At 32.2% G+C, this 110,674-nt stretch overlaps 12 protein-coding genes, 1 non-coding gene and 1 pseudogene across 18 annotated transcripts; 5 read left to right on the forward strand and 9 right to left on the reverse strand.

Moving 5' to 3' along the window:
- Positions 1 to 8,458: 8,458 nt before the first annotated feature.
- LOC25501933 (ethylene-responsive transcription factor ERF060) lies at positions 8,459 to 9,954 on the reverse strand. Its single transcript, XM_013591378.3, has one exon. It carries the CDS (start codon positions 9,619 to 9,621, stop codon positions 8,761 to 8,763), a length of 861 nt encoding a protein of 286 aa, XP_013446832.1. The 5' UTR covers positions 9,622 to 9,954; the 3' UTR covers positions 8,459 to 8,760.
- Positions 9,955 to 23,263: 13,309 nt separating this feature from the next.
- LOC25501935 (uncharacterized) lies at positions 23,264 to 25,934 on the reverse strand. 4 transcript variants are annotated; one of them, XM_039829321.1, is made up of 5 exons: positions 25,199 to 25,934; positions 25,032 to 25,085; positions 24,517 to 24,707; positions 24,029 to 24,140; positions 23,264 to 23,453 (listed from the first exon to the last, which is right to left on the reverse strand). In XM_039829321.1, exons 1-4 carry the CDS (start codon positions 25,692 to 25,694, stop codon positions 24,051 to 24,053), a joined length of 831 nt encoding a protein of 276 aa, XP_039685255.1. In that variant the 5' UTR covers positions 25,695 to 25,934; the 3' UTR covers positions 23,264 to 23,453; positions 24,029 to 24,050. The 4 variants fall into 4 exon arrangements, with proteins under 4 accessions (XP_039685255.1, XP_039685254.1, XP_013446834.1 ...); XM_039829320.1 differs by having other exon boundaries at positions 23,264 to 23,457; XM_013591380.3 differs by lacking the exon at positions 23,264 to 23,453 and adding an exon at positions 23,567 to 23,931.
- A 5,052-nt stretch (positions 25,935 to 30,986) lies between these two features.
- LOC25501936 (acyl-coenzyme A oxidase 2, peroxisomal) lies at positions 30,987 to 35,857 on the forward strand. Its single transcript, XM_013591381.3, has 7 exons — positions 30,987 to 31,639; positions 31,728 to 31,843; positions 32,809 to 33,689; positions 34,214 to 34,393; positions 34,486 to 34,652; positions 34,737 to 34,860; positions 35,438 to 35,857. The coding sequence occupies exons 1-7, from the start codon at positions 31,197 to 31,199 to the stop codon at positions 35,594 to 35,596; spliced, it is 2,070 nt and encodes a 689-aa protein (XP_013446835.1). The 5' UTR covers positions 30,987 to 31,196; the 3' UTR covers positions 35,597 to 35,857.
- A 336-nt stretch (positions 35,858 to 36,193) lies between these two features.
- On the reverse strand, positions 36,194 to 40,480 carry LOC11428903 (protein ALTERED PHOSPHATE STARVATION RESPONSE 1). The gene is made up of 5 exons (XM_003630002.4): positions 39,230 to 40,480; positions 39,019 to 39,096; positions 37,747 to 37,952; positions 37,231 to 37,454; positions 36,194 to 37,095 (listed from the first exon to the last, which is right to left on the reverse strand). The coding sequence occupies exons 1-5, from the start codon at positions 40,152 to 40,154 to the stop codon at positions 36,429 to 36,431; spliced, it is 2,100 nt and encodes a 699-aa protein (XP_003630050.1). The 5' UTR covers positions 40,155 to 40,480; the 3' UTR covers positions 36,194 to 36,428.
- A 7,026-nt stretch (positions 40,481 to 47,506) lies between these two features.
- LOC11426056 (putative ETHYLENE INSENSITIVE 3-like 4 protein) lies at positions 47,507 to 49,348 on the forward strand. The gene has a single exon (XM_003630017.4). It carries the CDS (start codon positions 47,583 to 47,585, stop codon positions 48,918 to 48,920), a length of 1,338 nt encoding a protein of 445 aa, XP_003630065.2. The 5' UTR covers positions 47,507 to 47,582; the 3' UTR covers positions 48,921 to 49,348.
- A 54-nt stretch (positions 49,349 to 49,402) lies between these two features.
- Positions 49,403 to 51,816, reverse strand: LOC11438383 (type I inositol polyphosphate 5-phosphatase 5). Of its 2 annotated transcripts, none has more exons than XM_024772381.2 (7): positions 51,634 to 51,816; positions 51,435 to 51,528; positions 50,737 to 51,283; positions 50,397 to 50,590; positions 50,163 to 50,271; positions 49,921 to 50,069; positions 49,403 to 49,782 (listed from the first exon to the last, which is right to left on the reverse strand). In XM_024772381.2, the coding sequence occupies exons 1-7, from the start codon at positions 51,650 to 51,652 to the stop codon at positions 49,563 to 49,565; spliced, it is 1,332 nt and encodes a 443-aa protein (XP_024628149.1). In that variant the 5' UTR covers positions 51,653 to 51,816; the 3' UTR covers positions 49,403 to 49,562. The 2 variants fall into 2 exon arrangements, with proteins under 2 accessions (XP_024628149.1, XP_024628148.1); XM_024772380.2 differs by having other exon boundaries at positions 51,435 to 51,539; positions 51,634 to 51,814.
- Positions 51,817 to 54,706: 2,890 nt separating this feature from the next.
- Positions 54,707 to 61,182, reverse strand: LOC25501938 (protein NRT1/ PTR FAMILY 2.6-like; annotated as a pseudogene).
- Positions 61,183 to 61,286: 104 nt separating this feature from the next.
- LOC11442350 (2,3-bisphosphoglycerate-dependent phosphoglycerate mutase 1) lies at positions 61,287 to 65,379 on the reverse strand. Of its 2 annotated transcripts, XM_003630012.4 has the most exons (9): positions 64,679 to 65,377; positions 64,378 to 64,577; positions 64,078 to 64,301; positions 63,724 to 63,842; positions 63,480 to 63,636; positions 63,261 to 63,362; positions 63,037 to 63,156; positions 61,630 to 61,710; positions 61,287 to 61,504 (listed from the first exon to the last, which is right to left on the reverse strand). In XM_003630012.4, the coding sequence occupies exons 2-8, from the start codon at positions 64,571 to 64,573 to the stop codon at positions 61,666 to 61,668; spliced, it is 963 nt and encodes a 320-aa protein (XP_003630060.2). In that variant the 5' UTR covers positions 64,574 to 64,577; positions 64,679 to 65,377; the 3' UTR covers positions 61,287 to 61,504; positions 61,630 to 61,665. The 2 variants fall into 2 exon arrangements, with proteins under 2 accessions (XP_003630060.2, XP_039685294.1); XM_039829360.1 differs by lacking the exons at positions 61,287 to 61,504; positions 61,630 to 61,710 and adding an exon at positions 61,758 to 62,802 and having other exon boundaries at positions 64,679 to 65,379.
- Positions 65,380 to 73,148: 7,769 nt separating this feature from the next.
- On the forward strand, positions 73,149 to 76,993 carry LOC11411180 (inositol-3-phosphate synthase). Its single transcript, XM_003630010.4, has 10 exons — positions 73,149 to 73,436; positions 73,542 to 73,610; positions 74,160 to 74,295; positions 74,956 to 75,203; positions 75,299 to 75,525; positions 75,668 to 75,783; positions 75,919 to 76,095; positions 76,180 to 76,368; positions 76,458 to 76,520; positions 76,603 to 76,993. Exons 1-10 carry the CDS (start codon positions 73,249 to 73,251, stop codon positions 76,720 to 76,722), a joined length of 1,533 nt encoding a protein of 510 aa, XP_003630058.1. The 5' UTR covers positions 73,149 to 73,248; the 3' UTR covers positions 76,723 to 76,993.
- A 4,687-nt stretch (positions 76,994 to 81,680) lies between these two features.
- TRNAA-AGC (transfer RNA alanine (anticodon AGC)) lies at positions 81,681 to 81,753 on the forward strand. The gene has a single exon. It is a non-coding gene; the product is annotated as a tRNA-Ala (tRNA).
- A 748-nt stretch (positions 81,754 to 82,501) lies between these two features.
- Positions 82,502 to 86,072, reverse strand: LOC11442348 (probable glucan 1,3-beta-glucosidase A). The gene is made up of 8 exons (XM_003630009.4): positions 85,736 to 86,072; positions 85,482 to 85,601; positions 85,171 to 85,368; positions 84,904 to 85,071; positions 84,179 to 84,348; positions 83,916 to 84,065; positions 83,152 to 83,495; positions 82,502 to 82,872 (listed from the first exon to the last, which is right to left on the reverse strand). Exons 1-8 carry the CDS (start codon positions 85,922 to 85,924, stop codon positions 82,691 to 82,693), a joined length of 1,521 nt encoding a protein of 506 aa, XP_003630057.2. The 5' UTR covers positions 85,925 to 86,072; the 3' UTR covers positions 82,502 to 82,690.
- A 4,593-nt stretch (positions 86,073 to 90,665) lies between these two features.
- On the forward strand, positions 90,666 to 92,844 carry LOC11442347 (protein UPSTREAM OF FLC). Its single transcript, XM_003630008.4, has 5 exons — positions 90,666 to 91,286; positions 91,393 to 91,462; positions 91,550 to 91,665; positions 91,755 to 92,481; positions 92,551 to 92,844. Exons 1-5 carry the CDS (start codon positions 91,097 to 91,099, stop codon positions 92,675 to 92,677), a joined length of 1,230 nt encoding a protein of 409 aa, XP_003630056.1. The 5' UTR covers positions 90,666 to 91,096; the 3' UTR covers positions 92,678 to 92,844.
- A 2,698-nt stretch (positions 92,845 to 95,542) lies between these two features.
- On the reverse strand, positions 95,543 to 97,641 carry LOC11428905 (protein NEN4). The gene is made up of 5 exons (XM_003630007.4): positions 96,824 to 97,641; positions 96,689 to 96,735; positions 96,265 to 96,328; positions 95,972 to 96,154; positions 95,543 to 95,892 (listed from the first exon to the last, which is right to left on the reverse strand). Exons 1-5 carry the CDS (start codon positions 97,280 to 97,282, stop codon positions 95,800 to 95,802), a joined length of 846 nt encoding a protein of 281 aa, XP_003630055.1. The 5' UTR covers positions 97,283 to 97,641; the 3' UTR covers positions 95,543 to 95,799.
- A 799-nt stretch (positions 97,642 to 98,440) lies between these two features.
- LOC11440930 (bifunctional aspartate aminotransferase and glutamate/aspartate-prephenate aminotransferase) lies at positions 98,441 to 102,550 on the reverse strand. The gene is made up of 9 exons (XM_003630006.4): positions 102,021 to 102,550; positions 101,856 to 101,949; positions 101,658 to 101,761; positions 99,852 to 100,100; positions 99,643 to 99,756; positions 99,366 to 99,449; positions 99,062 to 99,232; positions 98,840 to 98,953; positions 98,441 to 98,752 (listed from the first exon to the last, which is right to left on the reverse strand). The coding sequence occupies exons 1-9, from the start codon at positions 102,375 to 102,377 to the stop codon at positions 98,612 to 98,614; spliced, it is 1,428 nt and encodes a 475-aa protein (XP_003630054.2). The 5' UTR covers positions 102,378 to 102,550; the 3' UTR covers positions 98,441 to 98,611.
- Positions 102,551 to 110,674: the final 8,124 nt, after the last annotated feature.

Genomic DNA, 110,674 nt, shown 5'->3' on the forward strand with positions numbered 1-110,674 from the left:
GAGTTGATACCTCTTAAACAAAAATAAAATAGTAATAAAAATTTAAATAATGTTAAAAAATTGAAATATAAAACGTTTCAAATTAAAAGAAAATTCATTTTTAATTCTAGTAGCTTTTTTAAAATATTTCTTTTTTCTAAAAACAAGAACTTAAGTGCATGAGCTTCAATTTTCTTTTAAAAAACTATACTTTAATGATAGTAAATAAACGAAAATTAGCTTCACTTTTTTTAAAAACAAAATCATTTTCACTTAATCAAAACAAACGGGCTTGATCCACATTCTATTGGTTTTGGACATTGAAGAAATACACATAGTTGAATGGGAGTTTCATTTTACACCCTCTGCTTACTCACCGTCTCGTCCACTTTGATTAAAATACCTCCGCCATTTGAATTATATAGTAAAAAAAATACAGTTTAGATTATATAATCGGAAATATGTCTATATATATGCAATAATTAGAACATTCTTCCATTTCAGAAGTTGTGAATTTTACTTTAAAAAAAACAAATGAGAATGAAAGAAAAACCTATAAAATAAAATCAAAAAGTATAAAAATATCACAAAAAATTATAAAAATCAAATAAAGTTAATGCAAATTTTTTCACATTTTTATCAGAATATGAAAAACTAACAAAAATTAAAAATTGGCCTAAATTATGAAAATTTGAATTTGGAGGGGCGGATCATGTTCCATGATTTTTTTTTCCTAATCTTCTTTTCAAATTTAATAATTATCTGACCAAGTGGCCTAAAAATTGGATTTTCAACTGGAAACAAGTAAAACACAAGGAAACACTTAAGAAGTGTGTTATAATTGTTAACATGGTTCTTAAATTGGTTATCCATGACACAAACAAGTTTAATTTTGTGCTGATATATTCAGATTACATAATCCAAACATGTTTTCCCAATGATTTTTTGACAAAAGAGGGTGTATAGAGTGTTCAGATTTTATAATCTGAACGCCACTTATACATGGTTCAAAGTAGAGTGTATTGACGGGTGTTCGAATTTTATAATCCAAATTGGTGGAAAACCATTTTCACAAACAAAAAAAATAGAGAGAACCTCATGTTAGATTATATAATCTAAAAACTCATTTGAATTTGTCTAGTGGTGCTGACTAGAGACCTTAGAGTAGGTCTCTTTCAAGGTCTCATGTTAAAAAACTCAAAGACATTTTTTGAATTTTGGATGACGCACGAGAAGAGGGGAGGGTGGGAAAGAAGCTCCCAAATTGAAAACATCTAAGCTCGACATCAATTATATTGGAAGGGAGGCCCATCAACCAAATACTTTCCCTTCCCGTATTTTCTCAAGGGGAAATGTTATAAACTATATCACATACAACATACAGTTGCTATTCATACCATTCACAAATAATCTGGAATGACTAAAATACAGCTTATGTTAGAGTTTAACATACTCAAATATTCAAAACATATTTCCCAATCCACCTCCCCATAGTGTAAAATAAGAGAAAAATACCTCCATATAATTGACATTGCTTTGCGCTAAAATTTATCAAAAAACTTGCTTTTGAGATGGAAGTTACCAAGCATAATTCACTTTTCTAGAATTTCATTTAACCGTAACTTGTCCAAACATTCACTAAACAGGGTAAAAGAATTTATCTAAAGATTTTATTAATATCTTAACCGTAACTTGCTTTGTATCAATATTTTCACTTAGTTGGCAGGCATCAAGTTAATTTAAGGATAGCATAGCAGTAGTATAGACTTATAGTCAAGCTTTCATTAACATCGCCAATGAGGTTAATGCGTACAAACTATGTTTATGCATTGCACAATTTGTTCACTTTAAAATCTGTTTTATATGTTATTCTTTTCTTTAATTTCAAAGGGAACCATAGTGTTGCTTCCTAGCTCTGCACCCAATCCTGCTAAATCTAAAACGATTACTCAAGCCCTTAATATGTGTTATGTTAGGAGTGACAATTGCATCCACTTATAAATACTTAAGCGTATTATTGATAGAACAATAATCAATATTGCATTGTATTTTAAAAATGATAATCATTTTTGGGTGAGTTTTAAGAAGCTAGAATTCCTTCTGTTTGGTGGATGTGCGTTTAGAGATGTGTCTGCCATGGAAACAAACATATCTTTTTTAGCATCATACTAGCAACAAGAATAAAAACTGATAACATATGACTAGGTGACCTATATATATTCAAGTCCAACAAAAACTGATGAGGCCTAGGCCCAAATGAGAATGTCTGATCTTTCCTGAAAAATTAGAGAGTTGTTCTTCTTCCATCTCTTTTTTGCTCATTCCCACTGAGAAATACATCTGCGTGAGTTAACTCACCCTGAAAATACACATACGTGAGTTAGCATTAACTCACGCTCGACTATTTTAACGGGAATGAGCAAAAACAGATGGGAGAAGAGCGGTACTCAAAAAATAAAAACAATGAAGATAAAATTCTCATAAAGAAGCAAAGCACAATTTCGAACATGACAAAAATCACGTCCGAACCAAAACAACTTTTCCAAAAGACATTTTTAGGATCAAATGATAACAATGTGTCAAATAAACATTGACGTCAAATCGTGTCCTTAAATTTTGCTTTGATCCAAAGGTTAACACTTATTTCAAATCATGTCACGGTGAGTATATTGTACACTATTTATTGACTCACGGTTAATATGTAGATTCAATGGTAGAATTATTCCCTTAAGTGCTCACATGATTATTTTTTGGTAAAAATTTTCTTCCTTAATTGTAATTACGTTTTTATTTTTGCACTTCATTTCTCCTTTATAGCGGAAGAGTGAATAATCGGGAACCTCGTCCTTCATAGTGCTTACTCTCCATGTTATATATCTTCACCATAGCTGGATAAGTTCTCAAAAACCCCTTCAAATGTTGTCCTTCATAAAAATTGAAATTCGATCTCAAGGAACAAAAAAGCACTTTGATCCATTAGTCGCCTGGATCACCAAACTCATTATCCAGTCTTTTGTAATTTATTCTAACAATATTATATTTTCAGTAAAAGAGAAAAAGAAGAAGAAAAAAAACTCAAACATATATGTCTATGTATATGCAGTATTTTTAGGCTTTACTTAAATCGATATAGGCCAATCTCGTTAAACATCCATTACAATTATCACCAGATTTTTCAGCATTATCAATAACAGAGAGAGCAAAATTCATTACATGCATTCTTGGTGTCAAATAAAGTTTGACACCTTAGTGTCATTTGGTCATATGACTAGAAATTCACCTTATAGTAAGTGAGGGTGTCCATAGTTCGAATTTATTCCCTGTAAATATTATATAATGTTCCTATCAAATGAGCTAAGGTCACAGGAACACGTCATATTTTTATATTAACTTATCTTTAGCAAAACAAATAATTGTTGGCCCAACTTAGAAGCTTGAATCTCAAGCAATGGTTCTTTAGGGTTTTTGTGATTTTGTTGATTTAGAGAGAATTAGAAGAAATAATAGATGATGAGAATGAAATAATGAATTTTTATTATTGAGATATGAACAAATGTACAAAGAGGTAGTTTATATACTAGAACAAGTTAGGTTGCTTGAAGCATAAGCTATGTAACAAACACTAACCATATAAATTAGTTTCTGACAAACTTGTAACTAATTCATAACAAACAAAAAACTAAAACAATAACCTCTGTTATTGATATTCAACATGAGATGATTATATGTTGCTTGTAAAAATAAATATTAATAATATATATATATATATATATATATATATATATATTTATATATCGATTACTCTCACCATTAAAATTTATTGATTTATTATTTAACTCAGAAAAGATACAGATGAAATGGTTCTTTAGGGTTTTTTGTGATTTTGTTGATTTAGAGAGAATTAGAAGAAATAATAGATGATGAGAATGAAATAATGAATTTTTATTATTGAGATATGAACAAATGTACAAAGAGGTAGTTTATATACTAGAACAAGTTAGGTTGCTTGAAGCACAAGCTATGTAACAAACACTAACCATATAAATTAGTTTCTGACAAACTTGTAACTAATTCATAACAAACAAAAAACTAAAACAATAACCTCTGTTATTGATATTCAACATGAGATGATTATATGTTGCTTGTAAAAATAAATATTAATAATATATATATATATATATATATATATATATATATATATATATATATATATATATCGATTACTCTCACCATTAAAATTTATTGATTTATTATTTAACTCAGAAAAGATACAAATGAAATTTTTGGTGAGATAACTAATTAAAATAATCCTTCAATCAAATGATTAAAACTCAAGTTGTTAATGAATTTCAGTTAACGACAAATCATTCTTGGCAATCTTTATAATTTTCTCATGTTCTGAATCTGAATTATAGGAATCACAAAAAAAATTAATATATATTTTTAATCCAATGTAGAACGAAATTTTATAATTTTTTCACGTTGGAAGTCTGAATTATATGAACCCCAAAAAATAAAGATATATTATAAATCCAATTTAGAATGAAATCAAATTGAACTACTTAAGATCTGTGTACTTTGTGAACATTTTCTATTTTAATTTTTAAAATATGTGTTTATTTTATTCGTTAATTAACAACGTGATAAGAGAGTCTTGAAGTGAAGAATTGTCTTATTTCTTTGAAAACAATGAAAATGCCATAGAACTGTTTTTATTATTTCTATAAATGCATCATACATAATGATTAACACATTTTATCTTCTCTATCACAATGTTTTCAAATTCTTTCATCAAATTAAAATGAACACATATTTTAGAAAATAAAAATAGAAAATATTTATGTGCCCTTGATTATATTTTGAATAAATTTCAAAGCAAATTTAGTTACGAGAGGATATAAACAGGGCCGTTCCTATGAATCCGGAGGCTCGGTTCTGTAACTGAAAAGAAGTCCGTAATAAAATAAAAACTTTTTTTTTTTTAAAAGAACAATGTTCTATTTAAAATTTTTAAAAGATAAATATAACGTGTCGTACCCAAAGGTGAAAATTACTACCATATACATGAGAAACTCAAACCACCCTAAAAAAAACATCTGCCTAACACCAAAAGCAAAAGAACTCAGTTCTAATAGGCCTAAAACAAGACAACAGAAGAGGAAAAGGAAATTAAATCGGACAAGAAGAAAAGGAAAGTATGATGGAGTGATGGTGATGAAGGTGATGGAACGCATGGTATCAAGAGAGAAAGAGAATAAGGAATTTTTTTTTTTTTTAGTGGGGTAAGTACTACCAGATTATAATTTTTTTTTTTTTAGGTTCATACCTTGGGGAGGCTCAGCTCCATTGAGCTCTTTACACACCCCAAGGTCCGGCCCTTGAAATAAATAACCATATATCATTGTCCAACCCACGATATTTGTTGAATATGTGATTCTCCTGAAATCGTTCTTTTGCTAAATTGGCAGCATCAGATCAGATTTAAGAAAAAGAAGATTCGAAACTTGAGTAGTCATGCCGCCAGAATTGGAAGGACGCATGCAAATCCACGTCGTTAAAGAGTAAACAAAGCAGCTGCAAGGACTATACATAATATAAGCTTTATTCCTCTCTTTACGGAATTCTTTTTTTACCAACTTGAACAAAGAATATGCAAATTGCCAACTTATGCATATCTCATTCACATTCCTTTTGGACGATATTCAAAAAGACGGAATTTGAGGAAAAGTTAGAAATTTAAAAAGCCATATATAATTTTTGAGGACAGGGGTGAGAGAAAGAGAGAGGTTAGGTTAACCCTCAATTTGGCTTTGGAAAGGATTCATGATGCATGATGCTGATGGTATAGTCATGCATGGCCCCAACCTCGATGATCAAAGGATATTTTTATTTTATTTTGTGGGCCTTTATTTTCAGCCTAGAATAATAACATCCTTTTAATTTGGAAGCGTTAATTTGTCTTCGTGTGTTGAATGAGAATGAAGAATAAGAATATGGTTTTGGTTTTTGATTTTTGATTTTATCTCTTTTTATTCTTGTTGCCGTTATTATTTTATTTATTATTGTTTGCAGCTTTTGTGGATGGAGAAGGGACGGACTTCCATATTCCTTATCTCAACCCCACGCGATATGATTGATAGAGCTGCTTATTGCATTTTGGTTTGGGTACGTAACGGTAACATATGTCATAAAAGTATTTTTTTTTTTTAAGAAGATAAAATAGAATTTATATTCCACCAAAAAAAATAGAATATATAAACCGAACTTCCTCGTCATTCTCGCACAAGGAGTGTCAAGGAATACTAAGAGAAATTAGAAGAAACAATTGCACCCGATGTTCAATAATTGCATAATTGAAATAAGAGTCAAAGTACAAGCTCTCTAAAAGAACACAAAACAAGGCTAAATAATAGTATATTCCGTCAAGCACAAAGAGACGGTTAAGCAACCATATATGATAATTAAAAGCAAATTTTAGATGATGTGTCTTCACTCACCATAAATATTGTAGTTTAATTTTCTCAAGAAGATGGAGCCTAAAATTTTCATATTGAAAATGAATAAATAAATGAATATTAGCAACTTAGAATGACCAAAGGATCATCTCATACTTATAGTTGTCTTTTGGGTTTTTTTTTTTTTTTTTGTCAAGTAGCTTAGGGTTGATGCTCACACATTTTAAATGTGGAGAAATGAGGGAGTCTAGAGTTTTAGGTTTATTTTTACACTTATGAAGATAATTGCTAAATTTTGTTGTTACTTTTAATAACTTTAATAATTTATTATTTTATTTCATCTATTTATGTCATTGTAATAAATAACTAAGAATAATATTGACAAAATCATATTAATATTACATTGAAATTTAAAAATTACAAGTAAATACAACAAAATTATGAAAATAGAACAATTAAAAGGAACAAAGAAGTATCATGTTCGAAGTTTTTAAAAAAAAAAAAAGAATTCTTAGTTCATAGTCGAAGGGTCATTCAAAGTTGCTGCTCCTTTCGTTTCAATTATAGTTTCAATTTAGAACATTTATTTGTCTCTAAATATAAGATTTTTAAAAAAAATTTAAATACATTTATTATTCCTTTTTTTCAAATGATGCTCTTATAAATAGTAATAAGTTCTCTTTACGTATGACAAATTAACATTGAAGCATCTATATATAAAAGTAATATATACACAAATTATACATATTGGTTATCAATTTTTCTTAAGCTACATAAAAAATCTATCAATTTGTCTTATAAATAATGACGAAGAAAAGTGTTTCATCAATTTTTCTATTTTTTTTAAACACAATTCCTTTTTTTTACCTCTCTAACTAGTGACCTTTACGGAACATGATATTGTGACCCTTCAAATTATGATAATGATGACAACTTAAGAATGCCTTTTGTCTTCAAAATAACCATTAACAGTCTTATTTTAGTGTTAAAGTACGCCTTCAAGTGTATTTGTGATCTTGTGGTAAACATTTTGTAACCTTTTTAACTTTTTTTTTTTAATTTTGTTAGTGAACTTCTGCTATGCATTTGGTGCTCGTATCATATTTTGATTTGTACTCATCCAATCAATTTGATTCTTGCACCTTTAAAGTCTAATTAAATTACCTAAACTCTTATGTTCAGGTCAAAGTCTAATTTATTCACATTCCATGTCTAAATTGAGTGAAACCAAAGCTTTTGAATTCTTAAAATCTATACCTACATTTCTTATGAAGATGCTTAAACCAAATTTTGTAATTTAAACCGTGATTTTGGGCAAATTTTGTTGCACAACGCAATCAACTCGTTTGTGTGAACTATTGCACAATGAAAACACGTCAAGTATGATCAATTTTGTCCATCTAAGGCTTTTGCTCGTCTTGCGAGCCAACATAAAACCTTGCTCACATGTGCGGCAGGACTGCTCTCATGTGCAACGATGTGCAAAACTAGACAACATTTAAGGGTTTTACATGAGATATTACCTTTTTCATTCAAATTATTGCATGAAAGTTATAGGCAAACCTGGCCTCACATAACCATTCTCTATAACCTTCAAGAACCTTCGTTCCTTCATTGATTCTGGATTAATCTTATCATTCTCATGCATTAGAAAGCCAAATCTCACCATAGAAATTCCTGATATTGTGAATTTTATTTTCATATGCAAATGTTAATCGTAAGTACACTGTCAGAGGGGAGGGGAAATGTTGGCAGCAAAGATCGAACCCTGAACCTCCATCTTAAACTCTTTAAATGGGTAAGTTTCATTCATCCCCAAATTCATGATTGTGTCCTTTGAGTATAGTTTCTTTTTAGTTCTTGATTTTATCCATTGAAAAGAGGGAAATTAATGATTTTATCAATCGTTAAATGTTAACCATTATAGGTTAGAAATGACTAAAGTTAAACAATGCTTGTAATCTAATAGTTATAATTGATTTATATGATTTTTTTTTTTTTGTTACATGATTTGAGTATATATATTAAATCCATCATGAAAAGACATTAAAGTTAAGTTGAGCAAGAAGGAACCAAGACACAAATAGAAACTCCCATGGTCATGCAAGGATAAAAAAAAAAAAACACCAGCAGACCAAGAAGGTCATCATTAGACCATAATAATAACCACTAATTAACACGACTCTCTAATTTAGTACCCTAAAATTTTCAAGCTCCCTCAGCAAATGTGAAAAACTTCATTGCAGATGATGCTGCCGAAGACACAATAACATATACCCTGAAATTACAAAATACATAAACATATACTAAACCCAAAAAGAAAGACTCATAAGGCTTCCCAATCAATTTCAACAGAAGGGAACTTCTTCAACCCAAAATTCTCGACTTCATCCCACTGGCTAGAATCTGAGAAATCCAAGAAAGTAAGACCTGATTCTGGTGAAGACAATCCAAGCGAACATTCATCAGACATAGACGAAAACGCCTTAAAATCCTCAAACACGAATTCACCCATTGATTGTGCAGGAACATGTACCAGAGGCTTTACATCTTCAACAGAGGAACATGGCTTTTCTGTGTTCCCCTGTTTTTGAGAAATAGCTAAAGTTTCGCAAATAGCTTGAAGTTTTGAATCAACCGAGGAAGGAAGCGGATTGTAGCTTCCATGGAAGCGCATGTGAGGAAAATTGAGACGTGAAAATTCACCTCTAAGCTTATAAGCTGCGTTATCATAAGCAAAAGCTGCTTCCTCTGCTGTATCAAATGTACCTAACCATAGACGCGTGCGGTTTTTTGGAAGTCGTATTTCAGCAACCCATTTTCCCCAATGACGTTGTCTAACTCCACGGTAGAGTTTCGTTGGTTTTGAGGGAATTCCAAAGTATTTCATGGGAACTGGCTTTTGGGTAAGGGGTTTATTTTGTTGTTGTTGTTGGCGGGTTTGGAATTGGGTTTGAATTTGAAGGATTTGTGATGGAGTGAGTTGGTTGAGACCAATGGAACTTGCTTGGATTCCGTAATTGGGATTCAAATTTGGTGTAAGTGGAGATTGTTCAGAGATTGATGAAGAAGAACTAGTTTTCATAAAAGGCTCGAGTGCTTTCATTAGTTCTTCTTCATTATATGGATCTAAGAAACCATGTGTCATGTTTTTGTTGCTATTGTACATATTTATGGTTGTTGCCATGTTTTATTATGCAAGAAGAGAAGGTATATAAAATAAAAAATAAAAACCTGTTTCAATTCCAAAACTATAAAACAGGAAGAAGAAATAACTAATGAAATGCTTTTGGTTTTTCTTTTTGTGTGTGTAAAATTTAAAGTTGCTAAAAAAAAAAACTTAAAAACCTTGATATCTTGGTGATTTTAGTGACATCACTACCAACTTTGGTAATATAAGAAGGAGAGAAGAAAATGAAGGGGGTGTTAAAAGGAGGAAGATTGGGAAAGAAGGAAAGAACTTGGAGAGAAATGGTTGCTTGGCACCTCTCTCTCTCTCTCTCACTCTTGTATTCCAATGGTGAGCTTTTCTTGGTTTATATACTCTCGCTTCGCATTTGGACTTAGAATTTTCTTTCAAGCCTCGTCAACTTTAATAACACCTTTATTCGATGGTGGTTAACCTATTAAAGTATGCCACGCATGCAACACCTCATCATTTTGGCCCATGTCCCTCTCCAAAGAGCTACCTTTCATTGGCCAATATTTAATCAAACGTATTTTTCATATTTAATATTATGGAAAATATTAACAAAAGTTTTATGACACTTTATCCAATCCCATATTATATCTATTTTAGCACAATATGTTTGTCCTAAATTATATGTGATTTTATAATATCAATTAAAATTAATACTCTATTATTTTCTTTTTCTTTTTTATTTTTTTCATACCATTAAATGAAAATATTTTTGTAAAGTGATTCGTTGTATCTCTTTTTCTTACAACATTAAATATATTTTTAAATTTTTGTGAAATTGAAAGTATTGTTTAAAAAATTATGAAAAAGGGTGTATTTAAAAAAACAAAAAAGATAACTTTTAAATAAAAAATAATACTTATTATTTTGATTAATTAATTTGACTTGTATTTTCAACCTAAAATTTCATTTTATTCATTCCTTTTTTTTCTAGACATACCGTGTTTGATAAAATTTTATTATTCATCTCTGTCTCTAATTATAAAACTCTTTTAAATTTCTTCCGTCCTTTTTTATAAAACATCTTTCAAATTTTAAAGTATATAAATTTTTTCTTTATCAATATACTATTTTGAAGATGACTAAACTACTTGCGAGAGTGATGTTTGAACTTTGATGCGTCCATTACGGCCTTTCGTAAGCTCAAATGGATGAATTAGGTATCCAAAAGTTCCTTGTCATCAACGGGTATCCTAACGTAATTGATGACCCCTCTCTAGTCTCTCTACCATCCAGCCAAATGTGTCATGCAGGAGTAGATTAATTTTTTCAAACAAATTAATTGTCATTCGTGATCCCCATCCTCTAAAGAAATATCAATTTTAAAGACTAAAACAAATATTATTAAAATACATTGGAAGTATCCCTCAAAAAAAAATTACATTGGAAGTAATTTTATTTTGACAGTATCTATCAATAATAGTATATTGATAAAGGAAACAATGTGAAACAATTCTAATATCTCATAATATATCTCATAACGAAACTGAAACAAATTTTCTTAGAGCTTTCTCAATGAAGAGCAACGTAGGTATAAATCAAAAAGGAAATGAAATATTTCAGCTGTTAGCAGGTTATATAAAAAAATACATGAAAACGAAGTTTGTAAATACGAAAAGCAAACAAAGTTTCTAGTGTTGAACCGCCACTGATGTAAACAGCAAAAAGCAAAAAGAATACCATCAACACAAATTTGAGTATAAAAGTATTAAGATTTTTTTTTAACAAAATAAAAGTATCAGAATTAGTAACATCTTACATGTTGTTTCAATTTTCAACCATCAGGTATAAAAAGTAGATAATAAAAGATGTCATAACTACATCCATCAAATTTGTGCTACCAACACTGCTTTCTCGGTTCTAGGTTACTCTCAGCAATTGTAGAAGTAAACTCAGCAAGAGAGAAATGGAAACAGTTTAGGAACTTCAAACAATTTTGAGCAAAGAAACATAATGAATCCTAGTAGTATAAGAGACAATGAGCATAGCTATGAAACGATAAATGCTACTATGAAAACAATTGAGAAACGAAAGTTAATATCATGGTAAAGTTAAGACAATAATGAACCAACCTTTTAAGCTAAACGAAGCAGGTGCAGCCATTCGATTGTAGCTGCTTTCCATGATAAAATTTTGCAAGTGCTACAGGCTCCAAGTGAGTAAAAGTTTTCACATACTTCCATAGTGCCATTTGTAAAGTTGCATTTAGTAGGATGTTTTAAGACATATTTTGGATCACAATTAGTAGCATTTCATGAATCAGAAATTGCTTGAAAATATTCATAATCAAAGGATGTTTTAAACAAAATGAAACAGATGTGCAAATTCCATCTAATTACTTAAAAATTCCAATGGAATATTGTCCTCATTGTCATATTCAGAAATTGGAGAAGAAACAACACAAAGTTAATTTTAAATTCCAATCATAATGAGAGTTATTACCTTTTCCATGCATTGATTTAAGAAATGCACGTGAAAGAAAATAAGAATGAAATTTGCCTCAAGTAAGTTCTTGTGATCTTTTTATTGAACAATTTCTTTTGATTAAACAAAACCCTCCATCCATTCTTTTTACCACTTTTTATTCTCAAAATCACCATTGTTTGCCCAATACAAACCACAAAATACAAAATTAATGTAATTTAACGTTAATCTAAAAACAAACCCACATATTTAATTTTAAAACTAACAAATTAGCATAAAACATATTGAGATAGATTGAATACCTGGAGAAATGGAATTAGGTGAGCAAAATCAATGTATTTTAATGGGTTGAAACCAACAGATCAAGATGCAGATGATTTTAAGATCTGAATTTGATGTGAGATTCTTTGTTCGACATGTTCACTCTCTACTCACGGTCTCATTGATGATTTTGTAGCCTTGTAGGCTTTGAGCCGTGTCAACATGATAATGGGAACTGCATATCAATGTCAATATGTCATAATTCAGCTGGATCCCGTAAGACTGAAAAACCCACAAGTAGCTTTATTTCTTGAACCATAATGTTTTCCGTTTGAGGAAATGGAAACTTCCAATTGGATGGTTCATCTTGTTGGTCATATACAATCGTCATTTATTTCAGAATTTCTCCACTCCTCTTTTTTTTTTGGTAGATAGATAAAATGGCAAAACCATTATAAACTCACGAGCAATCTATATATCAAGAAAGATTTTATCAAGAAAATTTCAAGAATGACATGGCAGAATAATCACCCTTGGATTAAAATCTCAGCCTGGCCGGAAATCATGGGGTGGTGGGTGTTATGTATTTTTTTTTTGAAAGATTAATAAATGAGACTGAAATCTAAAGGTAAATTATTGTGTCATGTCATTCTTGAATCTTTCTTATAAAATCATTCTTGATATCTAGCATTTTTCTAAACTCACACACAAGTGGAGGTACCGGGGTTCGAACCCCCGTCATGACATCCGGCTTAATAATTTCGGCATTTTTCCAGTTGAGCTATGACTTTTGGATTCTCCACTCCTCTTTTACAAATTACACAACCAGTACTACGGGTAAAAAGAAATGAAATAATAGTTGAAAGAAAAAAACAACAAGTTTAATTTAACCAGCACGAACTAACGGTTTTAAAAAAACTACACCGTTATCTTATAACATTTCAGAACGAGGTCAATTATTTTATTATGCCCCTTTCTTAAATATTTACGTAAGTATAAAAGTCACCACACACAAAAAATTAAAAAAATTTGTTATATTCAAAGTTCAAACAAACGAGGAAGTATTCTACCATGGCGAATCGATTACACATAAAAAAGAAAACTCAGATTATCAACTTAAACTATAACAATTAACAAATGCAGATGACACAACTTTCAGTATTATGAGATTCAGTCTCATACTCTCATTCATGTAAACAATTTTTTTGAAAAGCTTTATAAAACACATCATGAGTTTTACAAAATTGAGAAAAAAAACAACATAAACATCAAATTGATCAACGGTAAAAATAGACCTTTACAATAGTGAGATTAGATGTTTAAAAGATTGATCAGGCAAAAACATAAACATGGGAACTAAATAAAGTTATCATGTGATTAACATTGGGCTCAATTATAACTCATGTGAAAGAATAAACATATTTCACCCCATTATTGAAACCGTCGATAAAAGCAGTGGCCAATATAAATAAAATCAACCATAAACACACAAAGTAAGAGACAAATCAAAAATAAAAAGGGAGAATATAGGAAAACATGATTTCTGCCGTATACATAACAAAAGAATCAAATTGAATTATCAACAATTACAAGGACGAGGAAACAGATGCATGAGATTTAAATTTGGAACAACAATATAGTTTGCTAGTACAATTTATTTATTTTCAGATCCAACAAATTTCTTTAATCTAAGAAAAACACAATGGAGAAAGATTAAGGGAGTGAGAGGAAACACAAACTCTCTTGACTGTGATTTCCTTGATTAAAAGAATTCAATGGATCAAATTCACTTCTATTTTGGGCTAATCAGTTCACTTTGGATCGGCCCAAACCTGCCTATAAAAAAAACCCAAACTTGAATAAAAGTCTTTAATTATTTCTTTGAATAAAAAAAACTGATTAAATTACTTTATATTCTCTAAATGGTATTTATTGTTTCGGATAGTGGTGACTAGTGAGTACAATATTGGCTCTCTGTTTGAATTTTGATGTGATGTGATTGTTTGATGGCTTTAGTTATTTTCATGTGGTCGTATTTATTATGAGCTGATGGAAGTGTTCTTTTGGGAAGTGGTGAAGTTTTGTTTAGAGTTAGTCATAAGAAAAAGGATTGGTGTACATTAGATTGGATGAATACATTTTGAGAGAGAAAGAGATAAGAAAGGGTAATTTGGCAACCATCATCGCCAACATCCTTCTCGGTCTCTCTCTCACTTAACTTCTAACTGATGTGACCAACATCTGAAACCGACGTCGTCATTATCGATGGCATGACACGATAAGAAAGAAGCCTTCGCTCTTGAATTCTCACTAGTGACAATCATAAGAAACTTGCGTCGTTATTAAGGTCAAATTTCCTACATGCTCTTTCAGACGCACACAATATAATAAGATGATGTCAAGAAAAGCCCAAAGTCAATCCGAACGACGTCACATGTATGTAGAAAAGTTTAGACCCATGGCAGCCGATCAGTGGTTTGATTGATCAAGCGGACGAAAATGACCAATGAGGGAGAATTCCAGAGATCGCCATATTCTTTTGATGAGAGAAGTCGGGTGACTAGTGCAGAAAAAAGAGTGAAGATTTTGGAGAAAGAAAGGGGGTCGCACGTGTTACATTTGTGTATGGAATCAAAGAAATTTATGTCGTCTAAAGATGTTCCTATAATTTGGTTCCCTTATTTTTTTTATCATTAGTATGCGGAATTGCTGATGTCTATTTGATTAACAAAAGTGACCGATAGTTTTTCTGTCAACTATACTTTTGGTTCGCATTCGTCTATTAGATATTTGACAAGATATTAATACTATAGGACTATAATACAAAATAGTTCCTTAACTTACATATAACAACTCTGTCATTTATTTTTTTTGGAAATGTTAACTAGTGCCTCCGAGGCAGGCATTGGCTAAGGACATTAAATGGTAACATTTTATGAAAGTATGTGTAATCGTGCATTAGAGATTGAAAACTTTAAAAATTTTAAAGAATAATTTCTTAATTTAGCATGCTTAAAGAGTCCCTGGCACTCGTTAACAAGACCCTTATTTTATTTTTTGTTAATTTTTGTTTTTTTGATTAATTTGCATATGAATTTTTAAAATGTAAATTTATAATTTTATTTTATTTTCATTATTGGTTGGAAGAAATTTTAGCTATTTAATTAAGGTCAAATTTCTTACATGCTCTTTCAGACACACACAATATAATAAGATAATGTCAAGAAAAGCCCAAAGTCAATCCGAACGACGTCACATGTATGTAGAAAAGTTTAGACCCATGGCAGCCGATCAGTGGTTTGATTGATCAAACGGTCGAAAATGGCCAATGAGGGAGAATGCCAGAGATTGCCATCTTCTTTTGATGAGAGAAGTCGGCTGACTAGTGCAGGAAAAAGAGTGAAGATTTTGGAGAAAGAAAAGGGGTTGCACGTAGGGATAGCAATGGGTATCCAATGGGCAGGGTACTATAGTACCCATCCCCATACCCGCGTTTGTAAAAAATACTCGTACTCAGGCCCGTACCCTCGTGGACAACTACTTTAGTGCCCTTCCCCATACCCTATGGGCACCTAAGTGTCCATACCCGCACCCATTACCCGCAGTTTAACTCTGAAAAGACAATAAAAAAGCACCACAACTGAAATACAACTATTATCCAGAAAATTTCAAATCAACTCATAAAATAGTATGAATGGTAGTATTTGACCAAATAAGAAAAGTATGAATCGTAGTATTTTGCGGGTACCCATCAGGCCTGTGTCCAATTGACATCCCTTTAAAATATGATATTCAAGAAATAGTTATCTGGAAGCATAAGAGATGGATAACAAAAAGCAACGAAAGGCAGGCAGGCGGCAGAGATTCAACGCAACAAGAGGCTAGGTTTAGGTTACTGTAATAAGCAATTTTTAGGTTTAGATTTAAGCTTAAATAGTTAGGTAAATTAATTAATTAATTAATATATAAATTATTTATTATATTATATAAAAATTTAGGTAAATTAATTAATTCATATATAAATTATTTATTATATTATATAAAAACATATATGCGGATTGCGGGGCTGGGTAGTATAGTGCCCATACCCGTGCCCGTACCCTTTTAAGTTTGCGGGTAATTACCCGGACCCATGCCCATGAAAGCGGAGTTTTACCCTATCCGAATATTTTTTTGTGTGTGCCCATCGAGCGCATTTTAGATTTGTGTATGGAATCAAAGAAATTTATGTCATCTAAAGATGTTCCTATGATTCCCTTATTTTTTTTATCATTAGTATCCTGAATTGCTGATGTCTATTTGATTAACAAAAGTGGCCGATAGTTTTTCTGTCACCTATACTTTACAATAGGATATAGTTCCTTAACTTACTCGGACATTAAATGGTAATATTTTATGAAAGTTTTAAAGAATTATTTATTAATTTATCATGCTTAAAAGTACCCTGAGGCACTTGTTAACAAGACCCTTATTTTATTTTATTTTTAATTTTTGTTCTTTTCATTAATTTGCATATGAATTTTTAAAATATAAATGTATAATTTTTATTTTGGTATGGGTTCTTAGTGTTAAAATTTATGATCCTTCCCCTAAAATAATATTGGTCCTTCATTCATATATCATGTTTTATATATGATGCTTAAATGTCCATATGGAAACATACTAAGACAAAAATATCATAAAAAAAGTTCAAAGAATTACATAAATTTCTAAAGTACAAAGCAATTTCAATTTTAATTTACATACTACTAATGATGAAAAAATGGGATGGGGGATACTTGAATAAAAGAGGGGGCAGAAGTTATTGGTTTGCAACGATGGAAGCGGATAAAAGAAAAATTTAAGGTGTATTTAGACAAAGGGTTTAGGAAGAAAAAGAGTTTATTTTTTTTTTAAATTACACATTATAAAATAATTTTTTAAAAATTGAATTAAATAAATGATCATATAATACTTCAAAATAAACTTAATTTATTTTAAAATATATATTTTACATTATTCCTAATTTAAAAAATAAAAATGAATTCTCTCCTTCTCTCTTAAACTTTCAATCCAAAGAAACCCTAAGAATGAAATATTTTATTGTTACCGTAGAGGTATTATTAGACAATGACCGATTACACATAAGAAAACTCAGAAAATCAACTTAAAATATAATAAAATATTCTGACGCAACTTAAAACTATTAACAATTGACAAATGCACATATGACATAACTTTCACTATTAGGAGAGCTCTAACAAACCCATTATGAGTTTAAAAAAAGTTGGGAAAAAACACAAACATAAACATCAGATTCAAAATTAGAGCTTTACAAGATTGATGAATAGCTTTACAAAATTGATGAATCAAAAACATCAGAACTATTTGCAAATAGAAAGGTCCAAAATATAATCCAACAAAACAAGAAAGTGTGTCTTAAGTGCAATTTCAAGAGCAAATTTTGATCCTTAGAGAAATAGAGGCTCAAATCACATGATTGCATGCATTGTATAATTTACAGCCTCGTGAGTAGAAGTGAAATTTAGATCAAATATAGCGGTCAAAATAGATTACATCACAGGAAGTAGTTTGTTAAAAAAGAAAAAAAAAATGTTAAAAAAAGAACAGTTGATGAAAAAGGAAACAAACAAGCTAAATATAGAAAAACAGGTTCTGGCAATTCTTTCAAGAAAAGCAACAAACAAAGAAAATTATCAATAAAGGAAAACAGATTCCCATCGTATACATAATAAAAGAATCAAATCTAATCATAAACAATTACAAAACAAGGAATCAGACACCAACATGATTGAATTCAGAACAACAAATAGATCGTTAGTGCAATATTTTTTGTGATGATCCAACAAATTTCTTTAATCAAGGAAAACACAGTGGAGAAAGATGAAGGAAGTGAGAGTAATCTCAAACTCTCTTAACTGTGATTTCCCTGATTAAAAAAATTCAATAGATCAATTAGCCTCCACCTTTGATTCTCTAGATCATGGATGCAATAGCATGTAGAGTTGTATTTATAGGATAAAATTTAGGGTTTTGATGAGATCACAAAATGGGCTAATCAATTTACTTTTTGTCGGCCCAAACCTGGCAATAAAAGCCCAAACTTGAATAAAAATCTTAGAAGAAAAAAAATTAATCATTTAAATTCTCTAAATGGTATCTGTCGTTTGGACAATCAAATATCAATGAAGAAATTTCAAACTGGCACGCATTTCAAAGCAGCTGAAATGATTAAAAAATTTGAATTATACTCTTGGTTGTATTAAAATATGGTGGACGATAGCTTTTAGTTGTCAATCTATCATCCCTCAATCTCTATTAGCTGGAGGATGTATACATTTTGTGAGAGAGAGAAATTAAAAAGAGGAGTAATTTGATAATTGTGAGCTTGGTTGAGCTTTCTCAACATTAAAAGCATATTTGTAAATTTCAAAAGTGAAAACCAACTATTTCAACATGTTTGGTTTAATTTTTCAAAATCAATTCTCTTCTCCAACTACAATTCTTACCTTTTAAGTTAACTAGAATCAATTCTCCATTAAATCTTATATTTTGATCATCATAACCAATTTTTTTTTTTTTATTATCCTTTATCAATTCTCATTCTTTTTAATTTAATAAAAATAAATTAACAAATCAAATTATTCTCAAAAAAATATTTATTGTCATGAGTTACCAAGTTTTCGATTTTCTTTTACGATGTTTCCTTTTAGATTTACAGTATTTTTATTTTACCTTTTGTTTATGCTATATTTTATCAAAAAATATATAATATATAAACAAATATACTGTCAACAAAAATTTGGTTTATTGAACATATTTATTATTTTTTTAAATAATACATAGAAATACGTTCATTAAACCATTTTTTTTTTCTATGTGGACATGACATTTATGTTGGGTCACGTGTTTCTTTATGGTACATGGCTGATTTTCTTATGACTCTAGCAAGCATGGAGTGTGTAGACTGTATAGTGCATGTGCTTTGCCTGCCGCTTGGTAACTGTTTGCATTTTTCTTCATCTCACTGGTGCTCCTTCTGGTGATTTTGGTTTTCGAATGTGGTCCCGTCGTTCTTAGTCATTAACTTTAGCTCTACTTTGTTCACATGTTTAGGGTGTCATTTAATTTGGGAAAGGAGAATTCTTTTCCATCATGGAAAAGTTGATCATGTTCATTAGATTAAATGAGGAACATATTTCTATCATACTCTCTCAACCACTAGATTATTTTTTTATACTATCTTTCACACTCTCTCTTTCATGTCCCCACACACCCATACCACCACCACTAAATCACAAATTCAACAACCACTTTGACCACCACTGCACCACAACACACCACCACCAGAAAGAACTCTCCTTTCCCAAATTAAATAGCACCATCATTTTAATCAAAACTCAAGAGTATCTGCAAATTTTCCTATAAAGAATCTAAATTAACCTAACGATGCAATATTATATTTTTTAGAGGGATGCAATATTATTTTGTTCATAGTTTATTTTAGAGGGATGCATAATTATCTTGTTGTTCGAATTCCAACCACCATCGCATAAACTATACCTGTTTGTGATCGTGTTTTTTTTTTATCCAATTAATCTGTTTCTCTCCAGGTAAAATGATTGTATTATATAATTTTGAATTATATTATTTTTCTTCTATTTTTATTTTTTTTATAAAAAAACAAATGGGTTCCTGGAAGCATAAAAAAGAAAAGAAAAGAAAAAATGTTAAAAAAGTAAGGTTTAAATACATTTTTGGTCTTTCTATTTAAAAAGAAAATGATGTTTTGGTCTTCCTATTTTAAAAATCGTACGCTAACAAGTTTTCCGGCAGCAACCATGGTGGTGTGTGGTGGTGCAGTGGTGGTCAAAGTGGTTGTTGAATTTGTGATTTAATGGTGGTGGTATGGGTGTGTGGGGACATGAAAGAGAGAGTGTGAAAGATAGTATAAAAAATAATCTAGTGGTTGAGAGAGTATGATAGAAATATGTTTATATATATTATTTCAACAATAGTTTTTTATACAAGAGACAATAAAGGATATAAAAAAAAAAATGTATCTATGGACACCAAAACCAATCAATAGAAAGAGAATGGGATTACAATATGAGTACGAGAGAGGTCCCAAAATTTGTCATAAAATACTTGTGAAAATATGGTATTAAACACTAAACTTAGACTCCGAAAAACATTTGCTTATAAACTTAACAACATCAATCCACGTCAAAACATCACACATTCACAATAGATAAAATAAAAGTCTGCATATGCGAATGAATTGAATCTCAAAACAACTGGACCAATGTGCAAAGTAGTCTCAATCACAAAAATCTAAATACTACTGATTGCCAGAATTGCTGTTGTTATTCAACTCAAGATCATTCTTGCAGTTCTCTCTCAAATCTTTCAGTTTTTAAGAGCTTGATTTCTAAAAACAACAAACCAGGGTGCAGATCAGTGAAGACAAAATTGACAACATGACATGAGCCAAAAACACTAGATCTTGCTTTCTTGTAGGTTGGATCCATAACATACCAATAACAACATAACATGAGCACAAACAAAAACTAGATCTTTCAACAAATTCATTTATCAAGTCATGTCCTTTGATGTAATATAGATTTATATGTTCACAATATGGCTGTGAACATCCAAATAAATACATAGAGTATATGTTTATTACAAATAATAAGAATGTTTCAAATTAACTCTATGATCTACTATGTTTGATGATCCAACAAATTTGTTTAATCATGGAAACCCAGTGGAGAAAGATGGAGGAAGTGAGAGGAATCACCATCTCATACTCTCTTAACCATGATTTCCATGATTAAGAAAATTCAATGGATCAAATTAACCACCACCATCTTTGATTCTCTAGATCTAGAATACAAAAACAAACAAAATGAAACGTGTTGAATAGCAGGTAGAGATGTATTTATAGGATGAAATTTAGGGTTTGGCCTTTGATGATAACCACAAATGGGCTTATAAGTACACTTTGGTCGACCCAAACCTGAGTATAAAGAGCCCAAACCAGTCCAAAAATATTCTTATATTATTTCTTGGTGGTTGCTTAATAGACCCCTCAATCCGCTTTTGATTGAGTCGTAACGTTCAATCAGCTTTTTTGTGTGTAAATTCTGATCGGATCGTAACACCTTAAATTATTTTATTTATTTTACCTTAAAATAATTTATCTCTCAATAAACAAATAACTTTCTTATATTCTTGACCCACTTAAAGCTGACGGTAGGTTTAGGGATGGTAAAATTTTAAGAGGGTTTCAATGCTGCCTCGTTAGGAAAACGAGTGTAGATGTTTTTTTTTTTTAAGGAAAAAAAATGAGTGTAATTTTAAGAAACGAAAAAAAGTAATTTTGTTGTTTAAATTGCTTGTATTTAAATACGAAGAAAGTCATGGACATTGGAGATATTAGTGGAGCAGGCAGGTTTGCTTTTGACTTAGTAATATTTGGTGCTCAAAGGTGATCATCAAATTAGTGAGACGGGGAGGATACTAGATTTTGGTGTGAACCTTGGATATGTAGAGTAGAGTTAGCATAAAAAATTGATGAGATGCTATCAAAAAAAAATAATGATAGAGATTGATCTCCTTATCATTACGGGAAACTGATGTTTTGGGATGCTTAGTTCCTCTCCTCTTATCAGATGAGTTGATATCCAACTTTTATCATCATAAATAACTCTTAAAACATTCTTTCAAAAGAAGAAAGAAAAAAAAAACTCAAACTTAAGGAACTAGAGGGTCGTGATCCTTCTAGCCATATGTAACTGATGTGTAGGTCTTGCCTGGCCACACCTTGATTTCTCCCATATGGCTGGTTTCACAACCCAACTTATAAGAATGGATAAAAACATATGGCATGCTCGAAAATCGAAATGTTGTGATTTTTCAAAACTCTAGATGGGTTAATAACTCATCTTGAATTTAGCTAGGTCCATCTGTGATGAAATTGACAAATAATTAAGGGGATGAAGTAAAAACTAAACTGTCATATATTTTGGTCCCAACCTAGTCAAGTTCAATGTGGATGGTAGCTCCCGAAGCAATTCGTTAGGAGCATGAATGGGAGTGAATTTTTAGCTTTTTTGACCATCATGGGTACACATCCAACACTATTGTCGAATTAACTGCAATTGTTCATGGCCTGCATATTGTTCGGGAAGTTGGTTTTAGAGTGGTTATTTGTGAATCTGACTCAAACTGTCTTGCAACTCCTTTGGTGAAACATATCAAGAAGTTCATCTCTATGGGAGAAAAATAGTTGTGATGACTAGCTTACCAAGTAGGGTGCTGTTGTGGATAGTGACATCTGAGTTAGCTACATGTCCCCCTCAAATCACTAATTACCTCCTAGCTAATGCCATGGAAGTCAATACCATTATGCCCCAGTTCTATTCTCTTGTTCCCTGTTTTCCTTTCATCTTTAACAAAACAAAAAATAATCAACTCGATGCTGACAAATAAATCAATTCAGTAAAAAGATGGGAAGAAGGTGCCAAGTTAAGCTGGTTTAAAAGTGCAAGAACTCGAGAGCAACTAGTGGCCCTTTCTTATCATGTTGAAAGAGGCATACAATTTCTTTTATAACTTATCGTAGCTAAGGCCTTTGACTGCTCAGTGGGAGTCGAAAAATATATTCGCAAGCTTCAACATTTTGGACTAGTTATGAAATTAATCCACAGTCCAGGACTTAATCACACTTAAAGCGCTTAACCCCTCCCCAAAGATGTTTTGTGTAAAAATCAAACCATAGTCCTTCTACTAAGCTCAAGATGTGGTGTCAGCTGAACTACACCTATCAGGTATCAAATATACATATAGATTGAGTGAAAATTGTTTATCTATTTAACCTTAATTATATTATACAACATAATATAAAAGAGTCATTGGTAAAAAAGTACACATTGCAACCGCATGACAGAAAAAAGACAGCGATATATTGATGGGTATGATCAGGTGCATAATGCATAACCCACAGAAAAAGACTGTCCCTGCCTAAAATAAAACATGCCAAGACAAATGGTATTTGCCTCATGAAATGGGAAATCACAACCACAAGACCAATAAGGTGCATAATGCATGACCCACATAGAGAAAGACTGTCCCTGCCTAAAATAAAACATCCCATGTCAAATGGTGTTTGCCTCTCGTGAAATGGGAAATTGCAACAACAAGGCTGATCATCGTCAACATAAGAGTAATCAAATCTCCAATGACGGCTACCAAACAAAATATTCTGATAAAATCTGTTTAACAACCAATGGACTGCATGCATTCTGCAGCATAAAAGGATGATTTTGCAGAAAAAAATTGACATACCCAACACACCTCATGTTCAAGCTAACAAACCATACATCATTTAAGACAGTCCAAAAATCTTTGTTGCTAAAAAGTCATTGAAACCAATCCATGGAGCAAATAATTTGAAAACAAAGCAGCATTGTCATCCTTTATTGTTTAGTCCCTCTAGGAACACGCAACAAAGCCCATAAACATTATCCTCCAAAGAAGGTTGATTTTGTTCATATTAGAACCAATGGAAACGGCCAATGTAACAAATCTACACAGATACTTCTAGGTATTCTACAAACACCGAATTCACAACAGATACAGTAAAAATCTACATGTGAATACGAATTGAAACGCAAAACTAATGGACTGATGTGTGAAGTAATCTTACAATCATAATAGGCACTCATACACTAATGATTGCTAGAGCTGCTGTTGTTGGTCAACTCAAGATCATTCTTGCAGTTCTCTCTCACATCTTTCAGTGTTTCAAAGCTTGATTCCTAAAAGCGGCAGAAGGAAAACACTCGAAGTATTAGGAAACAAAATAAAAACAACAAACCAGGGTACATATCAGTGAGGACAAAATTCACAACATAGCATAACAAATTAACAACAATAACATAATATGATCCATATGCCAAAAAAAGGTTCCATTGATAAGCAAAAGTATCAGGGTCAAAATATATTATGGTTTTTTTTATATGTATCTGACTACTGCAATTGAGGTTGCATCAACCGTAATTGACGCCAATTTTTAGCAATATCAAGTATAGAAACCCTTGAAAAGTTATATAAAATGGGAATGGATATCAAAGTTGAGGTAAATGTTGAAATTTGAAATATTAGGCACAAGTGATAGATAGCACAGAAACTCACAAGTTGTCTACTTTCATGACCCAATATGTTTTGCATATGAACAAACAGAGATTTCCACTGATGCATAAGGCTCGATTCTAAATCGGATGGATCAATGCCGCCTTGTTGTTCATGTATGATATTATGAGTATCATTTATTCCAGAAAATTTCTGGACCACCAATCTTGCTTCCTTCTGACTCTTCCTTAGAGCTAGCAAAATGTTTTAAGATAAAATCGTTAAAAAAATCAAATTGATAGTAGTAAAATACTCCAGTATGATAATTGAATATACAGTGAAGACCCAATTTGGTCTCACAATTTTTTCTCAAGCCAATTAATTAGTCACCCGATTCATTACGATAGAGACTAATTTGTCCCCAATATAAAAATGTCAAAGACTAGTTCAGGTTTATTTTATGTTGTGCACTAAATTGGCCCCAGAGAAAATTGCGCGTTTCCAAATTGGGTCTACACTCTTGAATATAATTGTGCAACCTACAAAAGTGCTTAAAAAATTCAATCACGACAACTTACCAGTTAGTCTACCCTTGACATCCTGGTAATGGAGATCCGACCAGATATAACCAGCTAGTAATCAACATAAATTAACAAACATTTAATAATAACACTATAAAACAGAAAAACATCATAAGAATACAAAAACATGCAATGAAGTTAAAATTGTTTGCTAAAAAATATACCTTTGGTGCAAAAGGAACAAGTACAGTTTTTCAGAAATTCCACACCAACATGTGCATCCAAATTCTCAACATCTTGGTTTTTAAGAGCAGAACACCGTTCCAACCCTGGAAACATAGAACCAGACACAATTGGTGGTTCCACCGACCCACCAGCACATTGGGAAGATCCCAAATTGTCATCATGTTCGATACCACGGTCGATAAACCCTTCATTCTGAGATCTTCCAACAAAACTATCATTCGAATCATCGGTTCCGGTACCGGTTCCGCCACTGGGTAAACTGGGTTCTTGTGAAGAATTATTGCCTGAAAAGGGTAACTCGGAACAAGGGTTTTTGCCCTTATCGTTGTGACAAATCTTTTTGAGTAAATTCTCTGCTCCGTCTTCGTCACCGGAGATTGAAGATAAGGGTCTCTTCGATGGGTGGTTAGTCATGTCTGTGAGAGCGCGGCGGGTTTTGAAAGCACCGTCGCTGAAATTGTCTTGGCTTTCCATAAAATTGGATCTAAAGATAGTTGAAATTTGAAACCCTAACACTGAGAATCGCGTGAAAGGGTTTCAAAAGTGTAGTTATTATTATGTGAATAGAAAAGTAAATGAGAATTGAAAAAAGATTAGTGAGAGTGTGTCACGGAGATGCGGCCATGGCAATGAGGGAAATTGAAAAAAAGAGATTGGTTCGCGGGAGGGTTAAAGGGTGGCCCGCCTCACCGTGTGTTTTTTTCGATTTCAACTTTGAATTACAGTTTTGAAATATGCGGCGCGGAATTCTGGATCTCGAGTTCAATTTGGAGCCCAATCGATCTATCCCGGTATAGTGAAGCCCAATGTGAAATTAGGTCCGCATGATTTCGTGTCCTACCGCGCATTTCTCCAAACACGACAAAATAGTATGTTAATTGTTATGTTAGTTTTTTTCCCTTCTCCTTGCTAGAACTTGAACTTTAAGCCTCGAACTCCTTAACTTTTCAAGTATATGGGTTGGGTGGTGGGTCCAATGATGATAATGTTTATTCTTGTGGTGTTGCATGAAGGGCATAAGGGGACAAATATGTCGTTCTAGAATGGATGTGTTGTCGCATCACTCCTCAAAAATGAGAAAATGAGTTTGCAGTTTTACTTCGATGGAATGTGGTGATTCAGAAGATTTGCTTGAGAGTGGGAGGAGGAGACAAGTTTCCAATGAGGTGTTTACCATTTATCAGTCTCGTGGTCAAATCTCCTTTGGACGATCCCCAAAATTCGATCCTTTTTCAACCCCTTAAGAGTGTTGAGGAGCTTCAATCGAAAACTAAATAATAAGATTGCTTGGGTTCGTCGGTGGAGACTTTGTAGGCCTGAAAAGGATAGTGGTCTAGTGACAAAATATATTGGTTTGTTGAATTTTGATCTCATTGGTAAGAGGAGGTGGAGATGCTTTCTATCAATTTTAGTTTGCATAGTGACATTCTCAAACTAAAATATGGTTCCTTATCCCCCCATCCCCTTGCCTCAAGGGTCACCCACTGGGGGCTTCGTTTAATCTCTCCTTGGTGGAAACTCGCAAGACGTGTCCTTCACATGCAACACCTAGGAGTCCACTTTAAAATGGTTCTCGAAAGGGACGGTAAAGAAGGTTGGTAATGGCTGATCAATCTCCTTTTTCCATGACCCTTAGGTTGGTGATGCTTTATTAAGGGTCCGACATTAGACGTTGTTTTAAGTTTCATAGCAACAAAATGGGTTGATGGCGGACATGGAGATTTGGGAAAATAGAGAAAAGAGAGGGAGAGAGGGAGGGAGAGAGAGAGAGAGAGAGAGAGAGAGAGAGAGAGAGTGGATTGGGACCTCAGGAGAAAGAGACAATCGTTTGTTTGGGAAATGAAGGTTTATGAGGGGCCTTATCTCTATTTTACCTTGGTTGGTTATTCCTGATAGAGAGGATGACTTGTGTTAAATTCATGATCCTTTTTGGGGTCTTCTCTGTGTTGTCGGCTTATTCCATTCTTGCTACGAGACGAGGTTTGGTGTAGGCATGACGAGTGAAGTCGTTGATTTTCTAGCTAGGTTTTTGGAGGTAATGGGCTCCTTCTAAAGTGGTTTTTTTTTCTCTCTTGGCAGCTTCTTCAAGATACGATGTCGACTCGAGATAACTTCCTTGGATGTAGGTGTTGGGGCCTGAGGCATTGGTTGTGTGTTATGTGGTAATCCGTTGTAGTAAACGGATCACCATTTTATTTCTTACGAATATTATTCTTGTGTGGTACCGATAATGGGATGATTGGGTTGGCAATTTGTGTCTCGTTGTGTCTTTTTTCGCTTTTCTTTAGTCATTTGGGAGTTGGGTCCTAGGTGTTAGCTACTTAAAACTCTCATAATGATCTAATCTTCGTTAGGGGTTTTACTTCTGTCGAATTCTTGATGGTATGATGATGTTCTCCTCATTGAAATGGTTCTTTTGGAAAACCTTGTTAACTCATACTCCTTTGAGTGGGAGGTCGATCTCTCATGTGCCAGTTCCAAGAGGGCGCCAATGTTAAGCCTCATTGCATTTAACCCTTTTGTCTTTCGTTCCTCGATCACCTTTACTTATTGTTTTCTCCATGTTCATTGAGGAATTCATAGCTATCTATTTAGACTCTAGTTGTGGAGGTAGGGATGCTTTTGGTGTTTTTTTATTTGTTCGTTGCACTCCTGTCATTTTATATATACATATTTTACTTTTGATTCTCAGAAATTGGATTGGATCAAAAAAAAATTGAGTGAACAAATTGAGTAGAAAATTGCCTTTTTGACATAGAATATTTCCTATTGACACAAGTAATTTACCAAAAAGCCCCCAGCGGCAGTTAACAACCGTTAGGCTATGCGCCGACAGTTAACTGCCGCTGACTTCCAGCGGTTGTTAACTGTCGTTGCTTTCTGTTATATGAACATAACAGCATAGGAGTTTCCAAAACTCAATTGTTATGTTTTTGGATTTCTCATGTGCGTTTTTCAGCAAACATCAGCCATTCCAAGCCAATTTCAAGCACAAAATCAAGTAAGTTTTTTGAATCCTATTGCATTGCTATTTTGTGATTTATTTGTTAGTTTTTTTGGTTAAATTGCGATTATATAGGTTTATTGATTTTATGATGTTATGATAGTTTAGGTTGTTTGAATTGTTAGGTTTAGGTTAGAATTGTTATGAAATTATGGTAGAATGTTTAGGATTAGATGAATTGTTGTATAATCGCTGCGATTAGTTTATGTTTGTTATGAAATTTTGTTGTTGAATTTGTGATAGAATTGTTACGATTAGTTACGGTATAATTTTTAGGATTATTTTAGGTTATGATGAATTGTTGTAGAATTGTTACGACATGATGTAGGTTTTGATCGTCGAGTTGTTTATGTAGATATGTCTCAAAATCAGGGAAACGACAAGAAGAAATAAAAATCATCGATGACATGGCACATAATCACATGTGATGGATCCATCAAAAAGAATGATTCGAAGGTGCTGGTGTATAATCATTCGAGGTTAAGGAGGAGCGGGAGGACATGCTATTTTGGTCCTCAGCCAAAAGCAGGTGGCCCGGGGACTGTCGAGGACAACCCAATTGACTTGTGTGATGAGGAAGATGATTAAATGTAATGGGTTGTAATATCTAATTGATTTGGATTATTTTTTTTATGGTACATTTTGCTTGACATATTGGTACTTTGAATAAATTCGCTTTTTGAATAATTTCAATTAAAATCGCATTTGGAATAATTTTGATTAAAGTTGCGTTTCGAATAATTGCGTATTCGAATAAAAACTAATTAAATCTAACGTGAATTCAACTAATTAAAATTGAGTAATGAATAAATAAATTTGAAAAGTGAATAAATAAGATAATTATTGTTCCATTCAAAACAAAATATATTATGCATATTCAACCATATATGTTGTCACATTACATTGTATTACATTACATTCGAGAATGTACCTTCCAACTGCAACAATTATCTTACCCTTGAAGGAGGCAAATTCAAACTTGCTAAACAACAAGACTCCAACATCCGATCATCATCTTGAATGATGGTATTCAAGTGTCAAAAGAATGAGGTGCATTCCTTGACACTTCAATACCAGTATTCAAGAGGCTTATCGAATGTTGGAGTCCTGCCGATTAACAAGTTTGAATTGCCCCATCCAGAGTAAGACAATTGTTGTAGTTGGAATGTGCATTCCAACTACAACAATTGTCTTACCTTTGAATGTAGTAAATTCAAACTTACCAAACAACAGGACTCAAACATTTCGTCTCGCATTCATGTTTTTCCTTTGAAAAGAATAAATTTTGTTAGGCTTACTTTAAATGATGATATTCAAGTGCCAACGAAATGAGGTTCATTCCTTGACACTTAATACCTTCATCTAAACCAGCATAATAAGAATTTAATCTTTTCAAAGGAAAAACATGAACGCTGGGCGAAATGCTTGAGTCATGGCCGTTTATCAAGTTTGAATTACCCAATTTCAGAGGTAAGACAATTGTTGTAGTTGGAATGCACCTTACCCTAACTAATGACGATCTTCCGGCGGAATCAAGCTATTGATGATATCTTCAGTTGATCTCAGCAACGTTACCCGCATATCGATCCACTAGAACATGTTGTGCTCCCAAAACATGCTCGTCACGTTTTCGTCGTTCGTTAATTCCACCCAGGTGAATGATACTCTCCCCTCGTAGAGCGTTGAACGTTTATACCGAACGTGTTCCACCCTCCTTGTGTCTTTGGGGTTGACTCCTTGGTTGATTTCAGTCAGTTCATCCTTGAGACCTCTTAACGTTACACCAAGGCATCGAACTTTCAACCTCCGAGGTTCTCCGCCGTTGAATTGTGCATGAACGTCGATCCACCCGGCCATTGTTTCAAATCTACACAATTAGAAATTAAAAATAATCAATGAAAAACTCATTCAAACACTTGTAGTGAAAATTTGACATAAACCCTAAAAATTCTAAACAAACCCTAAAATTTTTATAAAATTCGAAAAAAAAATATAACTTTAAGCAATATAACTTCATTATAACATGCATTCATAATATATGTTAATAGCATTTCAGATCAATAACATAACTATATTATAAACAAATATTCAAACCCTAAAAAATTTATAAAATTCGAAAAAAATATAAATTCAAGCAATATAACTTCATTATAACATGTATTCATAATATATGTTAATAGCATTACAGATCTACAATATAACTATATTAAAAACAAAAATTCAAAATTTAATAATTAAACAACAACTAAAATTATAAACATATAAACACATATACTAACTAAAATGTATGACAATAACATAAGTGATAACTTGCTTGTGATTTAGTTGAAGAAATTTTGGATGATTTGATAGAGTCTTTTTTAGAGAGTGACTGAAAATTTGAGAGAAAGACGGTGAAGGTGATGATAGAGTGAGTGAGTGTCTGGATTATGGTTACTGAGTTAATATATCACAAATACAACGACAATTAACTGCCGCTGACTTTCAGCGGTTATTAACTGCCGACGCATTGCCTAACGACAGTTAACTGCCGCTGGAATAAAAATGTCATTTATTTGTGTCAATAGGAAATATTTCTACATGAGAGAAGCAATTTTCAATTGAGTATTCCCCTTAGAGAAAAGTTAAGTTTGGGTGGGGTGAAGAGGTAGTTGTAATAAAAAAGGGAAAGAAACACATTGAAAGGCGCGCCCGTAATCCTTCTATTCGTTACCATCATATTAAATAATGATTTTTTCTCCTTATATTCCTTCAAAGCCACGCCATCACCACATCATCGATGGGGATATACATTCAAATATTCAATGCCGTATCATCACAACCAAAACTTAATCCATAATTCCAAATAACTGCCATTACCTATTTTCCAATTACATCAATATACTATATGATTCAACATTGAACGCTTCCTTCCTCCATTCCATTCTCCTCTAATCTCACTTCAAATCCAATCAACCCCAAACTCGCACAAAATGCAAACCCTAAATTCAAAATCCAAATCCAACAACAACGAATCAAATTCCGATGCAGAAAGAAGAATCGAAAGACTCTCCCTACACCTAAACCCAATTCCTCATCTCTCATGGAATAACATAGAGATGGAAAATTGCAGTCGTGGGAAGAAATTAATCGTGGACACAAATTCCCTCTCAGGTTACATGAGAGGAAAACACAGAGAGATTCAAGAGAAAATTTTCGATTACTTCAACGCTAATCCACATCTTCAAACCCCTATTGAAATTTCCAAAGATAATCACCGAGAATTGTGTATGAATCAGCTTTTGGGTCTTGTTAGAGAAGCTGGAGTTAAACCTCTTCATTATGTTGTTAATGATCCTGCTAAGTATTTTGCTATTTTGGAAGCTGTTGGTAGTGTTGACATGTCGCTTGGAATCAAAATGGGTGTTCAATATAGGTACTTTCATGCGGGTCATGTCAAAATTGTTTCTTTGTTTTTTTTTTTTTTTTTTTTTTTTTTTTGATGAATGGTTTATTTTATGCAGTCTCTGGGGTGGTTCTGTTATTAATTTGGGAACACAGAAACACAAGGATAAGTACTATGATGGTATTGACAATTTGGACTACCCGGGTTGTTTTGCTATGACTGAGCTTCACCATGGTAATTTTCCTTGCCTATCAGCCTCATTGAATTGGTTTATTTGAGACTATCTACTAGCACGTAAATACTCGTGAAACTATCTGGTAGAACTTATATGTTTTCAGCTTATTTCAATAAGCTCTCCAAGATAGCTAATCAAAACAGTTTATAGCTTACACAAAAACAATTTGAATTTATTTTATTTTTTGTTAAATAAATAGTTTATACATAAGCACTTATAGAATAAGCGCTTATGCTATAGGCGCTTAATAAATTGTTTATCTAAATAGAGTCTAAGCTATTAACTGATGGGTGCTTTGTCTTATTATGTTGGTTGAGCAACTCCTATAGGGTTGCGTTCTTACTTCTTATATTAGGTTCATTGTTTGAGTGTTCCACCTGATGTTAGAGTTTAGAATGAGTTCTGATAGGAGCAATACGTTCTCGGCAATTCTTAGGATTGAAAAACAATTTTGTAAAGTGAAAAGTGGGTAATTGCAACATCATTGTGAAATTTGGTAGATTTCTTTAAAGTGACGCGGCATAGCATGGTCCATCTGATTGTTAGATAAAATTCATACCGGGTTCTGAGGTGCTCCTAGTGTTGCTGTTGAAAATTTTTGAGCTCTGGGATTGAGGAATTTTTTACTCCCTCCGTCCCTTAATACTTGACACAGTTGACCTTATTACGCATGTCAATGCATAACTTTGAGCTTAAATATCTTGAATAATATATTAGGAAAAATTATGAAAATTTGATATTTTGAAAATACTCATCGAGACGAATCTAACAACATCTTATATGATGTTATTTATCTTTGTATATTAGTTGAAAAATACGGTCAAAATTAAAAAAATTCCAAATGGGTCAAGTATTAAGGGACGGAGGGAGTATTTGTTTTTATCTCAATTGGGTTACTTACCCCCTTATACATTTCTAAACTGCTGCTTACTCTTTTTTTTTTTTTTTTTTTGTGCATATAAAGGTTCAAATGTGCAGGGCCTTCAAACTCTTGCCACCTTTGATCCGATCACCGATGAATTTATTATCGATACTCCAAATGATGGTGCTATCAAATGGTGGATTGGCAATGCCGCCGTGCATGGCAAGTTTGCCACAGTTTTTGCTAGGTTGAAGTTACCTAATTATGATGCAAAAGGAGTTTCTGATATGGGTGTTCATGCTTTCATTGTTCCAATAAGGGATATGAAGACTCATCAAACACTTCCTGGAATTGAGATACATGATTGTGGCCATAAAGTTGGCCTCAATGGTGTTGATAATGGAGCTCTGAGATTCCGCTCGGTGAGAATTCCTCGAGACAACCTTCTAAACCGTTTTGGAGATGTTTCCCGTGATGGGAAGTACACAAGTACGCTTCCTTCGGTTAATAAGCGGTTCGGTGCAACTCTCGGGGAACTTGTTGGTGGTAGGGTAGGCCTTGCATATTCTTCTGTAAGCGTCCTCAAGGTGTCGGCCACTATTGCCATCAGATATTCTCTACTTCGTCAGCAATTTGGACCTCGAGACCAACCCGAAGTAACGATTCTTGACTACCAGTCTCATCAACATAAGCTTATGCCAATGCTGGCTTCAACTTATGCATTTCATTTTGCCACTACAAACTTAGTGGAGAAATACGCTCAAATGAAGAAGTCTCATGATGAAGAATTAGTTGCAGATGTCCATGCTCTCTCGGCAGGTCTGAAGGCTTATGTAACATCATATACCGCAAAGTCACTCAGCATCTGTAGGGAAGCCTGTGGAGGCCATGGTTATGCTGCTGTAAATCGGTTTGGTTCCTTGAGGAATGATCATGACATTTTCCAGACATTTGAAGGAGACAACACGGTTCTTCTTCAACAGGTTATCAGCGCTAATTCTAAATTATATCAATTCTCAAAGAGACTTTAATAACCAGACTGTAGTTATCCATGATATGATGGTGATTATATAATCAACTATTAATTTATGACTGTGGTCGCTGCTGCCGCTTTACTTGCTAAACAAAAAAATCATATATTTGCCTTGTTCTATAATCTACACCTTAGTGTAGACTGTGGAGAATAATGAACAAATCATCAGGGAAACTTGAGTAAATAATAGATAAATAAAGGATAGCTGCAATTGTTTGCCCCTTTGTATCTTGCCTTTGTTACTCTCCAGATGAATCCAAAATTTTCAAAAGATTTCATGAAATGATTTAATTACTGATGCACAGACTCATTTGCATTTAACCATGTAGGATCATAGGAAAGTGTACCTTTCCTTTGTTTATGGCAGCTGTAATTTTACAACTTTTGGGTGTGCAGTGTGTGTGTTTGGTTCTTGTATTCTTGTTATTTCGAGCAGGTAAGTAATAGGTTTGAATTTTTCCTTTACAAATGAAGGTTGCAGCCGATCTTTTGAAACAATACCAGAGAAAGTTCCAAGGAGGGACTTTAGCAGTGACATGGAACTACTTGAGAGATTCCATGAATACTTATCTGTCACAGCCAAATCCAGTTACTGCTAGGTGGGAAGGCGAAGACCATCTAAGGGATCCTAAATTTCAATTGGATGCTTTCAGAGTGAGTTTTATCTTGATTCTTTGTCTTAAGATTGATATAATATGTGCTGAAACAAATAAAGCAACAACTTATTTTGATTTTAAATTTTGCAGTACCGAACGTCTAGGTTACTTCATAGTGTTGCTGTACGACTTCGAAAGCACTCGAAACCTCTTGGGGACTTTGGTGCATGGAATAGATGCTTAAATCATCTATTGACACTTGCAGAATCACATATCGAGTCAGTCATTCTTGCTAAATTCATTGAAGCTGTGCAGAGGTGCTTCCTAGTTCCTTTCTCTAACATATAATTGATTTTTATATGCACAATTTTCCCAATTTTAACACCATATTTCTGCACCAGCTGTCCTGATGCAAGTGCTCAAGCTGCTCTGAAGCTTGTCTGCGATCTTTATGCTCTTGATCGAATATGGAATGACATTGGAACCTACCGCAATGTTGATTATGTGGCTCCCAACAAAGCCAAGGTACATAAAAAATTTCTTTGAAATTAAATTATTATAATCTTTTCGGAAAAGAAAATCAATGAATACATAAATCAATTAACAGTTTCTTAGTTTTCCTGATGGCTCATAAAAACCTTTAAGTGTAAAAGAGCTAATAACTTCTATGAGGGACCACTCTAAAAAGCAGGGATAACTAGTAAAAACCAGGGTAGGTAGTGGGTATGTGAGGAACAACTATAATGGTTTTCATAAAGAGATAGATACTAATGTATGAACGACACTTTTATAAAAGCAAAAACATGAAGAAAAAAAAATAAAGAATACACTTTTTTCAACTTGCTTTCTTACCCAAAAAGAAGGAAAACATGGGTTAAGATTTATAAAAATTCCACATTCATAAGCTGTTTTTTTTTTCTCTGAACTAAACGTTTATTGATTATGAGCATCATTTGGCTAGTGAAAAACTTTGTTTTGGAAATCACTTTTTAACCTTTTGAAAACAACACCAGTTGAATCTGAGATTTAGGATGTAGACCTTGCTCTTTTTAACATTATAATCTAATTTACTGTTGAATAATGATGTTTTTCCATTTCACAGGCAATCCACAAACTGTCAGAATATCTAAGTTTCCAAGTGAGGAATATTGCAAAGGAGCTTGTTGATGCATTTGATCTTCCGGATCATGTAACAAGGGCACCTATTGCCAAGCAATCAGGAGCTTACTCTCAGTACACACAATTTGTGGGATTCCAATAAAATAAGGGACCCAAAGAAGATGAATAAGTATTTGCAGGAATTAATATGAAAATTCATTTTAGCTCATTGTTGAAATTGTAGTATAATAGTGGTTGCATCTGACCAAAGAAACCCCACACACAAAGCTCATAATCTGCGTCTATTACTATGGATTGAAATATGATGTGTTTCAGTCAGATATTTGGTGGAATATGTAAAACACTAATAGTTTCAAGATATACACCAAGTCTTTTTTTTAGGAATATATTTTCATTTTTTTAATACTCGTCCCTTTTTGAAAATGGAAGTGCTATCAGTGCTGGATTATTGGAGTGCTACTCAATCATATACTACGCCTTTGTTAAAGTTGTGAATGAGTAAAGACCCTTATATTTCCTGAACTTCTAAAATACCTATAAATTCTTGCTGCCATAATCTAATGAAGATATTCATAGTTTTCATCTGCAATAACTCATCCAATTATGAAAACTACAGTCAAAGTTTATTCATTTCTTCTATTATGATTCTTGCCTTGATGCATAAAGTAATTAAGATTTAATCAATTAATCTTCGCTATGTCAAAGCAAGTGTTTCACTGTCCCCCAGAACAAACATCAATGAAGTAACTATAGTTCTACCACAAAGTATGAAAAAAAATCTTTCCAAGTCTTTTTAACATGAACTGACCATCATTTACAGATACTCCATACCGATCTCCATCTTACAAATTTCTTTTTTCAAACAAGTACAAGTAGTCAAGTACCATATATGTTCATAGTTTTTTTTTAGGGTGTTTTTCATATACGTTTAAAATCTCCAAAACATACAGCAGCACAAAGCCTGTAGTTGAGAATTAACATTTTTCAGCTCTGATAGTTCTGCAATTGTAATATGCAGTTCGAGCCACTTCACTTTTTTGCCTGATATCTTCATACATCTTCAACGATGCTTCGGATAATTTGGTCAGTCGATCAAGAACCTTGGTTAAACTTGCATGTACACAACACAGATTCGCAGACTCGCCTCCGCTGTCTTCATTAGTTTTGATCTCGCTTTCTGGTGGTGTGCTTGCATTAGCTGAATTCTGTTTCTTAAGAAGTTCATCATTTTGCTGCTCCATCAGATTGTGAAGATCTGACAAAAAGTTTCTGATTGCATTACTAAGTTCTTCAGAGGGTAAGGCCTGGATCCCAGCACACCAATCACGGCATAGAACAAAAATAGGTGGAGCCAGAGCTCGACGAGGGGAGAACGGTCTTCTGCTCCTGGTACGTTCCCTTGGTAAAAGTATACAGTGTTGCAGCCAACCATTGAGAGCTTCCACATATGAGGTGTGGCTGTTAATCCAGTTTGCAAAACTCAGACCAAATAACTCGATTTCTTCTAGCAGCCGAGTCATTATTTCTCTGCGTGCATCTCCTGGCAAGGTTCCTGTTGTGTTTCTAGAATGATATGCCAAGGAAATGGTGATGTATTGCGCATGATGACACTCAAGCATAGCCTTCCACATCCTGACCAATCTGCACCAGCCATAAATCAAATAGTAGTTATAGATTTAACACTCGATGGACAAGGAATATAGTTGTTTAAAGATAGCATATAGATAGTAAAGCTTCGAGGTGATATAAATATAATATCAAGAACTCTTTGCATACCCCTCTGTTAATTCCAGAAGTTGCGGATACAACTCTTCGTCCCTCATTTTTTCAATTCTTTTAGATATTGAATCAACAGAATAAATAGCCACTCTTATTCGCGAGTGCAGATCCTTCACAACTGCCCTGGTCTTGTCGATCACTTGAGTGCCTTGGTCTTTTGCAAATTGATGTCTAAGCTGGTGACATTTTCGATCATAGACCTTCCTGATGGATTCACTAGCCTGCATATATAGCCCAATAGGTGTCACAGAATGACTGACTATTGAAAACATGAAAATTGGAAATGCAATACATTTACAAGCAAATATACACACTGATAATCAGATAATTATCCTGTGTCCTTGAAAGGAATAAAAACATTCAGAGGGAAGGGGATAATGCATATTATAAGTTATAACTACATATTCATGTAAATTGGATTATTCAGATTCAGATTCAGATATCATACAATGTCAGCTTTATCCGGTTAGAAATGCTTTCAACTGAACCCCTTTTTTATGATATTTGTAATACCTTTACTTCATCATAGAGTTTTCGCTCCCATGCATACAATCTGTCAAGGGTGGACGAATGGCTTCCAGCAATCATGCAGAACTCTTCAACAAAGTTACTTCCACTATCATCAATATCTTCCCTTGATTTCGAAGCCAAAGGGATCCTGGACGAGGATGATCGAAAAGATGCCGTCCTTTTCCAACTAATAATTTTTTGTACAGGTTCTATACATAAAAGGGTGTCAAAATTAGTCGTATTAATATTTCAAGTCAAAGCTATAGCAGACATAATAGAGTAAGTGTAGCTAATAGATTAGCTGGCCAAACAAGGCTCTAGACTGGAACTAATTGCAACCAATTGTGCTGAGTCAGCACAGTTCTGGTTCAGCTCAGATTGGGTAAGAATGCCCATCTGTTCTCAGCTTGCAACTAACTAGTTCATTCTAACAAACTCAATCAGAATATTCAACATGAATTTTCTCTCATTCTCTCAGTTTCTTTCTCAATTTTCTTTCCATTTCTAGTTTCTATCAAGATAAATGAAATAGTTAAAAGCTTAGAATAAAAACTTAGCAAAATATAATTTGAGAAGAACATATTGTAATGTAAACCTCTGTGTTTCAAAACTTGTTGCAAGGTAAAACCTCATGTCAACATACTTAACTTTACTCTATAGCTAACCATTTTTTCTGTATTAGCCCTGTGGCCTGTGCCTGTTCTATTGCTAGGCATTGACTGGGCTAAAAGCTGCTATATATGTTTGATAAGCATTTGCCGCTATATGTTTGATGTGTGCTATGTTTAGATCTGTGTTTGCCTTTGATTTATCGTGTCCCAATGTCTTTTTGTCGTGCTTTTACCGAAGCTACAAATTGTAGCGTTAAACTGAACGTACGTTCAACACTGCCTCACCGCACATATGTACATTTGCCAATTTTGTACAAAAATGGAGCCTTTTTCTTCTGAATCCAACTCAAATCCCAAAAACTAATAGACATCCAAATAACTTCATGTTGTTGCATACACTAATTACTATCCAAATGGAAAATATTCATGTTTTTTTGACCAAACTAAACGTTCAGCTAAGTGGGAAAGAATTTGACATTTGTTATATATATCAGCAGCAACAGCTTCAATTTTGTTCTTGTGTCTTTTTAATGAGGTTTGTCTTATTTTTCCAGAAATGGCAAACCCAAAAAATCATATATGTAATGTTTAAGGCTAAACCCATCATTCAGCTGCTAAAGATTTAACTATCAGTGTCTGTATACAGAGATAGGTTAAAACTTACCCTGAAAAACGGGTGAAGTCTTTCTGCGGCAACAAACGGGCTGGATGGCCGTGATCAAAGCCAATTTAGACGACTTCCCTATCAGAAGTCTGAAGAAGATTAGTAATTAGATTTAGCAGAAAACAATAAGAGACTAATTGATTAACCAATTGCATTTTATACACAAAATTCATCTGAAATTCAGTATCTAAATTTCATAACAAGCAATTACCTTTAGCATCAGAAAATCCAACCTTGATTTTGTTTGCCTCTAACAGCCTTGAAACATCTCTACCAGATTCCGAAGCTCGAATGAACCGATGCTCTATATCCTTTATGCTCGAAAGAAAATCTTTAGCTCTGTGAGTGATGAACTCTGAAGGATCCTCTCTTTCTGTACACACATTTTTCTCAACCATGTTCTTCTCCTCCTTCTTTGAACTTGATTTTCCAACATCACCCTTTTCAACCACATCAAGATTTATGTCACCGCCAACAGTACCACCTGGTGCCTCCAACTGTCTCACTTTTCCATCATCCAATTGTTTGCAACCTTCAACTCCACTTGAAACAACTGAAGGATCATCTGAACCAGTTTGTAACCATTGATCCCTGCAATCTTTGAACTCACTACCATGCACTACAAACCTAAAACTCTCACTATCCTCTCCAGGGTCAAAGAAATCCCAAGATGCACCTAAATCAGGTGGAGGTGGAGGTGGAGGTGGAGGAGAAAACAAATTGGATTCATCATCAACATGCTTGTTACCAAAAGCATCAAGTGTAACAGTAACACAACCATTACCACTTGATCTCATGTAACTAACAGTAGAAACAGGTGTTGAAAAAGGACTTTCATTATGCAAAGGTGAATCTGAAACCTCATTCTCAGCAACATTATTTAAAGGTGATGAAGGAGAAGGGTAACTAGTTTGAGATGGGGTTTTATCAGAAATAGACAAAGAAGATTCTACAAGTACTTCAGCTTCAGCATATCTTCTTAAACCTATACCAACATTTCTAAGAGATTGAATATAAGAAACATGTGAAGCAGCTAAATCATATCTAGAATCAATAGCCACCTCAATGAAACTCTTTCTTTCCTTACATAAACACAATGCTTCATTCTTATCAGCTTTTGAACTTGAAGCACCCATTTTCAAACTACACTCATTCACCAGACAGAGAAAAAGAAAAGAAAAAAGAGTAACCAAGGTGCATGTTTGAAAGTGAAAGCGGTTAGTGAGAAAAAGGTTGAGATGAAAGAGACAGGACCCTAGGAAAGTACAAAGGAAGAAAATGGTAGGTAAGAGTAATCAAATCTAAGGTGTTAAGAGGAACCTGAAACTGTATCAGTGTGGTTATTGTTTTTGGGCATAGACATAGACTTGTTGGGTTTGCAGTTGCAGAGAGGGTATGAGTGTTTTTAGCAGAGAAAAAGTAGAGAAAGAAACAAAAAAAAACGTGAACGGCTAAAGAGTAATAAAACATAAACAATTGTAACAGTTATTGCTTACTTGAACCTCGTTTTATGTGTCTGACTTCTTGGTTTTTTACATTTTTCATTCCCCTCACTATTGAATAAATACTTTTTTTTTTTTTTTTTTTTTTTTATAATGAATAAATACATTTTGTTATTGATATTACTCAAATTGTTTAATACTCCCTCCGTCCTAAATTGTATGTCGTTTTGGAAAAAAAATTTGTCCTAAATTATATGTCGCTTTACAATACCAATGAAATATTAATGTTATTTTTCCTATTATATCCTTAACTATTAATTACTCTATTTTCTTTCAATTATTTCATTTATCTTTCCCATATCATTTATTAAGGATAATTTTGTAAAACAACTCATAATTTCTCTTCCCCACACAATATTAATTACATTTCTTAATACATGTGAAATGACCAAAACGTCATACAATTTGGGACGGAGGGAGTATTAATTTTTTACCATTAATAGAATAAAATTAATATTTAACACAGTCCTCTAAAGGTACAAGTTAACATGACCCTTTTAATTTTATTAAAAAAAGAATGAGTGAGTAGTAAATCAATTGATTATTTAAAAATACAAAAAGTTAAATTAAATGAAAAGTATGTTTTGTGATAATAGTCTTAATTAAGGCATGATCTTACCTTGGTGGGATCAAATTCACTTAAATTTTCTTTTATATAAGATTATTAAATAGAAAATAAATAATTGTAGAAAGAGAAACGCTAACTTGTACATTTGACACACAAGTTCATAAACTAACATATAATTAAGTAAAAAAATCATGAAAAAGATAAAATATAATCAAATTTGCATGAGGTAAGCTATAAGTTATTTTATAAAATTATTTTTCATTGATAGTATGAAAGAGATAAAATAAATGAATTAGGAGAAGATAAAATAAAAATAATTATGAGTATGGTTGAAAGAGAAACATTAGTATTTGGTTAATATTGTAATACAAATTATAATTTGAGACAATTTTTCATTACAAAGCAACTTGGTATAATTTAAAATCGAGTGTATAATATTTACTTATATTTCATCTGAAGAAGGTACTTATCTTAACCGTTTAATCTTTAACTTAACTATTTTTTCATAAAAAAAAAAGCACATCATCTCATTTCACCTTAAAAATCAACTATAAAAGTAAATTCTTATATAATTTTTTTTGACAAGCAAAAATAAATTATTCAATGCCTAAACACGACAAAGGGCTCGTCTACCACAAATGATCACCAAATACAAAGGTGGCTTCTTTAGCCTTAAGCCACCACAATGAAAAATATTTAACTTTGTCTAGCAACTGAAAGATATTGCCCTCTTTGTTATTGAATAACATGTTATTACGTTCATTCCATAAAATCCAAACCGCAAAAAGTCAAATAAGGTGGAGGAAGGACTGTCGCGATTTGAGACCACCTATTGAAAAAATAAACTGAATAAAGTGATTTGAAATATTTTGATGGTCAGCCTCATCGAAACCAATCCACAACCGCAATAAAGGCCAAAAAGATGCAGTGAAGGAGCGAGATAAAAACAAATGTCGAGCGTCCTCCACCTGGCCACAACCAAACACACACTGCCGCGCCTCAAGGAGTAAAGTACCTCGATTCACCAAATTTGATTTTGTAGGAAGACGGTCGCGAAGCAGACGCCAATCAAAAACATAGACCTTTAACGGTACCTATTTATGCCATATCAGATCCAAATCACGTCGAACCTGAGCACTCTCCTGAGATGTCCACATATCATAAGCACCCCGAGCGAGAGCAACCACCTGATAGATCTGGAAGCCACTGCCACACATCGAAGGAATAAAGATGCAAAGAAACATCATGTCGTAACAATCTACACTCCGCTGAAAGCTCCTCCTCCCACACACCCACAGGTTTACGCCACCTCCACACCTCCCCCTCTTCCTCCAAACCTTGTAAAAACATAGACTTAACTGAAACTGATTTGTCTCAGCTAAGTCAAATAAGCGCCTAAAGCGCACTCGGAAAGGGACATCACCACACCACCGATCATGCCAAAATAAGGTATCAACTCCGTCCCCCACCCGCCGCGTCACACACCCATCAAACCACCCCTCGTCGCTCCCACCAACACCACCCCGAATTCTAACTATCTCCCTCCATCACGAAGAACAACTTCGGCCCCCATCCTCCAACCTCCCATCCTCCACACCATACCTAGCAACCAATGCTCTATACCACAACCCCCACCACCGTAAATTTCTACAGACTAAAAAACAAGGGTTCAACAATATTTTTTTTACCAATTAAAAAAAATCAAAATTATTGACCAAAAAAAAATTACATAAAAAACACTAAACTAGAATTTTATTTTTTTGGTAGTTTGATTTAATGAGTGCTAGAATTTTTTTTTAATCAAAAACAAACAAAAATTTATGGAGCTGTTATCTCTCTCAGAATTTCAGAGGAATTTGGACTTCTTTTTCACATACTTTTCTCCACACTTTTCTCAAACTCAAGCGTTTGAATTAAAATCCAATTTTGGTTGGAACTGTGTATAATCAAATTTTATAAGTCATTTTTACATTTTGCACATATATTAAAAAAATGTAGTTAATTTTATATTAGAATGAGAAATTATGAGTGATTTTACAAAATTATCTCTTATTAATGATATGAGAAAAATATATTAAAAGAATAGAAAGAAGAGACTAATAAATGGTAAATGGTATGATAAGGAAAAAATCAAATAGTTTTACAAATCAAACACTGGACAACTAGAGTTGTTCTGTCCTGTCCTTCATTTTTTAGCAAATCAAACGCACCCTAATAATTTATATGGAAAATGTTAATGAGTGTCCTTGGTTGGGATACTGATTAAGGACTTTAAATGATAACTTTATATGAAAGTTTGTGTAATAAAGTGCATTAAAAATTAAAATTTTTGACATTTATAAAGAAAAATTACTTAATTTAGAATGCTTAAAGAGTACCCCAGGACACTCGTTAATAAGACCTATAATGTATCGATATTGTAAACGACTTATAATAAAACACAAACATTTTATCCAAAATGACTCATAATAAAATACGGAGGGAGTAGCTCTCAAATAAACTGTTATTTTATTAACTTATCAATACAATTTCAAATCAAAGATTCAATTGTTAAGTTATTAAGTTAATGATACGTTAAGGTCTTAATCTAAACGATTTTTTATTATGTGCAAATTTGCACATGTTAAGTAATTTAAATGGTAACTTTGTCTTGGAATTTGTGTATTTTATCTTAAATATACATTTTTTTAATAAATAATTGGTGTTTGTGAATGAAAAGTTACTATTTTTAGTTACTTTAGCATGTATATTGCATATGTTAGACAAACCCTAATCTAAATAATGATATGTTATATATATAAAAAAATCAATGAAATATGAAGCATGTATTTTTTTATAAACAAGTACAAACTAAAACTTGTAGTCGAAAATTTAGAGGGGATCAAAGTTCGAAGAAATTTTTTAAAAGGATTAAAAAAAGAAAGTTGATATATTTAGAGGGACTAAATCATATTTAACCCATAAAATTATAAGAAATTATTCTCCAACTTAATTGTTTCACAAAGATACACTCATCACATATGTTATAAGATGTTTGACTTAGTGGTAAGAACGTAGTCTTGTAACATCAGTGAGCAAATTTCAAATCTTCTCAAAGACGGATGGGAAATGGGCATTAGTGCCACTTACTGATAAAGATACAGTCACATACGTGATTAATGCATTCCCGAGTTAAAGGAGGAAGGCATATATATCTTGGACATTCAGACTTAGTCTTACAGGAAACTGATCCTACAACATCAAATAACAACAAAATAAATATTAGTGAAAGGTAATGAAATATTGTGTAGAAGATAAATTAGAAATCGGAAATGATGTAAAAAATTACTTACCCCGATTGACTACAAAAAAATATAAAGATAAAGATAAAGAAATATGATCCAAGCATAAAAAGAACTCGTGATTAGAGCCATAATTATCCTCATTTTTTAAATGTAATAAGTAGAAAATCGTTTGATCACTTTAGATAAAAAAAATCAAGTTTTGTTAGCTTCAATTAAATTTCTTTTTTAAAAAGTAATTTTTTCTACATAAATTTATAAATTATTTCTATTTTTGAATTCTTAACACGACCCTTACAAATTATCTTGGAAATGTTAGCAAGACACTTAAATATATATATTTACTAATTTACACCTTATGATAGAAAATTGAACCAACCCTTAAATATATATATTTACTAATTTACACCTTAGTGTAAACTTACACCTCAGGTGCAAGTTTTCATAATAACTATAATATTTACAGCATTTTTTAGACCTAAAGAACAAATAGTATCATCGGAAACATGATTATCAAGCTTGATCATTGGCATTATATCTCCTTTCTTGCACAAATGAGATTTAAAACTAGATGATAGATAAATCAACTTCATATGATGATAGAAAGTAGAACCAACAATCTTTTGAATCTCAACCTATCTATTTCATGTTCATGGGCCACTCTTGATGATGATATGATAGAGAAAATTTATGGAAGAACCCTTTTTCACATTGGTTAGTAGCTTTCATAAAATTAGAAATATTTACACCATTTCATGGATGGTTGCGTCCTTTCAAAGGAGTCATCATAATTTAATTATATTTATTTAATTATTTTACATATGTTAGCTATGCTATTTTTTAAGGGACATCATACCCATGCTACGAAAATGTTTTTTTAATAGAAAAAATAAATTCTAAAGTGTTACTATGGGAGTAGGGGTGTTCATGGGTTGGATCAACCCAAAAAAATCCGTTTAAACCCATCCAAAAAACCAAAAGAAATGGGTTGGGTTGGGTAATTGGGTGGATATGGTTTCTAAAAATAGAAAACCCATAAAAATAAATGGGTCTTGCAACACCCCGTTTTTCCCAACATTTAAATAATATAAAATAAATCAGAGTTCATCACAACAGGATGTCACATTTCGTTCTTCAAAATATTATTAAATGTAAATAGAGTTAAAATCCACTCTTAATTTAAAGCAACTTCTTCCAGTAATTCCAAATAATGTCCAAGCGGAAAATATTAAATGTTTAAACAATATTTGGCACTAAGGCCTCAACATCAACAACATAAACGAAATCCACCTAAAAGTGGTCCAACATCAAGTTATAGAATATATGTAACAAAGGAAAACAAAAACACATAGCATCCCCATCCCATTACGTATCAAAACATGACTCCTATGACGACACGGGGAATGAACTCACATCAGCGGTTACTCCTGGTTATCTGCAGGTTACCCACGTAGATGCAACATTCAATCAGAAGTGGTGAGATTTCACATTCAATAATAATAAGCAATAATTCATGTAAAAGAATTTAACAACATAAACAACAACAATTTATCATCATCAATGCTTCACATAATTCCAACTACAAATAATCAATTTTGATTGGATGATATAAAATAAATGTGTCATAATCCATTTTGATTGGATGATAAGAAAATATTAAATGAGATGGAGAATATAAGCTTGCCACATGTACTTTAAAAAAAAAAATAGCGCAAATATATATAATAAAGATTAGCGGTTCCCTCAATACACTTTGACAATTTTTTTTTTAGGGAACATTTTGACAATTAAAAAAATAAATAAAAAGAGATTATATATATGACCAATTTCATTTGAATTGTTTTTCTTTTTCTTTTTTGGTAGTTGATTTATTTATCTTGGTCCTTTAAATTAAAACAAACAGTGTAAGGTATTGTATCCACTATAGTTTTATCGTGCATAATATGAATTTTATGTACTATTATTAAAAACTACATGGCTCGTCGAACACTATATGTGGATCGTCACCCATTTCGTGAGAGGATGAGTATGTCAACATATGATTCATCTCACCCTTCTGAAATTGGTCAAAATAGTTGCGTATTATGTTGTCAAGATTTTGCAAACACACAAACAACATTAGTCCTATATTTCATGTTTAACAACATATAAGTGAGAGAACTCATACATATAATATCGTACTGTTTTAGATGAAGATTCGGTAATTCAAACTCACTTGTATAATCCTGTTTTCTCTACAATGGATTTAACAACAAAGATACATGAACACTCCAAATTTTCAGAAACATTTTCTTAGATTTAATGGCTCTATTGGACTGCAACCAAGAACTGATCTAAATACCTCCATATTCTCCAAATGTGAGAGATATGTATATAGTATGTTATACGGTATATCTATCATTTGATTTTTGATAAATTTTTCTCTCTTTTCAAATCACATCTACAATTATACGTGATATGTCTTTATACGGTGTCGAATGCGGTTGTCAATGTTATATACCGTCACAATTTCACAAGTCATAACCACACGTTGGTGATTACATCATTTGCAAACATATGCATACATGTCTCCAAAGGTAGGATTAATATATTTGGTCAAAGAAAACAACTCCAATTGAATTGGACACTCCACCTAGCTCATGCAAATGTATGCATGTAAATTTCCCCTCCAAGCTCATGCATGACTGGACTTGGGATTCTTTGCAACAGATTTTATGGTGCACTCGACTAGCTTATGATTCATTTTGTGCATGCCTCATCATCATCATCATCATCATCGTCATCGTCATCACTTCACTCATATATACACATATATTGCATATTACATATATTACATTACATTCAATATATATCCAATCCATATATACAGAGAGAGACACGTGGTAGCATTTCCTCATGCATTCCACCGTACATATTGCAACACTTACCAGCTTTGGTAATGCATACCTTGTCCTCATTGATCCTCCTCACGTATACTTCATTAATTGCATGAATTTCATAAGCTTAATTTCGTTCCTGATTTATAGGAACATATTGATCATACCCTTTAACCACCGCCATTCCAGTACCTTCATACACCTATATATATATATATATATATATATATATATATAGGTACATTTACATATTTCAATAATTAACATCTCATTGCATTGTATCTATATTATTTTACTTTTGCAGAAGCAAAGAAAGAAGAATTCACAGAAATTTATCATGGTAGAGATAACCGAAGAAATCGAGTCCTTTGATCAACAAAAAGAAGAAGAAATCGATTATGACGAGCTGAAGAAGCGCATGTGGAAGGACCGAATCCTACTACAGAAGCTCAAGGGAAAAGGTAAAAAAGATGATCAACAAAACCAACAAGCAAAAGATGAGGCATCAAGAAGGAAAAAGATGTCAAGAGCACAAGATTCAATTCTCAAATACATGATGAAGATTATGACAATATGCAAAGCTCAAGGTTTTGTCTATGGTATTGTTCCAGAGAAAGGAAAACCAGTAACAGGTTCTTCAGAAAGCTTGCGTGAATGGTGGAAAGAACAAGTTAAATTCAGTCAAAATGCACCAGCTGCAGTTTCCAAATACTTACCATCATCACTCTTAGAAAATCAACAAGAGTTAGAATTATTAGATCCCATTTCATCATATATGCATTTACTTTATGACTTGCAAGATACTACTTTAGGTTCTCTTCTTTCAGCTCTAATGCAACACTGTGTACCACCACAAAGAAGATTCCCTCTTGAAATAGGTTTGGCTCCTCCATGGTGGCCTAATGGAACAGAACAGTGGTGGGGTCAACAAGGTGGTTTGTCAGAACAACATGGCCCACCACCTTATAAAAAACCTCATGATTTGAAAAAGGCTTGGAAAGTTTCTGTGTTGGCTGCAATCATCAAACACTTGTCTCCTGATGTTGATAAAGTGAGAAGGTTAGTGACTCAATCAAAGACTTTGCAACATAAGATGACAGCTAAAGATAGTGCAACTTGGTCCAAAGTAATGAACCAAGAACAAGCTTTGCTTCATCTTACTGAAAAGTGCCTCAAGATATCAGAAGAAGGTGAAAGCTCTAGTAGTACTAAACATGATTTGAATCGCTTGGAAAAATGTGGTAGCACTGAGAAGAGAAAGGGTGAGTTTGATTTAGATGCTGATTTTGATTTTGATAAGGTACTATACTCATGTCAATATGCTGAGTGTCCACAAAGTGATTTGTGCATGGGATTTTCAGACAAAAGTTCAAGGGTGAACCATGAATCACACTGTTCTTACAGAACAGAACAAGGACATGTTCCCTTCCATGATTTTCTGTCAGATGATTGGTTGAATATGGATATAGCAGGGGATGATGTTAATGAGTCGGGAGAGATTGTGGATATGACATTAGAAGATTATGGTAACTTTTGGCTAAACAGCATGCAAGATCTTGAATTGCACATGGGAGTGGACTTGGAAAGAGATAACATGGACTTGAATCAAAATCCAGCGCAAGAGACCACATTAAGTGATGAAGCAACCTCAGTTTGGGACTTGCCATACGATTAAGTTCTTTTGCTTACCTCACTGATGAACTCGGATCTTTACGGCCATCCAGTCCACTAAGATTTGGCTGGACGGCTACAGATAATCTGAGCTCTGAAGTGCATACCAATTTGTTTTCTTTCCACCATTTAATTAGATAGAAAATAAAGGTCTAAATAAGTAGGGGACCGTCTCCTGATATGTATGTAACTCGCTTGAGGTTTAGCATGTTCGTATTATCTCGGATCCTCTGCGGTCATCTAGTCCAGTAAGATACGGTTGGACTGCCGCAAATGATCCAAGCTCAAGGCTGCATGTCGATTTTCTTACTTTCCACTATTTAAATAGATAGAAAATAATGATATAAATAAGTAGGGTCTGTCTCCTTATACGTAACACACGCTGCTACCTTCCGCTTATACAAATTAATATCAAGTTTCTTTTTCTCTTGATTTCATGTTTGTGTCACAATGAATGATTCAACTCTATTTACATCGATCTCTGACTGTCATGACAAAGAATATTACCCTCATTGCTTACCCATTACTATATTGTTAATTTGAGTGTGGGATAAAAATAGAAAGGAAATAAAGGCGAGGTGACAAATCATTTCTTCTATATAGACACTAAGGGAAAAATATACAAGTTTGATTTTTGAGGTTTGAATTAATAATCGTAGAAACTATGCCTTTGAGGTATGAAATCTTCATATTCAACTCTCGGACTTGTGTAGGAATATCCTTTTCTGAACCTATTGTTTCTGCTTCTTACTTCGACACCCACAGAAAAGACAGCACAAACAGGTCTGTGGTCAGAAAATCTTGATTCTCCGCGGATGTATGATAATTGTTCAATGCGTCTACCACGCCATAGTATCCTATCACACCTGAAAAATATTCAATGACAGAATATTATCAATGATTACGGTTTTTGATTAATATATCTTAAGTTTTTGCTTCTTTGTGCATGTGATATTGGGTTGAAGCAAAAATTGTTGAATAGTAAGAACAAGGACTTGAAATACCATGCGGGTGTTCGGCGTTTCTTCTTTGATTTAACAGTTTCACCAGCATAAGAGTCTGAATTATGTGAGTACTTGTAAGTTGGCGCGAACACTATTTTTCCCTCTTTGAAGCCACTGAAAACTCGTCCTGCATCTCTTTCTATGTTCAACTGAATAAAAATGAAAAGCAAGTTTATCAATAAATATACTCATGCACAATGAATTGTTTTATTATGTATGTATATATGAGTGGAGGGACACACTTGATCTTTCTCTAACAAAGTGTCCCAGTCATTATCCTCCAACAGAACCCTTGTTTCTTCATAACTCAGAGCCACTCTATAATTCAAATCTCCTAGCCATATTATTCGACTGCAAAAAAGCTGGAAGTTATTAGAATTCAAAAGGCATTTAGTCTCTCCGATCTTAAATATAAGTAAAAAAGTACATGTATTTTGATAAGTCAGTCAAAGATACATATGTGTGTGATAACTTACTCATGATCCACTATCTTTTCTGGTGCTCGACGGTATGGATTCTTACAAATCCTAGGGAATTGTATGCCTTTAAGAATCTCAGCTACATCAGAATTCCTCCTCACCTCATCGCCTTCTTTCTCACCAGAAGCCAAGTGACTACATACGAAACAAAAGCTCGTTTGATGTAACGTCATACTCATTGATATACACCCCTGCAATAAATTAGTCATGAGATTAATTTTATTTTTCCTGTCTCTAGTTTTCGTTAGTAACTCAACTTTTTTAGTAGTGCCGGTTTCATGATATGTTAGCTATGTAATATGTTGAATGATATAATACATAAGAATTATTTTCTTACCTTGTTACCTAAGCAACCCATGATTCCTCTCCCAACAGAGTCTACTCTAAGATGGCCAATATGAGGTACTAACTCTTTCTTAGTCCATATGGTGAGAAAAATTCCAACCATTTGTTTACTTGATACGAGAGAGTATTTAGATTGACCAGGAGAAGCTGGTATTTCTGCAATTGAAAGCAATTCTTCCATGCTACTTTCACCGTGAATCTCAGAATCTAACTTATTCATAGGATCACTAAATTTTCTAACCCTACGTCGCTCTCTAGATGGAGATTCCACAGGGCAATTGCAAGCCTTAAGGAGGCTGCTACCTTCTGCCCTGAAACTTCTACGGACAGCTTTAAGAGATGGCTTCTGAAAGAAATGTAGACTTGCTGGTGACTTTGATTCCTTTGTTTTGGATCCAGCTCCTGAATCAGATGAATCGCTGAGATCACTTTTTGGTGTGTTTAGTGCTTGACTTATCAATGCTAGCCACTTTGCAGCAGGTTCATTGTCTTCAATTACTAGAACATTTCCAGCACTCAGTGGAACAATTTCCTGAAATCTGAACATACATTAAGTATTTCAGGTAACATCAAGTTATAATAATGATTTGAATGAAAACAAATTCATAGAAACAATTGCATTTGCATATACACAGAACATGAATTTTCAAGCACAACTGTGCTCTTGTAAACTTGTGAGTCGATTCGTACCCTAAGACATATATATCTGCAGAACCCTCTACCAGCAAGAAATCTTGAAGGTTGAGGTCATAGCTTGGAGATTTTCCTCCCACATTCCACGTTCCTACAAAGACCCTGAATAAGAATGAATAACATGGTAACTGAGTCTGACTATTGTATGTATATATGCAAACAAATACTACGTGTAACTGAAAATGAAATCACATACCTGAAACTCTGAATTTCATTTTCTGGAGCCATAGGCCTTTCAAAATTGCACAAATTTAAGCCTTCAATCCCAGGGCTAGTCTCCCTTTCTGTGAGTTGATAATAATAAATTAAAATCATGGTTTACTTTGTCTTCATATCCTAACCAAATCTATAATTGAAAGAGTATACTATACAATACAGCCACTATGATAAAGACAAGGGTAGTTTAAGGTCAATATCAAACAAGAAAATTTGATTTTCTCCGTTTTGATCCACCCCTAAAAAGGAAAAATTTCTATTAATGACCAAAATATCACTGTTGTTAGGTAAGCTACCAAAATAATACAGGATTACATGAGAAAATTTTCGTCTTGTTTGACAAAAGGCGCAAAATCGGATATGCTAATATCATAATATTAACATTTAAAGAAAAAAATCAGATATGCTAACATTGTTTTTGACTAAATATGCTAATATTAACATTATATATCATTGTTATCATATCATAATAAAAAAATTATATAAACATTATGTTTATGACCACAAAAAAAATTATATAAACACATTGCATAAAAAAAGTCATATACCTGAGAAACTTTTTCTCATGATGGGGGCAGCTTCAAGAAATGCTTTTCTTCTGGTTTCAATCTTCCTCTCCAAATCTTTCAATACAAAACATTTAAAGAAAAATTAAATTAAATAAAAGGGCAACCAACTGTGACAACATGGAAATGAATAGATTATTATATGGGAATTAAGAAGTAACTAGTGTAATAAATACCAAAACTAATTGAAATTGAATCTCCTTCTGTATTTGATTTGAGTGCATCTTCGTCTGAGCCTCTCCCATTTCGCTTTGATCCAAAAATCTTCGGCAAGATAGACTTAACACAAAAAAAAAAAAAAAAAAAAAAAAAAAAAAGGCTCAATAACAATGCAATGCATGAGGAAAATTACAAAGAAAGAAAGAAAGTGTATATAGCAAAAGAACCTTTTTCTTTTTCTCATTCTTGACACTATTGTCAGGCGAGGTGTTTGTAGTGTTGTAGGAGTGGTGGATTGGGATGAGGGAAATGTTGTTATTAGCTTTGGTCATTTCAGAATTAGCAGCATTTGATTTGGAACGTGAAGAAGACGAAGACGACGACATTCATTCATTCATATTATTTCAATCATGCATACATGCATTATGATATTTCTGATCTTGGTTCATCCCATTTCTCACAATAACGAGAGAGAAAACAATGTGTAGTACGTGTTTTAGATTCTGGTGTTTAACAAGAATATATGCAGAATAATATTTGTTCTTTTTCTTTGTAATTGGATTGAATTTTGGTTTGGAAATAACTAGATGTGAATGTGATTAATCTTTGTTTTTGTGTTTCAGTTTTGAAAGGATGAGATTTTGGCGGCAGGGCTTTCGGAGCACTAAAGGTTGAGGGCGATAGGAAGCCATAAAGTGCTATGAAACCGTTGTAACTTGTAAACAGGTCACAAAATAGATTAATCATATTACACACTTTGAAAATTAGGTCAAAAAAAAAAAAATACATTCACCAATAAAATATATATGCCAAATTTATATATTGAAATTTCACTACTCATTTATTCAATTTTGATTCTTTCATCGTATATAGAGAAATGGGTATTTAATTTTATTTTTTTGAAAACACCAAAATTATATTAGATAACACAGCCAGACACTCTCGCACAAGAGGTGCAAAAGGGCCTAGACAAAATAGAGTTCAACAAACGGTACAAACACCACAACGGCTAACTGGAGAAAAACAGAGAAGAAAGGAAACAAAACAGAAGAAACAAGCTAAAATATAGACATTAAGAAAGCTACAGGACTCTGCCGCCACAATTGATAATCAAAATCGAAAGTAACGTATTTCGATTTCAACCACCAAAATGACTGAAACTTCACCATTTCGCTAATTGCTTGAAGCTGCTCTTCTTTTCTTTGAAAAACTTTGTTATTACGCTCATTCCAGATTGCCCAGACAACTGACATCCAAATAATGTGCATGAATTCAGTTGATTTTATCTGAAATGGGTATTTAATTAATGGTCATTGTTTTATATTATAAGATAATACAAAGTGTTTTTCATTGAAGAAAAAAATTAGATCAAGGGATCCACACCCGATGGAAAGTTACAAAGTTTACAATTAGACTCATGCTAAATTCATCTTATCATTTCCAACTTAAATTATCATAAACAATATATTTATTCAAATGTTTTAATTTTTCCTGCTGAAAAATCACAAAAAAAAAAGGTCCAATTTCTTTCAAAATAAAAGCATCATTGATTTATTTCTCTTTTGACCTTAAAATCAATAGTTAATCTTGCAAGTTGTAACCATCCATGATCTGTTATGCGTGTAAATATACTATCAACCATTATGCTTCTTATTTCTTCAAATATTTTCTCATTCTAAACTACACCATGACTCTATGAGCGTATATATGATGATGAGAGGCAACAAAAGGACAATTTTTTTTATTTTTTTTTTTCTTCTTTCTGAGAGGAAATAGACAATCCTTTTGTCAAATTCATTTTAATGTAAGTTCTAAAACGTTGCAGCTATACCTATGATATATGATCACTTCTATTCAGACACAAATTCTAGACTCATATTAATGATCTTACTTGTTTTTCACTATCTCTCCATACAAAAAATTTCTGACTTCTGAGGGGACTGTGCATCTTTACAGTGCAGAAAATTATCAGGATTTCCATTCTTTTGTCACCACAGGTTTGAATGGGTTATAAGGGCATACAAGAAGACAAAATTAATTATCAGAACAGCCACACCCAGAAAGTAAACTATGAAACCATGTTCCAAAAAGGAATATAGGCCACTATACCTGCAAATATACACGAGCATACTCAGTTATTAAAATTCAGATTATCAATCAAACTTAGATTCAATCATGTATAGACAACATTGGATATTAGGGATTCAATATAGCATCACTTTATTTTAACATATCATATTGATCTTTCACATGAAGTAGGATCAATAACTTCAACGTTGATTACTCCAACCATAGCAGTGATAACATTTATCATAACATTACATCCTCTTACACATTTTCATACTTGTAAACAGAAGAACAAAATAAGTAATACCTAAAGTTGATACCCCCAAATACAACCAACATCCAATTCCCATGATTTATGTCATCTGGTAACCAATTAGTAATCCTATGGATTTGGTCAACTAAAGTAGTGCTCAAGTTAAAAGCGATTTTATGTTGTAAATTTTGATTATATTCAAAAGTTTTAAATATTTTGTGTCACATTATTTTAATTGAGAAATATAGAAAAATAGTTTAATAGAAAATTATTATAATATTTGATTGGTTTTTTTTAGATTACCCTCTCTTATTTAGAGGGTATTTTACCCTCTCATGATATCAACCAATCAAAATATAATATACATTGACAACATTAAATGTCATCAATGAGTCAATTTTTTTCTAAAAAAAGAATCAATTATAATCATAAGGTAACTTTTAATATTTTTAGTTTTTATTTAATTATAGACATGATTACATTAGAGATCCGTTATCTTATTTATTTGTTACATTTGGGTCCTTTATCTTTATTTTTTTTCCGCTTAAGTCTTTTATCTCTTATAAAAGCACATATACATCCTTTTTCTCATTTTTTTTATTAAAAAAAATACATAAATTTACTTTTTAAAATATCTTTTTATTAAAAATGAAACAAATCCAGAAATATGACGAAGATGTTCATCTTCTTCCTTTGAATCTTCATCATCTTCATTGAATCAAAAAAATTCTACACAAATATATCTCCAAATATCATGAATTAATGTTATATTCACCTCAAATCTTCTTTTAAACACAAAAATCAAACCCCTATAGAGAAAGATATTTAGTTTCATAAAAAAAAAAAATTAGTTATATAAATTGTCACGCTGTATATTATTATTATTTTCTAACTCAATATTCAAGTCCGACATAAAAATAACTCCAAAATTGATAGCAGCTTTGCACATCAATTTTGTTGTTTTCAGAGCAATCTTAACTTTCGCAAAGCCTAACCATGCGCCAGTGACTAAGCCTCCACCATCCGCCTTGCAACATTTGTGAAATTAAGGTTTTGATTTTTGTGTTTAAAATAAGATTTGAGGTGAATATAACATTTAATTCACGATATTTGAAGATATACTTTAGTAGAATTTTTTTTATTTAAAGAAGATGATGAAGATTCAAAGGAAGAAGATGAAGATGATGAACATCTTCATCATATTTTTGGATTTTTTTTTCAGTTTTAATAAAAATATATTTTTAAAAATAAAATTATGTATTTTTTAATAAAAAAATGCGAAAAAAGATGTATATGTGCTTTTAAGAGAGATAAATGACCTAAACGGGAAAAAATAAAGACAAAGGACCAAAGTGTTACAAATAAATAAGATAAAGGACCCATAATGTAATATTGCCTTAATTATATTTAGGTGTTCAATCTTAATTAATTTACACTACAGGACTGGCTTACAACAATTAAAATTTCACATCAAATTTCTTTCATCTGAATGTCCTTAAATTTATCAGTTATATTCATAAAATTTATTCCTCCCATTTTGATTGTTCAATTTTGTCGTTCCCAACTGCCGCATTTTTCAATTTTCGTGAGAATCGTCATGATTTCAAATATCGTGAGAATTGCCGTTATTTTCAGTACAACGTCAGGTATGATGACTTGATTTTTCTTTTTGATTTGATTTTTCTTGGTTGTGAGGTAGTTAATTATAACAATTGAGTAAATCATCTATTGTACTTTGAGGGCTGCTAGCAGGTTTTGCCGCTGTGATGTTGTGGGAGTTTGCTAGCATTTTTTTGGTTGATGCTGAAATGGTTATGTGATGAGGCTTTTGTTCTTTTATTTGGACTTAAAAGACTTTTGCTGATAGTGAGACATGTCTATGCGTGTTACCTATGTATATTACATTTTAGAAAAAATCTACTCATTTATTTGACATTTAATGTTACCTATGTATATTACATTTTGATTGGTTGATATCATAAGAGGGTAAATTACCCTCTAAACAAGATATAGTAACGTAGGTCTCACCTATTTGACTTGGTTTTGTAAACAAGTTTTAACTCCACTTTTTTGTAACGGCCTTCCTTTATAGCTCTTAAATGTGGCAGTAACATTGTTTGGTCAAAGAAAATATTCCTTGTTATAAGAAAGAAGCCGATACTCACACCTAGTATGCACACATTCTTTTACTTGGTCTTGCCTTATTTTTCTTTAAATAAAACGATCACTAGATTGTGCAAAAAAAATAAATGAAATTAGTGGCCATCCAATAGTGTGTATTCACACACCTAAACTTTAAAAATGTGGAATGCCATTTTCTTGAAAATAATTTTCCTTGTTAGTTATGTTAAATCCAAGGGGATTAGCGTATAATTACGCGGAAAATCCTTAAGGACAGTTTGATCAGCACGTCTCAGACTACTTCACTGCTTGTTCGTTCTACAGATATTAATTCGGTAGCGGGTTTAATTTGATTGTTAAAGATGCTGATAAAGTAGTGGTCGGTGATCTAATTACACAACAATCTCAATAAGATAAGTTTATTCATCTCTTTTTACTTATATTTAATTGATTGTTATATTTATATATATTGATTATTATTAATAGAAATAATTTATGCCTAATTTTACAACACATTGTAACCGCTGCAGTTGATGTGCTCTTCAGTGACTGTGGAAATTGTTGATAATAGAATGTAACTTGTCCAGGAAAATGAAAAGCTTCTCCAATACTCACCAGCATTAATTGTGGAAACAAACATAACACAGACATTTCCACATGAACATGTGCTAATTTGAGTCTTTTTGTCTCAACAAGAGCGGAGACAACCATACCCAGAATGGTCAACACATAGCCTACTCCTATTCGTTGGAGCGGCATAGGCTTTTTTTTCGGTTATCGTATTCCAACCTGGCAATAACACTCTGTCAAGAAAGGTGAGGAAAATAGATGTTGATATTAACACTATAATAACAGAAACAGAACCAGCTGGGATTTTAAAATGAGATCCTACAGAACGATCCATGATTAAATCTTGAAGTACAATGAAGAAATTCTCGGTTACTATTGGAATTGAAAGGAATAGACTTGAAGTCCATAGTGGTAATATTCCAATTATTTTTTTGAAATCTTCCACTTGTTGAACTGTGCATAGTCTCCATGATGAATTCTTAACTGAGCCATCTGAGTTTAGGTCTGCATCAGTTATTAAAGCTGCACGATTGAAGAACCTGCACATTGTTAGAAAGATTAATATGTGTTTACTTGTAATTTGGGCAGTTCCGTTTATCTCCCGTAAAAAAAAAAAAAAGTTTAAATTTCAATCATATAATTTAAGATTCTTTTGTTTTAGACTCTGAAGCCATTTGACTGTACAAAATGCTGATGTGGCATGCAAACTTTGCATATATAATTATGTGGCATGCTGACTGTATAATTCATTTTATTTTTTATTTTTTTAAGGACACACGTGGCATTTTGCCTATTTTTTAAAAATAAAAAATAATATAAATGAAATTATATTGATTTAAAAATTTTAAAAAATCTGAAAATTAATTTTCAAAAATAAAAAAATCATAAAAAACAATATATTTAAAAAAAATTAAAATTCCTGGAATTTAATTTTTAAAATTTAAAAAAAAACAAATTTGAAATTAAAAAGAGTTCAGATTTTTTTCGAAATAATTTTTTTTTTAAAAAATTTCTACCAAAAATAAAAATTCTGGATTTTTATTTTATTTTTTAAAATCTGAATATAATTTTTTTATAATTCAGATTAGAATATGAAAATAAAATTTTGAAAACTATATAATCTGGAAAAAAAAATCAATAAATAAATTTTTTAAAGAATTATTCGAGAAACAAATGAAATGATCGCTTTGATCACTTTTGTTACCAGCAGATCCTCATACATACTACTCTCCTTTTATCAAATAATATTATTCTTGAATCTTGTTCGTGAAATAAAAAAAATTATATATTCTTCTAATTTGTATGTCTTGATTTGTTTATGATTTTTCAAATTTTTTAAATTTTAAAAAAAAATCTGATTTTTTTTTTCTATTTTTAAAATTAATTTTCAATTATTTTTTATTTTTAAATTAATATAAATGAAAATAAAAAAATTAAAAGTAAAATTAATTATACAGTCAGCGTACCATATCATCTAAAAATGCTGACTCAGCATGCCACGTCATCATGTTTGCACAGTCAGATGACCACAGGGTCTAAAATGAATGAATCTTCAAATTACAGGGTTTATTTCGAAAAAATCTTCAAATTACAGGGTTGGAATCAAAACTTTTTTTTTATAGGAAGGTAAACCGGAACTTCCCAAATTATAGGGGTAAAAGACATATTAACCTTGTTAGAAATTTTCAAACATATGCTCCTTTCATATAATATAATGTGAACCCACATAAATTTAATATAATAACTAGGTAAATATTTAGTCCTTAGTACCTTAATCCTTTGCCCTGGTGTTTGCAGAGGCAGCACTTGAAGCAAAAACATGTTGGTAGTAATCCTCTGCTCTAGATGATAGCTGGCACTTCCACTTGAGAAGAGATGCAACAAACACCTTTCCTAACTCCAAAATTGCATTTCCTTGTGGCTTTTTGTGCCGATAAATTCGATAATCCGATGAAGAAAAAAAAAAGACACTAACCAAAGTAGTCACAACACAAAGACCGAATCCTAAGGACCAACCCAGATTATCTTGAATATAAACCATTCCAGTTAGAAGCAAGAAGGTGAAAAAGTACCGGTTAAAACTATGCTTATGTATAGCAGGGCCGGCCTAATGTATATTTAGGTCTAAAGCGAAATTTAAATAGAGGCATTTTACATGCGTTTAGATAGAGTAAGATAAAATTAAGAGAAAAAAAATTCATAAGTTTCCTCAATCGAAAGTAATTCTACAAGATGTGTGTTAGACATTAATTAAATATGAGTATTTTATCAGCTAAATCAAATGTTGGTTTGTCACATTGTTAAAGTATAACATATTTGTCCCCATGAGCTTAATTCATTTGGTAAGGGATAATGCACAATTTGTGCAGGGACTGGGGGTTGAACCCCAGACACCCCACTTATTCATCTTTAAGGTGAATTTCTCTAACCACTGGACTACTTGACAAAAAAAAAAGTATAACGTCTTTCACTATAATCAACTCCGTTAGTGCATAACCTTTTTAATATATATATATATATATATATATATATATGAGTGTGCATGCGTGCATGTATGTTGAAAATAATAGTTAATATAGTCATTATTTATCAATTGTTAAAAATATTAAAATAATAAAATAATATTGAAATAATACAAATATAAATTAATTTTTTACTTTTACAAACTTTGATTACACACTACTTGTCTTAATATATTTAAAACAACCGACATCGAATTAGATTAATAGGAATATGAAAGCAAAAAGAAGTTAAGGTTAAAATAACCAATAAAATTGTTAGCATTGAAATCGAACATGAACTATGATCCTCAATATAAATCGAATTCCAAAATATTATTTTTTCAGTTAAAAATGGAAAAGTTCTTGCAATATAAGAAAAAGATAAAATTGCAGTTAAAGTGAAATCGATACTCTCCACCAATATAAAGAGAGAGAGAAATATAGAAACATATATTGAAAAGAGAGAGGATTTTTTTAATTAATGCATTTGTGCTTTTTTTATTTTTAAATTGCATAATGATGTGGTACTTAATAACACACGTGGAAGGAGTAAAAAAAACTTACAAATATATAATATTGGTTTATAACATGATTATGGTATTTGAATTTTATTCTTATTAAATTTTCTACAAAAATATAGTTTCAATCCTGCATTTTGGGATGACAAGATTATTTTTCATAAGCTACACTGTGCTAATAGTTCTTCTATTAAGCTCTCAAAGAATTCAATCATGCATGCATGGGAGATGTAAACACATTGATGTTAGATATCACTTCTTAAGGGATCTTACTAAAGATGGTGTAGTTGAATTGGTGCACTACAGTACTGAAAATCAAATTGCATACATGATCTTACTAAGCCTTTGAAGTTGAACAGCTTTAGCAAATTGAGAGCAAGACTTGGAGTCTGTCACTTTGATAGTTTAGAATGTTAAGTAGATATTTGCTTGCTATTGTAATTGATTTCCTTGTTTCCTTTGATCTGTTGTGTTACTGTATTTCAGATTAGGGGAGTGTTTGTTAGGAATAAGTAGTAGTCTTGTGTTACTTGTATAATAAGGCAGTGTAAATAATGGCTAATATAGCCAGTTTCATTCAATAAAGAACTAAGTGTTGTTTTGCCAACTTCACACAAACAACTAGGCTTGTAAATTAAGTTGTGCCGCTTTAGGATCAAATAAATATTAAGTTAACTTTAAATTCCACGTCTTATGGACATGATTCATGGGGTTGTTGATCGTAAAGTGTTGGAGTTGTGCACTAACCGCGATGGCGTATGCAATACTTAACATGTACGCCAAACCGTAGATTATCAGGGTCTTTCCACTTTAAGAACCCCTCACCATTAGACAAATTTTAATGGCTTTATTTATATTTTAATTTATATTAAAATAAATTCAACTATTAACATGTGCATCTTTACAGTGCAGAAAATTATCAGTATTTCCATTCTTTTGCCATCACAGATTTGAAATTGTTCAGGATTGATAAATTCTTTCCGATAATTTTGAATGGGATACAAGGGCATACGAGAAGACAGTTAATTATCAGAACAGCCACACCCAGAAGTAAACTATGAAACCATGTTCCAAAAAGGAATATAGGCCACTATACCTGCAAATATACACGAGCATACTCAGTTATTAAAATTCAGATTATCAATCAAACTTAGATTCAATCATGTATAGACAACATTGGATATTAGGGATTCAATATAGCATTACTGTATTTTAACATACCATATTGATCTTTCACATGAAGTAGGATCAATAACTTCAACGCGACATTTCATCCAACTGTTGTCTGTAAACAGCTAAGCTCTGCAGACACAAATGACAACTTACAGCATGAACAAATAAATAAAGACATGATCCGATGATGACTACCAAAAACTTATCATTAGTCAGTATGTAGACTATAACCAACCAAACACAAACAAAAAGGGTCTTGTTGAATCCCAAAGGAAATGATTATACGGTTTTTCAACAGGCTATAATCATTCTCAAATGTCAACACTCAACAGATAGCATATTATACCCATCTAATATGACATACAAGGAAAATATGACACAAGTGAAAACATCATAAAATTAAACACACACATAAACAGTAAAATTTAAGAGTCTACCATCTTTTCATATCATGCTCTAGCTACCCCCTGGACCTTACTTTCTCTCCAATACACTCAATCATAATTCTATCATGTCTTATATCACTGCAGGTTTACTTATCTAACATAACATTCTCATCTCTGCAACATCGAGCTTATTTTGTTTTTGGATTTTATCACCTAAAGTTCAATCACATACAGTACCACAGGTCTTATACTCACGTGGTAAAAAAAAAATTCTAAACTTGAGTGACCGCATGTCTATCAGAAATAACACTTGTTAATGTGTAGTGTTCATCGATTTAATCTTTACTTGAATCTTATGATTTACATAACTCTTTACATGGCCGCTTTACAATCACATATAGCACCCAAAGTGTTCCTCCATTTAATCTGGTTTATCTGAATCCTTTGTTTTACATCACTCTTTACATGTCCATTATTTTGTATAGTCTCGGATTTTCACTCTATGAATTAGTGTACCTTCTGCGTAACATATCCCTATAACTCATCTTACTTCCAGTGTAGCCGGGATCGACTGCTGGCTCGTAGGATCGTACGATTCTATGTCCCACAGCACCTCCTATATAATTCGTGGTGAGATTCCAAAGTGTACGTGCATGCGTGCGTGTGCGTGTGTGTGTGTGTGTGTGTGTGTGTGTGTGTGTGTGTCTGTCTCAGGACCTAGGTAGTGCATGGAGTTAGAGATCAAAAGCTGAACTGATGCCAGTTGAGCTGAAGGCCCATTGGAAGATTTCAAATCTTTTTGATTTGTATTAGCACGCCGCTTATTTCCTAATCCCTATAAATAAATAAAAACATCATATATACAGGCAATGATTTGCCAACTTGAAAATAGAACAAAAGCTCCTACGTAACTAATCTATATGATCCAAGCACGTACACAGATAGTAATTTCATTTTTCCTATATGCCCCCGACTCTCACAAAGATTTGGTCCTTTGTACATTTAAGAAGCATTCGGTGGCAATCCAGCTACCACTAACATAAGTAAAAATCAAGCTAATAGATTATACCTGAGTATATGCATAAACACCAGTTTCTGTAGGTCCCACAGGACTTCCTCTACTGCTAAACTTCCCCTCTTTATATATGTAAAGCAGCGGTATACCAGTTGACAATTCTAAACTAGTGACCTGTTTGTTAACAGAGAAGTAAAGTAAAGATCAATCCTTGTTAAAATTAATACCCACACACAAAAAATAAGATGGTAGAAATCAAAAGAATGACAAGATGCTACCTCTTGAGAGGTCAATCTGTCCAGATACATTATAATAGACCTTAATGAGTTCGCATGAGCCGCAACCAGCACATGCTTTCCTGATTTCAGCTGTGGTTCAATCTACAATGCATTCTTCTCAACATCATCTTTCTTAGCAATTTAAAATATTTTAATCCACAGAAACAAATCAAATATAACACTTTGACATTAAGAAAATAAGGAAATTGACATCCTTACAAAATCCTTGAAATAGGCAACAGCTCTCCGTGAACACATTTCCAAGCTCTCGCCATTGGGAGGTGAAATATCATAACTTCGACGCCACTCATGCACTTGTTCCTTCCCATATCTTTCTGCAGTCTCCTTCTTATTAAGACCCTGTAAATCCCCGTACCTGTAGACGTAGAATAGAGAATGACATTCTATCCTTCTGAAACTCATTGAACATACTATGAACAAGAACAAAGGCATAGCCATATACATTCTTTCATTCAACTGCCAAGTTGTTATAACTGGAATGGACTGCTTTGTGGTTCTTTCACTGTATACTTGACTCCAAGTTGTTGCCCGTTCACTCTCGTTATGCGTGACAATAGGAACCTATAGAGTAAACCATTCGTAAATAAGTATTGGCAGACACCACTAAAGAGTTGTGCAGGTGATAGTTTTATTTATAAGCCGGCCACAAGCAGTGACTATTTAAATTATTGAATGTACATTGCATCATTGAAGAACCTAAACCAAGTATTTAACCGACAATCCACTACTTCTAGTTACATGACGTAGCATTTTTTGATCAAGCAACTTACAATTTCGCTAGAAACGGAATGAGTACCTTCTTTTGATGGTGTTGAGTCATTGCAAGCATAGCAGTCATCTGCGCTCGGATTAGACAGGATGTAAAAATCATATCAACAGGTATATAAGTAATCCTCTTGCCAGCTTCAATGGCTTCTTCTACTCCTTTCCTAGTCAAAGGGACATCACAACATCCAGTGAACAAATTCTTCTCATTCCACATTGACTCTCCATGACGAATCAATATCAAACTACTCTCCGCTACAAAATAAATTCACAATACCGACCAATAAGAATATATAGCATACGATATGAAGAAAGAATAGTTGCTAATTACTTGGTGAGTGATGAGAAATGGAATGTGATGATGTGTGATCAACAGCAGAAGAGTGAGAAATTGATGCAAGAACAGGGTGCAATTTATGATTGTAAGTAAATAGCGGTGAGAGTAATTTGGGGAATAATCTAGAAGATCCAACAGCAGGAGGGACATCAATGCTCCAGCAACCATGAAGGATAAAAGTAGCAGACATTGTCCTGATATTGTAAAGAACCATAAATTCAGCGAGTGTTATTCGTTTCGGATTAATTTATAAATGGAAATAATGATGATAATAATAATAATAGAAGAAACTTACTGAGAAGAAGGGAGTCAAAGGTTAGAAGAAGACAATAAAGTGTGATACTCAATTAAAGACAATAAAGGCACATCTGAGTTTGTTTCAACATAAAGCCAATAAGTTGATTTGCATATTCTGATTTAACACTTCCTCCTCCATTTAGTCTATTTAATGTTTGGATGTAAGACATGTGGCCAAAAAAAAAAATTAAGGGTTGAGATTAAAATATGAAAACTAAAGGTTTTTTAATTAAAAAAGAAAAGGAAATAGAAGAAAAATGCATGGTTCCCGTTCCTCTCATTCTCTGCAATTAGCCTGATTAATTTCTCAATCTCATGGATTGTTGTGTAACCAACAAATCTCATGGATTATCATCAACATAAATGAAATAAGATGCATTTTGATAAAGAAAAAAAGCCTAGATTTGATTTTAATTATTTAATTCAAGTCAACAAAAGACAGGATTTTCAAGATTCAATAAAATCTAAAGCAGAATAAAATTGCAGAAGCTTCAGCAAGATGAAAAACGTCGATTTGAAAGAGATTTGGGAGAGGGCGGCGACGGACGGCGGTGGGGTGGTGGTGGGCAGCGATTAGAGGAGTGGGGAGAAGAAGATATCCACTAACAGGGGGCAGAGGGAAGGTGAATGAGAGAGGAGAAATTGCATTTTTTATTAATAAATCTCAACCCTTAATTATTTTTTAAGATATCCAGACTCATTCTCCTGATAGTGTGCACTCTCACTTCTACTGCAAATAAATTAAATTATAAATCAGAAGAGTTAATCAAAGTGGAACAAAAAACATTAAATAATATATACTCAAGATCATCCAATTTCATTGGGAAATAATTGGTTAACTGAACACCACTTTTGTATTATGTGAGTTCTCTCTTTGTAGGTAATACTCCAATAATATCTTACAAAAATGTGAAAGGTGAAGTTAATATCCAATGCAATAAAAAAAAACTATATTCCCTCCGTCCTTGAACAAGTGACCTATTTGACCATTTCACACAGATTAAGAAAAGTGTAAAGATGAAAGAAAGATAGTGATACTTTTACTGAGTTGCCCTTGTCATTATTTTGAAACTTTTTCAGTTTTAAGTAATGATTATTTTCTTTGTTCCACTACAAACTTTAACATGGGGACCACAAAAAGTATTTATAAGGGGTAAATCTGTCAAATTTTGCCTAGAAATCTGAGAAGGTCAAGTATTGTGGGACAAATATTTTTTACAAATAGGTCACTTATTCAGGGACAGAGGGAGTAACAAATAAATAGGCAATAGATTTTTTTAAAAAAAATAAAAATTAGTTGTGAATCTTCATTCTTAACTTTAAAAATTTCATTATATGATATGAACTTAAATGCATAAAAAGGAACAGCTGCGTCATCAATAGACTCCACAATGTCGTATCCTTAAAAAAATAGTTTATAGTCATGGCAAGTTGGTTTAAATTTATAATTGTTCTTTGAAACGAAAATATTTGTTATCTCATAACACATTCCCTCAACCAACATAGATTGATATTTTACAACTTTTTTTTTTTTTTGATAGATAGACGAAATGGCAAAGCCATTATAAACTCACACACACAAGTGGAGGTACCGAGGTTCGAACCCCGGTCATGACATCCGGCCTAACAATTTCGGCATTTTGCCAGTTGAGCTAGGACTTCTGGATATCACTCCACAGAGTGCATTGAATTTTGCTCCCCTAGAATATTAGAAGCAACAAAAGTCAACAAAAAATGTGAATAACTACTATACATAAAACTGTTATAATAACAATAGTAAAACATAACAAATAAAAACGGTAAAGATTAATGATCATATAAAAATAACTTTAAATAATGTAAAATCATGTTAATTTGTAAATGTTAATAAAGAAAAAAAATTGATGCATACCTTTTCATCCATGAAAATCATATCGATTAAATCAACATGGTTTTTATCTTTAAAGTTTGGGATTCTCCACATTCTGATGATCCTAATCTTGAACCTCCATTCTCTATATTTATTGTTGATGGTTATGCTATCAATGAGGACAAATTTTGCAGTTAAAATTTCTAGAAAAGAAAATCAAAAAACCAAAATGATGAAATTTATTTGTTAGTTAGGAATCAAATTTGAACGAAAATAAAAATAACAAAAAGATAAAAACATGTTATATTAAAAAGTAGGATTGGAAAGTGGTAAATATATACGTTTTGCTAAAAGACACATTTTATGAATGTGTCTTTTAGCAAGTTATAACTATTTAGAAAAACAATTGACTTGTGATCTGATTGGTTGGTTATTTAAAAAAGGTGTGTGTTCCTATAGACATTTGGGTTCATGGTGTCCTCATAATGACACGCACCAATCATAACTGTTAATGAATTCACAAAACCTATCGCACCAGCATAAGTAAATCAACAAATAAAACAAAAAATCATAAAACATCAACATAAATAAATAAATACAGATTGCTAAACTGCTGAACGAAATCAATAATAATAAATAACAAAATAAGAATGAATTTCACAAACTCAATTATAAATAAAAATAGAGAGAAGAGCGGTATTGTTTCCCGCGGAGTAGAGAAAAACAATCTGCAACTCCTATCCAAACACTCGTGGTCGCAGCTGCTTGTAGGTGTTAGTTTTGGTAAATCTGACTGTATAAAAATCGAAGTATAAGTAAAAGAAATAATAGAATAAGTGTTTGTTAAACTTGAACAAAGAAAAAGTTTAGATTAAAAGAAGGTTTGAGTTTCGGTTTGTGCTCCGAATATGTGATTAACAAAATCTCATTTATTTATAGTTAACTTTTGCATTAGAATATGTTGCTAAAAGATAATATAAAAAAATTAACCAAAGTATTTTTTTCCTCAATGAAAAACTAATTGAGTAATACGATGCTAAAAGATTATATAGTAACTAATTGAAGTTTTTTTCCTCAAAAAAAAGTTAAAATTTAATGGATAGCATTGAAAAATATTATATGTAGTTTGTTGGGATATTTCTGTTACATAAAATATTATGAATTCAATAAAAAAAATTAGTGGATAGGATGAAAGTTTGTTTAGATATTTTTGTCAAATAAAATGGTCATTTTAAAAGATAGAAAAACAATAAAAAAATATTAAGAATAAACGTGGAAGCGACACGTGGCATAAAAAACCCAAATTATAAGCAAAAAATTAATTTTCTTTGTCCCAAATTATAAGCAAAAAAGACCAACTTTTATCATATTTAATTAATTAAATACAAAGTGCATTCAATTTGCTCTTTTTTTCATTTTCTCTATAATCAACTACCAATGAAAATTGTTTTTACATTTTTTTATAAAACTTAATTCAAAGATAACACAAAAAACTATGTTACAAACTACTATGTTTTAGTTTTCTTAATAAATGTGATTTTTTTTTTCTTTCTTATAATATGGGACGGAGGGAGTATATATACTATTGATGTGTGTTATTTACTAAAAGACATTTATTAATTTTAGTTGAAATACAATAAATAATGGTATGTTAGTGAAAAAAAAAATTAATTGTTGTATTTTTTTGACAAATAATAAATGTTGTATTATTTTTATGGGTTAAATATGTTTTTGGTCCCTATAAATATGTCAATTTTTTGTTTTAGTCCCTTTAAAATTTTCCTTCAACTTTTAGTCCTCCAAAAATTTGTCATCTTCACTTTTGGTCCCTCCTTTAAAGTAAACTCATATTTAGAATTCATATTTTTGAATAAAATTTTGCAGAAAAATTTATAATATTATAAGGATCTCTCGTAAAAAAAATTAGAATTTTTTACCAAAATATGAATTTTTATATTTTTGGTGGTAAAAAAATCATATTTAATTTATGTTTTGTTAAAAAATTCTAATTTTTTTTAGTGACTTTTACAATATTCTATACATTTTTGCACAATTTTATTAAAAAAATCAAAAAATTTACTTAAAAATAGGGACCAAAAGTGTTGGTTGAAAATTTTTCAGGGACTAAAAGTTGAAGGAAAATTTTAGAGGGACTAAAACGAAAAGTTGATATATTTATAGGGACGAAAAACATATTTAACCCTATTATTATTATAGAAAAGACAGAATAATTTGAGACAAAATAATATAAGAAAAGAACATCTAATGTGAGGAGAAATGTTTATTTGGTCACAAACACAAATAAATATGGTTAGACACACAAACAGAAAAAATTAAAAGATAAAATAGTTGAATGATGTATCTAAATTCTTTATCGTTTATTTTTTTCATTTATATGAGTGTGTCTAAATATTTTTCATTTGCATTTGTGTCAAGGTAAGACTTGCACTAATATGAGATGGATGCAACATCAAAGAGATCATTTGGTCCCTACGAGAAATTCTAACCTGATCACAAGCATAAATAAAAAAGGTTTAGGCACACACTCATAAATAAATAAAAAATAAAAGAGAAAATAATTCCATGAGGTGACTAAATTCTTTTTTATTTAGTTTCCACCATTTATGTGAGTGTGTCCAAACCTTATTTATTTGTGTTTGTGCCCATGTAAGTGTTGATCCTACTTCCTCAGTTCCTAGTTATAAATCATCTTTGGAACAAAAAAAATGGTCTCTATATAAGTTCCTAAACAAATTATTAATCCATTTATTTATTTTTTCTTTCAAATATACCCTAATTAATAGTATTTTCTTTTGTTCTTGAAAGAAACCTTAATTAATAGTACTATCAGGGCTTAGAATAAGAAAACTTAAATTAAATATGCATACAAACAAATGATAATTTTGTAAAATTTAGACACAAACACCGGTTTTAATTTTTTTTACTTTACTTGTTTTCTTACCCGATGGATGTCACACAGATGTCGGACACAGATTAACATTTTTTTTGTCAAGTCGTCTATTGGTTAGAGCTCCACAAACAATATTATAGCATTTGTAGTTCTTTTCAAGCAAATGAAACAATAAAAAACTTAAATAATGAACTTTATTAAATGACAATTTACTTGAAAGAACTCAAATTTGATTTATAAGTAAAATAGTTTTTGGCTAGATTTTATTTACCTCATGACAAAAAATTTAGATTAATTTATTTATAACTTCAAATGCTTTTTCAAAAAAAAATTATAACTTTAAATTGAAAATTCAATTGTTAAATTAAAGATTAATTGGAAATCTCATCCTGAGCGTGAGGGAGCGTGTTAGTAATTCCACCTTAATTATGATATGTCTCTGGTTGTCTTGTGTTGACTTGTTTTTAAAGGGGTGAATTTAGTCCCACATTAGTTAGATAAAATGTTTGATAAAAATTTATAAAGAGGAGTCATTTTCCACCTTAATTATGATTCTACCTCCGTTCCTTTTTAATTGTCACTTTTGTAGAAATTTTTTGTTTCTAATTAACTGTCACTTTCAAAGTTTAATACAACATTAAATGTTGTTTTGACATTATTACCCTTGATTATTTATTGCAGAGAGATAAATATATGAAATGAGATATTAAATGAGCAAGATTATTATAGGAAAAAGAAAAATTGTTGTATCAAAAGTAGTAAAATATATTTGTTGTCTTGATTTGTATAAAAAACTTAAAGTGACAATTAAAAAAGAACGGAGGGAGTATATCCTTGTGTTGGCTTGTCTTTAAAATGCTTCATTTTCCTTCCTTAATTTAATGGAAGCAAGAAAAGGTTAAAAAAGTTCTCAACGTGGGGAGGTCCTACATGGCAAATAATTTCCAAACAAAAAGTGTCGCATTGTAATTTGCTTTCACTCAAGTCCCGTTCACGCCCTCATTAATTGAACCAGATGTCGGTATGGTACTTGTGAGTTTGCAATAAACCAACCATATCAAAGCGTGTACTCACGCGACTCTAAATGGAGCGTGGGGGCAGAGTAGTCCATATCAGTGTTTTGGTTCGGTCTCAGTAACCTTCGAGGTACTTCGGTTTAGATCTAGGTCCCATGGCTCCATTCTGCTGCCACGCGTAACCACTTTTTACGTTCATCTAATTTTAATAATCAAATCAAAATTTTCTGTCAACGAATAAACAATTTTTTTTGTTGGAAAAGCAATATTTTTTAGGGGATCAATAAACAATTTTTTTTACAAAATAATATTTTTTTAAGGGTTAATTAAATAAATGGTTCCTATAAATATTTTGAATTTTATTTTTAGTTCTTACAAAATAAAATTACACTTTTTAGTCCTGTCAAAAATTTTCATCAACATTTTTAATCCCTAAAATGCTTAAGGAAAATGTCACAGAGATTAAAAAGTGTGATTTTATTTTGTAGGGACTAAAAACAAAACTATAAATATTTATAGGTACTAAAAACTTAATTAACCCATTTTTTAATAACCATATACTTCTTCTGTTTTAAATTATTGTCATTTAAAGTTTTTACATACAAATTAAAAAATGTAAAAATGATGTCAAAATACATGATAATTTTACTAAACTAAGCTTGTAATTTTTATTTTTTTGCTAAACTAACTTTATTTACTATTGATGTAATGCTTTTGAAGTAGTACACATTCATCTTGTAAAAAAAAAAAGCAGTACACATTCAATTAATTAAAAGGTACAATAAAAAGTAAAATAATAATTCTACATTAAAGAGTGCAAGTGACATTCATCGTAAAACTTTTTTTTTTTGTTGCTAAAATTATACTCATTTTAAAGCACATAGGGTCAGGGCTGGCCCTAAGTATTTTGGTGCCCTTGACGAAACAATAAATTGTACCATTTTAATTATTTCAATATTTTTTTCGTTCATTTTTTTGTTGTAAAATATTCATTCATAATCGAAGTCATCTAAAAATATATTTTGACAGATTTTATCAAAGCGAATTAAAAAATATATACTATAACACTAACAACTAAGTAAAAATAATAATTTTGATGTCCCTAAAAAATGGTGTCCTGGACGATCACCCCTCCCATCCACCCTCAGGGTACATAATTGACTATTGAATAGCGCCAACAAGACAATTTTTAGCCCGCGTTTTTATGCGCAGAGGAGAAACCCACATTTTCAACTCAATTATTTATTTGTAAAAAAAAACTCACTTTTATTATTATTTAAAGTTTATATCAATTTTTCAAAAAAGAAACAACTATGAAACACGGTTTGCTGAATTTTTTCTCATCGGATGATAGTGGGTCCATCAGATAAACACATTTTTTTAATTATTATCATAAGACTCTAGATATCATGTTGAATAAGAGAGAAAAGAGAGATATGATGAAAATCGTGATTGAATTGCACTACGGAAGGTTTATTATATAGGAGTTAAGTAGTTTAAAGACTAAACTAGAATACATTTACTAAACGGAATATTAGACATAATATTTTATCTTAAGTAACTTAAAGTGTAAGTTAATATATATTTACAACGTAAATATACTTATTTACTATTTATTTTAATATCAACAATATTGTACAATGTGACATTTTCTCATATTACAATAAGGCCCATAAAACGTTAAGAATGACTCTGGTCATGTTACTCTTCATGTCGTGGTCCCTCCTCCAAGGACAAGGGATTGTGCACCTGAGACGGTCTGACAACATTACTCTTGTTGCCCCGACCCTAATTTACCCCTTATCACTTGCAGATGTTATCATTGTAGGTTTGTCACCTCTAATCCGGTCAATATGTTGGTCCATATCTGAAACAATCGAAATGACATATACAAATCATTAAAAATATGTTTTCCACACATCCCAAACAAGTTTACATAATATAGTACGATGACCAATCTAGTTTGAGTTATATAATTTGAACATGTCCAACACCCCCAAAAAGAAAATCAATTTAAGGAACAAAATATCGAAGAAATGCGACCTTACATCATGTTTAGTGGTTGAAAAGGCTTGAAATATGATGATTTTATCAAAAAAGAAAGAGGAATCACACAATATGTGGTGGTTCAGATGTTGGGTGGTGTGAGGGTTTTTTTGTTTTGCTTGTATATACTTATGATTCACATCATATAATCTTAGGTTGTGTTTTTTAGGTTCAAATTACGGGCTCGTTTGTTTCGGATTATTTTTGAAAAAAATATTTATCTTTAAACCAAAAAATCCCTTTTATTTTTTATTTTTGCAGTGTTTGTTTCATATTTTTGAAAAATCCATTTTGTTAACTCACGTAGGTGCTATTTTGTTATCCCAAGAAATTGAACTAGCGTGAGTGTTAATTCCTACGTAAGTTAATTTATGCCGCGTGACTTAAGTCGTGTAAAAAAACGAAATTTTAAATCATGTTAATTTTACACTTGCGTTAGTTAACCAGCATATGGATATTTTTGAAATGGCTGCTGGGCGCGGATGTTTTGTGCCGGATGATGAGCGGAATTCATTGTATTATTGTTGTCAATTGTATGGGCCCAAGTAAAAAAAACTGCATGGACCCAAGACATAGCTCCACTCATTTTGTACCACGTGTAGTAGCACTATTGCGGTTTTTTCTATAAATGAAGCCATCTTCAACAACGTGAAGCTACACCTCAACAAGTAACCACCCTTCTTGAGAAAAATAACTCTCTTCCTTTTTTTCTCTCGTGATTTGTTCATTTTCTTCAAGTAACAAAAATGTTTATCGAGAATTTCAAGGTTGAAAGTCCTAACGTGAAGTACACAGAGACTGAGATTCAGTCTGTGTACAGTTACGAAACAACTGAACTTGTTCACGAGAACAGAAATAACACTTATGAGTGGGTTGTTAAGCCCAAAACCGTCAAATATGAGTTTAAAACACAAACAAATGTCCCTAAATTGGGGTACTATAATGTTCTTCTCCTCATTTTGATTGTATATTCAAAGTATTTCTTATTTATTTTTTGCTTATTTTGTTATCTATATGTTTTTTATGTTGATATTGTCAGGGTAATGCTTGTTGGGTGGGGTGGAAACAATGGTTCAACCCTCACTGGTGGTGTTATTGCAAACCGAGAGTTAGTTTCATCTTAATCGTCATTATTTTTGTTATTTTATTCTTATTATTATTATCATTAATTTTTGTGGTTATGGTAAAAATGAAAGGAAATGTCTCAAAAAAAGAAAAAGAACCATTCTCACGTATACAAAGAAAATGATGATGTTGCATTATTCATAAGTGTCTTTTTTATTTAATCAATAAATCACATCTCATTTTTATTCATAAAAATAAAATAAATCATATCTCATTTAATTTATTTAATTAACAGTAGAATTTATTGATTTAATAGTGAAAACTACTAATATCTACATAATGTAAAACTCATTTCATTAATAATAATTGTCTCAATACAAGATGACATATGATCATGAATTTGGAATTGACATGAGATAATGATGCTCTATGAACAACATTGTTTGTTTGTCGTCTAATAAAACTTATCTTAAAGGCAAAACTCTTATTACTTGTGCACTATAAAATGGTCAAATCACAAATAATAATAGAAAGAAATATTTGATATTGCAATTTTGGGTTACCATGCATATCTTTGTGACTTTAATTTCAGGGGTATTTCTTGGGCAACAAAGGACAAGATTCAGCAAGCCAATTATTTTGGTTCGTTAACTCAAGCATCAGCTATCAGAGTGGGGTCTTTCCAAGGGGAGGAAATACATGCCCCATTCAAGAGCCTTCTTCCAATGGTATATGGTCCCTTTCTTTCATGAAAGTCATTTCATTTTCTCTACTCTTTTTTTTTTTTTTTGTATTACTTTAAATTGATTAATAATATACTACTTTAAAGTATTATTGTTTTGAAAAAGTAGTTTATTATTGATCAGAAGATCTGATTTTTTTTCTTAACATCCCTTGTCACATGCCCAATTTAAAAAGGATATCTGAAAAAGAAAACCTCTTTTTTCTGAAGGGGGTTCAGTCCTTTTAAAAATGGAAAATATTTATTTGACTTTTGACCTCTTAGTTATTGAATGAGAAAATATTGTCATTTTTCCCCAAAAAAAATATATTCATATTCGTTAAAAAAACAGAAAGTATCTCGAGATACAACACAAGAAGTAAGATGTGGATCATTCTTTCTTAGTTAGAAAAATAAAAATAAATAAATATACATATAACATGAGGCATGGATTCATAATTTAAGAAAATCACATGATTCAGTGTAATTATATGCGTCGATGTCGGACACGACGCATGTCCGACACCGGGCCACGTATAATCTGAAAAGTGTCCGTGCTAAAAAAAATTGCACTATTAGTGTATAATTAATGAGTAATTTCACTATTTTTTTAAGGACATGAGTAATTTCATATAAGCATGTCTTTCATTTAATTTTATTAATGTAGGTAAACCCTGAGGATATTGTGTGGGGAGGATGGGATATCAGTAACTTGAACCTAGCTGATGCCATGGGCAGAGCTAGGGTATTTGACATAGACCTACAAAAACAATTAAGGCCTTACATGGAATCCATGGTTCCACTTCCTGGAATCTATGACCCTGATTTCATTGCTGCTAATCAAGGAGATCGTGCTAACAACATCATTAAAGGAACAAAGAAAGAACAACTTCAGCAAGTCATCAAAGACATTAAGTAAATTAAATCAACAATAAATATAAATTTAATTAATTCTGTACCCTATCCTATGATCATTTTATAACTTACATAATGTGTTTTATGAATTTAAGGGAGTTTAAGGAAACTACCAAGGTTGATAAGGTTGTTGTACTCTGGACTGCCAACACTGAGAGGTATAGTAATATTGTTGTGGGACTAAATGACACCACTGAAAATCTTTTGGCTTCTGTGGACAAGAATGAAGCTGAGATTTCACCTTCAACCCTTTATGCCTTGGCTTGTGTTCTTGAAAATGTTCCTTTTATCAATGGAAGCCCTCAAAACACCTTTGTCCCAGGTTATTTTCCAAATTGCCCTTTAATTAATTTTAATTTTATGTATGCAAATTAAATTTCTTGTGACCATTATATTATGAACGTAACCAATGAGTGTTGCAAATTTTAAAAAAATTGAATTTTGCTTGTATGATGGTTCATTAGGGTTGATTGATCTGGCCATCAAAAGGAACAGTTTGATTGGTGGAGATGACTTCAAGAGTGGTCAGACAAAAATCAAGTCTGTGTTGGTTGATTTCCTTGTGGGAGCTGGTATCAAAGTAAGTTTTTTTTTTTTTTTTTTTTTTTTTTTGGTATGATTAAAGTTAAATTATTTAAAAAACGTGTATTATTATGCTAGCACAAAAGAAGTAAATTGAATTGATATTTGAATTGTGTTTGGTGATGAATAACAGCCAACATCAATAGTGAGTTACAACCATTTGGGAAACAATGATGGAATGAATCTTTCTGCACCACAAACCTTCCGCTCTAAGGAAATCTCAAAGAGTAACGTTGTTGATGACATGGTTAACAGCAATGCCATCCTCTATGGTCCTGGTGAACATCCAGACCATGTTGTTGTTATTAAGGTAGTAACTTTTATTTTTGTTGGTGTTATTTGAAGTAGTAGTCTTTGAATAATTTTTATTAATTAATTAGTTTTGAATTTTCAGTATGTGCCTTATGTGGGGGACAGCAAGAGAGCAATGGATGAGTACACTTCAGAGATATTCATGGGTGGAAAGAACACAATTGTGATGCACAACACATGTGAAGATTCACTTTTGGCAGCTCCAATTATCTTGGATTTGGTCCTTCTTGCTGAACTTAGCACTAGAATCCAGTTCAAATCTGAACAAGAGGTCATTATCTATTGTTGCTTAAACTGTTATGTTTATTCAATTATTAAAAAACTGTGAGCTAAATCTGTTGCTGTTTATTATTTTTATAGGACAAGTTTCATTCATTCCATGCTGTTGCAACCATCCTCAGTTACCTCTCTAAGGCTCCACTTGTAAGTCTAATGTAGCTAGTTAATTATATCTATAAGGTTGATGTATAGTAGTAAAATAACTAATTGTTACAAATTATTACAGGTTCCACCAGGTACACCAGTTGTGAATGCATTGTCAAAGCAGAGATCTATGCTGGAAAACATTCTGAGAGCTTGTGTTGGATTGGCTCCTGAGAACAACATGATCCTTGAATACAAGTGAAGTGAAGTAATGTTTCGGTTATATAGGAGGAATTTGGGATAACTCAGTTCTTATGTGCGTGCCTAAAACTTATCCCATGCTCCTTTATTTGTTGTTATATTTTGATATGTTGGTTAGCATATGTACCTACCAACATTTGATTGTGTCTTTTCTCCTGCCGGCTTATTTTAGAGCATTGAGCAGGCCATGATCTTAAACATGTGAAATAATATTCACTCGTGTCTTAAGTATTTTGTGTTTAATTCCATATATATAGTTTTGGTTTTCTGTATTTGTAATTCGCACAACATCTCTAATGGATTGTGTATAACTTCAAATAACATTGAAAATCAGAAATTAGATTATTAATATAGAAATGATGTGCCTGTCGGGAAAAACAATCCCACAAACGTATCACAAGTAACATGACAAGTTTAAAGTCAGTCCTATATATTATTAATTCAAGTTTAGCCAGAACTCCTTATTGGTCATTTTTCTGTTCACAGGAAAAATTGCATTTATCTTACTTATATATTCTAATAATGATCGCGAGCCTTGTTCACAAAGCTAATGACTTGTTGAATTTACCTTTAAGAATACCATGATGGCTATTGCCTATTGCTGCTTAATATGAGCAATTCTATTCTAAGGCAGTTACAAGTGACTTTGATTGGCACAAAGCCACACTTCCGATTAAACTAAAGACATATGTTAATGCCACCACTGCATCCTCATCAGGTATGTGCTCGGTACCAGTGAAAAACTCCTGATATTGATTGTTGATCAGAGTGGAAGCAGTTTGTACAACAAGAGTAATATGAAAGAGAAACAAAAATGTATGTTGGGAGTGCTTATGTTCATTAGAAGATTTAAAGTCTAGACATCTTTTGGATAACATAATTATTACTCTCAAGACCGGTTAGTCCATACATTTTACGTTGGGGGGGTCCATTTCAATAGTTTAACATGATATCATAACATAATAGAAATAGTGCATTTCAGTCTAAAGAAAAAGATATAGGTATCTTGAGACTCAAATTGAGTAGTACAATTCTGTCACAAGAAGACCTAATTCTGGGCATTAGCTTAAACAAGAAGACATGTGGTTTGTGACTTAATACTATGAACCATGTAATCTCTGTCTTGTGGTGACGCATAACGGAAACAAGGATTAGCGAGCGCAATCTCTAAAAGATAAACAGAGAGGTTGCAAGCGACAAACATATCAAATAAGGGTTTCAGGAATCTATCAGAATTGAGAAAAGTTCTCGATAATTTTTATTGAATGAAAAAAGTGCCTCTTAGGCTACGAAAGTTATGTTTAAATACTAGAGGAAATAACAAACTCGTATGGGCTGAAAAATAACAAACAAAATAAAACAGAAAAATAATAAATATGTTGAAATATTAAAATGCGTTTTTCGGTCTTCAGATGACTCCGAATGACTAAATTCACCCATACATCTTAATCGTGAGATCTGAGATTTTTCGAAAATGTATAATTCGAGTCATTCCGACACCGGATGCCAAATCTGCACTATTCTGAGCGAGTCTTTCTTGCGCGTCACTTCATCTTCGATACACACTGCCAGTTTATCTATATCATGTGAAATTAGACATATCTTTGTGTTCGACATAGATACAGTGTTCTACCGCAACACATGTCTCACAATTCGAAAGTGTCATAATTTTTTTTATTTGATTCAAGGTTTTTTCTAAATTGCCTTGGGAAAGAGGTGGGTAAACTGCCCATCTTGACGTGGCATCACTATAACATGGATAACAGTAATCCACAATAAAAAATGGACGAGGAGATGGGTTTGATATATTGACCCGGTATACTTTTTGTTATTAGCAGATTGACCCATTAATTAATTTAAAAAAAAAAAATTCCAGATTATTTTCTTCTTCTGCATAACTGCTTTCTTCTCCAATATCAAATAACTGCTTTCTTCTTCTACGTTTTCTTTTAGTTTTTCAACCCAACCATTTCTTCCTTCAATCCATTCATAATTTGGGAACAAAAATTGATTCATCAACATCAAATTCATCCATCGTATTTACTCTCCACTCATACCGTTTCTTCTCTCTCATCTTTGGGGAAAATGCCCTAAGAAACTCATCTCTGTCACGAAACCCTCGCGGATTTGCAAGTAAGTAAGCCTTTCATCCCTCTCATTCAACTTATTCCTCGCGAATTTGCAAGCAAGTAAGTTTTCTTGTTTTAATTGCTATTTAAATGGTTCAAATTGTTTTGTTTGATTTGGGGGTTTAGGGTTCTCCATGTTTTAATGAATATTGAATTATTCACTGGTTGTGATTGTTTCATTTGGGGTTTATGAATCATGCTTGGTCTGATACAAATATGTTATAATCCTTCTGCATTTAAGATCTAAACAAGAATAAGATCTTGCTATTGCTATTAATATCCCTATTGTATAGCCTCTAAAAGGAATTAAAAAGTCAATCATGTTCTGCTAGAACTCCAACTAAAAAAATTACTTAATAAAACAACTAATGGGGCAGATTTCAAGCAACTTCTCCATTTATAACACAAAACAAAGTAGCACAAAGCATGAGGAGTGAATAAAAAAAATGCAGAAGGATTATAACATATTTGTATCAGACCAAGCATGATTCATAAACCCCAAATCAAACAATCACAGCCAGTGAATAATTCAATATTCATTCTAAACCCCCAAATCAAACAAAACCATTTAAATAGCAATTAAAACAAGAAAACTTACTTACTTGCAAATTCACGAGGAATAAGTTGAATGAGATGGATTAAAGGCTTACTTACTTGCAAATCCGCGAGGGTTTCGTGACAGAGATGAGTTTCTTAGGGCATTTTCTCCAAAGATGAGAGAGAAGAAATGATATGAGTGGAGAGTAAATACGATGGATGAATTTGATGTTGATGAATCAATTTTTTTCCAAATTACGAATGGATTGAAGGAAGTAACGGTTAGGTTGAAAAATTGAAAGATGAAAACGCAGAAGTAGAATGTAGTCTGGACAATTTTTTTGAGAAGATAAAACTTAATTAATGCTTGGGTAAATTTGCAAAATAACAAAAGTATATGGTTACAATTTATAAAACTAAATAATAAGTATTTCAAATACAATGAGTATACGTGACTGCTTTTTATTATTGTTAAATTACATGGGTAAATTGCCCATGTGTCTGTAAAGGTAGGCTAGGCCTCACCTTGATTCAAACTTTGGGCATAAAACTCGAACACAATAATAATGAATTTATGTTCTAATTTTTTTCCCTAGAAAAACAAAAGAAAAAACTTTTTAAAAAAGTAATATATATTAGTATTTTGATTATACATTTGAAAAATTGTGCATATTTTTTTACATACACACATCTTAATCTCTAGCTGTATTTAAAAGATGATGATCAATTAGGGGCTAACAACTTTAAATTTAATTACGTAGTTTTTTTAGTTATTGACTAGTAGGTGGGTGGAAGAAGGTGAAAAACTAGGACAGCTTGTTCTAAATCTAAAATTATTTTGTAATGAAATAAGTTGCTCAATTTTTCTCTTTTTTGCTAGGTCGAAACCGAGTACATCAAAGGTGAAAAACAAATTTCTAACCAAGAAACATATATTTAATTATAGAATATTAAACTTCTACGACATGTCGAATCTATATGTGAATTTCGATTTAGAAAGACACTTATATTTAGTTCCTAAAGTGTCTTAAATATGTTTACCTCGAATCAATTGAATCCATAGAAAACTGAAGAAAAAAAATACAATAGATGGTCAAGTCATAACTGATAACATACAGACCGACATCAAATAAGCAAATTGCATCACTGCTCTTAAAATTGACACCAGTCCAATCCCTTCAAAAGTTCAACACCATTGTTCATTAGAGATGTTATATTGGTAATTTGATCATAAGAAACAAGATGTGTCTCCCTCTGTAATGGCAGGGCTTGTTCTAACCATACAATGTTACTTTGTAGCTATCTAGGTATTTTAGTAAATATATTAACCGAATATCATTTCAGTTATCACTTTTTTAAAATTTAGTCATGCTGGCTCCATTCAAATTGTGACAACTAATATCGCATGCAGTAAGTCGTTGAAGTAAAGGACAACTACAGTTTTCCGTTAATGTACTAACAAACAAGGTAATGAAAACAATAATATCGCAATCACCTTTATTAGAGAGCTTAATAATTTCATTAAAAAAAAAAAAAAAGCTGAATAATAATAAATAACGACCATGTAATCATAATAAATAGCGACCATGTAATTATTTTCGTCACTTTGATATCTATATGTATTGACATTGTAAACATCTATATGAAAAACACATTTGATGACTAAAATGACTACTAATCAAAAATTCATTTAGAATGTTTTTCCAATTTCAATAGATCTAAAGACTACTGATACAATTGTACCCAAAAAAAAATCAAACATTCATGATGAAAATAAATAACACATGGGAACACTATTAAGCAAAAAAGCCATTATAGCTCGTTCCCTTTATTTCAACATCACTCACTATCCATAAAATCCAAAACGCGTTAAATACGTGGGTGATAAAGAATCCATAATTCATAAGCTCCTCCTTATCGTATCATGCCAAGATAATTGGACCATTTGGCCATATATGAGGCACTACACATGCATATCCTTTCAATTACCTTGTTCAAGAATGTGATAAGTTCACTTATGGACAATTTTCTGAATTTATTTTATGGTACTACAATTTGTCTAAGATATTGTTAAACGGATTCCCTTTCAACTCATTTCATTAATCTTTGTGTGGGAAAAATATATTTTCAACTGATGGTCTTTTCACAAGTCACGTAATAAAAACAAGGAAAAAGTTTCGTGATTAGAATCTAACCTTAATTTGGATAAGTATTCAACGGACAGAAATATGTTTGTGAGAAAACAAAACATTTAATAGTTAATAATTATGCGAAGGGAGTTCAGAGATAATATGGGGATGTAGCTCAGATGGTAGAGCGCTCGCTTAGCATGCGAGAGGTACGGGGATCGATACCCCGCATCTCCACTTTTTGGGTTTCTGAATTAAGTTCTACATGTTTGTTCAGGTGCGTTAGTCCTAACTACTGATAAGTGATAATTAGTATTTTTCCTATCGCATGATTTAGGTTACATTATCTTGTTGTTCAACCCACCATAAGCTCATCAAACTCAAATTAAATTCATTGTACAATGAGACCAATTTCCTATTCAAAACGATGAATATGGTTATAAAAGCTGGTCAAATAAAAAGTTCTCATTGTGCAAGCTTTCATTCGTCTTAAAATTGATTTTGTCAAATCAGATTGCAGCATTTTAACCAATGCATCAAAAATAAATTGACACCCAATTGTGGGGGAGATATGATGAGAGAATATTCTTACTTACAAATTGCAACTAGTTTTTTTTTTTTTTTTTTTAGAATCAGCAAAATATTATTAACCAATAAGCCCGTGCAAGACGCACTAATAAGCTCGGGTGGAGAAAAAAATACAAAGAAGGGAAAATCGGTTGCCATACAAACTCTGGCTCGAACAAAAACCCCTTTAAAAAACCACCCCTAAACAAAGAAATCAACCACAAGAGAAATCCCAAAAAACTAGAAAATCCAGAAGTGAGGCCGACATATACATGCAAAATTACAACTAGTTTAAGTAGTTGTTACTTCTTCAAAAAAAAAGTTTAAGTAGTTGTTTAACTGAATATAGTGTAGCACAAGTGATTAGGGTTTAATCATGACCGGTGCATATGTAAAAGCGTTGGTTGGAATCCTTAAATCAATCTTCCAATTACCTCGGCAGATGCATTTTTATAGTTGAATGTGGAGACATCTTTCTTTACAAGATACTCATATGGTTCTCATAACGCTTAAAATTAACTTTTTATTCTCAAATATAGTTATATCTTGTTGACATGATTGCAGTTAACATATAAAATAAGTGTTGAACACTCCATTAGGGTACAAATTAAAGTTTAACATAATTATTTTCAAGCAACCACTTAAGACTCCAGTTGTTAGAGTCACATTTGTAAGCCCAATATGCCCATCCAAATGTAGCTCGAGAGTATACCTCCACTTGCACCTTCATAAATTGTTGAGAATCTTTCTTTAAAGCATTCTTAACCTTCCAGTCACCACTCCATTCCCCTGCCAAATTCCATCACCGAACATTTTGTTAGGTTATGGCATATGCTAATTATATTTTCTAAACATTTGATGACACAAGTTCATAAAATTAGAATTAAACTCAATTCAAATTCTAATACACAATTAAATTTGGTAACTTTATAAGTGCTCTATGAGCTTTAAAACTTTCCTTGATCATATCATATGAGTCCTTAGAATTCAATTCACATAATTTTTCTTTGCAAAAAAATATTCTAAGACTCAATTGTCTAATAATGCATGCATGAAAATAAAGCTTACCAACAAAGATGAGGGGTCCATTAGATGTGGTCAGAGATCTAAGGTCAGAAGCTCTATGATATTTAATATAATCAATGTTCTGCTTCACATTCATGTTTGAGAACTGATCAGAAAATAAGTTGTAGTAATGCACATCAATGACAACTCTATCAAAAGCTCTAACAAACGGTAGAAGCACTTTTGAGTCTCTATCCAGAGGGTTAGACATTATCACATAAGCACTTGACGTGTATTTCCTTACAGCATCATAACCTGCTTGATAATATTTTTTAAGGCTTCCTAAATCAACTCCTTGAGGCTCATTCATGAGTTGTATTGCAATTAGACTTGTTCTGTTAGCATATCTGCAGATCAATTTTGGAAATTCATAGTTTTCTTAAGAAATGTGCATATTTACAAAGACACTTAGCATGTGTTTGGTTGTGTGTTACATTAGACACAGACGCGACTTTGAAGAATCAGCTACATGGTAGCTTTCACATTACACCTTAAAAAAAAAACAATGAAACCAACACCATTGGTGTTAGTTTAGAAACACAGACGCCGAACCAAACAATCTACTAAAATAAGACGCTTGAAGTAACAATTTTATGTCACCCTAAAAGACTAATTTAAGAATCAAAATTGGAATAATGTATGGTTAATTTTAAAAATAGAAGTGGACCACAAACTGAGTGGACATGAGTATTTTTATAGAAGAATAAAAGGGACATTTAATTGGAAACCAAAATATGAAGGGGACATTTAATTAATGTGAATTAAACCTTTGAGCTAGGAAGTCTATAGTTGCCACAGTATCAGAAATAGAAGAATCTCCCCATTCTCGATATCCATCCCTTGTTGCACTATGAGCTCTTCCATTTTGTGAAGCTGGTGCAGCATGCAGGTCCACAATTACCTTCATTCCATACTTACTGCAATTACATTAATTACAAGTTGTTACTATAGGTTAAAACAATTGGTAGACAAAGTGAACTTTAAATTTCTGTGGTAAATAAAATAGACTAAGGTATAGTAGGGCATTAACTGTGCCCATGTGAAGGCATTGTCAAGTGTTTTCAAGGATCCTCCAACAAATGGCTTAGGGGGTGTTGGGTCCTTAGCTATCCACCACCCCACGGGAATTCTGACTGCATTTAACCCATTTTCTGACATGAATCTGAAATCTTCTTCTGTTATATACGTCTTCCAGTGATCCTGCATCCTCAACACATTGCTATATCAATAAATCAATTTGCTAGATGACAATATGTTGAGTTGATCTAAACATTTTGGCTTTGGATTTGGTGCACTGAGCAATCCATACATTCAAGCAGTTGGGGACGTTGAATCCATGGAGATCGCATTGTCCATAGTTTTAGTTTGATATATATTTCAATTTTTTTATCGAAATATAATTGAAATTTGGGTTATCTGATCTTGATTTAATGGTTAATGAAGCCCCTTGCGTGCATGAATGTGTAGATTGTTGACTACAAAAACATATTCTCGCCTTCATCTAATGTGATATTATAGTTTTTTGTTTCAACATTGCAGGACAAATAACAATTGAGATTACTTCACTAACAATCAACCAAATTGGGACGCGCGACCATAATAATAATTTAGTGTATGTTGTATTGATATTGATACTCGTAGAATCACGGCTCCATCGTAATTTTGTTAAGGTCGTGTTAATTTAAACATACACTTAAAATCTAGAATGCTGGTTCTTGTTCTTTTTCAAAAAAGACAATAAGGTATCTTAATTACCCTCATGATCTTGGAAGCTTTGTCTGGACCATAACCATTTGTAATTTGGTATTCTCCTTTTAGAATGGTGTCAGTCAAAACAGTCATTTTGAAAACAGAAGGGTCACTGTCCTCCCAACTGGATTCTTCATAAACTGTTTTTGTACTCACTTGAGTCTCTGATATGGCCTAATAAACGACAATATTAATTAAAAAGCATAGAAACTTATATATCTAGAAGCAAAATGATATCAATTAATAAGGCCAAACAAACAAAGCACTATATACCTGTAGAAACAGACCATTTGGTGCTCTTATTCGAACCTTGTTTGGATCATCATCATTTCTTACAATCTCAAATGTTTCCTTGTTTCCTGGTGAATCCAAATTAGCCACTAAATTGTTTTCTCCATTTTCATCTTCCAATCCCACAAATTGCTTATTAGACACTCTCAAATTAAATGCTGTTTCATTCACCCTCCACAACTGTTACAAAACAGACACAAATTAAATAAATATATATTAAATTATACATGGGTATCATATGATTTTTTTGGGTACAATAAATTATTCATACTACTAATTTATTGGAAACTGACCCTGAAAGTTTCCCAATGGAAAGCTTTGGTCCTGTTAGAAACAACAATGGTTCCTCCACCATTTTCTGCGCAGAGATACTTTTGCAATTTCACTGACATGAATTGCACATGAGTTCCATCCTGGAATTACCAAATAATTTTAGCTAGTAATATAATTTTCATTTATAAAAATAATAATGGAATGAAATACATTGATAAAAGAACAAAAAATGATCTAAAATTATTAATAAAGTCATAAAGATTAATTAGCATACCAGAAGATCATTGTTTTTTATTCCATCAAAGAGAGAAGGTTCCATCCATCCTTCAGTAACCAACCAATTTCCAAGGTTCACTGCTTTGAGTGGCAAATTATTTTTTTTGGTTTCAGCAGCATAAACATTGTGAAATAATGAGAGGTTGAAAATGAACAAAAGGTTCACATAAAAGAATTTGTTGCACATCTTATTACACTCACAATGTGTGAAGTGAGTGAGTACTACACATGATGAGGATATATATAGTTTAAGTTTATATAATCGAATTTCACATTTCACACTATAAATAATCACCCGAAAAAATTCACACTTAGAAATATCAAGTGCCAAGCATATGCATTTCACGTAATCTACTTGTATGCATTTCTAGTATCATTCACTAAGCAGAGGATATTGCATGTTTAAGTAATTAAGAAACAAATTTGTACAATGGCGTGACATTTTAAATTTTGGTTAGTTATGTTATGAATGAGATGAGATGGTAACTTTGTATCTATCATATGTATACTTCTTAACTACTAGCTAGTAATTCATAATATTCATGTAACGAATTTTCTTACAACGTTAGGTCCAGGGTAAACATTAACATTATTAAATATAAAATTAGGGTAAGGAAAATGGTACTATTATATGAGAGCTAGCAAGAGCTTGCAAGTGGCAATTGCTAAAGACTAGATGTGTCAATTTCATTCTACTCTACAGAGAATTTTGTTCTTAAATCCAGGGAAAGATAGATAATTGTATCTTTTTCCACTTTTTGTTGTAATTAGACAATTTATTCATTTGATCAATCATCAATGTTTGAATGCTTTTTTATTTATATAATAACTCTTATGATTTGATTGATATATAAAATCAATTTGTTAGAATGGCAGAGGATATTTCTATAGTATCTTCATGAGTACTGTGTTATAAATCAACCTTAAGTCGATTAATATTCACTTTGACTGCACAATGTATGAGATCTTCTTGTGTTAGGGAATCTTGTACCTAAAAATAAAAGATGAAGGTTTGACTATTGGTTTGTGAGAAGTGAATAACCGCGAATCCGCTTCAAGATATTTTGGAATGAATCACACATTCACTTCAAATGTATTGATCATTGTTTTAATCGATCTTGTGTGCTAGAGAAAAGAGAGCAGAAAAAAATTGTAGAGAATTTAGCTCTTAAACCATGAATTTTCACATACTTCTTACTTGGAACTAAAAAAAACAATGCAGGGGAGAATCCGATCCATAAGAGACATCATCAATTTTATTTATAATTGTATATCAAATAGAAATCAGATTGAATTTATTAATCCTCTCAAAAGAGATCCATATTTATTGATTAAAACATATAAAAGTTGAATATTGTTTTGCGATTAATGCTAGAGATATTCTCTTTTCAACACTCTCTTGAACACTCATTCTCTTATTGGATAAAACCAATGTAACCCATTTCCAAAGTATGAGACCTATCATGATTTAAGCCAATTAGAAAGTGAGTGTTGGAGAGAGTGTTGAAAAGAGAATGTTGCTAGCATTCCTCTTGTTTTGCTCATACTTGTCGCCACTTCTTCATTTTGGTTCTTATACTTATGGAGGTTTCTGATTTAATTCCATGTAAAAAAAATTGTTTGAGGTTTGTCTCTCCAAATTTATAAACATTGTTTTTAGTCCTTATTGGACCGCATGTCATAATTATACTAAACCACATATAACAATGGGGATTAAAAACAATTGTTTTTGAATTCGTAAGGATTGAACTAAAAAAAATAAATAACTTACAACTTAAAATAGAAAGCTATGTAATTGTAGTGATCGATATCATAGTTAAGCCTATATTTTATTATCTTCCTTTTAATCAATTTTATTTTACACTATTCTCATGTCACCACCAAAGGGCCTTGAGAGAATTTGTATGTCATGGAGTCACGTGAAATGAAAGAAAGGTTTTACTCTGACCTGTATGGCTATGTCACTGTGTCAGCCTACCCTTCATAGTAGATGACCATTTGGAGAACGATTTAGCTATACTCTCAGATGTTTGATACAGGGCCCAATTTGGATGAGTGTATGTACATATTCACTCTAATCCTCTGTCCTTGGGAGTTGGGACGAACCACGGAGGCACCGCAAGAATTGTATTGTAGGGAGTTATGGTATGAGCATTTGTTAAAAGACACCAATTAATTTTTATGAACGTGTCATTTAACAAAGTTATAACTAAAAAGTGGAAATCACACCTTGATGTGTGGATTACTAAAAAACATCTTTATAGATGACTTCTAGCAAAACTCATTCTATTAAACTTAGATTAGTAAACTAATGAAACTATCCAAGTAAAAGAAAATTTAAATAAGGCTACTATATTTGATTAAAAATTTGAATCTGATATATCAATTTTCTTTCTTATTTTTTTTGTATTTACTATCAGAGTAGTATGTGCTCGTGCTACCGAAGACAAACTCATACAAGACACACACGATTGCAACACAACGGAAAAGAGAAATATATAAGCATTGTATATAGATGGAACATTCTAAAAATCTGAAAACATAACCGAGCGAATCTAACTGCCCCATTGTCCACGAAAGGCCAAACAACAAGAAACCAAAGATGATTTTATTTTTTTCTTTTCCTACGATTTAACATGTTTTTACATATTTTTGTAACCAATTTTATATTTTTTTTAGTAAATTTCACAAAATTATTAGATATAAAAGCTAGAGATTTTTTTTTTTAAAAAAACATCACATTAGTATTTTAATTACAATAGTCATCGTGGGAATAGTTTAACTGGTAAATATTGCAATATATTAGGGTTTGAACTCAGGCATGATTCTCCACTCGACATTATAAAGGGTGAAATTTTGACCACTAAACTACTTAACTAAAAAATGTCATTGATGATGTGTTTGTTAACAAGTTAAGGGGCATTAAACAATCCACAATGGAAGTAACTTAACTTCGTAAGCTTAAATCACTCACAATAGAACTCTTTGTTTAAGTGTTTAAACGGATGCCTCTTGTACATACATTCATTTTAAGCACTTAAGCTCTCCAACCAATCTTCTCAAAAGAAATTATGAAATAGATCCCAACTAGTAGTTAATTTTTAACAATAATTTATCTATATATTTATAATTATTTAATTCTAAAACATTAAATTATAAATTATAAAACAAGTATATTGCTTTTTCCCCTAAAAAAGTATTTTTTTTTCATTAATAATTTGAAAAGATTAATTAAAACTCGAAAAAAAAGGTTAACACCATAGTAAATTACATATGCTTTTTTTTTCTTCTTACTGAAGGATGAACCATTTATCGTAGTAAAGAAAAATGATATGAAATTGAAAATGAAAATTCAAAGTTGATCAAATAAAAAAAAACACTAGAATCCATTCCTTATTTTTTTTAATATTAAAATAATATAACAATTGAATAGAGATAATTCATTATGATTAACTGTTTTTTTTTGTTATAAAGCGAAAGACAAAAGAAAAAAACAACAAAAAGAAGAAGAAAAAAAAAGATAGTAGAGAAAAAAAAAACAGAAGGAACTTCTCTACAATAGATGGTTTCAATTGCGTCCATCCTAAGAAGATGCAAGAGATTATCTGGAGGAGAGTCATAATAGAGCAGTTCAGTATCTAAATTATTTCCAACTTTAGCAAAGAAGTATGCAAAATGATTTCCCACTCTAAGAGTATGACAAACAATGACATTACTTAACCCAATTAAATCCTTAACATCTTGAATCAAGACAACATAAACATGGTATCTCTTTGGTTAACTGGTTATGTGATACCTCCAAATAATATGAGAGAGCACACATATAAAAGATGATGAAAGAAGGTATGTTAGAGGTGGCAAAACTTGTTTGGATGATTAAAACAATTTTTATAGTGAAATCTTTTTAGGAAAAAAAATTAACACAATGTTTATTAAAAAATCTTTTCTTTTTTAGGGAAATTAAGAGTGTCGAAGCAAAAAAAAAAAAATTTTATATCTTACTCAATTGAGTGGAAGCCACTCCAATTGTATGGGCTAACAACAAATATCTAATTTGAGCAAGACAAAGCTCATAAACAATCAAGAATCCATCTTTATTCATATTACTAATACATGTTGGCCAAAGCATATCTCCACACTTACTAGCTTCAGACAAACTCTAACCTCTCAATCCAATACTTCCCACCGCCTTATGGTTTGAACAAGCTAGCTAGAGACACATGTATAACTAAAATGTAATAGATTGATCATGCTAACTAGTTCCTTTATGACGCTAATTTAGAAAACAAAAAAGATTAGTTTTGTATTGAAAATAACATTTTCTACACATTTAAGTATTTGTTTTCACAAGCTCCAAACATATTTTACTATATTTTTTTTTAGATCTTTTTTAGCCTAAAATTTTGAAGTCTAACACCCTAGCATGGGACAACCATGATGGTGGTAACAATCTTTGGAGATTCGATGGTTGTGCCCGAAACTCTCCGACGCCCAAGTTAACGAGAGTTGAGAAAGAGTTGAATGTAAATGAACTTGAAGTGTTTAACAACCTTGATGAATGATTATCTCTATTTATTATAGGTTTGACAATAATGTCCTAGGTTTAAGTGGACACGTGAGTGAGTTCCATACGAGAGTATACTCTAGTCGGGAGCAATGGTCCCTCCAATCCTTAGCTTTTTTCTCTTGCTATAGGATTTGTAAAAGCAATTGATCACGGAATGGGGGAGACAGTGATATAAACCAGCTGCAAACAGAGAGTAACTGGTAGATAAAAATGTAGTCCACTCATGATCAATGGGTAAAAGTGAATTTGGCGTCAACGATCTAAGGTAAAAAAAAAAGGATAGAAGCTCTCCGTACTAAGCAATCTCTGGCAATGGTCATTGTTAGCTCAAATCAGGTACAGAGTGAGAGTAAAGTCAAATTTGATTCATTTATGGGACTTCGATTGAGACCATCCCCTCCCTCCAAACCTTTTTCCCTATACACAATGTTTTTTCTTTTGCTCTCACGTACATCACTCTTCCCTCTTTGTTCTTCTAATTAACGGTCCTTTTTTTTTAAAGGAATCTTTCCCTGCATTCACATCCTGATTTTACGCTTTTTTTAAGGTCGTCTATGATCTATAGTATAGACTGTGTCTCACCTCATGCCTCATCCATTGGAATACGTAAAATAATATTTAAATAATTGCACATTATTGTTCCATGCAATTCAATGCAACATTTTTTTTCTCCCTCATCTAGGACCTGTTAGGTATTTGAGTGAGTGCCGTCCCTAAGGCAAGGTGGATATTTAGTTCTTCAAGTCAACAAAGGGAAGAAGTTACGTTAGAGTGAATTGAAGACAAGCTAAGATGGACATTCGTTCACATAGAGGTGGTAGAGAGACGAGTCCAGACCGTGCTAAAATATGTAGGATGAAGCAAAAGGTGAAACCCATTAGAAAAGTTCAGGTTGTTTACTATCTCTCAAGAAATGGCCTATTGGAGCATCCACATTTCATGGAAGTTACCCTTTCTCCTAATCAACCTCTCCGTTTAAAAGGTACTACATTTTTCTTCATATGTAGCTGCTGTTTTGTGATATTCATAATGCATTAGTAAAATTGATTTTTCTTCGTTTTTTGTTTATAATTTGAATTTGGTAAAAGATGTATTTGATCGGCTGATGGCACTAAGAGGAAGTGGCATGCCTTCTCAATATTCATGGTCTACTAAAAGGTAAACGTAACTTGTATAGTCTTAATGTATTCATGGTCCTAGTTCAATTGGGACATAAAGTTTGTTGATGTAAACTACTAATTTCAGGAACTATAAGAGTGGATATGTGTGGCATGACTTAGCACTAAAGGACATAATACATCCATCAGAAGGAGGAGCAGAGTATGTACTCAAAGGATCTGAACTAGTTGAAGGATGTTCTGGTTAGTCACCTTGTCTTGAACCTTACAAAATAATAAATTAATTATTATTTATTTATTAATTAATTAATGTACTAATACTTACTTTGCAGAAAGATTTCAACAGCTTAACTTGAGTGATAAACAACCAATTCAACAACATCCAGAACAGAATTTCACAAGTTATAGAAATTCAAAGATCAAGGTAACAACTTTAAGTGGAAATTGTCAACAGAAATTAGAGAGTAATGAAGATCAATATGAAGAATATGAAGAGGAATTATTAGGAGATGGAGAGAAAACAAGTTACACAAGTTCAACAACAACACCTCATTCTCGTTGCTCAAGAGGTGTTTCAACAGAAGAACTCGACGAGATAGTTATAACTAACCCACCACAACCACCACCACCTTCTACAACAAATTCCACTACTACCCTTGCTGAGAAACTGAAACAAAGAGAAGAAAGAAGGGTCAACAATGTCAAAGATAATAACTATCCAACGACGTCGGCACCATCGACTACGTCGAGTCGTTACTCTGTTTTGCTGCAGCTGATAGCGTGTGGAAGTTCAGGTGCAGAGATGAAAGCAAAGCAGCAGGAAGGGAGGCTGAGCAATGTGGGGACAACAAGCAAGAGAAGGGAGAGTGTTGATGAAGAGAAAGTGTATTCTGGTGATGAAGATATATGTGTAACGGAGAATCCAAGGTTGATGGGGAATTTGCAGAGTGAAGAGAAGGAATACTTTAGTGGGAGTATTGTGGAATCCATGAAAGCAAACCGGGTTGCTTTTCAAGCTGAACCTGTGCTCAAGAAATCTAATTCCTATAATGAAGAAAGGTACGTTTCTCATTACTTTTAGAATTTCTTTTATTTGTTGTTTAAATGTTACCTTTTGTTTTCTTACAGGAGAAGCAGGCTAGGGATGGATGAGGTGAAGTTAAAGGAAACAAAAGAGGAAAAGAGGGAGGCAAAAGGGGGAGTGAAAGAGAAATGCATACCGCTTATGAAATCATCCAAAGAGAGTAGGAAATGATGGTGATCTGGTATGGTCTGGTCTGGTCCCAACAAATACAATGAATGATGAACCTCTAGTATTCAAGTTGACTATTCTAGTCTAGGTAGAATATGTAATGAGTACACTAGCAATTATAGGTTGATGCATGTAATATTAATTTCTTTTCAAATCCCGATTTCATCTCATCTTATTTAGTAAAGTGCATTTCTGACCTTAATGCAAGCCTAACTTTTGTTGTTGTTGAGTACTAACTAAGTGGATAATAGTTTCACAAGTGCTTGATCATCATGTTCACAATTTAAAATCTACTTAATCTGAAATTATTGATGACTCTACTTAGAGTCATTTATCTAATTGCAACAACTTAGAGGTTGTATTCACTAGGCGACAAACTAATGATAGTACTCCTGCTTTGGCACAAACTTCTTTCTCTTATGCTCCTCGGATAATTTTCATTCTTCTATATATGATTGTGCCATGAATTCGTTTGAAATAATACAAGTTAACTTGATTTGAATAAAATAAAAGCCTATCAAATTTCTTTTATAAGTTGATTCATCAATGGAGTATGAAGAAAAATAATTTAGGTGTGGGTTTTATTTTAATGAAAATAAGTTTAATGTAAAATTTGGTTTAAAAAATACAATTTACAAGAGCCCCAACAAACTCAATTGTTGGAACTTCGGGTGAGAAAGAGCAGGAGTTGCATTGGACTCCTTAGCATCTTCATAGTTATGGGAACGATTTTGAGAATTGTTGAGATATGGAAAGAAAATATAATTGAAAAGAAGAAATTTAAGAGAAGAATGTCAAGAGAAATTGAGATCAAGTATTCATTCAGCAAGCAAAGGTGACAGCAAAAGTGACGGAGAACACATCGCTATGGCTGGCTATTCATAGCAGAGTTTTCAAATGATGAGAAGAGTTAATGACAAGGTTAGCCGAATGAAAATGAAAATGAAAATGAAAGGGTGAGGCCTACGTTACCCTCTCACTCTCATGATATAAACCAATCAAAATGTAGTATACATAAGTAATATTAAATGTCAAATAAATGAGTAGATTTTTTCTAAAAATAAAAAGATTTAATCTTAATTTTTTTTTTTAGGGAGAGTTAATCTTAAGACTGGTGCTAGTCACACCCCAAAAAAAACAAGTTACACCCCAAAATGACTAATATACCCTTAAGTTGAACATAAGTAAACTTAATTTACATTAACCTAAATTGAATAAGTAAACTGAATTTACATTAACTCAACATAAGTAAACTTAATTTACATTAACCTAGATTGATTAAACTAAATTTACATTAACGTAGATTGAACATAAGTAAACTAAATTTACATTAACCTAAATTGAACATAAATAAACTTAATTTACATTGACATAAGTAAACTAAATTTACATTAACCTAAATTGAACATAAGTAAACTGAATTTACATTAACCTAAATTGAACATAAGTAAACTTAATTTACATTAACCTCGATTGAGTAAACTGAGTTTACACTAACCTCTTATATACATGTAAACTGAATTTACACTAACCTAGATTGAAGGTAAAGTAAACTAAATTTACATTAACCTAGATTGAACATAATAAGTAAACTTAATTTACATTGACATAAGTAAACTAAATTTACATTAACCTAAATTGAACATAAGTAAACTTAATTTACACTAACCTAAATTGAACATATCTCATACCAAAATAAACAATAAACAAATAGAAACTCATTGAAAATGAAATTCATGAAATTCACTAACCTTTATGAATATAATACAGATCAATAACAAAGATGTTGATTCAGATATTGGTTGCACATCTATGGTGATTTGTGGATGAAAGGGGGTAAGGGTTCAGAACGATCATAAAAGATGGGTTTTTAAAAATTTACATGAAGAGGACAATTTTGGTATTATTGTAAAATTTTAAATAAATTTGGGTGTAACTAGTTTTTTTTGGGGTGTAACTAGCACCAGTCTGATCTTAATCATAAGGTAACTTTTAATTTTTCATTTTTAATAAAAATATATTTTAAAAAATAAAATTATGTATTTTTTTTTTAAAAAAATTGAGAAAAAGGATGTATATGTGCTTTTATAAGAGATAAAAGACCTAAACGGAAAAATATAAAGATAAAGGACCAAATTGTTACAAATAAATAAGATAAAGGACCTCTAATGTAATCATGTCTATAATTAAATAAAAATTAAAAGTATTAAAAGTTATCTTATGATTATAATTGATTTTTTTTTAAGAAAAAATTGACTCATTTATAACGTTTAATGTTGTCCATTTATATTTACATTTTGATTGATTGATATTATAAGAGGATAAAATACCCTCTAAACAAGAGAGGGTAATTTAGAAAAAATCAAATTGGAGTCATTCATTCGACAACTTAATAACTCTAAGCCATTGGCATGCAAACAAAACCCTCCTATGACTATTTTTCTGTTTTACGACACAATAATTATATCGTTCATGCACAGTAACTATTGCTTGCGTCAAATTATTCCCTAAATGTGTGAACATGACGTTTACATTTAAAAATATTCTAAGTTGTTTGACCGAATAAATGTGCATATTCTTTGTAGATCACATTCAAAGCCAATAGGATTTTAGGCTCGGAGCATTTTTCTATAAATATCACTTGTAAATTTTAATAAAAATAAAAACACTTGTAAATTTCATTTTTGACTTACGTCAATCAGTCAAACTAAGAAAGAATAGTTTTAGTAGAATATGCTTTTCAAACAACATATATGTGATTCAACGGACAGGAAAATTCAAACTTTAATTCATTGTAACAACATATATGCGATTCAACGGATAGGAAAATTCAAACTTTAACTCACAGTAAGAGCAATTTGATCACATTAATTTTGATTTTATTTACAAAGAATGTTGTGTTGGTTACTATCTTTCTTCATTGAACAACTTGAATAATGAATGAATTCTATATACAATATACAAATGAATTTTCGGCGCTACCATCTTGTGCATGCATATCTTTCATGTCAACCTTCCAACTCAAAAAAACGTGAGGCAAAAGTCACTTTCTTAAGATAATCTTCAAAAGGTAGAAATAGAATATGCTATTTTCTGAGAACCGTGTCCATATTGGTAATTCTGCATCACCTAAGCAATGAATGAGAATGCTTTAATAATTGTTGTAATGGTGGTTGTCCTTGCGCTTTACACAACAATCCCTTCATTCTTTCGGCCACCTAAGTTTCATAATCATAATTAGCACCTAATTAACAAAACTCGAATGAAAAACTAAATATTATGCCAATGTATAAATACCTTTCCCAAACTACCCCTGGCATAAGGAACCGTCCTTTGATATGAAGATGAAGCAGGGGGGGATTTTCTACTTGTCTCTTCTCTGCATGGTGATTTCCCATTTGTTCTGCTTCTTGTCATAATGCTTGAAGAGCCATACCACTTGCTTTTATCAATATGCAATGTGTTTGGTAGTGTAGATTCCTAACATTACCAAATAAACCATAACAAATATTGAGAATCATTCATTTGTTTTCAAAGGTGATTAGTAATTAGCAGAATTGAATATTTATGGAGATTAATTTATAACTCACCAGAAACAACACTGTTGCACAGTGCTTAACGACCTCCAAATTCATCCGAACATCATCTAGGCTCCTGCTTCAAATTAGTCATAAATAATCATAAGCACAAAAATTAAGTTCATTTTAAAGACCTTAATACAACTTATTTGAACTTAGCTTATGACATAAGTACTTGTTTAACCATTAGATGTCAACTCAGTAGTAAGATTTTGATAATGTAATTTTAAGGGATAGAGTTCAAATCCCCTTCAATTTGGTTGTAAAATTGGCTATAAGCATGATTTTTTTATTTTTTTTTGTAATAATTTTCTCCTTCCTCGATTTATTTTTATAAGTACTTGTTTAAAAAGTTCATTCATAGCGTTGTTATACGATAAGAACTTAATTATTTATTAGATTCTTAATTAAATTGTTTATCGAAACGCAACGATACCTGTGTTTTTGTTGCCCCAAGCCAAAATAAGAAGCCAATGTTGCCATCTGCCCATAAATATAATAGTGTTAAGAACTTGAAATTGTGAGGAATTATGAATCACTTGCTTCTATATATTCTTGATACTTGACATACCTTCATATTACCAGCTCTTCTTCCAAATTTCTCAGTTAGGACCCCTAAAGAATCGATGATTCCAACTGGTACAGGTGCTGGCCTATTGATACCATCAAAAGCCTCTTTGATACGAACACAATCAAATCTTTGAATGTTATGACCAGCCCACACCCTTCCATTCAAGATACTGAATATCTTCTCTGCAACATCTTCAAAACATGGTGCATTTTTTACAGCTTCACGTGTTATTCCATCGCTTCTGCTAGATTTCATTGGTGCAACAGATAAATCTTCTGGTCTTATCAATGTTGTATAACTCTCGATTTCGCTGAGTTTGTGTGCACTAACTACAATTGCACCGAATTCTAGGACCCAGAATCTTTGTCCAATTTTCTTTGGCACGTTAGTTTCCAAATCAAAGAACACAATTTCAGGTGCATGTAGCTCATTATTGCATGAATTAGAGACCTCCTCCATTATAAATGATTGTAAGCTTAATTTTCTATATAATTGTTCTTTCTTAATTCCCTTCAATTTGGTTTCATGTATTAAGTATTTATAGATGAGGTTTAGCTGGTAGGTACGTAATCCTTTGGAACAGAAAAACACATGTTAGAAGAAACCAATGAAATTCTTGTTTGTTAAGGTTGTTGTCTCCAAGTTGAAGTCACTATGCATGAAGGGGAGGGGGCTTCTTAGCTTCCAGCTAGATAGCTGGGGGGAATCTGTAACATGGAGAATTAAGATTCTCTTTGCTTCTTTCATATTATTGCCTCTTGCATAGGAAACTTGCAATGAAAACCTTAACCTTACCCATTGGAAAACTTGCGTGTTTGTTGGACTTAGACAACATGTCAAGCAGCTCCTCCTATGTGGGAATTTGATTGATTCTATGCCAAAATAAGCATACACTATGCTGCCACATATTATGTTATTTAATTAATCCATGTATTTATGTCCCCAACGGATGGTTTTCTATATGCGTTGTAATTTGGGCTTATGCTTTCAAGCCTATCTAACCTGAAGATTGCTATTGACACTTTAGGTTTGACTGAAAAACACAAGTAAAAGACAAAAATAACTGTCGATGGAGTTATATTGGTAAATTACTGGTGTTTTTCAGCCAAACACCATGTGTGAACAGCATTTATCATCTAATCTCTTTCATGCCTTATGGGCTCCACCAAATACAAAGTGGACTCATATTCCCCTCTACCATTCTTGAGTATAGTTATTTTAAAAAGTAAATATATAAATAATTGGATTAGAATGTCAAAAAAAAAAAAAAAGATTTAGAAATAAACAAAAAAAAATTATATACATTTTAGGATAATTAAAGACTGAATTTAAATAATTTATTTTGTTTAGATAGTGAAGTATAATCATATTTAAAATAAAAAATATAGGTATTTTTTTTTTTGTCAGATAACTAAGCGTGTGTGTAGTATTAGTATCATTTAGTTATAATAAAGATGCTACTTAACAAAATTGTGTTTCACTGGGTTCTACTTTTATTTCAATCTTGTATGAATGTATTTTTCATTTCCATTCCTTCTATTATTTATTGAATTTACACTTGATGTTGGTATCACCTTTTCTTTGGTCCTCCATTGTAATTTGTAACAAACAAAAAAAGGAGGGGGAAAAATGGCTAACTTTGTGATCTTAAGTTATTAATGACAGTTGCATTGCTTTATTTGTGAAAATAGACACAACCTATTATTTTCACCATAAACGTAAACATATTACACATAACAAACCCAAAAATAAAATACACACATGACAGCAAACAAACTCAACAACATATTAAACAAGTGCAGCAGAGGTAAGAGGGATGAGTGCTTTCTTAATATTCTCTACAGCTGCTTGTAGGGTGGGAAGGGATGCCGCATAAGAGATACGGATGCAAGTATCGTCACCAAATGCACTCCCTGGAACAAGTGCTACCTGTAGACAAAACACAATGTTATGAGCTATGTAGCACCAACACTTCATATTGAAGGTCATTCTGCTTTTAAAATACTGCTAGTATACCTGGCCTTTATCCAACAGATATCGACAGAGAGACTCGGAATTCTCAATTTTACCAAATCCCTCAGCTTCTTTTCCATAATAGGAGCTGAAATCAATGAATAAATAAAATGCGCCCTGCAAAAGAAAAGAAAGTACATATTTGAGTAAAAAAGCAGACAAAAAAGAGACAACATGGAGAATAACTATCAAAGGGATAGGCAGATAAACTGGATGAATTTGCACCTGTGGTTCAGATATTTTAACACCATCAATTTCGCTAAAACTTTTAACCAAGTAATCCCTTCGTTCTCTAAATGCTTTCACCATGGTAGAAACAGCCTCCCCACCAGCATAGCCTAGTCCTAATGCGGCAACTCCGGCTTTCTGGGATATACTACTAGGCCCTGAAGTGAACTAAATTCAATAAAACGTGTCAGCTACTAAAAACTGCATATAATATCGAGTAACCACAGTATCCCAACTCAAACAGAAATCAAGTCAAGATGATGCATAGAATAAGGCTGACAAATGTGGCGAGTCAACATACCTGACTTTGGATCTTTCCGACTGCTGCAATAAAATGCTTCGGGCCAGCAATATATCCAAGCCGCCAACCCGTCATTGCAAAGGCCTGCGGTAAAACAGTTTAAAATCATCAGGATCAAATCTGGAGGCCATCCATGCTTATTTCATAATCTACAACCATATTGTGAAATGCAGCATAGCTTTGAAGAAAGAGAAAGGAAAAAGTAGTAACAAATATTCTTTTTTGAGAATCCCTCGATACCATTATGATAGAAAGAGAACATGACATACAAACTAACCTTAGAAAATCCGTTCACGGTTAGAGTTCTATTCCACATTCTAGGTAAAGATGCAAAGCTTGTATGTGTTGCTGGGGCATAAATTATGTGTTCATAAATTTCATCAGAGATAACCTGCACAAAACAACTATTAAGATCTTAAGAGGAACTACGATCCAAGTTGAATACATTAAAGCACTTGTGATCTCATCAGAGATGTATAACTTTACCAGAAGCCTCGGGTGCTTTGCTACAATCTTGGCTATCTCTTCAAGTAAATACTTAGGATAGACAGATCCTGTCGGGTTAGATGGTGAACAAAGAATAAGTAGTCTTGACTTTTCAGTAATTTTGGACTCGAGGAGTTTGGGATCTAAAAGGAAATTATTGGATATTGACGTTGGAAGAATCACAGGTGTTGCATCGGCCAACCTTGCCATTTCTGGGTAACTAACCCAAAATGGAGCTGGAATTATGACCTGAAAAATTCGTATGAAAAATTCAAATCCATCATAACTAAAAAAAATTCATAATAGCTGTCCAAAGCCAAATCAGACATAATTATGTAAATGAAGATATATATGTAATAAGTACCTCTAAAAAAAATTGTAATAACTAATAATTAGTCCAAAACCAAACCAAATGACATCATAACAGTGCAGTGCAGTTGCTTTTTTATTTGTTTGAAATTACTGAGCAAAAGGCTTACAGAATGCACAATTTATGATAAATAATAAATTGATGATAGAGTGAGTAAAAAAGATTAACAGAGATATAAGGATTTTACAAACATGAAAGGTCAGTTGCAGTAACTTTTGAACAGATAAAGACGCAACACAATAAGTTAGATAGATTGTATGCTAATAGCCTAAACATCTATGGCATCCAGAGTAGGGGTGGACAAGATTTCTATAACCGGCCCTATCCACCCCAAAAGGCCTGTATGCATGCGAGTGCGTCTGTTCGGGTTACACGGGTTGTTGAAAATGGGTATAAGTGAGTCAATCGGATGGTTGAAATCAAACCATCGAAACCCATATCCGACCGATATGTAGATTTATTATTATTTTTTCCAGTGTTTGGCAGACTAGGATTGATATAAAAACAAATTTTTCTCATTTCTCAATCACCTTTCTCTCTAGAATTATCAGCCGCTCTCATGTTTCTAAACCCAAATCATCCAAACCGTGACCCATCCTGAAACACCAATAATCTGGACTGATCTCTGAAATATGATATGTTACTCAATCTCTTCTCCTTTCTTCTCTCATACTTGGATCACATTTCATCATCTCTCTAACTTCTTTTTTGTCATTGACATCTAGAAGGTTCTCACAACTCTTAAACTTCCAATAACAGTACCATATCATTTGTGGGCGGCTATATTACATGTAATGAATGCAATAGTATCTCTAATCTACTGTTCAAGATCTATATCTTTAATTGTGTTTTTTAATCAAATATTTGTGTTGGTTTCTTTTCTTCCTTGAAAGATGTAACTATGAAGATACGGAAATATTAATTTTTAGGATGTTGTTCTTATATGTGAATAGTAATGAAAAAAAAGTTGATTCTTAGTAAGATTTTGCTATCTTTCGCGTCAAATACCCCACGTCCAAACCGTTGCTACCCACCCGCACAACCGATGATCCGACGAAACCGAAATCCTATCTAACCGACAACATTGACAGACAGAGATGGATGAGGTTTTCTCACCCACGGTTAGTCCGCGGTTCCCATTTTTCAACCCGTTGCCGATCATTTTCCTAGGTTTTCATTATGACAGAAGATGACAAGAATTTGAATATTTCAGACTTTTCATCAGAAGTATTAATAGCATGTTTGGATGGGCGTTGGTGAAATATTTCTCACGTCCCAATGCCAATTCAACGCGTAAATACCGAATCAACAAATTGTAGGGTTGCTTCAACATGCAGTGATGTCATGGTTTGCTATGTCTTCCAAACAAGCGCTAAGTAGTTATTCTGATGTTTATCCTAAAAATAGTATAATGAACTAAACTACATTACTCTCACCTCATCACCTGGTGAGCAAACTGCAATCACTGCCTGAGTAATACTCTGCTTAGCTCCATTAGTAACAACAATCTGATCAGGAGTATAATCAAGTCCATTCTCCTCTGCAAAATCAACCAATTACGACACATTGTCAAAATCCACATCTCATATAATCAATCCAAATAAAATAATATAATGCAAAACAATAAAACTAACCTTTAAGCTTATGACAAATTGCTTGCCGTATTTCTAGCGTTCCAGCATTAGGGGTATACCTTGTGTGTCCTTCACAAATTGCATTAACCCCAGCCTACATTACCATACATAAAAGTCATAAAACTAAGGCCATGTTCGAATAAAAACAATTCCAATGGAAATTACCTCGGCTATAACCGCGGGTGTATCAAAATCAGGTTCACCGGCAGCCAAGCGAATAACAGGAACGCCAGCTTGAACGAGAGCGGTGGCTTGATCAGTAATAGCGACAGTTCTTGAAGGCTTAACAGCATTGACACGTGGACTCAATGAAATATCAACTTCCAATTCAGAATCGGATTTTGACTTGACAATTATTGTTTCTCTTCTGTTCTGCTCTACCGCAGTGCTCATTTTGGGAAAAGTGGAAAGGTTTGAGGAGAAAGAGAGAGATCTGTGGCGAGAAACGGAAATAGCGGGGAGAGATTTATCAGGGAAAGAGATTGTACACGTGGTGTTGTTGTGTAAGAATGTGTTGGCCATATCGGATAAATTTGGAAAGTATGTAACTGAATGTGAATGAGGATTACGAAGAAGAAAGAAACAAAACGCAGCAGAATGGATTATTGGTAAGTTGTGTGTGAGAAGAACAAAAGAGGGAGGGGTTTGGTGGAAAAGTTGGTGAAACTGTGGCTGCTACCGAATGAGAAAATCAATTCCAACTCCGTTTATTTTATTTTTTTGATATGCTAGGAAGAATGTTTATTATTGTTTATATATTTCACGTCAAATGTATCTAAACGTCCTTTTTAAGTTTTTCGTTTTTTCCATAGTCGTCTTTTAAGTTTTAAAAGTTTCAAACAAGTCTTTTAAGTTTCAAAAGTCCCAAACAAGTCTTTTAGTTTTTGAATCGTTTCAAACAAGTACTTTTAGATGATGATGGTGATAATTTAAATGATAGCAACAAAGAACATTATCCACCATTTATCATGCCTAAAAAGATGATTAATTTTAAGTGGGTGTTAGGAGCCAGATTTGGTACCAAAGATGAGTTCAAGGAAGCAATTACCAACTATGCTATCTACAATAAGACTTGTTTGAAACGATTCAAAAACTAAAAGGACTTTTTTGGGACTTTTGAAACTTAAAGGACGACTTCGGGAAAAATGAAAAACTTAAAGGACATTTAGATGCATTTGACCTATATTTTATTTTGGTTTGTCAAATAAAATTATTTCTCTCAACAAAAAAAAATATTATTCACTTACATTTATTTATATATTTTTTGTCAAAGTAGCCTAGTGGCTAGAGCCTCGCACAATTTAATTGTGGAGAAGTGGGGTGTCTGGGGTTCGAACCCCGGCCCCTGCATATCCATACCAACTGAGCTAAGTTCACGGAGATAATTAAGTCATATTAAATACACTAGACTTTTGACCTGTATTATCGCACGTGTCTTATCGACAGTAATAGAAAGCAATAAGTGATCTTTTACCCGTGTAATGTACAAGTATGATGTATTATTTACTATTCCAATAAATTATTATTTATAAATCAACATATGTCAATTAAAGTTTGGGTTAATGGTGCTTTACGCCTCTGTAATATTGGTTTTTTTTTTTTTATATAATTTCTATGTAATTCATTTATGACATTTTGTAGTAGCTAGTTGGAACTGGTAAATAAAATCGCACGGAAAATATATGTACCTCATGATGATACAATTTTTTTCAATTCTAAACATTATCAATTAGGACCACGATTTTTAATAAGTCATCATTTAAGTTTATATTTTTCTAGGAAATTAACGTTATATTTTTCTGTTGAGAGAAATCGGTTTGGAAGAGTGCGGATCTTTAATGTATTTTCTATAGATGAAATGAATTGTGATTTTGTTGTGGGAAAAGGTAACCTTTATGAACATGGTGTGTAGTATTTGCCAATGAACGAAGGTATCATTTGTTTGATTAGAAATGGAAACCTACGCAACGAAGCAACCGTCTGGCAGCCAAATTATAATAATTTTGAATAGTCTTGGTTTATGGTTTCTTCTCTCAATGCTCCATATATTTCAACTTCTTTCCTTTTTTTTTTTCTTTCATGAATCCAATCAAAATGAACAGAGACAAAGGATTACTCTTCTCAGCTGTGGCACCTAAAATTTAAATTTCACAGGATATTAAACTAATTAAATTAAGGAGTTGAAATTACACAATTGCAGCTTATCAAAAAAGAAAAAAATAATACCGATCAGCTCCTACCATAATATAACAATTGAAAACTTGATCCACAACACTTTATAAATACGAAAAAGAAAATTTCAAATAAATGTAGAAATTATCTTATGGTAAAACAGAGGACTCATCTTACCTTAGATCAAAACAACAATCATCACATTGCTGAAAATAGAATGTATACCCTGCAAAAAAAAATCTGAATAATATATAAACAAAAACGAAAGCAGCATGTGGGTGTTGAGATTGTATTGATTGACATTATATTAGACTACATAAAGGTTGGAACCCTCTTAAAATTAAATCCATTATTGTTGAAACATTCTGATGTAATCTATCTATGATCTAATAAAAGATAAAAAAAATAAATAAAAGGGATCCAAAGAACTCCACCTTTTTAAAGAAGAAGAGAAGCAACTGAAGCTCAAAAGCAACTTAAGCTCATCGTAGAAAGAAACTCCAAATGAAGGAAAAGCGTGTAGCCGGAGTTCGTTTTGCTTGACGACGTCGCATCAACTTCAACTCTATCACATGAGTCACAAACAATAGTTAATCCCATATCTAATTCAAAAAAACATTCAGAGCAAAAATTAGGCTTACGCCCTCTTTGTTTCCAAAAACAACAAAATGACTATTTTTGTTTGGTGTATACACATTTAATCCTTTGTTTTTTTTTCTTTCTACTTACACCGTTTTGAATTAACTAATTTTTATTTTTTTTACCTAATTCATTTTAAAGTGATTTTTATTAATGAATCATGTTACACAGAACATTAATCGAGAGAGCTAAAAGCTCATGTGTGTAGTTAGTTAGGCTAACCAAAACAGTTTTGGGTTGAAGTAGTCAACACATTATTTAATCAATAGAGGTACACAAAATACAATAAGAGGTATGGAGCGGAATGAGTTGAAATTCTCACATTTAGAGTGACCAAGGTAGAAATAAAGAGTGATGTAGAAAGAAAGGCAATATATATCTCTGAAAGTCCCACTGTTGAAACTTAAAAGTTCCCAGTTGGAGGAAACAACTAAATCAAGTAGCGTATGACTATGACCCACCAGAGCATCCGACTCTTGTAATGAGAAGGCCTTCTGAACCTCGCTTTCCAACTGTTGCACATGCGAGGGGAGCCTGAAGATTATGCAAAATCTTGTCAAACCACACATGTTAGTAAGTGGGAGCTTGCCATGAAAGACGAGATGATGCCTTTAATTTCCAATTAAACATAAAACCAACTAAGTTATGCCTATGAGAAATAAGGCATTTTACAGTGTATCAAGTGAAGGAGAACCATGATCGCTTTAAGCGTTACAAATGTCAACTATTGGTAAAAGTATTCCAGGAAAAGGAATGAGTTGACAATACTAAATTTTTAGTTTCAGATAATGTAAATCTCAATACTATCAAGTATGTTGCCGTGAATAATGCTATATTGAACAATTGGATGTGAAGACTGCATTTCTCACGAAGACTTAGTTGAGGAGATATACATATACCAACCTGAAGGATTGCCAAAATAAGGGAAATAAAATATGGTGTGCAAACTAAATTAGAGTTTGTATGACGGTGGTATATGAAGTTTGAAAGCTTTATGCATAAGGAAGGTTTCAAGAAGTGGTATGTTGGTAGAAGTTCATACATGGACAAATTCAGAAACTTGGTGAGCAGAATGGTAGTCAGAGTGTGATACATTTGGTAATGAATTTAAAATTTCATTTGAGAACAAATCACATTGGTCTTCATTATCATTTCATTTGAAGATGAGGTGTTAACATTGAGCGAGATTTAATAAAGCGAGAACCTAGCAAACATGTTAATAAAGGTGGTTTCAATTAACAAATTGAAGATGTGCTCAACTTCAACTGGCCTGCTAGAATAACAAACTAAGAAAGTCTGTTGTATGATAAAGGTGTCAAGACCGATCGAAATCAGTCTTCGAGTGGAAGATTGTTGGTAAACGAAGAAGAGAGAATGAAGAGAAAGATAGGAAAATTTTATGGTGAAGTCATGAAAATGATTTTTCTGATGAAGTTAATCTTATGACTAATCTATTTCTCTTCTTAGCTTTGATAATTAAAAACAAATCCAAAAATGTATGTATTCCTTATCTGAGATTCCAAATTCTTTCAATAATGTCTCATGAAAACATATGCAATAATCAATATGTGTTGAAAGGTGCAACCACAAATTGATTCAGATGAAACAAGACAGAGTTCAAGAGGTTAAAGCCACCTATCCAAGTTCAACATAAATATAGCCAATCAATCAAAACCGACGATGTCTTCTAATCATAAACTAATAGGTTACAAATTATTTTAACATATGGATGTCTTACAAGTGAACCCAAAAGTCAGAAACAAAAAGTAAGTAATGAAAAAGATATACAAGTAGAAAATAGAAAGTGTTTAATGGGTGAAAAAAGGAAATATATGGAAGGGAGTGAATCCTAATCTATCACATAGAAACAGAAATTGTTTAATTGATGGTTCGGTCAAAATTCTTGCATAATCCCTGCAAGTCATTTACCTAGCTATATATTGATAAAACATATTAATTTGTAGTAAGGTAAAGTTTAATCTTAAAATGGTTCACGAGCATGACACAAGTTAGTTGATATGGAATCATCGGTTATACTATTGACTAAACAAAATAATTTTTTCAATTAAATAAAATTCCTTAAAAAAAATAACTTTTCCAAAAATGTCAGTTTACTCACTGCACCATAGAAGCGCCCAGATATATAAACAAAAGAAAAAACAACTCGTAAATAGAATTAAGGAATGTTTTTTTTTTTATGGAAGAATTAAGGAATGTTAGGTGTGCTTTGCAATTGTTTAACCTAACAAAATCCATCTAAAAAAATGTATCGCGCCAATTTCATTCTTATCCTCTTGCTTTTTATTTTTTGAAGGAAATAATTTCTACACTTATTTGATGATGGACGTTTGTTCTAGAAACTATGAACATATCCTTATTTTTTAATTTGTTAGGTCTGTAACAAGCAACAATTTAACCTAATTTTTTCCCGCTCATTTGCTTTATTAGGTTTGCAATTATTTAACCCAACAAATTCCATCTGAAAAAATGCATCGCACCAATTTCATTCCTATCCTCTTGCCTTTTTTTTTTACAATATTTTCTACATTTATTTAATACGTTTACAAATTCGGCTACCCTAATTTTCATGTAAACTTGGTTATATATACCAAGCCCTAAACGTGTTTCTTTAAAAATAAAAATAAAACCTACACTGTGTAAAAATTTCACACACAACACAAAAATCATATATTTTGATATTTAGAGCTTTGCAAATGGAAAGATGTGACCTTACAACTTATTTTTTTCATCGTTACCAATTATATATTGCATTTTATTATTCGTATGTCAATCCCTTTACAATAAACTCGAACAGAGCACAGGTCAAAAATCTAGTTGACTATAAAAGCTTTTTTTTAATAATTAGAGCAAAAATTCCAACAAGTAGCGAGTTCTATCAAATAAAGGAAGAGAAGTTCCAGCAAAGGGATTTTGTGAGAAATATGTTCATGACATTGTCGGCTTTATGCTTTATGTGAGAGCAACAAGGCCCTTGACACAGCCTCAAACTTAGAGGGACCTCAAAATTTGAAAAATAAGGAAAAATTCTATACTACAGACAAAATCCGTCTCTTAATATCATTTTTGCGTCGGTAAAAGTTTGGAATACAATAATTTTGGTGTTAATTATACATTGCTTATAGATAAATGTCTATTTATTTGTAAGTAAAAGTTATGTTTAAACCATTACTTCCTTTAAAAAAAAAAATTAAACCATTACTCAAATATTTAACTCCAACTTAATTATTTTTCACTATAAATGATGTTGGATTTTTTTTTACAATATTTGATAAATAAAAATTGTCAAAATTAAAACAGGGCCTCTAAATTGTGAGGGACGACCCTGGTTTTTGGGTGTAACAAGGTTGCGGTTTCTTGTGAGAGAGAGTTTTCGTACGTACTTTATATATTTCACTTTTTATTAAATTTATGTGTGCTTCTGCATTATTTGCTGGTCTTCCATAAATCTGACCATGGAAAACTTTTGCTTAGTTTCCTAACATCTTTTACTCTTTGTTTCAGAGTGATGATACACAAACCTCCATAGTTGGCACACACCATTCTACACACTCTCATGTGGCATTTTTAATTAATTACATTAAGGGTAATTTTGTCCATTCAATCTCTCTTCCTTCACCTATCTTTAACCTCACGCGACTTTCTTCACCCCCCTCTCTCTCTCTGAACTCTCCTCCGCTCTTTCTCTCTTAATCCAACCTCACCACTCCCTTTTTCTCCGATCAGCCACCGCCCTCTCTGTCACTGGCATCACCCTCGCCGGCGTGATTCTGTCTTCTCTTCGTCGTCAAACTCCTCTCACGTCTACATATCTCTCCTTGTTTCAACTGAGATCCAGCGTGTTGGTGGTTCAGATCCGGCATGCCAGAGGAGAGGAGGCGGTTTAAGATGAACGATACGGAATGGGATGTGTGTTGAAGACCTTGACATGTTGAGGAAATGAAGAATGGAGGTGGTGGTGGTTCAAATCCGGCCATGGCGTCACCGGATTCAGAGAAATGTTGGCTGTTTATTTTCAATACATGTGCAAATTGCAAGCGAGCAATTTCCAGATACTTTCTCTAACATCTCTCTTGGTTGAACAATCTCCCTAACCTAATTCAAATTTATTTCCTCCACACCAAAACAAAGCATTGAATGATTTAATTTCAGTTTAAGAAAAGTTTTGATGGAAAGGGGCAATAAAAAATATACATGATTTCATCTTGTCCATCTTTATTCTTTATCAATGGCAGAGAAGAGAAAACTAACTTGACATAAATTACAAACATAAAATTTAACCATGTTGAATTAAATTACAAAATTGATTTTCCCTTTAACCCAGTTGAATTCTGTTGTAATTGGGTAGGATTAGAAAAGCTTTGATGGAAAAGTGGTGGTGATTGTGCGGTGGGGAATTGGTGAAGACTTGCAAGCTGTTTTTTCTCTTTTTATATATATATATATATATATATATATATATATATATATATATTTTACCTTTTTTCTAGAGATTAATCTAAAGGCTAGGAATAAGGTGGTACAAAGGTGGTATATGAATAAGGTGTCTACTTATAATTATCCTTGTTTCAAGGGGGTAGATCTTCGTATGGGGTATACTGTATACACAAAATATTTTTCGTAAAATATTGAAGTATGCATGTCTCCATACGGGGAGCGGTAATTATCAAAACAAAACAAAAAATTTCGGCGTTCACCTATCATTACTTTTTAATTATTTTTATTTTTTTTTGCTTTACAATAAATATTCTTAAAAGACAAAAATGGCTTAATTACATTTTTATCCCTTTATTTTCACTCACTCATAAAAATTACAGTTTAAAACGACCAAGTTTTTCACTAAAAAAATCAAACTCGTATAACAAACACGTGGAATAAACACAGTAAAATCAAACTCATATAACAAACATGGAACAAATCCTGTACTTGCTATTGGTTTTAAGTGCTCGTTTGGATAAGCGTTGGAAGGCTTTCAACGTACGTTTGGAGAGTTTAACATGATTTTATTTTATTATGAAGTTGTTTGGATTGAAAACAGTGAAGCAATTCTACAACTCAAACTTGATTCTAGGTGAAGCTCAAAATTAAAGCTTCTGCGGCAGTTTGAATTAATTCTGAAAATTTACTGATCCGTGGGACATCTATATTTTCTTTATTCCAAAATTATCCTTTGTATTCTTATTGCTTATTTACTACTTTCTGTACTAGCTGCAATGAATTAACTGGATAAACTTCTACCTCAATGAATTTGTTGCTTCTAATATCTGTATTTATTTATTTTTTTAAAATTAATGAGTAATTTTTTTATGAAAAAAAAAAGTTTCTTCAAAATTTATACAAAAATGCATTTAAATATTTATTTATAATAGAAATGAATATATGATTCTATTCAGTGTGCAAGAAATATCTAAAATGAGAATGGAAATTTAGGAAAATACAATTAAAAGGGTAATTTGGTCATTGAATGTTCAAAATCAATTTTTGTTCGAAATATTCAAACAACCTCAACTCATAAGAATCACTTGAAACCGAGTGTATCCAAACATAATCAATTCACATCCAACTTACTTTTAACCAAAATCAATTCTCTCAAACTCAATTCTATCAAAATAAATTCTCACCACCGCCAAACCAAACACACACTAACGGAAAAGTGTGAGAATGACTTATTCCAAATGCTAACCAAGTTGCCATAACAACTTTTGTTAAGATGACTGACTATCATGTTCTATAAAAAAGATGACTATCATGTATTCTTTCACATTGGATTCATTGACTCGAGCTTTTCAAAGACTTTATTAAATATACGATCAAGTCAATTTGTTTATAATATTTTAGGAATGCTTAAATACATGTAAACATCACAATTAATAGAAAAATACAACTTAATTATAAGAAATTGATGGATTATGTTAAATTATACCATGTATGGACATTCTCTTCAAATAAACTTAGAAGGTAGAAAACGCGTTGAACCTCTATCCCATAAT

This window comes from Medicago truncatula, chromosome 8 (assembly GCF_003473485.1).
Source record: "Medicago truncatula cultivar Jemalong A17 chromosome 8, MtrunA17r5.0-ANR, whole genome shotgun sequence".
In the NCBI taxonomy this organism is placed as follows: domain Eukaryota; kingdom Viridiplantae; phylum Streptophyta; class Magnoliopsida; order Fabales; family Fabaceae; genus Medicago; species Medicago truncatula.

What these genes read in the sequence shown, in the direction of transcription:
- LOC25501933 (XM_013591378.3), bottom strand. Translation starts at nt 9,621, where the DNA reads ATGGCAACAACCATAAATATGTACAATAGCAACAAAAACATGACACAT.
- LOC25501935 (XM_039829321.1), bottom strand. Translation starts at nt 25,694, where the DNA reads ATGGAAAGCCAAGACAATTTCAGCGACGGTGCTTTCAAAACCCGCCGC. An exon ending in TTGTTCCTTTTGCACCAAAG is followed by an intron (nt 25,086 to 25,198) that starts GTATATTTTTTA and finishes GTTGATTACTAG; the next exon opens with CTGGTTATATCTGGTCGGAT. An exon ending in GTCATGAAAGTAGACAACTT is followed by an intron (nt 24,141 to 24,516) that starts GTGAGTTTCTGT and finishes TGCCGCTTTTAG; the next exon opens with GAATCAAGCTTTGAAACACT.
- LOC25501936 (XM_013591381.3), top strand. Translation starts at nt 31,197, where the DNA reads ATGCAAACCCTAAATTCAAAATCCAAATCCAACAACAACGAATCAAAT. An exon ending in AAAATGGGTGTTCAATATAG is followed by an intron (nt 31,640 to 31,727) that starts GTACTTTCATGC and finishes TATTTTATGCAG; the next exon opens with TCTCTGGGGTGGTTCTGTTA. An exon ending in TTCAATTGGATGCTTTCAGA is followed by an intron (nt 34,394 to 34,485) that starts GTGAGTTTTATC and finishes TAAATTTTGCAG; the next exon opens with TACCGAACGTCTAGGTTACT.
- LOC11428903 (XM_003630002.4), bottom strand. Translation starts at nt 40,154, where the DNA reads ATGGGTGCTTCAAGTTCAAAAGCTGATAAGAATGAAGCATTGTGTTTA. An exon ending in TGGATTTTCTGATGCTAAAG is followed by an intron (nt 39,097 to 39,229) that starts GTAATTGCTTGT and finishes GACTTCTGATAG; the next exon opens with GGAAGTCGTCTAAATTGGCT. An exon ending in AACTCTATGATGAAGTAAAG is followed by an intron (nt 37,455 to 37,746) that starts GTATTACAAATA and finishes CTATATATGCAG; the next exon opens with GCTAGTGAATCCATCAGGAA.
- LOC11426056 (XM_003630017.4), top strand. Translation starts at nt 47,583, where the DNA reads ATGGTAGAGATAACCGAAGAAATCGAGTCCTTTGATCAACAAAAAGAA.
- LOC11438383 (XM_024772380.2), bottom strand. Translation starts at nt 51,752, where the DNA reads ATGATTTTAATTTATTATTATCAACTCACAGAAAGGGAGACTAGCCCT. An exon ending in GCAGATATATATGTCTTAGG is followed by an intron (nt 51,284 to 51,434) that starts GTACGAATCGAC and finishes ATGTATGTTCAG; the next exon opens with ATTTCAGGAAATTGTTCCAC. An exon ending in CTTTGTTAGAGAAAGATCAA is followed by an intron (nt 50,070 to 50,162) that starts GTGTGTCCCTCC and finishes ATTTTTATTCAG; the next exon opens with TTGAACATAGAAAGAGATGC.
- LOC11442350 (XM_039829360.1), bottom strand. Translation starts at nt 64,573, where the DNA reads ATGTCTGCTACTTTTATCCTTCATGGTTGCTGGAGCATTGATGTCCCT. An exon ending in CATTTCTCATCACTCACCAA is followed by an intron (nt 64,302 to 64,377) that starts GTAATTAGCAAC and finishes TTTATTTTGTAG; the next exon opens with CGGAGAGTAGTTTGATATTG. An exon ending in TTGCCTATTTCAAGGATTTT is followed by an intron (nt 63,363 to 63,479) that starts GTAAGGATGTCA and finishes AATGCATTGTAG; the next exon opens with ATTGAACCACAGCTGAAATC.
- LOC11411180 (XM_003630010.4), top strand. Translation starts at nt 73,249, where the DNA reads ATGTTTATCGAGAATTTCAAGGTTGAAAGTCCTAACGTGAAGTACACA. An exon ending in TTGTGGGAGCTGGTATCAAA is followed by an intron (nt 75,784 to 75,918) that starts GTAAGTTTTTTT and finishes GATGAATAACAG; the next exon opens with CCAACATCAATAGTGAGTTA. An exon ending in ACCATGTTGTTGTTATTAAG is followed by an intron (nt 76,096 to 76,179) that starts GTAGTAACTTTT and finishes TTGAATTTTCAG; the next exon opens with TATGTGCCTTATGTGGGGGA.
- LOC11442348 (XM_003630009.4), bottom strand. Translation starts at nt 85,924, where the DNA reads ATGTGCAACAAATTCTTTTATGTGAACCTTTTGTTCATTTTCAACCTC. An exon ending in TCCATTGGGAAACTTTCAGG is followed by an intron (nt 85,369 to 85,481) that starts GTCAGTTTCCAA and finishes GTTTTGTAACAG; the next exon opens with TTGTGGAGGGTGAATGAAAC. An exon ending in ATAGACTTCCTAGCTCAAAG is followed by an intron (nt 83,496 to 83,915) that starts GTTTAATTCACA and finishes ATTGATCTGCAG; the next exon opens with ATATGCTAACAGAACAAGTC.
- LOC11442347 (XM_003630008.4), top strand. Translation starts at nt 91,097, where the DNA reads ATGGACATTCGTTCACATAGAGGTGGTAGAGAGACGAGTCCAGACCGT. An exon ending in TCAACCTCTCCGTTTAAAAG is followed by an intron (nt 91,287 to 91,392) that starts GTACTACATTTT and finishes ATTTGGTAAAAG; the next exon opens with ATGTATTTGATCGGCTGATG. An exon ending in ACTAGTTGAAGGATGTTCTG is followed by an intron (nt 91,666 to 91,754) that starts GTTAGTCACCTT and finishes CTTACTTTGCAG; the next exon opens with AAAGATTTCAACAGCTTAAC.
- LOC11428905 (XM_003630007.4), bottom strand. Translation starts at nt 97,282, where the DNA reads ATGGAGGAGGTCTCTAATTCATGCAATAATGAGCTACATGCACCTGAA. An exon ending in GAAGAGCTGGTAATATGAAG is followed by an intron (nt 96,736 to 96,823) that starts GTATGTCAAGTA and finishes ATTTATGGGCAG; the next exon opens with ATGGCAACATTGGCTTCTTA. An exon ending in GTGCAACAGTGTTGTTTCTG is followed by an intron (nt 96,155 to 96,264) that starts GTGAGTTATAAA and finishes TGGTAATGTTAG; the next exon opens with GAATCTACACTACCAAACAC.
- LOC11440930 (XM_003630006.4), bottom strand. Translation starts at nt 102,377, where the DNA reads ATGGCCAACACATTCTTACACAACAACACCACGTGTACAATCTCTTTC. An exon ending in CACCCGCGGTTATAGCCGAG is followed by an intron (nt 101,950 to 102,020) that starts GTAATTTCCATT and finishes ATGGTAATGTAG; the next exon opens with GCTGGGGTTAATGCAATTTG. An exon ending in TTAAAATATCTGAACCACAG is followed by an intron (nt 98,954 to 99,061) that starts GTGCAAATTCAT and finishes TTTCTTTTGCAG; the next exon opens with GGCGCATTTTATTTATTCAT.